The 144,179-nt window shown below is 37.1% G+C and overlaps 3 protein-coding genes and 2 pseudogenes across 5 annotated transcripts; 3 read left to right on the plus strand and 2 right to left on the minus strand.

Annotated features, from left to right (window-relative positions):
- Window positions 1–44,462: 44,462 nt before the first annotated feature.
- On the plus strand, window positions 44,463–45,445 carry LOC143619764 (metallothionein-like protein type 2). The gene is made up of 3 exons (XM_077091619.1): window positions 44,463–44,596; window positions 45,148–45,222; window positions 45,311–45,445. Exons 1-3 carry the CDS (start codon window positions 44,532–44,534, stop codon window positions 45,402–45,404), a joined length of 234 nt encoding a protein of 77 aa, XP_076947734.1. The 5' UTR covers window positions 44,463–44,531; the 3' UTR covers window positions 45,405–45,445.
- Window positions 45,446–51,945: 6,500 nt separating this feature from the next.
- LOC143619765 (outer envelope pore protein 16, chloroplastic-like) lies at window positions 51,946–53,290 on the minus strand. The gene is made up of 6 exons (XM_077091620.1): window positions 52,991–53,290; window positions 52,858–52,909; window positions 52,727–52,758; window positions 52,605–52,638; window positions 52,455–52,522; window positions 51,946–52,204 (listed from the first exon to the last, which is right to left on the minus strand). Exons 1-6 carry the CDS (start codon window positions 53,102–53,104, stop codon window positions 52,064–52,066), a joined length of 441 nt encoding a protein of 146 aa, XP_076947735.1. The 5' UTR covers window positions 53,105–53,290; the 3' UTR covers window positions 51,946–52,063.
- An 11,094-nt stretch (window positions 53,291–64,384) lies between these two features.
- Window positions 64,385–68,222, plus strand: LOC143619766 (protein INVOLVED IN DE NOVO 2-like; annotated as a pseudogene). Its single transcript, XR_013151232.1, has 6 exons — window positions 64,385–65,281; window positions 65,567–65,727; window positions 65,813–65,883; window positions 66,245–66,530; window positions 66,619–66,834; window positions 67,667–68,222. The product of XR_013151232.1 is annotated as a protein INVOLVED IN DE NOVO 2-like (transcript).
- An 18,827-nt stretch (window positions 68,223–87,049) lies between these two features.
- LOC143619830 (expansin-A6-like) lies at window positions 87,050–88,604 on the minus strand (annotated as a pseudogene). The gene is made up of 2 exons (XR_013151242.1): window positions 88,116–88,604; window positions 87,050–87,361 (listed from the first exon to the last, which is right to left on the minus strand). The product of XR_013151242.1 is annotated as an expansin-A6-like (transcript).
- Window positions 88,605–121,218: 32,614 nt separating this feature from the next.
- On the plus strand, window positions 121,219–123,097 carry LOC143619812 (uncharacterized). The gene is made up of 7 exons (XM_077091655.1): window positions 121,219–121,434; window positions 121,516–121,578; window positions 122,021–122,107; window positions 122,189–122,429; window positions 122,581–122,654; window positions 122,744–122,842; window positions 122,938–123,097. Exons 1-7 carry the CDS (start codon window positions 121,219–121,221, stop codon window positions 123,022–123,024), a joined length of 867 nt encoding a protein of 288 aa, XP_076947770.1. The 3' UTR covers window positions 123,025–123,097.
- Window positions 123,098–144,179: the final 21,082 nt, after the last annotated feature.

Here is a 144,179-nt window from a genome sequence, read left to right on the forward strand (position 1 = left end):
ACAAAGATGAAAATAAAGGAAAGAAAGAAGTAAGCTAGACATAACAGTCTTCTTCAAAGAAAATTCAGTTATACAAGTTTGGAAAGTTCAAACAAGTAACTGATGAAAATAGACAAAAGAGGTTTGCCAAAGTTTATCAAGATCATGCAGCAAAGAATAACGTGACTTGAGTATAAACATCTCAAAATGGATGAATATATTGAAAGGATTAGACAGACAGAATCCAAGAGGCATTCTAGATAACATCAATAAATGTTTAGAATACAAAATGTAAGGTAAATAATTGAACACAAGTGCCCACTATGCTTAGCAATTTACAATTACTTATAGTGTTCTGTACTATTGACCAATTGCATCATTTAAGATGTAAAGTTAACAACAAATCAGAAATTTCAACCATTCTGCATTCAAAGTTAACTCAAGAACCAGATTAGATAGAATCTAATTATAAAATCAACAAGTAAGAACATGATAACGAACCTCGAGGAAGAGATTCATTCCAAGGTGGGGAGAATGTAACATCCCGGAAATATTCCATATTAATTTTGGGCCAAATGTGTCAACTTTGAAAGGTAAATGACCAGAGTAAAAGTTTGAGTTTTGAAAGTCATTGCGCTACTCAACGGGCAAAAGACAAGCCCCTCGCGATACGCGATCGAAGTAACACCAACCCCAGAAAGGGCGATGTCGCGCTAGGCGACGACACTGATCCTTAGGTCATCCGATACGCGATGACTAGGTTAAGTAATCTGTGACGCGTGTCCACCACGTGGCAGACGTGGCAGGCCATGTGGCAACTGCTAATTATGATGAGTCATCGCAATACACGACGACCCTTTTGAAAGGTCATCGCGTTACGCTATGGGTCATAAAATTCACCTATATGAAGGGGTGAACAGCATCTCACATTCCACACACTAAAACACCTCACTTCCACACACTTTGTCTCAGGAAGCGTGCCGAGTCTCGAAATACGTGCCAAGTTCTAAAGTTCTAACAGCTTCAACCCTAGAACACAATATAAATTAGAAGTGCTGCTCGATCAGTCTTAGGCGTCTAACTCCAAATACCCGTGTAAGGTAGGGGTTTCGCTTAAGTATTATTTTATTATTATTATTATTATTATTATTATTATTATTATTATTATTATTATTATTATTATTATAATTGCTTAGACCATAATCGGGGGTATAACCCTAACCTTGATCACATTTAAGCATAATATAACTTTTCATAAGCAGTGGTTATATTCAAATATTGTTTCTTCGTGATTAAGAAACGTAAGTTTTTATTCTACAAGGGGTATAGTCAAACTAATATTTTTTGATGATTAAGAAATATTATAGTTAAATTAATTTTTCTTCATGAGGAAGAAACCCAGTATAAATGTTTCTTCATGAAGATGAAACATAGCAAATAGTTGGCAAATAAAGAAAGGGACTAAAGGTCCAATGTTTTATATAAACAAATAAATTATTAAGGTTTAAAGCTATACTAAACATACTAAAGGTCTGAAGCTAGATCGCTGATATAGATATTTATACAAATGTTATTCTCGTACTATAGGTATGAGGTAACAATCAAAAGCGAAAATCAGTAACAAAAACTAATCATAAACAGAAAGGTGAAGATTGGATTAGAAGATTGGAGATTTAGTCATTAGATGTTATCTGGTAGCTCAGATATTTTTATGCAGAATATTATAATCATGTTTTCAAAAGATATGTATTTGAATTATTAAATGGGTTTTTAAATCCCGAGTTTTTAATATAATAATATTTTATTTAAAGACTTCCGCTAAAAAAGAACGTAACTCTGGTATATTTACAAAACAGGTACCAACTAACGGGTGTCATGCCTAGGCCCTAAGTCGGGGTGTGACATTAGGTCATTTCATACTAATCTAACAGAATATAGCTAACGAAGTTAGTGATCTGTTAGGCTAGGATTGTTCTTGGCAACATAGTTGAAAGTTGGGATTATCGTCGGTCACATTGTTAGTTGGGATTATTATTGGCCAATAATGAATAGTTGGGATCATTAAATTCCAATTTTTCTAAACTAAATCAATTATTAGTTAATTAATTGGGCCAATACGCATTGTTTCATTAACTATTATAAATCTATTAAACATTATGAAAACAAACATAATAATTATTTAACTCTATAACATTTTAACCATTCTAGGGGGTAAGGGAGTCTGTGGGTACGCTCAATCAGGGTTTGGTACCTTAATGAAGCTACACCGCTACCTATGGTTTAAACTAAAGTTGGGGGATACTCAAATTTGGGTTATTGCACCTGATGAAATAAGGAAGAGAGAGAGAGCTTGGGAGAGAGAGGGGGTGAGTGAGGGAGGGGGAGAGAGAAAAAGAGAGGAAGAGAGAGAGAGAGGAAGGGAGGAGATTGGGAGAGAGATATAAAGAGGGAGATAGGGGAGGGTGGGAGAGATGGGGAGAGGGGTAAAGAAATGGAGAGTGTGGGAGAGAGAGAGAGAGAGACAGAAACAGAGAGGGGGAGAAAGAGGGGGACAGAGACACGAAGACAGAACAACATGGGGACAGAGAGAGAGGGAGAGAGAGAGAGAGAGTGTGTGTGTGTGTGTGTTTGTGTGGAGAGAGAGAGATAGATGAGAGATAGAGATTTGAGGTAGTTGAAAGAAGTGTTGACAATTGTTTTAGTGCATTTAGAGTAGTAGATGATGAAATTAACATGGCATTATGGGATTGGTGGGGATTGAGGTACCTTAGATGACCACCCCTCTCCCTTAGTCTAATAAACAATCAAATTGAGATTGATGTGCAAAAAGCAAACGGGCCCAATAAGTGTCAAACAAATGACAAACCTCACTCCTATCAAATTTAGCCATGTTTTCGTCGACCGACAATGCTCTTCGGCCTCCAACCATTCGAGTTCTTTTCTTCTTACATTCCTATAAGTTTCAATCCAATTCTAAACAAAACACAACCCAAATTCATGTATTTTTCAAAAACTCTATAATGTTTATTTTATCATAGATACGAAAAATACATGTATTTCTCAAAAACTCTAAACAAAACACAACCATTCGAGTTCTTTTCTTCTTACAATCCTATAAGTTTCAATCCAATTCTAAACAAAACACAACCCAAATTCATGTATTTCTCAAAATGTTTTTGCTAGATTAATTAGTAGATTATTTTAATTAGCATTAGTTTTACCCATCGTAACATAACATCCCGATTTTTCTAATATAGTAATCCAGAATTTTGTCATTAATATATGAATGTTATTTTAAAAAACATATCCAACATGTTACGATCTTCGTTTGTTAGAAGTATAAATGAGCAAACCTGAGGATATTGTTTAATGAAATAGATCTACAAGAACTAAAAGTGTTAGAGTTGAAACCAAATATAATTAGGCGTTACGCTTGTGTGTTAGACACATGCTGCAAGATTCAAATGAGTAAAATAATGTGGCATACGTGAACCACAATGGGAAAAAGGAATATTTCCCCTCAGCCAATAGGAGTACAACATTCGCTACCTCATTTCTTTAAGTTGTTCATGTAAGAATAAATATATGAATATATATATTTATGTATGGCTATCATTATCATTTATATAATAATAGATCAAAATAATTAAATTATACCTTTATTAATATATTATCTAGGTAATTGTTGATGGACCATATTACCATATTACTTGCTAATCAAGGGTTTCTTCTTGGGTGTATATAAATACATGGAAGAGATTACTTAACATCATAAGAAAAACCTAACTCTCACATTAAGAAATTCGTGACCCCTATATCTCTCCATAATTCGGTTTTCTCAAGAACCGTAATCCCCATCACTAATATACATTTTAAAGGGGAACTCGACCAAGCTGACAATCATGTCGTCTACATCCTTCTCCGAGCGGTTAATACTTCCCCTACTGTAACAGATATGTTTTCATTATAGGCTTATCAAAATATTCATGTTTTTCATTACCAACGTGATGAACTGATCAACATGTGGTATCAGAGAGATGTTGATTAATCAGTTCTTTATGTTTTCCCTAAATCTGGATCTAAACCGGAAGAGATGAACTAAAATCTGATAAACCTAGATTATGTTTTCTTTTTATTATCATTAAATCTTGAACTTATTGAAAATTGGTTGTAGATAAACTGTTTAAAAATCTTATAACCAATTTCACATTAAAAACCTGTTAAAAATTTTATGGTTTTTTCGGTGGTGTTCTTCGTGTTCATCATGGGTTTTTCGAAAATATTACATATTTTGGTTAAAATTCGGATTATGATTGAATAAATAAATCTTCAAAGATTTTAAATTTTGAATAATTATTAAAAATATAAATTTCAAAATTAAACAAATCTTGGAGAAAAAATTAATCTCTAAGAATTTGAACCAAAATATTATGACCTTAAATAATTTGGATTTTAGTGCTCATCGAAATCTTGGTCAAACCAAGATCTCCTAAAATTGAAATCTCATTAAAACCGAGAACTCATAATTTTTGAGATCTCATTAAAACCGAGATCTCATTAAAAACCGAAAACCCAATAAAACCGAAAAATCAAGTGTTAACCGAGAACTTATAATTTCCGAGATCTCATAAAAACCGAAAACTCACGTGTTAACCGAGAACTCATAATTTCCTAGATCTCATAAAACCGAAAACACGAAACAGTTGGTTTGCTATTATTTAATTAATGTTTTGTAAGACACTTAAGCAAAACTAACCCGTGCATAATTAAAATGGTTGTCTCACTTCTGCCCAAAGGTGATGTGTTACAATTGTTTTGCACATATACTTAAATAAATAAAGCTTAAACTTGAATAAATTGTTGATGTAAACTTCTGCCCAAAGGTGATGCATTACATCTAACATATCATTCAGGTCTTAATACAAGCCGTGTTAGTTTCGGTTAACATGATTTAAATGTATCGCTTCTGCCCAAAGGTGATGAGTTACATTTAAATCAAGCAAAACTAACTCGTGCATAAATAAAATGGTTGTCTCACTTCTGCCCAAAGGTGATGTGTTACAATTGTTTTACACATATACTTAAATAAATTTTAAGTCTGCCCAAGGGTGATTTATTTTTATTTAAGTAGAACTTTTAATTTATTTTGTCTATTAGTTTGATGTTAATAATAGACATATCACATCTTCAATAAAATATAATGATCCTCACATTAATGATTCTTCATTAATCTAATGATAATAAATTTAATCTGTCTTACTTTAATATCCATTACATTATTCACTATAATTTTCTTCCTAGAAATTACTCTCATCCAAAACATCCATTATAATCTTAAAACACAAATATTAGTTTTGCCTCATAAAGAGTTTTAATAACATTTATCTCTTCTCAGTTTTAAGTATCTCTCAATACATGATATGACTAACCCACTGTTCTTTCTAATAACAATTATTCTATTGAAAACTAAAACATAACATATGGAATGAGTCAAACATAATGTCTCTTATGATAATCAATAAACTCATGCTGTCAAATAGAGTTATTCTAGATTTAGTTTTCCCTAAGACTAATCTAATATCTAGAAAATAATCAAAATAACTCCTAAGATGCTTGCATTCCTTCTAAATTCTAACTATAATGTAACATCCTAAAAATTTTAATGATGAATAAAGGAAGTTATGTTTAGTGTTTTCGCGTAATTAATTAGTATCGGGTAGGGAGCGGGTCTTGGAGGTGGATTAATTAGGATGGGTTAAATGAGAATGGGCCTTAGGTCCATGGGATCTCAGGGATATAAATACCCTAACACCCCAAAATATCTTCATTTTACATCTATTTCTTCACACACTCAAAACACACACATTCTAACCGATCAAGATTCAAAGCCGAGACCCGAGATTTTGTTGATAGATCTGAGTTGGTAAGGTAAGAACAAATCCAACAAAGCTAATATTACTGAAAATGGTTAGGATTGGATGGGTTAACCGGACCCGAAACCCAAACTGCCCAAATCGGACCCCTAAAACGTCGATTTTAGGCCGATTTGATGGTTGGGATTTGTAGGCGCCGATCATACGATTCCGTGGGTACCAAAATCGAGTTATTTGGCTAAGAAACGAAGGATTTATGGGCAAACAGATCTGCAGCGCGATAACTTCGCCTGCAAGATTAAGTTCGCCTGATGAACTTCGCCTTCAAGCGTAACTTCGCCTTCAAGCGTAACTTCGCCTAAGGATAACTTCGCCTGAAGCCAAGTTCGCCTAAGGATAACTTCGCCTGAAGCCAAGTTCGCCTAAGGTTTAACTTCGCCTGAAGCCAAGTTCGCCCGAGGCTTAACTTCGCCTGAAGTGAAGTTCGTTTAGAAAATAAATTAAAAATCTAATGAAAAATGTGTTAAGACAGTTAATGTAAATAAAATTTTTCCAAGCTGACCTGGCAGCTCGACCCCAGCCAGGGGCTCTGCCCCTTGGACCCTGCTAGGGGCTGCCGCCCCTAGACCCCGCTGCCAGGGGCGCTGCCCCCGGACCCCCGTTCGTTGTGGGTCATATGAAGATAGAAATACATTATGAGAAGTGATAGTTAATTGATACGTGTAACTTGTCCAGTCAGCCGAGCTCAGTTAAAGAAGGGATTTACAGCTATCAGAAAAAGAAGCAGAGTTCAGGTGAGTTTCTAGCCCCATTTATGTGTTATGTTTTCGGGGCTGTGTGCATACTCAATATGTTTATTAATACACTTATCCTAAGAGATAAGTGTATGCCTTATATGGATAATGTGAAATGTATGAATGATTGCTTGATGGTACATGAACGATCTTCGGATATTGCACGTACTGTCAGGTTGCAGCGCTAAGAATAAGGTAAGTATGTTATGTATGTTTATGTGTATGAACATAATAAAGATAATAGAAGAAAGAAATGATAACGTATGGTTGTATGGTTACGAAGAGGGTTCCGAGCCCTAGTAATACTCGAGGAATGTAGGGCGTATTGCTCTTTATAACGTAAGATATGAAAGTAAGTTAATACAAAAGAAAGTAAGAAAGTATGGAAGTTAGAAAGTATGAATGAAAGGACATAATTTTATGTGTATGTCGTGTATGGTATATGTGATAGATACGATTGATTGCTTGACGGTACGTGAACGATCTTCGGATATTGCACGTATCGTCGAGGGAAGTGATTAGCTCCTTACATGGATAATAAATAACAACTTATAGATAGTGTTCCTTCAATGGAAAGTATAGGGTTCCTTCAATGGAAAGTATAGTGTTCCTTCAATGGAAAGTATAGGGTTCCTTCTATGGAAAGTATAGTGTTCCTTCAATGGATAGTAAAGTGTTCCTTCTATGGAAAGTATACAGAGTGTTCTTCCTATGGAAATTATATATAGTATGGTAATGGTAAGGTTCTTTTAATAGATATTATGTGATGATCCTCCCATGGATATTTATACGAGGTTAAGGTAGAAATGTGTGTCTTTGGATACGTTAAGAAATATATGAGAATAAAATTGTATGTTGCCTGATTAACTAGAACTCACTCAGCGTAGCTGACTTTTAGTATGCACGCAGGTGAGCTGATTATAAAGTTAGCATGAGGATGACACACGGCATGGATTGAACGGCTGGCATCTGGAGAAAGAAGTAAAGATGTTTTAAATATAAAGTTTTGTGTTATGGTATCAAAGAAAGGATTTAATGTTTTGTAACAAATGATTGATGTTTTATATTCCGCGAAAAGTTTTAATAAACTCTTATTTGAAGAACTGTGTTTATGAGTAAATCCGACGCTAATGTAGGGTCACCGGGTTCGGGGCCTTACATATAAGATTAAATGACATTATTGAATACATCATAATGTACAATATCATGACATGACCCATAAAATTAAGGGCTTACATATGAAAATAAGTATAATTTTTTTCCAGTACTTTATATACTAAATTTTCAATAGTACAATTTGATGCCTTAAGAATCAAATATAGCACTCAGAAGTACCAAAGGAAAATGGGTGTGTTGATCAGAAACATATATACAAGAAAAGACATATCTAGTACTGGAAAATAAGATGTTGTTCAACTCACTACCACTAAAACCTAAAAGAGGACAATTCTAAGGTTCATAGACAATGTACAAATATTATTTTCAGCGTTAAGTTCTCTAAGGAGAAGCGTCACTGCAAATATATGCCATTATACTAGGCATAAGCAATGAGACTATCCATAATTTAAAAGAGCAACTGGCTTAAATAAGTAGTCACATATTCATGATAGTTAAGTCTGCTAATTCTATATTCCAATTAACACATGATAGGTTGATTCTAGTTCTTTATATGTTTCCTCACCGAAAATCAACGAATAACTAACATGAGTGTTGGTGACAAAATTAAATGTTTAAGTTATCATAAACCATAATAAACTGTTCTAGTTATGCTATAGGATACCTTATAAATTCGGGTAGTTAATCAGAATTTAGTATTAATACTTAAGCTGCATTATGACAGTCATGAGGTTTGCGTAGCCAACATAAAGTCACTCTTACATTAAATGCTCATCTTATTTGTTATCAATCTCTGGATAGAAACAATAAAAGATAGAACTAGATGATACTATATACTTTCACAACTCTTGTGATCAGTTTTTTTAACAAAAGACAAATGAGACCTATAAATGTCATCCATTGAAACCAAAATTTCATGAGAAATCATGACATGGTTGATGAGGATGATTTTTCATCTAATCTCATTCTAAGTGATTTTAAAATCATGTGTTAGATGCCATAAACCTTACTAGGCTTAAGGAATAAGTATGGGTCCACCCGAAGTTATATTTCACTGACGTTCGTGGAACTTATTCCAAATGGAATATTCAGACATAATTTATCATTTAACGACTATTTACTTGTATCTAATCTGACTTCTATGGTCCACGGTCTTAGAGAGATCCATTCATATATACTTAATTTAATATGATTTCTTCTAAATATGTCCCTAAGTTTCTTATGACATATGGATGTTAAGAAAATCAAATCAAGTCTAATGTATGTATGAAAGTTTCCTACGTCACGTACATCATTGAAACTTCTCATGTAGTTTTCCAAGAGATTCGAAGATCAGTGGGAGCATTAGGTGTCTTAATCATAACTTGCAAGATTTGCAAGAGGTGGGGAGTGAAAACTTGATATTAACTCAATTACACCTCTTGTACAAGACATTGCTCCATCACAAAAATTGTTTCATCAAAACTTATCTCCTTAGAATCTAATATTACCCTTACAAAAGTTTCATTGGTACTTAAATGTGGGCATAATCAAATTTCTTACTAAACTAATCCTCACCAAGAGAAACTGCAAGCATTTATATTAGTGACTAGTTTCTCTATTAGAATCTATTGGTCTTTAAATATTGACCCTAAGCATGCTAATTTCTTAAAGGTTTCTAAGGTCAATGGGAGTAGTAAAAGTCCTTAAAATGACTTGTCAGAGGTACAAATGGCGGGGGGGAAGAGAGTCACTAAATTTTACTCCGAATTTAACTCGTATTACACCTCTTGTACACCATACTGCACCAACTCTTACACACTTAGAATCTTGAAAATGATAGCAACCTAAACAAGAGCTAATCCATAAAACCGAAACTTCTAATAAACCCAATAATTAACTCAGGAGGTCATCTAGGTTTTAAAAACCTACTAATTTTGATGATTATATAACCTCCTTAACTAAAGTTGAAATGGATGATGAAAAGTTTACTGATCCTACATCTTCTAATTAAACCATTAATATCAATCAATCTTCTGAATGGAATAAAGCTATTATTAGCAATCTAAATTAAAACCTATAAGTCAGAATAACGTTTGGGATTTGGTTGAATCACCTAAGAGTGTTCATAACTAAATTAAATCCTAATATAAACGTTAAGACACTAAGAAACATGATTGATTATTAAAGGTTATATTCAAGAGGGAATAAATCATCAAAGAATCTTTCCCGTATTACAAAAGATTTCTTTGAGGATCATAACCGTTCAAGTAGCTTATAATATTTAAAAGCTACATAACATGAACATTTAAACAACTTTCCTAACAACTGACTTGCATATTTACATATTCATAAAGCAACTTGAAGTTTTAACTGAAGGTCAAAGAACATTTAGTCTGTAAGTCAATATAATCCATTATTGGTTTATGCAAACATCAAAATGTTATGAAATCTTTATACAATATTTTCATTAACAACTAAGTGGATCAATGTACCTACCTCAAGATGAGTGGGAGAAACTAAAAATAAACTTGTCTTTATATAGATGACATTTTTTTTGACAAGCATATGGTACATAAGTCTAAGTATTGTTTATACATACTTTGATATGATAGATCTCAAGAGATATCCCTTACGTGATAGATATCATAATATACTGAGATAGACCCGAAGAGACATTAGTTTTGTTCCATAAATTCTACTTTAAATGGGTCCTTACACATGTAACAAACAAGATTTCTCTCCTTTAGAGGATAATAGGGTCACTGAGATTATTTCCTTGTGCTTCATTAATTAGAAGCGTTATGTAGTACAAGTCTATACTCGTTCAGATATTACTCAAATTGCAACACACTAGACATGTCTAGATTAATGTGAAGCATCTAAAAGAGTATTAAAATATCTTTAAAAGGAAACGGGGGAGTATAATTTAAAAGAATAAGTGAGAATTCAAACCGGTTAATTACTCTAAACTTCGTCATATTCAAAAATAAGAAAATGTAATTTTCGGGATATATTCTTGTTTTGGTCAAAAATTAACAACAATGATTTCGTAACCAAATTAGTAATCGGGACTAGGTGCTTGTATGAAATGAACATAAAAGTACTTGATCACAAGGATTTATTGTGAGGAAAAAACTCGTTATCCTTGGGATAATAAGCAAAAAACCCCGGGTGGTGAAAACTATCACCACCGGTTTATTAATAATAAAGGTGATTACAATGGTGGAGCTCAAACTTGATCGTGATTACAAAGAATGCGAGTACTAGTAAGTTATCGAGTGCTAGATTGTGTGTTTTATGATCCGTTTTGAGCTCTATTTATACAGAAACAAATCTAACTAGAAGTCCTATATTTAAGGAAAATAAGGAATCATTCCAATTAGTCATTAGCCCTTCAATCAGCACGTTTCTTTTCTTGTCACGCTTTATTAGCTGAAAGCGCGAGTCTTTGGGAGATCACAATAACAATATTTGACCTAGTAAACATAGAAAGTAGCAAAGATCGTGTTAGTTATATAATGTAATTAGGATACCTGTTACCTTGGAGGATACCACATCCTGGAGTTGTTCTGAATATAACGTTTGCTGAGGATACTGAAAATCCGTGCCCTAACAATTGTTCGCAAATTTTAACAGCTGTAAATAGGCATTACAGCTGTAAAATTTTTGAATTTTGAATTTCAAATATTGCGTGGTGGATTTTTGGTGCACGTGTCAGCTGTCCGTCCTTTGAGTAAACCCTAGGCCGTCCTTATAATCACTTGGATAAGTAACATTTTCAGTCACTTGTTCTTCCATCCAGGTAATCTTTTCTTTCTTTCTCTCCTTTAGCTTCTGGAAATCACGAGTCCCAAACTCCGTGATTCTGGTATTGAGGACTTCGTGTCCTAAAATCTTCTCGCCAATCCCGTGAGCGAGATATGCACGTTCAACAATAATGATATTGCAAGCTTACAATCCCGAGGCTGCTTTCCTCCGGGAACCGTTTTCCGACCCTTTGATCCGGCGGTCGTATCTGACTTGATCTCTAAGACCTGGATTTGTTTTTCTTTTTTGCCGTTCAAAATCAGTTTTTCGTATCCATTCCCTGCCTTTACCACAGAGTTCTTTTCTAGAACGGGCCTTAGTTTCGCCCAAACCATGCCGATAGTTTGGAGGACTCTGCTTGTTCTAGAGAGACTGATTACTGATCATGCTCTTGATTTCACTCTTTCTGAGCTAGCATCCGTGTATGATCTTTGCAGCCACGGATCCTCAAGATACCTTCTCAAAACCAGATCTGGTCGGAACCCACTAGTTTTGGAAAACACCCAGAACAATGACCATGGAAGGAACAATTCTTCTTTGTTAGGAGAGACTCGCTTCCGAATTTCGAAAACCTTCCATACCTCTGGGTGACCAAAAGTAGGATACATTATCTTGAAGATATATGCTGAAATCTTTGCTGATTGTTATGTTTTTTTTTTGTTTTTTGCAGCTCTGAAGTTCTTTGAAATTGCTCCTCCCACCAGAGAAACCGAGGATAAGCTTGCTTCTTTCTTTCTCATTGACGAGGAAGAGAGGACGTATTATTTTAGGTCAAGTTTTCAAGAACCATCTCCGTCCTCAAGTTCCGTTATGTCTGGTAAGAAACGTTTGAGATTTTAGTATAAATATTTTAAGGATAAGGGATACTAACCTGTGTATTTCTAGGCAAGTCTGTTTCTGCTTTTTCCCTTGAAGATATTGAAAGCATGGTATCCATCCGAAGCGCTATCAAGAAAGAACCCATATCCAGCTCTATCCCACGTCCAGAAGGCAGCCGAGCGAAAGGTTCTAAGAAACGGAAGAGCTGGGAGACCAGCGAATCCGTTATCGTCCACGACGTAGATTTTCATGACGCCATGAATAAGACTCAGCAGGTATCTTCTTCGTTTGTCAAGATTTCTCATATCCTGAGAATAATTTATATTGGGGATTCTTTATCCTTGTAGGGCCTCGAGTATCTTTCCTCCCAGTTTGCTGCCATGAGCCTTAAACTCCACGAAGCCCATACTCGTATTTCTGAACTGATGAAGATGGGGGTGACAAAGACCAGTCTTCTTGATAAGAAGACCAAAGAGCTAGATGACCTGAAACTGGAGTTTTCACTGGTCAAGAAGGAGTTGGTTCATCAAGAGGGAGAATGCTTGATAAAGGTTTATGATGCTATGGAGGGGGCGAAGAAGTCTGCTGTCGTTTCTGTATTCCAATCCCGGCTTAAGATGGCTAAAGAGGTGAAGGATGCTGGTCTGGACACTCCTTTCTGGGATGTAGCTGGTTGGGAGAAGATACTGGCTGAGCTTGGTGGGGAGAAGGTGGAGGAAGCTGGTCCTAGTGGTACGGAGAAGTCTGCAGAGGAGGGTGTGGAAGTGGCGATCAAGGGAGCGGCAAAGGCGGTTGGTGATGAGGTGCCATTGGGCAGTGACGGCGGTAAAGAAAAAGCTTGAGCCCAATTTTTAAGGTTTAAGTGTTTGTTTGTGGTTTGATGTCGGGTTGTAATGGTTGTTGAACAATTTACTTTTTTCTGTCTTGAACAATGGTATGCTTAGGATATTAGGATACATGGGTGGAGGGATCTTGAGTTTTCAAGACGAAGCCCATAATATCTTGACTTTTGAACATCTGGCAACATTCGGGTGGAGGGATCTTGGCTTTTCAAGACGAAACCCGGGTGTTGCCTTTCTAATTTCCTGCACTTATGATTAGTAATAGCATAATCTTTTGGCTTTAAGTGTTGTGTTCAATATGTCTGTTACTTTTACATATCTTATCCGAACAAGTTTTGGTTGAAATATTACTTATCTTTCATTTTCTGAGATAAGTCATTTTGGCAATAACGTATCCTGAAGACATGTTTCTCAAACATTTTGAGGATTATATGTCTTTAAGACTTTTAATAAAACATTTTGAGATTAATGTATTATGATAAAATGTTTTAACAATTATATATTTTTAGAAAATATAATCAAAAGAATTATCCGAATATCTTCAAAAATATCTTAAGGATAATGTATCCTTATTCTTTGTGTGAGTTATCACAATCGAACCAAAAGATCATACCTTTCAATATAAATTGTGTAATAAAACTAAGTGTTAGGAGTACCTTCGTGGATATCATTTATAAATCTAGTTAGCTTACATATGATGTTCCCAATTGCCGAGCTTTTTGGAGTGTCATGTTTCTGGAGTTTTACTGAATCAAAAACAACTTAGTAACCTTCAAAGATTTAGTGATCTGTCAAGACAAAGTTAGATAATCCTAGCGACAAGGCCCATTAGCTGGCGATAAAGCCTTTTTACTGGCGACTAGGCCTTTACTTTAGAGACATGAAAATGTCTAAACTTGAGATAAAACTGGGGAAGGTCCCAAACACATGGGCACGATTATGCCAAGACTTTAGATAACACAGACGTGTTATAAACCTTAGATAACAGGAAAATGTTATAAACCATATGTGTGACACGTCTGCCACTTATCATAAGGATTCGGTATATAGCCAACAATAGACGGATTGTCAGCTAGTCTGGCCAGCCTGCCTCGAACCATACCCGAATCATCGTGCGCTCCAGGCGTTGTTAGAAAGGTGAAGACCTTTAAAACCTTTGAGATATCCGGGATATCATATTCGTGCGCCCCTGGCGTTCGTTGGAAAGGTGAAGACCTTTAAACCTTGTGGGATATCAAGGATATCATATTCATATGGGAGGTGATCAGCCTCTGACTGTTGTTGAGAGAACGTATCCTTAGGATAACTGCAAAACACTAAGCTCTTGATGAGGGGTGGGTGTTAGCCTGGCTAACACCCCTCCGATGCTTAAGTCAGTAAACTTGATTTAGGGATAATAAAGTTAAAAAATGTAAGAATAGATAAGGGAACATACCTTCATCTTGAGGATACCAATATACCAGTTAAGTATACTAACAAAAATACGCCTTGAGGTGTATAGCATTCCAAGCTCTTGGTATAAGAACACCTTCCATAGTAATTAACATGTATGCCCCTTTTCCTGCCTCCGAATCTATCAGGTAAGGACCTTCCTACTTTGGAGCTAGCTTTCCATCTGCTGGGTTAGTGGTATTCTGAAATGCTTTTCTTAGCACCATGTCACCTACTTGGAATCTTCGAATCCTGATATTCTTGTTATATGACTTGGCTATTCTGGTATGCTGCCATTCTGATCCTGGCGAGATCCCTGAGTTCGTCGATGGTATCCAGGTCTTTGGTAAGATTTTGTTTGTTGGACCCAGTATCCTGGATGCTGGTTCTTGCTGTGGGGATCACCATCTCTGTAGGGTTAACAGCTTCAGCCCCAAACACCAAGGAAAAATGTGTTTGTCCCGTTGCATTTTTCGAAGTGGTTCTATCAGCCCAAAGAACAAATGGTAGTTCTTCTGCCCATTTTCCTTTCTTGGATCCCAATTTCCTCTTCAGATTGTTGATAATGATCTTGTTACTGGATTCTACTTGACCATTAGCTTGAGGATGTACTGGGGTTGAGGTCACCATCTTGATTCCCCAACTTTCACAAAAGTTGGTTGTTCTACTACCGATGAACTGTGAGCTATTATCACAAACGATCTACGCCGGGATACCAAATCTTGTCAGGATATTGCGTTTGATGAATGAGATCACATCCTTTTCTTTAATTTGAACGAATGCCTCTGCTTCGATCCACTTGGAGAAGTAATCTGTCATGGCCAGCATAAAGACCTTTCCACCAGGATCTTTGGGCAGCTTTCCCACAATATCCATTCCCCATTTCGTAAATGGCCACAGGGATATGATAGGATATAATGGTTCGGCTGGTTGATGTAATATGTTGTTATGTCTTTGGCAAGCATCACACTTTTTGGAGAAATCCATTACATCTCTCTTCATTGTTGGCTAGAAGCAGCCTGTCCTTAGTATCTTGGATGCCAAGGCTCTGCCCCCGGTGTGGTTTCCACAATCGCTTTCATGTATATCTTTGAGAACTTCTTGTGCTTCTTGATATTCCAAGCATCTCAAGTATGGACCTGCAAGTGATTTTCCATATAATACATTATTTAGGATAATATACTGGGTTACTTTCATTCGGAATGCTCTGGGATTTTCTCCTTCTGGGATCTCGTTATCCTGAAGATACCATATTATGGGATTGGTCCAAGATGCTGGATTATCCTTAGAATTTGAAGTTTCTAAGATTTCGAGGTTCTTATTTGTTGCTGGAGTCAAGATATGCACGATAGGTATCTTGACATCTCCTGGTATCTTGAGAGCTGATGCCAAGTTTGCTAAGGCATCTGCTTCAGTGTTCTCTTCCCTTGGTACCTGCTCTATGTCAAATGTTTCGAAACACAAAGCTAATTGCTTAACTTTTTCTAAATATTTAGCTAAGTTTTCTGCATTCGCTGCATAAGAGCCATTGAAATGGTTAGCTAATAACAAAGAATCAACGTAAACTTGAAGATACCTGACCTTCATATCCTTAGCTAATTGCAAACCAGCTATTAAGGCCTCATATTCAGCCTCATTATTAGTAGCCTGAAATTCACAAGATATAGATAGAGGTATTATGTTCCCATGTGGCGATTTTAGCAGGATACCTAGATTTGTTCCTCTTATGTTGGAGGCACCATCGGTATGCAAAGTGCAACTTTCCTTGACGTCCAATTGTTGAACTTCCATTTCAACTTCTTCAAGTATATCCTGGCTAAAATCAGCCACAAAGTCGGCAAGTGCCTGAGATTTGATCGTTGTTCTTGGCTCATACAAGATATCGTATGCACTAAGTTTCACAGCCCATTTTGCCATTCTACCTGACATTTCTGGTTTTCTCAAAACAGCTTTAATGGGATAGTTAGTTTTTGCATGTATAGCATGAGTTTCAAAGTAATGTCTTAGTTTAGTTGAAGCCATTATAAGTGCTAAAATTAATTTTTCAAGATAAGAATACCTGGATTCAGCATCTAGTAGACTTTTACTTACATAATATATTGGATGTTGTTGACCTTCATGATCCTTGACCAAGACGGCACTGATTGCACTCCCAGAAACGGCTAAGTATAGGGATAAAGGCTCCATCGTTTGGCTTCATTATAAGTGGTGCTGAGGATAAGTATTCCTTCAGAGATACCAATGCCCTTTCTTTCTTTTCTCCCCATTCAAACTTTTGATTCTTCCTCAGGATATCATAGAAGTCTTTACACTTCTCCGAAGATCTTGAGATGAATCTGTTGAGAGCAGCTATTCTTCCGGTCAACCTTTGGACATCTTTGACATTTCTTGGTGATTTGATATCCAGGATGGCCTTGATCTGCTCTGGGCTTGCTTCTATTCCTCTCTTGGTGACCATGTATCCCAGGAATTTTCCTGCTTTGACCCCAAAGTGACATTTGGCTGGATTCAATCTCTTGTTGTATTCATCCAGGATATCAAATGCTGTTGCCAAGTCTTTGAGATGATCCTCAGCCTTTTTTGACTTCACCACCATGTCATCTATGTAGACTTCCATCGTGTCCCCCAGTTGGTCTTTGACCATCATGTTGACGAGCCTTTGGTATGTTGCACCTGCCTTTTTAAGTCCGAAAGGCATTACAGTATAACAGTATATACGTGTAGGAGTCATGAAGGTTGTGTCTTCTTGATCCGAAGGTTCCATTTGAATTTGCTGAAATCCTAAGGATGCATCCATGAAGGTTAGCAGTTCATGGCTAGCGGTTGCATCCACCATTGAGTCGATGTGTGGGAGTGGAAATGGATCTTTTGGGCAGGCCTTATTCAGGTCTGTGAAATCCACACACACTCTCCATTTCCCATTTTTCTTCTGGACAACAACTAGATTGGCCAACCATCTAGGATATTGGACTTCTCTTATCATCTTGGTTTTGAGCAGCTTCTGTACCTCTTCTTGTATGATAGCGTTTCTCTCAGGAGCAAACTTCCATCGCTTTTGATGTACTGGCCTGAAAGATTTGTCTATACCAAGTTTATGAGTGATTATAGATTTAGATATACCTGTCATATCTTCATGTTTCCAGGCGAATGTAGAAGCTCTTTTCTTTAGAAAGGATATCAATTCCGTCTCAATATCCTCAGGAATACTTGATCCTAACAATACTTTGACTTCAGTATCCTGAGGATCCAAAGATACTTCCTTTACATCCTGCTCTCTTGCTTGCAGGACCTTCCCTGGTTGTTGCTGTAATTGCTATGCTTGAGTAGGTTTTGTAGTCCACTTCATTGATGAAGCATAACATTCCTTGGCATCTTGTTGATCACTCTCAATTTTGATGACTCCCAAAGGACTTGGGAGTTTTAAACACTGATGGTAGGTTGAGGGTACAGCCTTCATGCTGTGGATCCAGGGCCTGCCTAAAATCACATTACAACAAGATAAAGAGTCAATAACGCAAAACTTTTGTAGGGAGTTAGTTCCCGCAATATATATTGGAAGTTTGATTTCTCCCAAGGTGTTCTTGGTTTTGCCACTGAATCCGACAAGAACTGAGGATTCCGGGATAATCTTTGTTTCTGGGATATCCATTTTCTTCAATGCACCATCTGGATAATGTTTATAGAGCTTCCTCCATCAATGAGTATCCTGCGCACAAAACAGTTAGCTATACATAAAGTGATTACCAAACCGTCGTGGTTGGGATCCACAAGGTCACATCTATCCTCTTCATCGAAGGATATGATTCTTTGAGTTTTCAATGTAGAAGTACAGAGAGGTCTTTCTCCGTTATCCGTCTTCGTCTCTTTGGAACATTTCTTGGCTGCTGAATACGAGGTCCCACAGATGTCAGATCCTCCCGAGATAAAGGATACCACCTTAGCCCCGGGTGGCGGAGAAGGTTCCCTTTCAGGTATCTTGACAGGATCCTGAATCTTGTTCTTATTTCTTCCAAATAGTTCCTTTAGGTGTCCCTTACTGAGAAGGTACCCTATCTCCTTCCAGAGTACTATACAATCGTCTATCCGATGGCCAAAGTCTTCATGGAATGCACACCATTTTGACTTGTCTTTCTTTAACCGGGCTTCTTATTATTCTTAGGCCATCTGGCCTTGTCACATAAATCCTACATGGCACAAATTACACCACCAATATCAAGGTAAAGCAATATTCGGATATTTTAGGATATTCTTCGTTTTCTTCCACGGTGTTGATTTTGGGATTATCCTGCTTGGAATAAGTCTTTGGCCTAAAGAACTTTTGGGGAGGGTCTGATTTCCTGTTGGTAGACTCGTACTTTGGGATAACCAAACCTCCATGAGCCTTCTTATCATCTTCCAGCCGAATGTATCTCAACGCCCTGTTTCTGACTTCATCAAGATTCCTGCATGGAGTCATGACGAGGTCGTCGTAGAAAGGAGAATCATTCCTAAGTCCCATCTTGAAGGCTTCAATAGCAGCTGCCATATCGAGGTTGGGGATTTCCAAAGCTTTCCTGCTAAATTTGATTATGTAATCCCTTAGGGATTCATGGTTCTACTGAACAATTCTATATAGATCACCTATCAGTTTTTCAAAAGATCTACTACATGAAAATTGATTATTAAACAAGTTAATTTTATGAGCAAAGGAAGTGATAGTATTGGAAGGAATACTTAATAACCATTTGAGGGTCGGCCCTGTTAGTGTTGAACCAAACCCTTTACATAGACATGCTTCTTTGATTTCTGCGGAGATAGGGTTGACCTCCATCCTTTCTCTATATTGAGCTACATGCTCCTCAGGATCCGTAGTGCCGTCATAAAGTTTCATGTTGGGCGTCTGGAATTTCCTAGGGATCTCCATGTCGTATATGGGCCAAGTGAACCTGGAAAGTTTGTGGCTGCCTGCTGGAACTTCAGCTATGGAACGGATTATCCCGGGGATATTGGAAATCATATCTTTCATCTTCTGTAATTCCTGGCTATATTGGGGGATATCCCCTTGTCCTGCATAGATCCACGGTTAGTGTATAAATTAGAATTAAGTAAACTGTTACCAGGATCTTGGTTAGGTCTCTGGTATCCTGAGCTTGGGTGGTTAATTCCTCCATTGAGGGTATCCCCAGGATAAGGCGGTGACTGCATAGGGATGTCATCTCCAACATGCACTTCCGAGGATACCATAGGGGATCCTGATGAGAATATGCCGGCAGGCACGGTTGGGCGAGGCTGCATGTTGATAGAACCTGGCCTCGTTGGTCCGGGTAACTCCGAGGATACCAAAGGAAAAGTTCCCCAGTATCCTGATTGCTGCTGCGATGAAATCCTTGGTGATTTTGTCCCCAAAGATCCGGGATTCTGAAGGATAGAAGATCCTAGAAAATCAAAATCAAGGACCCTGGGCATGATTGGAGTGGCCTCCTGCCCTGGTTTCTTTTTGATTCCTTCAATATCCTTGAATAGCCTTGAGTTGGTCTTCTCTTGCTGCTCCATGTGCGTTTTAACCTGTTTCATCAAAGCAAAAATATCGTTGTTAGATATAACCGGGTCTACCCGTGGAGAGGATCCCGGGAATGGTGGAAGTTCTCCTCTGGGCTGAGTATTTTTCTTCGGCGGTGGTGGAGGTCCTGGGTTGACACTTGAAGCAGTAGTGACCACCGGAGCAAAGACTGAACTGGTTTTTTGTTGTGAGGCCATTGTAAAGAGAATGAAGGTGAATGAAATAAACGGATTTAATGGATTAAAGCACCGTTAGCCCCACGGTGGGCGCCAAATTGTTTTGGTCAAAAATTAACAACAATGATTTCGTAACCAAATTAGTAATCGGGACTAGGTGCTTGTATGAAATGAACGTAAAAGTACTTGAACACAAGGATTTGTTGTGAGGAAAAAACTCGTTATCCTTGGGATAACAAGCAAAAAACCCCTGGTGGTGAAAACTATCATGATGTGCTAAAAGTAGTTATATAAAAACACGCTAATCTAGACACTAAGTAATAAATTCTAGACTCTTAAACTTAACTAAACTACTAACCGGCAAGTGAACCGGTCGACTCTAGTATAGCTAAGTAAGTCCGGTTATCGAACCCACGAGACTCTTTAAATTACGTTTACTAGCTAATTAGACTCGACTACAAAACACGACTTATTATTTATATTTGTTTAAGGGGGTTTTTATTTAAAATACTAAATTAATACTATAATTAAAACTAATTAAGAAAACAAATAAATTAAACGAAAACAAAGTTTGTTATGAAAATAAGATGATGATGAGAAAACTACCTAGGCTAGACTCCCCTAAATTTTGGTAATGAATTGACTCGGGAAAATTTTTAGTTATGGACTGGAATCGTAAAATAGACACTTAAAAGAAAAACCAAATAGTACCCCTGACCCTTCTCAAGAGAAAGCCTATGGATTTCTAACAAGTTTTAACGCACACCAGTATTAAAAATCAAGTTCGCTTACGGTCACCCAATTGTTTACAATTTAGTTCCTTTATATGAAATCCTACCTTATAGCGCGGAAATCAAAGGCAGTTTAATATATCGAATTGATTCAATAGACAATAATTAAATAATCAAACCTAGACGGACTCCTTACGAAGAACTAAATCTAGCAAGATCAAATAATAAAGATCTATCAATAACCTAGCACCTTACAGATTTAGGTTAGCAGCACACTTAGGTTTAATTAATTAATAATTATTATTCCTATGATCTTAATGCATATCAATCATAAAATAGTCAAAAACACAAAGTAGATGACCTAATAGCAACCAATCATAATAAACAATAATCTAGGCAACTATGGAATAATAACAATTAATCAAACAATCCTAAATATCCATATGCATCAATTTAATATGATTAAACCTTTTGCTAAATCATAAAAATCATAATGATAAATAAATCCCAAATCAAAACATAACGTCAAAATAGGTTCATCATAAGCCTAGGCAGTCTATAATTTTTAGCCTAACATCATAAAATAAAACAAAACAATAATAAAGGAATTCATGGTGGAAAACAAAAGAAACGAAAGATTAAAGGCGATAAAATCCGTGGTCTTCGTTCTTGGATGATAAGCACGCCACCGTATGATTCCAAGCCTTCAAAACCTCCAAAAGATCATCTCTTGAGCTCCAAATTTTGTTTATGGCTTTCAGGTTATGATTAGGTTTAAGTTTATGGGTGTTTATATAGACTTTTAAGGCCCATAAACTTAAAATTAGTAGAAGATTCTGTAAATCTAAGACCATAAACTTAATATTTGTAGAATATTCTAGAAAACTGAGCCCAAAGTCTTAATATTTGTAGAAGATTCTAGAAAACTGAGCCCAAAGTGCCGCGCGACGAGCCTTCTCCCATTTTGCTTGTTTTTGCCCTCTTTTTGACATAGTTGAAACCCGGAACCTAAAATATTCAAATAAATTAGTAATATACAAATTCTAATAAAAACCGAACGAAAACTAATAAAATATTATATTAAATATACAAGGGATTTATATATATTTAGCCTTATATCATATCACCACCGGTTTATTAATAATAAGGGTGATTACAATGGTGGAGCTCAAACTTGATCATGATTACAAAGAATGTGAGTACTAGTAAGTTCTCGAGTGCTAGTGTGTTTGTTTTATGATCCGTTTTGAGCTCTATTTATACAGAAACAAAACTAACTAGAAGTCCTATATATAAGTAAAGTAAGGAATCATTCCAATTAGCCGTTAGCCCTTCAATCAGCACGTTTCCTTTCTTGTCATGCTTTATTAGCTGAAAGCGCGAGTCTTTGGGAGTTTATTAGCTGAAAGCGCGAGTCTTTGGGAGATCACAATAACAATCTTTGACCTAGTAAACATAGAAAGTAGCAAAGATCATGTTAGTTATATAATGTAATTAGGATACCTGTTACCTTGGAGGATACCGCATCCTGGAGTTGTTCTGAATATAACGTTTGCTGAGGATACTGAAAATCCGTGCCCTAACAATTCATATGTCAGAACATAATCTATCTCATGGAGGAGTCATAATAAACTGATAACAACAATGTAAATTTTAATGGCATAAAATGTTGATTAAATCTCAATGCAATTGTCAATAAATGTTGCTGAAAATTTATCATTGGACTCACAAGTTTATTAACTCCATATAAATTATATATTGTGATAAAGTCAGCTACCACATTTCTCAAACAGTAATAGTTCGAGAGGTGCTGCATTAAATTTCAATATGAAATAAATTATTCGTTTATGAACGAATTGAGGAAACTAAATTCTCATATCGAATACATTCATGATATGTCTAAGGATTCTATAACTAAAGGTCTATTACCCATAAGTCTAATGAAAGCGCTTATAATAAAGACGGAATTATTTATGACCATGTATAATGGTATATTGTTATATGAATGACTTATTTTAATTGACTAATTATTAATTTTCTTCACCAGTTTTGATTTTTTATGTCTCTTATTATGTTCTGCATGCGTAATGACATATAGAAAAATTAGTATATAAATCAAATATTCTGAAGGGCTTACTTGAAAATTTTGAACATAACTACTTAGGTTTTAAACAAGGACTGCAATATGATTAATGGGGATCTTTAGCTGATGTTCAATTTAATGACTGTATTTCTCTGCTCCAGTTTGAGTTTAAAGCTAAAATGAGTGTTAAAATCTGCAGACTAATCTAACGCTCATAATAAATGATTATTCGGCCAAGTGGGAGAATGTAAGAATAAATGTATGAATATATATGTTAATGTATGGCCATCATTATCATTTATATAATAATAGATCAAAATAATTAAATTATACCTTTATTAATATATTAGCTAGGTAATTGTTGATGGATCATATTACCATTACTTGCTAATCAAGGATTTCCCGTTGGGTGTATATAAATATATGGAAGAGCTTAATTAACATCATAAAAAACCCTAACTCTCACATTAAGAAATTCATGACCCCTATATCTCTTCATAATTCGGTTTCTCAAGAACCCTAATCCCCATCACTAATATACATCCTAAAGGGGAACTCAACCAAGCTGACAATCATGTCGTCTACATCCTTCTCCGAGCGGTTACTACTTCCCCTATTGTAACAGGTATGTTTTATGTCACACCTCGAGTTAGGGCCTAAGTGCGACACCCGTTAGTTGGTATCTGTTTTGAAAATATATCAGAGTTGCGGGTTGTTTTAGCGGAAGTCTATAAAATATAATATTATTGTATTGAAAACTCGGGATTTGAATACCCGTTTGATAATTCAAAAACCTGCCTTTTTAAATATAATTCTTTAATAATATTCTGAATAAAATATCTGAGACATCAGATCACCTCTAATGACTATGTCTCAAATCTTCTATATGTCTTGCCTGTCAGTTCTATTCTTTTCAGTTTCCCTGAAATGTGGGGGAAAAATACATCAGCACACAACCGGTGAATGGCGCTCACTCTAATGTAATACCAGTGTGAAAACAATAATAATACCTTTATGACAACACTCATTAGGCACCCAACTCAATTGGGATAAAATTACACTAAGTACATGTACAATTAATCATATACATAATATCATTTCTCTGAACAGTCCCGTAGACTTCCAGAGGCATGTTTGATGATATGCATGGCCTCGGGGAACTCCGAGTCACCATGTATGTATGGATCCAGACACATGTATACTTTTAATCTGAGTATGCCCATTTCTTATTATTGTAACACAAATTTTTAAGGATTCGTTAATCCTATGTAAAAAGTTCAGACTCTAAAAGAGTTGTAAAAGTTTAGGGCGTATTCACCTTTTATGATTGTAATCAATTTCTGACATTGATTCCTATATATTGATCAGTTTCTGCTACTGACCCCTGTCTGTAAATCAGTTTCTGTTATTGATTCCTGTTTTTGTTTTCAGCTTTCTGATTGATTGATTGATTGACTATTATCTCGGACCTATAGTACGAGATTAACATATGTAAAAATATCTAGATCAACGATCAAGCTTCAGACCCCGTAGCCTATTTTGTATAGCTTTAACCTTGACAAATCATTTGTTTATATAAAACATTTGAACCTTTAGTCCTTTTGTTCATTTATCAATTATATGTCAGGTTTCTTCTTTAGGAAGAAACATCTATACTAGATTTCTTCTTCAACTATAACATGTGTGAATGAATAGTGTATTTCTTAATCATTAAGAAATACTATTTAACTATACCCTCTGCATGTAAATGATTACATTTCTTAATCATGAAGAAACAATAATTAACTATAACCTTTGCTTATGAAAGTTATATTATACTTAACAGCGATCAAGGTTCGGGCTATACTCCCAACTATGGTCTAAGTTATTATAATAATAATAAAATAATAACTTAATCAGAACCCTACCTCGTACGGGTATTTGGAGTTAAATACCTATGACTGATCGAGGGGCGCTGCTACTCTATATCGCTTACAAGAGCTTTAGACTGTCAGAGCTTCAGAGCTTGGCACGTTCTAAGGTCGGCACATAAACCGAGGTTAACTATGTGTGAGTCTAGTGTGTGCTTTGTGTGTGATTTGATGTGAGTTGAATGTGCCGTGAACCTCTCCTTTTATAGCCGAAATCGGGCACCATCGCGTAGCGCAATTGATGTTCGGTTTATTTGTACATATTTATTTGGGTTAACGTATTTGTTTACTCGTTTATTTTAGGAACTTTGGTACTTCATACATGTTTATTGTGTTTCAGGTCACAGGTACTTAACGCGCTTAATTTGGACCTGTATGAGCATGGAATGAAGACCCGAGATGTCCAACACGCTTACCGAGGCAGTTAAACGAAGTTGCTGAAAAAAAAGGCCCATTCCGTAGCGCGATGGGTGTTGAAGGTGAGGCATCGTGCTATGCGATGCCCTGTAATTTAGACTGCGTTGACTTTTGGTCCATCGCGTAGCTCGATGGACCAGGAGAGGAGGCCATCGCGCTACGCGATGGTCCCCAGAATCGTGAAAGTTAAGGTTTTATTATATAACACATTTGACGACCGTTTGATAACCAGTGCCGTGTGTTAGCGAGCGTGGATGCCTAAGGTTTAACCGGATAGCCGGTCTGTAGTTGACACAAGATAGTTTATATGTTAAGTTGCATGAGTTTGCTGTTAGGTTACGTACTTGGATTCCCGGGTGTGATTTGCTTTGTTGATTGATTGAATCTTTGATTATTTGTTTAGCTATTATAAAACCGAACTGTTTGCTAGTGTGATCAGCACTTTAATTGAATTACTTCATAAGTTTAGAAATTGATTTCACTTCACACTGACCACATACTCTTGGTGGATACGATACCTGACTTACCCTAGCTGCTTAGGTTAATTAGGTTTTTGCATGACTCAAACGACGGTCATCAAAATGGCGCCGTTGCCGGAGAGTTAGTGCGCTTAGTGTTTGTGTGATTAATTGATTTCTTTGTTTACTTTAGTTTAATTTAGTTTATGTTTTTATTTTTAGTTTAGTTTTATTTTTCCATTTTATGCGGGGTGTGTTATTTGTGCAGGTAATTAGGTTTATGCACACCCGCCATTCAGGAAGAAAGTCTCCACTGATTTACGAGCCAGAAATCGAACGGTTAGCTGGGCAGAACCGAGCTCAGATCAGACAGCCAGATATGGAAGCTCAGAACCAAAACCAAAACCAAGAACCACCTCCCGAAATTAACGTTTTCCAACCCGAACCAAACCCACCGAATAATCAAAATCCACCAAATAATGACCTACCACCACCAATAAACACCAATCAAAAATCTCAGAATTCAGTCCGACACTCCAGAAACCGAAACCGAAACCATGAAAGACCCGGGTCATCAGCCCCGAACAATACCCCTCGTCACCGACAGATGATTATTCAAGAGTTTGACCATGTCAGTATTCACACTGAAGATGAAGAAGAGGGAGATGAGGAGGAATTTGGCCCGAGAAATGAAAATGCGGGTTTGCGTGTTGAAGAGGTTGATGAGGTTGAGGAACCGGTTAGGGTGAGAGGTAACAGGTGGAGGAACAGGAATCTTGATCGAGGTGGTATAGGCAGGTATCGGGAGGAACAGAGACAGCTGATTCAGGTTAATCGGGGAGGTTTTGAGGAACCGAGGGCTAGACAAAGGAATTACAGGCCTCTGGTTTAGGGTGTTAACAGTTGGTTCAGACCGGCTATTTCAGATGGTGTATCACCGATTGTTCCACAGGTGCGTGTTCAGGGACAGCCGACATTTAAATCCCGTCCATCCTACATCAACATAGTTCCCCATTTTCACGGATTGGGATCAGAAGACCCGTATTCACACTTGTCAGATTTTTCAGCGATTTATGGGTCTATTGGTGATGGTACTTATGATCAATATGAGGTTCGGTTGCGGTTGTTCCAGTTTTCATTAAAAGACAAAGCAAAACACTGGTTCAACTCGTCACCGATGCACAATATTGAGAGCTAGGCCGAGATGTGGCAGGTTTTCCTTAACGAGTACTATTCACAGTCGAAGACTATCGAGGCCCGAATGGAGATTAGACACTTTTCACAGTTACCGGGTGAGTTGTTTCACGAGGCTTTTATTCGTTACAAGGAAATGATTTGGAAGTGCCCGCACCATCAGATTGAGTTGTGGGAGTTGGTTAAGTGTTTCGTTGATGGGTTGACGTATGAAGACAGAAAGCATTTGAAGGCTTCGTGTAATAGTCAGTTGTTGAATCAACCCGAGGAAGATGATTGGGAATTTTTGGAATTTATGTGTGAAGATTCCAAGGCAGAGGCAGCAGCAGATCAAAGACGAAAAGTCGGGGTCACCCGAACAGTTAAATCAGCCTCGAGCGAGTCAGTCAGAATTTCAGAGTTGGAACGGGAACTCGCGGGTTATCGGAAAGAGAAAAAGAAGGAGGTTGGTAAAGTCGGGGTGAAATTCCCTGTTTGTTCAGATTGTGGTGGATTGGGGCATAAGGTTGAAGATTGCCCAGGGTTCGATGATAACAAGTATACCGATAAGGAGGAAGTCAGTTACGCGTACGGGGAGTCCAAGGGCCAAGGGTTCAATTCGAACACTTATCACCCAGGCCTAAGGAATCACCCGAATTTAAAATACGGGAACGCGTATAACCAGTCGAACCCGAACTTTTAGGGGTCCAGTCAGAACCGACAGCAGAGCAGCTACCGTCAGGGTGGTTCGAACAGTCAGTATAACAGTCGAGGGTATAACAGAGATGGTTATCAGGGTAACAGTTCGTCGGGTAATCAGAATCAGGACCAGCAGAATGGTAGTTCAGGAAATTCATACGAGTCAATTCATTCGAAACTCGATGCGTTGTTGAAGCTCGTGACTGACAATCAGAAGGAAACCCAGAGACAGTTCGAGTTGAGAGATAAGTCAGCAGAAGGGATGTCAAAGCAGATTAGTCAGCTTGCAGCAGATGTGGCGAGATTTCAGAAGAATGCGGGTCAGCTACCAAGCGATACCACAGTAAACCCGCAACATGCCAGCTCAAGCTCGAAGAAGAGTAACAGTGTGCACATCAACGCGGTAAGTCTTTTACCTCATTTTGAAATTACCTGTGTTGAAGTTGAGTCACCACCGCAATTTGTTGAGGCGGTGGTGAATGATGTTAATGATGAGAATGAATGTGTTGGTCAAAAGAAAACAATTTCTCAAAATGAATTGAAATCAAACTCTAATGAATCAACTTTTTGTGAAAATTGCATTTGTGAAAAGTGTTTAAATGCCAAATTGACCAACACGGATGATGAGGAGGTGGAGGATAATACCTCCTCAAGTAAACTCCAAGACCCGGGAGTGCCACTTTTATCAATTCAAACTGGAGATTTCAAAACTGATCGGGCACTTCTAGATCTTGGAGCATGTGTTAGTGTCATGCCCGGCAGTTTATATGATCAGTATGAGTTTGGCCCATTAGAGAGTGTAAACACCACCGTGGTGTTGGCGAATCAAACTCATACACACCCTCGGGGCATGGTCACTAATGTAATGGTTCAAGTGGACGATTTTAGCTACGAAGTTGACTTCCTGGTACTTGATTATGCTAAGGGTAATATTAAACAATCTGATGTCATACTGGGCAGGCCGTTCCTTGCCACAGCACATGCGGTAATTGATTGTGCTGAGGGATTTTTGGGCATTAAGTGCGGGAACCGTGTTAAGCGGTTATTATTGTTTGAAAATGCTACTAACCCTCTTGTTGACAAGTGTGTACCATCATGCACAAATCATACAAGAGAGAGATGTTTTGTAACTGACACGAACGAGCTGAAAAGTAGCATGAAGAGAAAATGATGGAATGCGAGAGTCATTAAGATGAAAGATGGTGAGAAACCGACAGCAAGGGAAGGAGAGAAAAGGAATTGATGAGTTCCATGGTGACCTCATCGGCTTATGAAAACACTTGAGGCATTCGAGGCATTGTCGAGCTGTAGACACACAATTCAGCGCTGACCGGGAGGCAACCTGGGGTTTATAAGTGTGTTCCATTTTATTTTATTTTCGTTGTGTCGTTGTTTGACTTTGGTCTCGAGTTCTGTGCAGCATATCTTAAGTGTGGGGAGGCTTTTGATGCAGTGTGCGTCTTGGAGGTTTGGTAAGTAATTGGTTAATTTCACGGCTTTCCAGGTAAGTATTGCAAATTCCGACTTTGGAAGCATGTTCAGGGTGTTGTCGGGATGTCAAAAAGTGACTGGGTCAGAAAATGCCCGACCCCAATTCGGCAAAAACTTTCTGTTCACTGGGGACCATCGCACTACGCGATGGCCCTGGACAGCTCACCATTGCGCTACGCGATGGTGGCTGGGACTTCCCAGACATCTGACGCGATGACGCCAAGACCAACCCCATCGCGCTACGCGATGGGGTCCAAACCCTAATTTGAATTAATTGGGTCGCGTAGCGCGACTTGTGCTTACGTAGTGCGATGGGTCCACGGATCTCTTAAAAAAAGTTTATATATATATATATATATATATATATATATATATATAATAAATAAGTAATAATAATATAATAATAATATATAACAGCCCTCCCACTTTGTCTGCTGTATTTGATATGTATTTTTGTATATATTTGTATATTTGTTTGTGTTTCTTTTGGAACTTTGTGGATGTGTTCACTATAAACCCTCACGAGACCTTACTCGTCCACCCGGGCTACCGGGGGGTTTAAAGGGCTTGTTGCATACGCTAAATGCAATCGTGATTCCTACGAAAGTGAGTTAGGTCTTTTATTATTTTTAAATAATTAACAAAATTTTTTATGAAATTGACTAACTTGGCTCGGTAATGATTTTATAATACAATAATAATTGTAACTCTCGAAAGACCTAAGTCTTATACTTGTGAGTGGTTGCTTATACATGTCTCGAGAGTTGTGCAGATTTGGTTAGACATAATTGGTCAGTGATGGAGACATGTGTCACGAGTGTGTTGAGAGTTGTGGGCCGAGTTTCGCATTGCATTGTCTTTATTATCAGGTGATTTCGGTTTCATAAACTATTTTGTTATTTTTATTTTAGTTTTAGAATTGTAATTGTATATTTTTCTTTAGTTCATCACATTTGTTCCCCGAGTTTTTAAGTGGTCAAACTGTCAATTCAACCCCATCCCCCAAATGATTATTAATTGTTTTATTATTTTAACATTGAGGACAATGTCAACCTCAAGTGTGGGGATGGGGGAAAATTGAAAATTTTTAGCCCGATAGTACCTCGAACAGTATTCAGAAACTTAAGTTATTAACTGTCACTTATTGCTATTAATGCCAAGTTAGAGGTTTTTGTTCATGGTTGGTTTTTCAGCTTCTCGATAGTTTTCCTGGCAAATGTTTTTAAAATGAGAAGTTGAAAATGGAATCGTTTAGGCCGGGATAACGAGTCAAGGGGACGGGTATACATGTTTTATATCGGCAGCCCATATTTCCAGACATATTGTGAGATTAGCCCCAATACTTAATACACATATTATATAATAGATATAAAATATGTCTTGTCATTTATTGAGGGAAACCAGTATGTTTTACAGAATTAGAACTTGCTTGTCACATGCTTTTCGAGATCTGAATACCACCACCTGTATGGAGATTAGGACTTTAGAAGACCCATTCCGTACATATTTTCCTCACTAAATAAATTCCTTACCCAACATTATCCCCTAGGAGCCCGTTTGGACCATATTCCCTTTTCGTTTGTTAAACCGAACATTACATACCATTTCAGCCTTGGCCTTTATTTTATTTTTACCCGTGTGATGAAATCCAGTTCATTATCGAGTTGTACTTAGTTAGACGAGTTGTAAAATTGTTAAGTTCTGAGTTGTAATTATCAGTCATTTCAGTTAGTATTGATGCAAAAAAAAAATGAAAAATCAGGAAAAAGATAAAAATAAGTCTCAGTTAGTATTTCGGTTGTAAATAACAGTTGATAATGTAATTAGTCCGTTTGTATTTGTGAGTCTGTATATTGGTTTGTTTAACTGGGTTTCATCCACCTGAGTCACTAAATAAGCCTAATCCGCACCCAAACCTAAGCCTCAGCAAAACCCTAGTCTGAATCTTTATGCAACCGGTGGTTAATTGGTGGAGATAAGACTAACCTGCAAGCATATTAAGTTGTAACTCATATTAGGTATATTGAGGGCAAAGACATATACTGGCACATCTTTTGCTAGTCCAGATATTGAACCGAGTGTAGTGTTGATAGTATGAGGGGTACGAACATGTATGCCCTAACCGGAAACAAAGTACACTTGTCTGAGCGATTCTATAGTTTTATGGTGGCATTAACTTTATTTGTGGGTTGTCAATCTAGAAAGTGTCAGTCTGGGAAACTGTGTATGACCTAAAACCTTGCTAGTATTAATGGTGATAATTGATTGACCTATGATGGCGGTTAATGTTTACTTTAGAGTTTGCTTGAGGGCAAGCAAAAGATAAGTGTGGGGATGTGATGTTTGGTTTATTTGTACATATTTATTTGGGTTAACGTATTTTTTTACTCGTTTATTTTAGGAACTTTGGTACTTCATACATGTTTATTGTGTTTCAGGTCACAGGTACTTAACGCGCTTAATTTGGACCTGTATGAGCATGGAATGAAGACCCGGGATGTCCAGCACGCTTACCGAGGCAGTTAAATGAAGTTGCTGAGAAAAGAGGCCCATCGCGTAGCGCGATGGGTGTTGAAGGTGGGGCATCGCGCTACGCGATGCCCTGTAATTTAGACTGCGTTGACTTTTCGTCCATCGCGTAGCGCGATGGACCAGGAGAGGAGGCCATCACGCTACGCGATGGTCCCCAGAATCGTGAAAGTTAGGGTTTTATTATATAACATATTTGGACGACCCGAGACGCCATTCTTCACCTTCCAGGCGATTTCCAAAGCAGAAGAGCAAGTCCCGACCATCCCCAATCATCACTAAGTGTCCTACATGGCCTACCAGATCATAACCGAGGCCCGAGAGATGCCGATGTGCGGCTAGTTTCTTCGAGTCATACCCGAGATGTAGAGTATTGTATCTTTCAGTTTTTCTCATGTATTAAGAACGAATTGATTGTAACTATCTTTGATGTTAATCTATGAGTATTGATGTCTAGTATTATTGTGTACAACGTCAGTTTAGGTTTATTTCGATCGGAACGATTAGTGTGCCAGTTGCTATGATAATTGCTTGTAGGATTGTTTTGACTTGTTAATTGCAAGAAAGCATACGTTTGCCCTTAATTGAGTCACACTGGCAGGGACCGTTTGATAACCAGTGTCGTGTGTTAGCGAGCGTGGATGCCTAAGGTTTAACCGGTTAGTCGGTCTGTAGTTGACACAAGATAGTTTATATGTTAAGTTGCAGGAGTTTGCTGTTAGGTTACGTACTTGGATTCCCTGGTGTGATTTGTTTTGTTGATTGATTGAATCTTTGATTATTTGTTTAGCTATTATAAAACCGAACTGTTTGCTAGTGTGATCAGCACTTTAATTGAATTACTTCATAAGTTTAGAAATTGATTTCACTTCACACTGACCACATATTCCTGGTGGATACGATACCTGACTTACCCTAGCTGCTTAGGTTAATTAGGTTTTTGGATGACTCAAACGACGGTCATCAGCGATGGTCCCTTCACTTAGGGCATCGCGTAGCGCGATGTCGGGGAAATGACGTGTGGCTGCTGACTCAGCCCTTGTGACACGTGTTGATGCGTCATCATACACCATCGCTAGCGCGATGGCCTTGTGCTTGGGTTCCTCGCGTAGCACGATAGGTTCCAGAATTCAAATTTTTTATTTATAGTCCCTCGTCTTTGCTAACTAGTCACTTCTTGATCATACTTCCATTTTCCAAAAATACTAAAGCGGCCCTTATGCGGCTCGCGGCGATGCGAAGTGCAAAGTGCGTCATCAAAACGCCCATCACCCATCGCCTGAGCCTGATTCCGTGTGCGTGCGCGTCGGGTGCTTCGCACCCTGTGCTAGGACTATAGAGAGTGATTAGTCACATTAAAACATTTCTATAGAAACTTGCTTACTTATAAAGAGCTTCCATTTCTTTCCTTGTTTCCATGTGGGATGAAAGTTATCTTTCTTATTTATACTCATGTGGAATGGTTTCACTTTCTTCCATATTTCCATGTGGGATGGATTTCCTTACTTCCCTAGCATAAGAATACTTAATTTTTCTCATTTCAACTTTTTTTCCATGACTTATCTTGAGGATATTTTTAATCCTTCAACTTTTAAAAGTTGACAACTTTAGCCCAAAATAAATGTGGGTTTTTCCTAGATGTTACATTTTATTTATAGGTTTATCATAATATTTATGTTTTCCATTACCAACGTGATGAACTGATCAACAGTTCAGAGGTGGGGACAATGACGTAAATGATAACATCAACCTTGATCTCTCCATCATACAGAACAACCGAACATTTTGTTATTTTATTATGTAACTATGTTATTTTTAAAACGTAGATTTTAAGTTAGAGTATTCTTGAAATGTTAAACTAAGCATGTTATACACATTCTTTACTATAGCAAATGACGACTTCATAATGAACCTATACCAATTGAGTTTCCATTGTATCCCCGCTGCAACGTGGGGGTTTGGTGCAACTAGTTACTTCTATTATTGTGTATTGTATTAATTTAAACTTACTTGAGGTCATGAGTAATAGTTGTTTTTTATTATTATTTACATCATACTAATTATAAAGTAATAGACAATTTACTGTTTAAGATTTCTAAATATGTGTTATATTCGGATGTCATGAAAATGAATATTATCTTATTAGTCTTCGTAATCATGCAATTATTAAACTTTTACGGGCCTGACGCAACATACAATCGCGCAAATCCCCCAAAACTAGTTTTAGTTAAATTACAATTATAAGGAATAAGGAGTGAAAGCTAAAATAACATAGTTAATTTGATATTATATAAAAAATAAAAAAATTCGGTAATGATAAATATTTATTTTATGTTAAAAAAGTATATTTTTAAACAAACCCTGTTTTTTATAAAATATACTGGTGTGCTCACAAAAAATACCAACAAGACTATGTTTTTGATTTTGTTTAAAAACTTAATCATTAAAGTTATTAGAAAAAAACAACATTTGAGCTAAAACTAATTAGTGTGAAAAGAAAAAAGAAAAAGAAAATTTCTAAAATAGCCTTTTTAAAAGAGAAGATTCTCAAAATAACCCTTTTTTTCAAAATAATTTAAGATTTGGATTGAGAAGACGCATTGAGAAAAGATAATAATAATGAGGGATCAGTCCAAATTCTGAAGGAAAGTAACGTGGCAGACGGGATATGGAAAAATAATGCCGTACAAGTCCAAATTATTTTGTAATCTTGGAGCAAAAGTCCATATTTTTCCAAATCATTTTTATTCAAAAAACCATCTTGAGAGACTGTTTTTTTATATTCCCTACCTTTCCCGTCCATATTTTCAAATTCTTTGAAAAATATATTTTTTACAATTATACCCCTTAACCACCACCATCATGTCGGCCCCACCCCATAACCACCACCGAACTAAAAACACAAATTCATAACTAGATCTTTAATCCTATGAACAGATCCACTGTTCAAACCCAAAGATTCACATGAACCCATTATTAAAAATCCCACATTTCAAGATTTGAAGTACCAAGAAGCTCACCTGGAGTACCAGACAAAGATCAAAAGGCCATGATGGGTTTAAAGAAGCATAAAGATTGGATCTTTGAAAGGAATTTGAATCTTTTTAGTGTGAAATGAAAAGGGGTTTTTGTAACGTGATCTTTTAGCAGGAGAGTAGAAAATAGAGTATCAATCAATCAATCAATCAATCAATCATACCCAGTAAAATCCCACCGACAGCAGAGCTATAGGTAGGGTCTGGGGAGGGTGGGATGTAGGCACACCGTACCTCTATCCAAAGGAATAAAGAGGTGGCTTCCAGAGAGACCCTCGGCTCTAAGAACATGTGTATGAAGCAAAAAAAGGAAATCAAAGTTTAACAGTTATATAAAAAACTACTACTAATTATAATAATATTAATAAAAAGGTCACAGTTTAACCGCAATATAAAAGCTAATAATAATAATAATAATAAAATATGTAAGGGAAATACCATTATGGTATGTGACCTAAATAAGTTAAGTCTAAGCCCTAAGGTATTCAATTCTCTCTAAAAATCCTTAACTTTAATTCTACTTCTCCACGAATTCCTATCCTCAACCATGTCCTCGGAGAGGTTTAGGTCTATCAAATCATGCCTAATCCTCTCATCCCAAGTCAATTTCGGTCGTCCTCTACCCCTCCTCCCCTCTATAGTAATGTTTTCTACGGATCTAACAGGATTCGTCGTCTGTCTTCTCTTTACATGTCCAAACCATCTCAATCTCCACTCTCTTATCTTGTCTGCTATGTTCGCCACCCCTAATCTCTCGCGAAGCACAACGTTTCTTATTCTGTCTAGCCTTGTGTGCCCACACATCCAACGTAGCATTCTCATTTCTGCTACCTCCATCTTCCGCACTTGTGCCTTCTTGATGGCCCAACAATCTGTTCCATATAGCATTGCAGGTCTAACTGCCACCCTATAGAATTTTCCCTTCAGATTAGTCGGGAAACTCTTGTCGCATAATATACCTGTGACTGCTTTCCATCTACACCATCCTACCTGAACTCGGTGGGTCACATCACTGTCTAATTCCCCATCGCTCTGTACAAATGATCCTAAATACTTGAACTTCGTTACCTGTGGGACCACCTGCCCTTCAATTGTGATGTGTGCGTCTTCACTGTCGTTTATCTCACCAAAATCACAGTGTAGGTACTCCGTCTTAGATCGGCTAATCTTTAAACCTTTTGTCTCTAAGGTTGTTCGCCACTCCTCAAGCCTCATGTTTAGATCTTGTTTTTTCTCAGCAAGTAACACAATATCGTCTGCGAACATCATGCACCACGGGAGAGTCCCCTGAATCGACTTTGACAACTCATCCAAGACTACTGCAAAAAGAAACGGGCTCAACGCTGACCCCTGGTGAAGACCTACCTCTACAGGAAAGAAATCAGTATCCCCCACTGGCGCACGGACACTTGTTTCACTCCTGGTATACATATCCATAATTATCTCTATGTATTTCCTGGGTACTCTTCTACCCTCCAAGCACTCCCAGAGCACCTGTCGTGGCACACTGTCGTAGGGCTTTTCTAGGTCAATAAACACCATATGTAGATCACGCTTCTTCTCCGTATAGTTTTCCATTAATCTTCTTATAAGGTGTATTGCCTCTGTGGTGGAACGCCCCGGCATGAAGCCAAATTGGTTGACCGTAACCTGAGTTTCTCGTCTAAGTCTAACCTCAATCACTCTTTCCAATAGCTTCATAGTATGACTTAGTAGTTTGATTCCTCGGTAGTTACCACAACATTGGGCGTCTCCTTTGTTCTTATAGATAGGAACTACAACGCTGCTCCTCCACTGGTCTGGCATCTTACCTGATTTGAGAATACTATTGAACAGAGTAGTTAACCACATGACTCCTTCCTCCCCCAGACACTTCCACACCTCGATGGGTATGTTGTCTCGGCCAACCGCCTTAGACCTTCCCATCCTCCTAAGTGCGTCCTTCACCTCTTCTCGTGTGATCCGTCGGCAGTAGCAGATGGAGCGTCGGTGATAGAGTGAAAGAGGAAATTGAAAGAATCAGATGGAGCGTCGGTGATAAATGCTCATCTATAAATCTATAAATCAATCAATCCAACGGTTCAAGGTGGTGGTGATGGGGTGGGGTGGTGGTGGTTCGGTGGTGGTGGTGGGGTGGGGCCGACGTGATGGTGGTGGTTCAAAGTGGTGGTGGTTAAGGGGTATAGTTGTAAAAAATATATTTTTCAAACAATTTGAAAATATGAACGGAAAATGTATGAAACATAAAAAAACAGTCTCTCAAGACGGTTTTTTTAATAAAAAAGATTTGGAAAAATATGGACTTTTGCTCCAGGATTACAAAATAATTTGGACTTGCACAGCATTATTTTTCCATATCACGTCTGCTACGTTACTTTCCTTCAGAATTTGGACTGGTCCCTCGTTATTATTATCTTTTCTCAATGCGTCTTCCCAGTTCAAATTTTAAATTATTTTAAGGAAAAAATGACTATTTTGGGAATCTTCTCTCTAAAAATGACTATTTTGGAAATTTTAGAAACTAAAAACATGTACATTAAGATGGTGACATGTGGCAAATCTAAAGATTATAAACTAGTTTGGTGCACTAAACTGTTTGTTTTTTTTTATATTAAACTAAAACTTAATAAATATTCATTCAAAACCTAGGTAACTAGAAAGAGCTTAACTAATAAGTAATAACCATGTTTAAAAACATAAAATAAATAAATTTAACACCCAAGTTCATAATAAAAATAATAAAATTCAAACCAAAGATTATGATGTTTGAATGAGCAGAGATATGAACTCAAGTGCCTTAATTTGAATAATAAATAATCTTCTTGCGACTGCTTTCTCCTGCCAATATAATTGCAGCTGTATTCTGTCATGTTCTATGACCCCTCCCATGCGACTGCCTTGAACCAAAAAAGAAAATATATGCTGCTGCCCTTTTTTTTTCGTTAATTCTATTCTCTCACGGCAACATTAAATAATTGTTGTTCAATTCCCTTTTTAAAACGTTACCACCGCCTTCTTTTCTTGAGGCTCACGATTTTCCAATCTGGATATTGTCTTCATGCTTTGGGCCTTTTTTTTTAATAACTACACGAGAGAAAAGAAAGAAATATCGTCTATTAAATTTTATCCCCCGTATTACGGGGAGTTACTTACATTATTCGTTTTTAATTTTAATATTTATATATGTATATTTGGATTTTAATTTTATTTATTGTAAGAAAGCTAATAATTAATATACTTGAGGTTTGATGATAAAATAGTTTCACAAATAAATGATATGTTATAATCCGGTATAAAAGCTATCTGGGTTTGGTGATACTTATTACCCGTTTATTTTCTTTATTATAAAATTGTTTCTTAATTATAAATAATATCTTTTTTTAAATAAAATAATATTTTTAGTATATCCATATTTTATAGGATTTTCATATCAAATATTTGATGAGATTAATTTTTAATATAATGAGATGTTATAACCCGTTTAAGAGCTATCTGGGTTTGGTGAGACCATTACCCGTGAATTCGGGTCAAATGCGTAAGAAATCTTCATTTACAAATAAATCAATCTGATGGATTGAGAGAATGGTTGCTTTACATTTTTTGTTTTTTAATACTTATTTTTTTAATTTTTATTTTCTTTATTGTAAGAAAGTTAATAATATACTAAGGATTTGATGATAAAAGGGTTTCATAAATAAATGATATGCTATAACCCAAAAAGCTATCTGGAGTTTGTGACCCATGACCCGCTTATGTTTTTTACTATAAAATTGTTTATTAATTACAAATAATATCTTTTTCTTTTTAAATTGGATATTAAATTTTAGTATATCCATATTTTATAGGATTTTCATATCAAATAATTGGTAAGGTTAATTTTTAATTTAATGAGATGTTATAACCTGTTTAAGAGCTATTTGGTTTTGGTAAGACCCATACCCATGAATTTGGGTTAAATCAATGAGAGGCCTCCATTTAAAAATCAAGCAATCTGGTGGCTTCCATAAAAGGGGGGAGCGACCACATCGCGACACGTAGGATTTTAGGGTCTTCGTTTATATATATTGTTTTTCACTATAAAATTGTTTATTAATTACAAATAATATCTTTTTCTTTTTAAATTGGATATTAAATTTTAGTATATCCCTATTTTATAGGATTTTCATATCAAATAATTGGTAAGGTTAATTTTTAATTTAATGAGATGTTATAACCCGTTTAAGAGCTATTTGGTTTTGGCAAGACCCATACTCATGAATTTGGGTTAAATCAATGAGAGACCTCCATTTAAAAATCAAGCAATCTGGTGGCTTCCATAAAAGGAGGAGCGACCACATCGCGACACGTAGGATTTTAGGGTCTTCATTTATATATATTATAGATTTGTAAATTAAATATTCATATCAAAATAAATAATCTTTTACTCGCTAAAAAATGATTATGTTATTATTATTTTTTTTTAAATTTCTCTTTTAGACTTGTAATAATAATGATAATAACGAGAAATATTATTAAACTATTCATTTATTGATCTTAAGTTTAGTAAATGTACTCAAATTTAGCTCGTTGTCTTATGAACCCTTAAAAATTCAAATGTGAACCAAAATTAAGTAATGTTCAATAAAAACAACCTTGAAGTTACCCAAAAATATAGAAAATATTTATTATATTTATATATAATACTAGCTTTTGAACTCGTGTATTACACGGGATTTGTCAAATAATAAAAATAAATTAGGTCTGTTATTTAAAAGACATGAACAAAATTAAAGATAAAAAAGAAAATAAAATATATATTACAACTAATAAGAAGTTTAGAATCTCAAATTTACAAATTCAAAAAAATCTCTTTATATACAGCATTTGTAAATATTGTTTTGACCTATTACCCATTAATAACTATGATAAATGAGATGATAGATTAGAGAATTAGAAGGAAATTATAACATATTTTTCAAAGTTGTTTTTGGCTCATAACCCATGGATAGATAGGATAAATTAGATGAGAAGTTAAAGAGTTAGAAAGAAAATTATAACCCATTTGTCAAAATTATTTTAACCCATGACTCATTGATAGATAGGATAAATAAGATGAGAGATTAAGGAATTGGAGAAGAAATTAAAACCCATTTATCAAAATGGTTTTTGCCACATAACCCATAGATAGGTAAGATGAATGAGAATAAAGATTATACCAAGAATGAATGTGAGATTGACACGTCATCCTTATTATTTTCTTTTTTATTAGTATAGTTAGAAATTAGATAAGATCATATCAGTATACCAAACCATTTGCCATATATTCTTGGTTTTTAGTTTTGATTTTTTATTTTTTATTTTTTAATTCAAATAGTGGGTTGGGTTTGCGAGAGTGGTGTTAACTAGGTTTCTAAAAACCACCTTAGAAAATTCGAGACTTTTATGGATGAGTGTGGAGTTATGGAAGATGCTGCCAGAATGGTTGGTGTCTTGGAAGTTATAATTGAGTTCAGTAATAAAAAGTGGTCATATGAAACTGGCACGTAGATAAGAAAACGTACCAATATACGAAACCTACGCATGTGACGTGGTCGATGAAATGCTTTAACGAAGAATGAAAATTGAAGGACGAAATTAAGAATATGGTAGATTTTTGTCTTGTTTTTACTTTTGATTTATACTATAAGTCTATAACGTTTCTTTCTTTCTTTCTTTTTTTTTTCCTTCTTTATTTTTGGAAATCAATACTAAAAAGTATATTTAATCTAACTTTTAACACTTTTTAAGTCACGTAATTTAGCATTATTTATCAGACATATTTAAGATATCAGTTATACTTTTTAAATGCTTTACTTGAACGTACTTTTATAAAAAGGTTTAAAATTGTAAATTGGTCTTTAATCTCTCTATTATGTTGAAGTCTCATTGACCAAACATACGTTATTTCAAAAAAGAGTATAATATATGCTAATCTTAAATGTAAGTTATATAAAATTAATTGCTTGGTTGGTCCCTTTGATTTAGATCTTGTACCATTGGTCCTCCGTCCATAAGTTTAATAATTGCACACTTGATCATATAGTTTATAACTTATTAAAAACTTATGTGTTCCTTGTGGTTAAATTTTCGGGGAAATCCCCAAAATAGGCTAGTATGACTAATTTTTTTTCAAAAATAGCATAGGCTTACGAAAAATCTCCAAAATGGTCTATTTTTCCCGTTGGATCTGACGGAATTTCAACACTGTTCGACGAAATTTTTGGACCTTTAAAATCTCGCTACGTATCAACGTATTAATAGATCCAACGGAATTCGTTAAAGAACTGTCGGACCCGACGGAATTTTTAGTGGATCTGAAGGAATTCATCTTTTTCTACCTCTCAACCCTTAAGCCTTCATAACCAACCTCCATCTCCATCTCCATCTTTCTTATTTCTACACAAAATCAAGCAAATCAATAGTGCAAATCCCATTTAGTTTTTCGAGAAGAAAGCAACCGTAATGTTTTTTTTTCACTCTAGAACTCAAAATAAAAACCCCCGAATTGAAAACCTAGGGTTCGACATACAAATAAAACAGTGGGATCCGACGGAGGCATGAACTGAACCGTCAGCTGTTTATTATTACGCCGCCTAGATATGAAATCCGTCAGGTAGATTAAAAAAGCGTCGGATCCCCAATACAATTTGAATAGTATCAGCATCTGATAGCTTATACTAATCCTTCGAATCAGTTCTTGTTTCTGTCGAGGCAATGTTGGTTCATACTCCGACTTAGGGCCTAGGCGTGTGACCCATTAGTTGGTACCTGTTTTGTAAATATATCAGAGTTACGTTCTTTTAGCGAAAGTCTTTAAATAAAATATTATTATATTGAAAACTCGGGATTTGAATACCCCTTTGATAATTCAAATACATGTCTTTTGAAAATATGATTGTAATATTCTGAATAAAATATCTGAGACACCAAATAGCATCTAATGACTAAATCTCCAATCTTCTAATCAAATCTTCACATTTGTTATAACCTTTACTGCTTCCCTGAAATGGGGGGGGGGGGGAATACGTCAGCAAACAGTTGGTGAATGACGTTGACTCTATTGTAAAATCTTTTCAAAACCATTGTGAAATCAATAATAATAACTTTGTGACAACTCATTAGGCACCCAACTTAATGTGTTGTGATTACCCTAAGTACATGTACAAATAAAACATATACACACGATCATTTCTCTGAACAGCCCAATAGACTTCCAAAGGCGTATAGATTATTTGCATGGTCTCAGGTAAACCTGAGTCACCATAAATGAATGGATCCAGACAAATGTATACTTTTAATCAGAGTGTCTGTTTCTTATTAATGTAACACAAGGTTTTAAGGATTCATAGATCCTATGCAAATATTCTGACTCTTAAATAGTTAGTAAAAGTTTATAGCGTATTCACATTTCTATTTATTATCAGTTTCTGTTACTGATTTCTGCTTCTGATTGTTACCTCGGACCTATAGTACGAGAATAATCTTTGTATAAATATCTAGATCAACGATCTAGCTCCAAACCTTTAGTCTGTTTTATATAGCTTTAAACCTTCATAATTTATTTCTTTATATAAAGCATTTGGACCTTTAGTCCCTTTGTTTATTTACCAATCATGTGATAAGTTTCTTCTTCATGAAGAACATCTATACTGGGTTTCTTATTCAAGAAAAAATATTAATTTAACTATAACTTTTGTATTTAAATATTATATTTCTTAATCATAAAAAAATATTGTTTTGACCATACTCATTGTATGTAAAAGCTTACGTTTCTTAATCATAAAGAAACAATATTTTGATTATAACCTCTGCTTATGAAAAGTTATATTATGTTTAAATGCCATCAAGGTTCGGGCTATACCTCCGACTATGGTCTAAGCCATTATAATAATAAAATGACACTTAAGTGAAACCCCATACCTTACACGGGTAATTAGAGTTAGACGCCTAAGACTGACCGAGCAACACTTATGCTTTATATTGCGTTCTAGGGTTGAAACTGTCAGAACTTCGGAGCTTGACACGTACTTTGAGACCCGACAGGCTTCTCGAGATCAAGTGTGTGAGAGTGAAGGTGTTTGGTGTGAAGAGGAATGTGCCATGAACTCTCACATCTATAGGAAATTTTGAGTTCCTTCACATAGTGCGAGGGAAAAAGAATATAGCCATTCGCGTAGCGCGAAGGCCTTCAAACTTGTTGAGTCATCACATTGGCGCCACGTGGTCTGACACGTGTCCACATGTGTCACACGACCATGCTGGCCACTTCGCGTAGTGCGAAGAAAAGATAGGCAGGGTCTTCGCGTAGCGCGACACCGCCCACTCTTGGGTTTTGAACTTTGTCTTTAGCGAATCGCGAAGATTGTAGGATAGTCAGTATGGAGGTGGTGGCTTAGACGGTCATAGCAACTATGGTTGCTTATGCTTGTTGGTCTTTGGATTTTTTGAGTGATGCAGGCTAGTCATAATGAAGGTGGAGGTGGATGATTTTCTATGGTTTAGTTGAGATATGTGAATGGTTATTTATTTGTTTTGTTTTAGTATTGAGGGTAATATAATTACGTTATATGACTTAACTGAAAAATGTGTCCTAGTAAGCTAGTAAAGACCATCAATGTAATGAAAATTTAACCACCAAGATTAAATCTGTGATTATTAAATGTTAAGGACCAACAATGCAAGATTTGCCAAATAAATAGACCAACCAAACAATTGACTCTAGCTAAATTATCTAGTTTTTCTTAAAGAGAGGTCTAACATCCAAAACTCGTTTCCATTAATCTATTATATAAGTTTATTATAAAATTATAAACTTAACGTTAGAATAAAATAACTGAATAATAACACTAGTTTGATGATTTGATTTTGTAAAAAAACCTATCGTCTGTGTCACTGTGAGAGAAAATTTACAATTTTTGATTGTATTTTCCAATACACACCATTTTTAATTATGTATTATATGCTTTTCTCATTCATTCAATGTGGTGTAGTGATAGGGAGCATGGGTTTCTTAACGGAGACTCAAGTTCTGTAGTGATAGGGAGCATGGGTTTCTCAACGGAGACTCAAGTTCAATTCTCACTTATAACATTTTGGTGGGATATGAGTGGCTCTATGAAGGAAGACTGAGATCTTTATGATTTTTAGTTTGATCTTACGGCATCCGGGTTTTATCACCAGTGGGTCTTCGGGCGGTGGGTTTTCTCCGGAGCTGAAGATAACTTAGAGGCGATTAAGGATCCGTATGACTAGGTTTGACTAGCTGACGGTGGCTTTTGTCATTAGGTTACTCTGTATAAAGGACCTAGTCATTTTATTTTTGTTGGTCGTTAAAAAAAATTATATAGTTTTCTCGTAAAACGTAAGAAAACTTTAAACCTAGAAGATGTGATTGAAAACTTATCTACAAGTTCAACAATAATGGTGGCTTTATAGAGGGAAAATCTCATGCGATATGTACAGGGAACTGAAAGTGACAGGTGAACTACATCCACACACGTGGACGGTATCCATCCACTTTTGCTTTATAAATAGAGCCCAATGATCACACACATCAAACCACGAAGCCTATCAAACCCGATAAGAACCCAATCTTCACACACAACCAAATCACCTTTTTCAAGTCGATCATGTCTTGCTGCAACGGAAAGTGTGGCTGCGGCTCTAGCTGCTCTTGCGGCAGTGGATGCAAGGGGTAAGTTTTAGTGTTTTACTTTTGTCCAACTTTTAGTTATCTAATAATCAACAATTTTCTAAAATAAATCTTGAAAAACGAGAATGTTATGTACCGTTTTATAAAAACAAAACGTTAAAACGTTGGGAAATTACCCTATGATTTTTTGGATTTTTGGTTTAGTGACATGTCATTTTTTATTTCGTTAAAACGTTGGGAGTTCTAATCTCATAAAAACAGGTATTAAATAGATTTAGAAGCGGATTTTATATTTATGTGTTGGCGGCTAGAAAAGAAAAACAAAGACTTGCGAAAAAAATATAATTATGGATCCTAATTGGATTCTTTTATTGCTCTTAATAAAAGATAAATTTGAATCTTATTTACAAGAATCAATTAAGTTAATAATATATACCTATACCTATTATAATTATTTAAACTGTAGTTGGAAATTATTTTACTTTTATTAGAGGTTATATATATTCTTAAAATTATCTATTATTAACTTTTTTTAAAATTTGAAAAATTCGAAACAAGTTTTGAGGGAAACTCATGAACATTTGTTTGGGTAGATGCGGGATGTATCCGGACATCGAGGTCTCCCCCACCGCCACCATGATCGTCGACGGCGTTGCACCAAAGAAGATGTAAGTAGAACGATTCAATATAATATGCATTCATTAATTGCTAGTAAATTTTGTGCTAAGCTAAATACGTATGTATTGATATATGTAGGTATGACGATGGAAGTGATGCAAGCTTTGTGAGTGAAGGCGGACACGCCTGCAAGTGTGGAGCAAACTGCAAGTGTAATCCTTGCAACTGTTAAATGGGAGATGACAAATAAATTAAGAAACAGCCTCTGTTGATTGTGTCTTATGTTTGAAAAATAAAAAGAGCATTACCCCTTTGTCATCGTCCCTCAACCCACCTGTTTGGGTTGGGGTTGGGGTTCGGGTTCGGGTTCGGGTCTATGTTAGTCTCATAGCTACTATAAATGGTGGTTGCGTGTTAAAAGTATGTAGTATGATTATGGAGTATTTGGAAGCTTTGTAAGTTTGTTGTGTTTATGGAGTGAGTGAATTTTATGAAGCAAAAATTGGCTTGTGTTATGTTTAATTTATGATCCAGGTAGGTAGAAAGACACTAAAGTGGATATAATCACATGAACGAAAATATCTTCACCATACGACTCTCTGTCGACAGCAACAGGGTCTCATACCTATATTTCCTCTTTATTTGACTTTAAATTACTCTTAATTTATTTTTAGTTACGGATTTCATTTAACTTTTTAAATCTATGGATTTAAACCTAAGCCTGCTAAATCTTAGCCAAAGGTGTCTAAAATTTTGATATTACATATCAATGAACCATCAACACATCGTGTTAAAAGGAACGTCTGAGCCACTAAAGTGCAAACAGTTAGTCGATAAACGTGTCCCTGGACCTTCTGTCCACTCAAATCACTTGTGTATTTTCTTTCTAAGTTTACAAAAATCCTCTTATAAAATGCTTTCATTTTCAAAATTTCACTATTTTTATCAAATTATTATAAATAAAAATTTCTATATTTTTTGAATTTCATTATAAAACACTTTATTCTTTATTAATAATTATAATAAAGGCAGTTAATAAAAGAAATAAACATAATGTTAAAATGTATATAATTTCAAAATTAAATCATTAGACGTACTCATTATTTTACCTCATACTACAATCTAAATAATTTTCGAACCAAATCCGTTGGCTCAGATAACTTTTAAACCAAACCCATCGGCTCCAACAATCTTTGAGAAAAAAAAATCCACTGTATTTGAATCCATGTTTTTTGAAATCCGACGAATTTGAAATTTTGTTCTCTTTTTAATATTTTATTATTATAATTAATTTTACTCATATTTAGTTTTTTTTATAACTTTTAAAGTATAAAGTTCGATAAATTTCGAAATATACCATTGGGACAATCTTACTTTTATCTACGTGACAATATAAATTTTACTCAAAACCGAGTTAGGTCAAATTTATGTTGAAACGTTTAATAAAAACATGACCCCACTCAATTTTGAATAAAATTTATGTCGGCACGCAGATGAAAATAAGCTCATCTCAAAGGTATATTCGAAATTTTATAAAAATTTATATTTCAAAAGCTATAAAAGAAAAACAAAATATAAATAAAATTAATTATACTAATTAAATATTTAAAAAAAAATTCAAAGGAATCTGGCTCTTGCTTTGGCCAATGGTTTGGGGCAATGTTGTAAAACTCGCTAAGCGGTCCCTAGGCGGCCGACCCCTTTGTAGGGAGTACTCGGTTTGTACTCGGGCATGATAAATAACATAAAATAATTATTGGATATTATATATATATGTTAAGGCAAGCATAATTCATATCAAAATAAGCATAATTCATATGAATAAAAAATATAATTCAAAAAATTCATATTTTGTTGTTATTTTTAATTTTTTACTATAAAAAAAAATTGATGGCCGAGTTGACCTTGGAGGCCGAGTAATCCCGAGTACTCCGACTTTAGACGGAGTTGGACCTTGACGAGTAATGGTGGCCAAGTTGGGAAAAGGCGCCAAGGTTGATGTCCGAGGACCTTGGAATCGACGATTCCAAGGCCTTGGAATCCGACTTTTACAACACTGGTTTGGGGATGAATTTTAACGAATCAGGCGGATTTTAATTCAAAGTTGTCTGGTTTTATCAAAACTCAGGCACGTGGCAGCATGGTAGCGAATGGTGAAAACCATCGGCATGAAACCAAAGGTGTCGCCTCCAACGGCTTTCAATTGAGCTTTTATGGAAGTTTCAAATAATTTGGATCATCATTGGTTTCTCTCTCTACAAAAGGACTATTTTAGGAATTTTCCCCTTGGGTTATGGGTACATTCTCATCAACAATATCATAAATTCATAACAACGCTACGTTTAGAGGTATATATATTTAGTAACGGACCCAACAAATTTTTATATAGGGGTCGGAAATTTTTTGGATCGATACTTAGTTGACTATCGCTATCTAAATTTTTTTGGTTTGGGTCAGGTAATCAGTATACAATTTTTTTTGCATGGTTCGACCATTTCGGCCGGGTCAAATCGTGTTGTGTCGAGTCGGAAAAAATAATCAATCAAAATATTATATAACAAAAAAAAAGTATGTGAAACTTCAATAGAAGTGAACCTTCATTAGAAATGCAAGTCCTTCTCATTGAAACAAAAACAACCATCGTGTGAATTCTCATCACCCATTCGATTACGCAAATCGGATTTCATGTACTTCATCATCGAAAAACATCTTTCGACGCTTACGGTTACGACGATTAGCACGGGAGCTAACTTCAACATAACAATACACCAATTCAAATGAAGTTGGTGAGCAAAACAATATATCTAGAAAGCCGAAATTATCTTTAAGATTAAAGCTCTTAACCTGTTGAACTCACCTGGCGTATTACTTGTGTTATCATAATTATTTTTTAGTTATGTTAAATGTGGATTGGGTTGAGAGTTGAGACTTAGGCTTAAACATTGGACATTGACTGATTGCTATTTAGACTTAGGTGGTGTTTGTTTTTTGCCAGAAGATCTTCCTGGCCTCTTATATCTGTGCCACACAGATCACGCGCAGACCTTTAGGTTTGAAGACTGTTTGTTTTTCTGAAGACATTTCATTAAAAAACGTCTTCGCGCCCTCTTATCACTGAAGACATGGACCAACCTCTTTTAACATCTTCTGCATCTTATTCCAAACCCTAGCCTCCTATCATTCTACCTTCTCATTCCCTTCATCTCCTCCCATACCATCTCCCCTTCTCCTCCCCGACCTCCACCACTGCGAACTCCACCACTGCCGCTGCTCCACTGCCGCGGCTCCACTTCCGCACCGCCACCCCTTCACCACCGCGAACTCCACCACCGGAATCTTTGTCAAGGTAAGCTTGTATTAGATTTGTACATTGAAACAATTATTGTGTTTTGGTTTGATTTCTTGTATTAGATTTGTTATATGTATTTTGAATATTTATTATGTTTTGGTTTGATTTCTTGTATTAGATTTATATATTGAAACAATTATTGTTTTCTATCTTAGGATCAACCCGATGTGTCATTCAGAAATACTCATGTGCACGTTGTTGATGAAGACAAGTTGAAGCGCATGGCACTGCATCAGATCGTGAATATATAACGCAGTTACGAGATGAAATTGCGGAGCAGTTAATATAACGTACCGAATAAATTATTTGAAAAAAAATGTTCTTATTGTTTTATAATATTATTGCACTGTTGTTTGACTATTATTTAAATTTCGATGTTGAATGACTTTTTTTATTTAAATTTCAGCTTATTTAAAGATTTATGTTTTATTTTAGTAGTATGCAGACGTTAAAAAACAAACAGTATTTTTCTTGCGAACTGCAGAGGTTTGGTCCATCTCTTCTGCTACAGATAACTGCAGATGTGGTCCGCAGACCGCAGACCTTTTACCTCTGAAAAAACAAACAGCACCTTAAATTTGTATGAAATTTGTTTTCACCAATGTTTTAGATCCGGCCCGAATGATGACCCGGACGCCTTACCAGGTCAAAGGTCGAACCTCGGAGGGCGGACTGGTATTTGTCCCGGATGACTTCATAAATAATTTAAATCTATATAATATATATAAACGAAAACCCAAAAATCCTATGTATCGCGATGTGGTCGCTTCCCCCTTTTATGGAAGCCACCAGATTTCTTGATTTTTAAATGGAAGCCTCTCATTGATTTAACCCAAATTCATGGGTATGGGTCTTACCAAAACTAGATAGCTCTTAAACGGGTTATAACATCTCATTAAATTAAAAATTAATATTACCAATTATTTGATATGAAAATCCTACAAAATAGGAATATACTAAAATTTAATATCCGATTTAAAAAGAAAAAGATATTATTTATAATTAATAAACAATTTTATAGTAAAAAAACATAAGCGGGTCATGGGTCACCAAATCCATATAACTTTTAAACGGGTTATAACATATCATTTATTTATAAAACCCTAAGAATATTATTAGCTTTCTTACAATAAACAAAATTAATAAAAAATAAATATTAAAAAACAAAAAATGTAAAACAACCATTCTCTCAAGCCATCAGATTACTTTATTTGTAAATGAAGGCTTTTCACGCATTTGACCCGAATTCACGGGTAAAGGTCTCACCAAACCCAGATATCTCTTAAACGGGTTATAACATCTCATTATATTAAAAAATAATCTCATCAAATATTTGATATGAAAATCCTATAAAATAAGAATATACTAAAAATTAATATCCTATTTTATTTTAAAAAAATATATTATTTATAATTAAGAAACAATTTTATAATAAAGAAAATAAACGGGTAATGGGTATCACCAAACCCAGATAGCTTTTAAACCGGATTATAACATATCATTTATTTTTGAAATCATTTCATCATCAAATCTCAAGTATATTAATTATTAACTTTCTTACAATAAATAAAATTAAAATCCAAATATACATATATAAATATTAAAAACGAATAATGTAAAACAACCCCTGTAATACGGGGGATAAAATCTAGTATAAGTATATATTATATAAAAAATTATAAATATAAAAATAATAACAATTATAACCAACTTTCATTTGCATTTACACTGATTTTTTAAATATATAGCATTTATATTTCCTCCACTCTAACATAAATGTAGTTTGTTAGGTTGGTTAGTAAAGTATCCGACAATACTTAATCTCGGTTATGCGCCCGGGTTCGATTCCCGACGTCCACATCATTTTTATTTAATTAAAAAGGCATGTTTCTGGTTCACGGGTTCACCCACCGGATGACTGGGTCTGGGTTGACCGCCACTCGAAAAACTCGGCTGGGTTCTTAGAAAACGGGTCAAATACCCTGACTTGACCTGGTATAGGTAGCGGGTCCCTGTCGGACCGGTCCCACCGGCGGGGCCGGGTTTCAAAAAACTTGTTTTTTAACTCTCAATTTTAATATATAAATTATGTACATTTATATAACTTTTTTTGTAAATATGCAAAAATAAAATTTAATTAGGGCCAGTCTCGAAATTTTATGAGGGTCGTTATCGAAACTTCACATGAATTTATTGAACGAACCGCACTCCATATACGTCAGGGGTCATTATGTTCTCGAAATTCGCCGGAAGTCGGTGTCAAAATTTCACAAGGGTCAGTTAAGATTTTAACACATATATATCAATAAAAAATTTTCACATGAGACGCGGACCCCCCACCCACCCCAACCCAAAGGATAGGTCCGGTAATGTATATATTTTAAGTACACAAACTTTTTTTACTCCATTATACGAATGAACAATAAGCGCCTAGTTACATGAGTGATGTCGAATAAACGAGCCAAAAGTGTGTGGTCATTCGTTTGTGTTGTTAATGAATGGACATAAATAAACACGGATCGTTTTCTTAAAAAACAAACACAAACAAGAAACTACCTCTGTTTGTGTTTGATTCTTTGTTCAATTAACGAACCATGAACATGCCCCGTTTATATTCGTTCGGTCTGTTTGAAAGCCTAATCATAATTGTAACACCATGTCTCTTTAGTACATCAACATATGTTTGGCACTCTTACGTTTATCTCAAAACATAATATTATTATGAGAGTTGTGAACTCTTGACATAATACAAATTTAACACAAACCTGCGGATTTGGGTTAAGCAACATGTTTAACTAAGCCTGCCAAAATAGGTGGATTGAGTAACATATCAAACCGTATTTGGATCAAAGTGGGTTCTAGCCAATGTTGTATAACTCCCGAATAGGCGGCCGAGTACTCCCCGATTACTCCCCGCCTCGGCCGAGAACTCCTTAGGTATTTTCCGAGTAATCCCCGACTACTCCCGAGTACTCGCAACTCCCCAGTCGACCGCCTAACGACTTTTACAATATTGGTTCTAGCCAAGCCATGCTCGGGTCAAAACGGGTTGCTTCGAAACCGATCTATATAATAAAAACAAAAAAATAGGTTTAACCGCTATATTTGGTTCTATGCAAAAACAAATGAACTTTCAGGTTAACGAGTCGTGTACGAGTCAACCCGTAAAAGCTCATGTCGTCTTTAGGTTCATGTGTCTGCCACATTATCGGACTCGTGCCGAGTCTGACCACCATTCCGTGAAAATAACCCATTTTACACCCTAACAAAATTAATAATACTGATTTTCATCTTATTATCTACCATTACTCAACTTGAGTAATTATCTAGCAACAGTATGAACTAGTAAACCATATTTATAATCAAACATCACATTATATTAGTTTATTAAGTAAGATCACGTAAACAAAGTAATCATTGACTACTTTTAGCAGCAACTAAGAATATCACACATTTGTTACTTCAATAACTTACATAATGAGAAATCCTTTCAGTTTTCTAACGAACTTCGCATTCTTCTATAGAAACTTCACCTTAAAATTTTAGGTGAGATAACTGATGAACTCAGCAGCAGTTGCAACTGCACCTCCTGTGATGGCATCCATTATGATTTTCTCTCTTTTGTTGCTGCTGACTGCTGATACGAGCGCTCCGGTCACCGCACCACCGATCATCGCGTTTTTCTGTACAATCAAAAACACCAAACACATGATTTATGCAACCAAAATAATTAGAAAAACACAATCAATTCACACTAAAACCTAATAGTATTTTCATCTTATGTTTTGTATCAAGTACATATATATATAGTTTTGATTTTCATATTATTTATGATGTCACGCAGTTTTTAAATCTGGTCCAACCAATCTGACCAGTGAACCAGTAAGACGACCTGGTCTGGTTATAAAAACATTTAAAGTCGTTAACATTTACCCAATCACTGGCGCCACGCACTCTCTCAACACCATACTCCATTCCAACGTATACTCCAGCTATAGTTCCTGTTAAGGTAGAATTATATTAATTAATTTTCAACCTTAACTAAAAATAACCAAAGTAGAGTGTTGTATTATGAAAAATTACCCCAATATGCACCTTCTTTACACATCTTTTTTAACTGCCATCACATTAACAATTGTTAGCACTTTTCTAGTTTTCACTAAATATCTATATAGCCCAATAAAACAGAGAAGTATCAATCTTACCGAGCTCTCCAAGTTACGTTTTGAAACACTCCCTAAAATATTAAAAATTTTAAAATCATTTAAGTACAACCAAATATTAACTTAGTCAAATTAAAAAAAAAAAAAGATTCATAAAAACAAGTCAACAAAACCTCGTTTGACCATTTGGTAAGTCTCCTCAGCAGCCACTTTAACAGCTGAAACCTGAAACGTTAATAATCACGAACAAATCAAAAATTCAAATTATTAATTAAGAGCTAATTAAAAAACAAAGATGAAACGGACGGTTCCGATCTTCAAGAAGCCATCGACGGTGTGATTAAGAAGAGGGTTTCCCATATCGACCAAGACTTCAACTTTGGGTGACGAAATTGAACCCATGAAGCTCTTCTTCGGCATCTTCTTCGGTTATTTGTTTGAGTTATCTTGTAGTTGCAGTACAGCAGAGGATCGGTGCCTTTGATTGTTTTAGCAGTATCGAGAGTTATTTAATTGATTGATTGATCAAATTTGTCATGTACCCATGTGACTTGTGAGCCACAAAACTATGAACTTTATTAGCTGTATAAAATAAAAATTGGGGTATTAATTGCACACTTTACGTGCTACGCTTTTAAATTGCTTGCTTCAAATCTAGATGGAAATCCAAGAATATGATGAAAAATATATAAGAGATATTCAAAGAATTAGGTTTTCGATAAATGTTCTAAATTACCATTTAGAACGTGTGTAGTGCCAACGCCCTGGTCCACATCATCGAAGCATGAGCGTCAAACATCATTTCGGATGGACGCCAAACACATTAAGAGGTGGTGCTTGGTTAGGCTAAAGGGTATAGGTCTCCTTAAAACACCACCCCCACCCCATACCACTAGTGGTGGAATTGACGGGTGAATGAAAGGCTAATGGGACGAATGGTGAAACAGGGATAAGCTCGGTACCGGTATCGGTACCGAAAATCCTGATCCCGAAAATTGTAAATTTTTTGTACTTGTATTTAAGGTAAAATTCGGGAAATACCGGTACCGTACCGTACCGGTCCCGAAAACTCAAAACCTTGGTACCGATTCGGTACCGACGGTACCAAATCGGTACCGATTTCGGTACCTTTACCGGTACCAATCGGGGTGCCATACCGATTTTTGCTCATCCCTATGATGAAAAGTAAAGTATAATGCATAAACTTCCAAGTGAGAGTGGAAGTGTGGAACTATAATGATATATGTGTTGATTAATGCTTTGACTAATTAAAAATATCAATACGTGGGGAAGTACCGATTTCGGTACCGTCGGTACCGATCGGGGTGCCATACCGATTTTTGCTCATCCCTATGATGAAAAGTAAAGTATAATGCATAAACTTACGAGTGAGCGTGGAACTATAATGATATATGTGTTGATTAATGCTTTGACTAATTAAAAAAATCAATATGTGGGGAAGCGTCAATCCACTGCACATGATTTTACCGGTCTTGATCTTAAAGATAAAGGCAGTGCTATTATTAGATGTTTTGATAAACAAATTAACTAAAAGTAAAACTGATATTAAAACTTGTGCGTTGCGATAAGTTAAATCACAATAAAAACTAACGCCTTTGTTTGAAACTTAATATATATAATCTTTTACACTTCGCGGCTCGTCAGACCACGAAATGATTAAAAAAAAGCAACATCTCTATGTAAACCAATTCCTATATTGGTATTGACCCTTTAGGAGTTTTGATGGGGCCATCATACTTTTCACACACTCTCTCTCTCACATACACACATACATACATATGTACGTGTGTATGTAGATATATATAGGCTAAGTATAAAATAAAGATCCACTTGAGTTGTGAAAACTCTAGAAACTCATTCTCAACAACATGTTTTTAATTAATGTTTAAATATTGTGGTCCATAATTAAAGTGAATAAAAAATGTAAATATAAATATAATTTTTTCTCTCTCCTGAAAACATATATAAAAATTAGTAAAAAAATGTTAAAAAATAGCAAAACATTTTTTTTTCGATGTTTCGATGTTTTGTATTAAATGTTACAACATATATTACATGTAACAAAAAAAACGATGTTACATAGGGTTTTCGCGGATTTTCACAACTCAAGTGGGTTTTCATTTTAACCTTACCCTATATATATATATATACATATATATATATATATATATATATATATATATATATATATATATGGTGGCAAAGAGACTTTAAACCACAGGAGATGTTTTGAAGAAAGGATTCGAAGCCTTGTTTTCTATGCAGTAATGACGTTGAAGGCTTTAAAGCCTTCCATAGTGAACAACAACATAAGGAAACTATACTAAATTATTATTAAAGAAATCTAAAAGATATTATATATATATATATATATATATATGGTGGCAAAGAGACTTTAAACCACAGGAGATGTTTTGAAGAAAGGATTCGAAGCCTTGTTTTCTATGCAGTAATGACGTTGAAGGCTTTAAAGCCTTCCATAGTGAACAACAACATAAGGAAACTATACTAAATTATTATTAAAGAAATCTAAAAGATATTTAAGATGATTTATGTTTTAAAAAGAAAAAGAAAAATTGTTGATTAAGTAAATAAGTTAAAAGAGCCGGGGCAGTGTGAACCCTTGAATTAAATAACAAAAGTAATTATATAAAACTAAGTGTTATGGTAAGTGGGAGAGAGCCACTTTGCTACTCTCTCTCTCTCTCCATTACACTTGTTTTTTAAATTGGTTAGGTAAATGTCATTGTCTACGTGACACCTATGAGGCTTTTAAAAACTAACCTAACCATAACAAATAGTCTAAGGGACTTGTAGATTGATGCATGTATGATTTGTAAATTATAATTCACACATCAGTTTTGAAAATGCATCCAAATGTCAATAAAAATAAGCACGTCGTGATGAAATGTTCAATATTTTTTAAAACATTATATTTTAAAAGATATAAGAGTAAAACCAAAAGAAAAATATGATGTTGTCAAGTGTTATGACACGAGTGACAAAAGTAAAGTAAAAGGTTTTTTTATGCAGGAGGATATGTAAAACTCGATTAAACTATGCATCAAAGTATTGTAAATATGTGTATAAAAGGAACAGACAACTTATAGTTTTGATTAGGATTGTAAACAAACCAAACGTTCAGCAAATAGTTCGTAAGCTGTTTGATGGGAAGTTCATTTATGTTCGTTCGCGTGATAAATGAACGAACATGAACAAGATATTTCATTCGAACAGTTAAACAAACAAACATGAACATAGCCCCCGTCCGTTCTATTGTGTTCGTGAACATCCGGTAATGTAAAATTCTTTTGGTCCGAACGCTCGTTTTGACCAGAAGGTTTAGTAATCGAATAGTCAAAGAATTTGACTATTATGCCCTTAAACGAGCCGGGATCAAATTGACCACCGAAACTCCCTCAATCTACAAAATTGATTAAGGGCTTTTGTTCTACATATGAAAATCTACAATATTGAAGAAGACAAGTTACCCCGGAGATGAAGAGAAGGATGAGAATATCGTGGTCAAAGATGTCTTAAACACCAAAGTCAACCTTGAACTCGATCAAACTTGAAGAAAATAATAAAGAGAGGAGGAAATTCGTGATTTCTTTGAGGATGACGGCTGCTACAGTAACAATTAGAGTTTGGGAAAGGAGGTTGTAGGTTATTATCCTTTAAATAATAAACGGAATAAAATGCTAAGTTTGGACAAAAAAACCCGTTTAAGCAAGAGATCTCGTTTAAATGTCGAAATCGAACGAAATAACATCAAAACTTGTTCTTGGAGAAGGGGAAAACAAATGTGGACATATACCATGACTAGATGGGTTTTCTTGGGGCTAAAAACACGAGATTTGGTTCAAAAATAAACGATTTAGCATTAAACGAAAATCAATCAATCAATCAATCATGCCCAGTAAAATCCCACCGACAGCAAAGCTATAAGTAGGGTCTGGGGAGGGTGGGATGTAGGCACACCGTACCTCTATCCAAAGGAATAAAGAGGTGGCTTCCAGAGAGACCATCGGCTCTAAGTACATGTGTATGAAGCAAAATAAAGGAAATCAAAGTTTAACAGTTATATAAAAACTACTACTAATTATAATAATATTAATAATAAGATCACAGTTTAACAGCTATATAAAAGATAATAATAATTATAATAATAATAATAATATATGTAAGGGAAATACCATTATGGTATGTGACCTAAATAAGTTAAGTCTAAGCCCTAAGGTATTCAATTCTCTCTAAAAATCCTTAACTTTAATTCTACTTCTCCACGAATTCCTATCCTCAACCATGTCCTCGGAGAGGTTTAGGTCTATCAAATCATGCCTAATCCTCTCATCCCAAGTCAATTTCGATCGTCCTCTACCCCTCCTCCCCTCTATAGTAATGTTTTCTACGGATCTAACAGGATTCGTCGTCTGTCTTCTCTTTACATGTCCAAACCATCTCAATCTCCACTCTCTTATCTTATCTGCTATGTTCGCCACCCCTAATCTCTCGCGAAACACAACGTTTCTTATTCGGTCTAGCTTTGTGTGCCCACACATCCAACGTAGCATTCTCATTTCTGCTACCTCCATCTTCCGCACTTGTGCCTTCTTGATGGCCCAACAATCTGTTCCATATAGCATTGCAGGTCTAACTGCCACCCTATAGAATTTTCCCTTTAGTTTAATCGGGAAACTCTTGTCGCACAATATACCTGTGGCTGCTTTCCATCTACACCATCCTACCTGAACTCGGTGGGTCACATCACTGTCTAATTCCTCATCGCTCTGTACAAATGATCCTAAATACTTGAACTTCGTTACCTGCGGGACCACCTGCCCTTCAATTGTGATCTGTGCGTCTTCATTGTCGTTTATTCCACCAAAATCACAGTGTAGGTACTCCGTCTTAGATCGGCTAATCTTTAAACCTTTTGTCTCTAAGGTTGTTCGCCACTCCTCAAGCCTCATGTTTAGATCTTGTTTTTTCTCAGCAAGTAACACAATATCGTCTGCGAACATCATGCACCACGGGAGAGTCCCCTGAATCAACTTTGACAACTCATCCAAGACTACTGTAAAAAGAAACGGGCTCAACGCTGACCCCTGGTGAAGACCTACCTCTACAGGAAAGAAATCAGTATCCCCCATCAAAAACAATAATAATATGTTCAGCTCAACTTCGCGCTACGCGAAGCAGAAAGGAGGTCTCCATTTGAACTACGCGAAGGGTGGACTTCACCAAACTTTCATTTTTTGACAGTTTTAGTCCCTGAAGTTTCAAAAATGCATTTTTAAGCGATTTTAAGAGTTTCTAAGGGCTATTTGGCATGATTGAAAGTTATTAAATTATAAACTAAGTTAAACACAATTAAATACTAATAAATGCCCGATTTTATTGATACGAAACATCCGAATTACATTCCCGAATCGGGTAAACAAATACGAACACGAATACGAAAAATCCGAAATGTTACACACATGGTTATGTAGGTTCTCCTTAAAAGGAGTTTTTCCTGATCTCTACAAGTTGGAGGCTATTAAATGATGTCTTGTTAATGATGGAGTGTGCGTGTGAATGGTTAAGGGGTGGTTTTTAAGTTTGGGCTTGATCTAAATTGAATCTGTCATAGGAAAATTTGATTGATATTGAGGATTTGAAAGAGATGGTTGTTTGCTTTTCTTTTCACCATGGCAAGGATGACGGTTGGAAATGGTTAAAAAATTCCTCGGGCATCTTCTCGGTACAAAGTCTGAGAAGATGCATGGCTGCTCATTTGTATGGGGACGGTTCTCCTATTGGTACCCAAGAGTTTTGGATACCTATAAAGAACAACTGATTTATTTGGATGCTTTTGCAAAATAGGATCCCGATTGCAGTACCCGCACGTACGGTTTTTAGGGGGATCTGGTCGAAAGACCGGCCGGCGCCCACCCGACTAAAGGGATCGAGAAATTAATAGAGTACAAAACTTATCTTCAAGCTTTACCTTATTCTAAACAATCGGAATTCCGTACTTCTGTTGGATCCTCCCTATCTCCTGATCGAGCTTTTGTAGGTAGATGTTGTCTGGTAGGGCCGATAGTAATCATGTGTGGGACGGAGTAAGGGCCCTTATCCCCTACGAGTCGTCCGTCAAAAAAGACTTTCTGAATGGAGTAAAAGAACTTAGGGTCGTCGATCTCTTCCTTTTAAAGATGGGGATGAGTCGATGTCGGTCGATGGTATGAAAACACTTCCTGATGTCGAATTCTAAAAACCAGCCTGTTAGGTTCCCCACTCTTCTTTCATCCGTCTTAGGGCCGAGTGGCAGCCTCGACCCAAGCGGAAGTGCGATGTGTCTAGAAACTCGGGATCGTAAATGGATTCGAGTACCATTCTGATCGCCTCTTTCATGATTCTTTCTATAGGTAGAACTGCTGTGAGCGGTCTAAACTTTGACCCTTCTTTCTTATTATATTGTATACAAGGGGAGTAAAGCCCTTTTCCCTATATTTATTGATAGATCAAGGGCCCTCCCGCTGTTTCTCTCAGTGAGTCATAGGGTTGCGCTGCTTCCCCTCAGCTCAGTCTTTTGGTTCTTGAAAATATCTATAGAAAGATTCTCCTCTCCAATGACCTATTCACTACCAAGATTGACCTGATGAGTATCCGCCTTCATGCTCTTACATGTGTCCCCTTCCATCCTCCTTTTCTCCTTTATTCCCTGTTCTTTTTCCTCACACTTCTCTTCCTAGGAAATTAGGTCACAGGTTCTTGGCAGAGGCACTTGACTGAAAACCTACCCGACTCATACTTATAGGACAGGCGCTTAGCTCTAGCTATCTAAAATGAAGAAATTGTATTAGACTGCTAGCTTTACCAGCGGTAGGAGAGTTATAAAAGACGGTACATGAGCGAAGTAGGATCCTTTTGCTTGAATGACTGAGGTCAAATTTAATTGCTAGAGGGTTGAACTCGGTACCTTATGCTTGCTCAATGTGTAATTCAACGGCGGAATCTACTTTACATGTTTTTCTTGAGTGCCCAAGAACAAAAGAGGTTTGGAAGGCGATCTCTCTTTGGTGTTGATGGGATTTATCGGGTTTAGACACTTTCGAGCAACTATTACATATTGCCAAGGAACCCGAAGACAGAGAAGGCAGGCGCATTTTGCATTCCATTATTTTCTCCACTATTTGGTTCATTTGGAAAAATCAAAACGCGCGGATCTTCAAAAATGGGATTCTTTCTACTCACTTCATAGTGGATGAGATTATGATAAATCTCTTGGATGGATAAAGTATAGATCAACACATAAGAATATGGTTTGGTCGGTTTGGAGAGAAACACCTCTTTCTTGTTTTATGGTTTAAAGGTTAGTTTTAGTTTTTACTTTTATTTTGTGGCTTGTGTAATATTTTTTGGAATTTCTCCAACTACCTGCTAGAGGTTTCTTTTGTTTAAATGAATTTTGTTGATGTTAAAAAAAAATCAATCCTGCTGGCTGCTGCAACATGTCTGAAAAGAGGGCATGCAACTTCTGGTTTCGATGATTTAACCGGATAAAGAAAAGGTGTGATGTATATAATTACATAAACATGCTTTATATTAAAATTAAAGCAAAAGACACAAGTATTAGTATAATTCTTTATAGTTAAATATGGTTATGTGTCCAGAGTAGGCATGCTTTGAACTTTTCTTTTAGGTTTATTCTTGTGTTGGGTAGTCTAGTGTTTGAATACTTGATATTTTTAGTATTTTAAATTACTAGACATGTTTAATTTGATAATCTAGCAAAAGCGTACGTCCATTAGATGAATATATCTAGCAAGGTATTACGTGTACATCCGTTGAGTAATATGGCTAGATAAACATTGGGTGAAGTTGGAATGCGAAGATACAATCATCTAAACGAACACAAAAGAAGGAAAAAAAAAGTTTTTTTTGTCTTTTTTTCTTTTCAAAACGCTTCGACGACATGCATCGAAAGCAATAGAGCCGCGATGACTTCAATTGGATTTAGAATTACACAACGAATAACCGAATTAAATTTAAGAATCTAAAATTTTTATACTCGCGTACCTTTAGAAACACACACACATATTAGTGTGGTGCGGCGAGGTGTGCGTGCGAATACGGCATCGAACGCATAACCAGTGTCAATCTGCTTTTAACCTGAATCATGTTTCGACCGAAAACTGTTCTAACTCGAAACTTGTTCTAACCTGACCCCTTTCGACCCGAACCCGTACTGAGCCAACCCGAACCAAAATAACCATTTTGTGTATTGACCCGTTCCGACGCTAATCCAGTCTTAAGCATGACCCGAGCCCACCCGACCCGTTGCGGGTATTAACTCGCAATCACGTAACATGTAAGTTTTTTAGAAATTAAAAAGTATAGAAATATCATACTTAAATTAAAAGAACAAATGTTCGTTTTTATGGTGTAATTTTTTTTATAAAAAATATCAACGTGTGATAAAATTACAGTCGTTAAAAAGTTGTGTGTGTAGTTGATTTAAAGTAAGGGGTATATGTGTAACTATTTTATAAATCAACAAAAACCGAGTTAAGTTGAGGGACCAACGTTGTATTTATCTTTTGTAAGGAGAAGTCATGAACTAAAGACCATTTTACATCAAAATTCTCAAAATTATATGAATTATGACTTGTATCTAAAGCAACAAGTGATGTTAAGCCTGAACTTGTCTTCCCAAGAGAATAAGCTCGACTCTTTGGTAGCTCTATTTCTAAAGGTCGAGTTCATCTTATATATACAAACCCTAACTTGATTTGTATAAGTGCATAATTATTCATTGTTCAAAAAAGAACTCGTGTATAAACATCCTTTCTTTTTCCAAAGTGGCACATCTATTCCTTCATCTTATCAATTAGCTATCCTCAATTTCAATAAACACAACTACATAGATCATAAATCATATATCAAGTTAAATTAAAATTATATGTTAGATTATATTTAACAACTATACCTCTCTTTCTCTCCGGTTTTTAATCTCTTAGATGCATTATAAAGACTAGTTAAATTGAATTTTGTTAATAAAGATACAAGGTTTTTAATATTTGTCTATTTACATATACGAATCCATGAGATTACTACAACTTAATTAAGAGTCATAATCACTTAACTAAATAATACTCTTGTTGAAAGAAGATAGAAAAATTAGTAGTGAAAAGAAAATAATTTAAAAATTTTATAGTAAGCATTCGTGTTTTATAAATACATACTACTTAAAGTGTTTCTTTGCCTGTTTATACCTGAATAATTCCCAGATTAAATTCGAACATCTAATTTTATGCTCCCGTAATTTTAAAAATATTTTTCTTACAACAGTTTTTCACACTCATCTAATGTATTTATAATTCCTCTCAATTTATAACGAGAGAGGGCTATGATTAAAACAAAAAAATACGTTGTACATAAATAATATTTTCATTTGGATAACTTATTCTTTGTATATTAACATAATAACACGGAATTAGATAATAAATTAAATGGGCCTTCCAATTTACCAATGAGACAAAGCAGCAACGGAATTTGTCTTTTGTACGTCCTGGCTGTTCCACGTCAGCGGAAGGTGTCCATACTATTATTATTATTCCTTCCTTCATAAATAAATAAATAAATAAATAAATCACTCACTGCAAATCCAATCCTCTAAACCCTACTATAATAATACTACATTTTCTCTCTCAATCATTAAAATCAGCTCTCTAAATCCTACACTCTCTCCGCCAATTAGCTTCTGGATTGGTAAGCTATACTCATCGTTTCATGTTTTGCTGTTTTATGCTAATAGAACAGAGTAATCAAGTGTTTTACGTTCGTAATCTGTAGCCTAGATTGATCACTATTTTGGTATAATTTCTAGTACTTGATGATCCTTGTTATAGCTATATGTTTGATTTTTTATGCGTTTATTTCGTTTTTAAGTATTAAACACATGAATGGTGTCTCAAACTTGTATTTACTCCAAATGGATTTAGTTCTGTTGTGTTGACTTGAATGTTAGAAGATCTTACTGTATCTATAAACTTTCGTTTCTAAATCCGTAGATCCCTAATTTTACTCTGCTTTGCTCATAATCTGATTGTATTGTGTCTTTATTTATGTTTTTAGATCTGAGTTTTGTGTATGTGTAAATAGTGTTTATGATTTAGATGTTTGGATAATGGATGATATAGTTTTGTTTCTGTATGTTCTGATTGTGATGATTTTGGAGATTCAAGTTCTATCGTTAACATTAAATCGATGCATGAATTGTTGGTTAATCTAAATCAGTATGGTTCGGAAGGATAGATGTTATGTTTGTTGATAATACTTTGATGAATTAAGTTTTTGAGTTGCGGTAGTTAACCAATGTCAGGGCCGGACTTTCTTCTTAACCAGGCCAATTATGGGCTTAGGGCCCCCCAATTTTTTTATATATATGTATTGGATTTGACTAATTGGAGTTAAATAGAGAGGCCCAAATAAAATATATTCGATATGCCATATAACGGCTAGTTTTAGTTTTTTTGAACAGCAACGGCTTGTTTTAGTGAATATCTATATATGCTTTTGGGAATTCAGGATTCTCTAATTTCTATTGCAAATTTGCCAATTTCTAGTGTGTTTGCAATTTACTTGCTTCTTTGTTTCCGATTTGTGCTACGTGAGACCAATTTTGGGTTGCCATTATTGGACATCAAAAAGAAGCCATTATTGTAACTCAGACTTCTCTACTAATTTGCCCTAAATCTTCAATTGCCAGGTAATTTCATTTTCAATTTCTTTTCTATTTCACTCATACAGATAAAGCCTTAGTGGAATTTCATTCATTCATTACTATGTCACAAGAAAGGTTAAATGGTTTAGCACTTTAGCTATTTTGTCAATTGAAAAATAGTTTTTAAAAGAAATTCATTATGAGCTTTTTATTAAACAATATGCATCAATTAAAGCTAGAAAAATAATTTTTTTCTAAACATATGTTTATATTTATACACACACTAAAGGATCTTTAAAAATTTTATTTATATATTTCATCTAAATATATAAAAAAATTAAAATAACTTTTTTACTCTGCCAACTATAAAACTTTTAGTTTATAATTGCCGGTCCCAAGTCCGAGTAAAGGAGGATTTATATCGAAAAATTTTTATAGGCCTCAACTTATTAGTTTGCTTAGGGCCACCAAAAACTTTGGAACGGCCTGCCAATGTGGAAATCTTGAAAAAAGGTTCTTGATACTTTTTTAGTTTATCTGTAATAATTTGAAAAGATACTCTTTGAGTGTTACTTGTCAAGTTTCTTTGCTCTCTTGGTTTCTGTGTTTTTGTTGTTTATTATTCTTTTTGTCACACTTTATGTTATCTGATTTACTCACTCTATATGGCCTGTCACACATTCAACCTATGAGTAGGATTTACAGGCTGCCTTTGTTTGTTTGCATCCACATCGATTTCTCTAGGGAGAACCGAGTTTGAGTCCTGTTTGTGTTGTTGTTGCTGTTGTTAAATCTCTGTTGATCATTCTATCTTATATACAATGTTTTCCTGCTGCTGATATTTTTGTAACGAGTCAAAAGAGTTGAAATAACTGTTAATATCAAGCTCTTGGTTGATGGTTTCATGTAATCATGTTAGAAGTGATTTCGTGTTTCTCATTTGTTGTGTTTGATATATTGCAAGATTGGTTTACAATGAGCCAGAGAAGAGAAGACACGCGCACAATGGATCCTGACTTTGAGGAGTATAAACACAAGTATTACAAGGAACTAAGAGAGATTCGGTTCAAAGACAAGCTTTCAAAGAAGATTATAAAATGTCCCATTTGTCCTGATAGCAGAGACTACAGCTACAATGACCTCCTCAGACACGCAAACCGGATTGTACAAGAATCAAGAAGTGCTACTTTTAAAGAAAAAGCCCGACACATGGGATTAATCGAGTACATGGAAATGAACTCTCCTGCTCAAATCAACCGTCTTGAATCACTGAGTAAAATCAATTCGAAGCAAAACGTTAATGACGAGCTACTTGTTTGGCCTTGGATGGCTGTGGTGGCTAACCTTCCTGTTGAAACTAAGGGCGGTAAATATGTAGGTGACACTGCTAAAAAGCTAAAAGATGAGTGGGTCAAACAAGGTTACCACCCAGACAAAGTTTTTCCTTTGTGGAACTGGAAAGGTTTCTCAGGTCTTGCTGTAGTTGGATTTGGTAAAAACTGGGATGGATTTGGTCATATAATGATGTTTGTGAAGGCAATTGAGGTTAACAAACACAGAAGAAAAGATTGGTTTGATAGGGAAAGATGCAAAGATGATAAGTTGTTTGCGTGGATTGCAATCGATGAAGATCTCACATGGTCTTCTTGGTGATTATTTAAGAAAGAATGGTGATTTGAAGACTGTTTCTGATGTTCAAGATGAAGAAGTGAAAAATTCAAAGCTAGTTATGGGGTTGAAAACTATGATAGAAGAAAAGGGTAAAAAAAGTGAAGAGATCAAGAGAGAAATAAGCAAAACCGACTTGGAAATGGCTGCTGCTATAAAAGAGAAGGAATTGATCACTGAGAACTACAATACAGGTATTAGTTTCTAATTTCTTGATTGTTTCTGATGTTCAAGATGAAGAAGAAGTGAAAAATTCAAAGCTAGTTATGGGGTTGAAAACTATGATAGAAGAAAAGGGTAAAAAAAGTGAAGAGATCAAGAGAGAAATAAGCAAAACCGACTTGGAAATGGCTGCTGCTATAAAAGAGAAGGAATTGTTCACTGAGAACTACAATACAGGTATTAGTTTCTAATTTCTTGATTGTTTCTTGGAGGTACAGTTAATCAATTAAATGAGTAATATTTTATTCTTGGTTTAGAGATGAAAATAATGCAAGAAAAGGCCAATTATCAGCTTAAAAGAATTGCGATTGAGCATGAACAAAGCAAGTTGTCGCTGGAAGCACGTGAGAAAGAATTAAGAGAACGTGAAGCTATAAATGAAACTGAGCAAAAGAAGCTTGACGATGAGAAGAAGATGGTGATAATTGAAACTGATAATGTGTTAACTATGTTTTTTTTAAGTGTTAAAATGGTATTATCATTATTATTTTCCTCTTTTGCAGAATGAAAAGGCAATTATGGAGCAAAAGAAGGCAGATGAGAGAATGTTGGAGTTAGCTGAGGAGCAGAAGATGTGTTACATAGTTTTATCCTTAAATCATGTTTTTAGATTATTTTTATATATACATAATTTAAATAATATGGCAGAGGGAAAAAGAAAAGGTACACCAGAAAATCATTGAGCTGCAAAAGAAGCTTGATGAAAAGCAAAGGCTGGAGCTGCAAATTGAGCAAATGAAGGGAGCTTTAGAAGTTATGAAACACATGAGTGGTGAAGAAGATATTGAAGCAAAGAAGATATTGAAGCAAAGAAGAAAACAGATGAGAGAATGTTGGAGTTAGCTGAGGAGCAGAAGGTGTGTTACATAGTTTTATCCTTAAATCATGTTTTTAGATTATTTTTATATATACATAATTTAAATAATATGGCAGAGGGAAAAAGAAAAGGTACACCAGAAAATCATTGAGCTGCAAAAGAAGCTTGATGAAAAGCAAAGGCTGGAGCTGCAAATTGAGCAAATGAAGGGAGCTTTAGAAGTTATGAAACACATGAGTGGTGAAGAAGATATTGAAGCAAAGAAGAAAATGGAGTCAATTCAAGAAAATTTAAAAGAAAGAGAAGAGGAACTTGAATACTTAGAAACACTTAATCAAACATTAATAATCAAAGAAAGATCAAGCAATGATGAATTGGTGGATGCCCGAAAACTACTCATTTCTGTGAGCTTGTTTTCTTTCCTTCTGATGTTTATGTAGTTATGAATGCTTAATTGCTTATTTACATTTTTACCCTTATTCATTTGAACAGAGTTTAGGGAAAAGTGCTGTTGGCCACCCGCAAATTGGTGTGAAGAGAATGGGAGATCTTGATGAAAAACCGTTTATTGCTGCTGCCAGAAGAACCTGTAATGACAAAAAGAAAGTATCTGAAAACGCCATAAAGGTGGCGTCTTTGTGGGAGGATCATCTCCGGGATCCTAGCTGGCATCCGTTTAAGGTCATCACTGTTGGAGAGAGCTGCAAGGTCTCTCTTTAGCCCGTGTGTATATTTTTGTTCGTTTATGTTCGTTCATTCTATAAACGATCAAACATGAACACAAATTTTGTTCCTTTAATTAAATGAACAAACATGAACACATGTTCCGTCCGTTCATTTATGTTCGTGAAGAAAGTTGGTTCATTTATATCTGTATATGTTTTAATATTCATTCAAATTATTTATTACTAATACTATTCAAAGGAATTTGATTTTTACATTTTAAAACCTTAAGTCCAATATAAAATCAGTGTGATATCTTTGTTTAGTTTTAAAATGTTGCATATGACTCTAAAGATGATGGTATTCTAGATTTTAATTTGGATACTCACCTTTACTATTTGTTGGTGTCCGTTTGTGTTCGGTCATGTTCATTCGGTTATGCTCATTTGTGTTCATGAACCATTCATTTAGAATATTAATGAATGAACACAGGCGAGCACGAACAAGAAAATCTCTACTTAAGAGTTTGTGCTCGTTCATTTGTTCGGTTAAAGTTATATGAATGAACCCGACCCTGTTCGTGTTTGTTCGGTCCGGTAACAGGCAAATCGGGTCTGGTGGGCCGGGTGTGTTGGGGTGCCTAAAACAGATTGATGCTCATTTTAAAAACTGTTTACTAAAAGATTTTGAACAACTTTGTATCCGTTTAACCCGTTTCCCTTTTAACAAATAATTTTAATTTTACAAATACCATAGGAAGGTAACTGTTTCAACTGTCATCTGTTCTTTCCATTTTGGCTGGTAAACTAACACGAATTTTAAAAAGAAAAGATCGTAATACTAGTATTGGTGTATGATTGATGGTTGATTTATACAGGAGATAATTGATGAAGAAGATGAGAAGATTGCAAAGCTGAAGGCTGAATGTGACAATGATGTATTCAACTCAGTTGTTGCAGCTTTGAATGAGCTGAATGAATACAACCCGAGTGGCAGATATCCGGTGCCCGAGCTTTGGAACAACAAGGAGAAGAGAAAGGCAACCTTGAAAGAAGGTGTTGAGTTTCTTCTCAGGAAATGGAAAAACCTTGAAAGAAGGTGTTGAGTTTCTTCTCAGGAAATGGAAAACTGTGAAATCTCAAACCAAGTCAGCTTTATTACTGAAACTAGTTGGATCTTTACTGATAGATGCTAAGATTGAGTCAGCTAATTAATTATATCAAGACTTTATGGGTTTCTAGTTACAAATAGATATATGCACCTATAGGTGTTAGTTTCTTTTCTTACATGACATGAAAAACAATCATCTTTTGGGATAATTACTATAATTAAATTCTTTAGTTAAACTGGTAATGTTTTGTGATGTGCTAAGCTTAAACATGCTGCTAACTGTCTCACTAGTTTTGACTTTCGAGACATTAAACGTTGTTTTATGAGAACAGACAAATAAATATACTATATTTTTATGGTATTTGTCTCCTTCACGTTGCTAATCATGTGACATAATGTTCACTAACAAATTAAGATGCATTACCAAGTCTTAGCTACTACATCTGCTAATATTATTACGTTGATCAAGCACTTAGAAAGCAAACTTGGAAGAACCTTTAGCTCAAACCAAATTCCTCTTTTTTAATCTTTCTGATACGTGGATGATGGGAATAAGAATGGGAATTGGTAACTCTGGTAACATATACACAATGATAGTTTTATATATAATTGGCAGTCATGATTGGAGATACGGTAATTTGGCAAAATAAAATTGTATACGAGTTTACTTGGCTCAACCCAAATCAGTCGATAAGTCAATTTGGGTCTACTTAAACGAGTCAACAGGTCTATACGGGTATGTTAACTTAAAAGAGTCCAAATAGGTTTAGCACTACTCATGACCAATGGCGTTCGGATATTTTTCACTAGGTTCAAAATTTTACAGAGATACTTTTACCGTGTTAGACCAACAAAATATTTATTTTCAGATAGGGTTGAGTCATTGAAGAAACTTGCTTCAAATGATTGTTATTTGTTTTAAAGGTGATTTCATTTGTAGTAACGTGATTCTAAGATGACTTCGTCTTAAATATTTTCATATCGACTAAAGTTAACAAACTACTAAGGTTCTGTTTGTTTTTGTTTAAAAGGTCTGCAAGGGGGCTTTATAAGCTTCTGAAAACTGTTTGTTTTTTTATAATAAAAAGATCTGAAAATTTTTTTATGGACTTAAAAAATAAGTTATTGTTCAACTGCTTCACACTTCTTCGCATCCTATCTACACCCAATGTCTAACACCACCACCACCCACCGTGCGCCACCACCACCACCACCCACCGTCTGCCACCACCACCACCACCCACCCACCCACCGTCCGCCACAACCATCGTCCACTACCACCACCCAACGTCCACCACCACCACCCACCGTCACCGTCCACCACCACCCACCGCCCGCCACCACCACTGTCCATCACCAACAACACCCACCGTCCATCACCACCACCACCATCACCGCCACCCACCACCACCACCACCGTCCACTACCACCACCGTCCACCACCCACCACAACTGTCCATCACCACCACCCACCGTCCACCACCACCGTTCACCGCCTACCACAATCGTCCACCACCACCCACTTCCACAGTTCGTACACCACCACCAATTATTTTAGCAATCTAAGAACGTTAAATAAATTCTATCTACTGTGATATGTATGATAGGTAACTAATTTTCAGCTTATGCAGATGATATCTAGTTTATAAAACAAACTGTATTATATTTTTCAGATTGCAGACCTTCAGACCACATCTTCAGTTGCAGATATGAAATCAGATTGCAGACAGTTTTTTTCTTAAAAAAAAAAAAACACCTAAGTCAAAAAGTGAACCTAAAAACCTAAAAACCAATCACATAACTTTTCATAATTATAGAACAAATTTGAGTTTTTAAGCCTTTAAATAACATTTAAAATTTAGAAATCTTAACATGCTTTTAATCTACTAAAAAGTATCTGAAATTACAAAGTTAAACAAGTATTTCTAAACAAAATGCAAAGTTAAAAATTGCAGAAGTCTCAAACATGCGACCTCTAAAGCTAAACGTACCGTAAGACAAAGACTAAGCCACTGAGACCTCAACCCTTATCCATACTTCATAACCATTGTTTGTTTATAGGGTGGGGTTTTAGTTAAACCATACTTAAAAATTATATTATTTATTATCGAGTCAATAGTTAAAATAGAGTGGGGTATTAGTTCCATACTATACATTCTACATAAAACGCAAAAAATGAATGGTGTCATTTGAACCCATCCTCGCATACCTCTACCGCTGTCCATACTTCATAACCATTGTTTATTTCAACTACCTACTCATTGTCGTTGACACCTCGCTGTTACCGCCATCACAATCGACATTGTCTCTGCCCCCCACCTCCACCTTCAACACCACCTCATAGTCGTCTCCGCCAACGCCACTACAAAATATAGTAGGTAAACCAATTTTGTTTCTTTTTTTCTAAGACTCATTTAAACTTAGCTCCATTATGATCAGAACTCGTTTTGACCAAAATTCATTTTGCTCAAAACCTGTCATGCTGGACCTATTTTTACTCGTGACCCGAACTTATCTGACCCGTCCAATTAACCAACCCCACTTCCATATTTCTAGTTATTTGGTGGTTGTAAAAAGTTTTTGTCTCAAGAATTCAGTGCATTTCAGGCCCATGAGAAATGGGTATCCTAAGATATTGTTACTTTTTATTGCTTTTTTTGGGTTTGTGAAGAATCCAAAGTTTCTTGTCTCTTCTACAAATTTTAGCTTATATTTTATTCATAAAATTGTATCTTTTATACACACAAAAAAAAAAAAAAAAACAACAACAAAAAGCAAAACATTATAAGATGTTATATATGTGTCTCGCTATAAGATAAGTCAAAAGAAAATTATTGATAGGTTAACAAGAAAATTCACTAGATGATTACACGTGTGCCAACTAGAAGAGTAGAAAATGGTGTACTTGGGTTGTCCAGTGTTGTCTGTGATCGTACGTCGTCTTTTGTTATTGAGATACTACGGATAGCTGGACTTTTATTGATTGTTCATTAAGGACGAGCTCGTTTCATAGAATTCATGTAAATTCAAAGGAACTGGAATTAAAATCCCATGACATGACATGTTCGTTTCATTGGAATTGGAATCTTAATACCATTTTGATGTGTTCAATTGTCAAAGAATTGGAATTTATTTATTCTTAGCTCGTAAGACGCCTCTCGCGCGCAGGCTTTATTTATTCTTAGCTCGTAAGACGCCTCTCGCGCGCAGCGCATGCTTTATTTATTCTTAGCTCGTAAGACGCCTCTCACGCGCAGGCTTTACTATTCTCAGCTCGTAAGACGCCTCTCGCGCGCAGGCTCTATTATTCTCACAGCTCGTAAGCCGCCTCACGCGCCAGCTCAATCATTATTCTACAAGCTCGTAAGTCGCCTCGCGCGCCAGCTTATTTATTATTACAGCTCGTAAGTCGCCATGCGCGCAGACTCTCATTATTCTACAGGCTCGTAAGTCGCCGCACGCGCCAGCTTTATTACTCACAGCTTGTAAGCCGCCCCACGCGCCAGCTTAATTATTATTCTCAAAGCTCATAAGACGCCTTTCGCGCGCAAGCTTTATTATTCATAGCTCGCAAGTCGCCTCAAGCGCAAGCTTCATTATTATTACAGCTCGTAAGCCGCAACTCGCGCAGGCTCTATTATTATAGCTCGTAAGCCGCTCTCACGCGCAGGCTTCATTATTATTACAGCTCGTAAGCCGCAACTCGCGCAGGCTCTATTATTATAGCTCGTAAGCCGCTCTCACGCGCAGGCTTCATTATTTTTACAGCTTGTCACCATCATGGGGAAAACCTCCCAAAACTCAGATAATAAAGACAAGGCCAAAGGAAAGGGAAAAAACCGCCTCACACCATATAAAGTCCAGCGCTCCACCTAGACGCTTGAGCGCCCAGGAGCAACACTGGACTTGGGGGGCTTGTAGGGGTATGGTACTAAAACCCGGTTCTACGACCCTAAATCTATTACGTTTGGCTTATTTCATTACATGGACTAATACATTGTTATTGGGCCGATGGGGTTTTGTGGAGGTAACCCTAACTGGGCTAGGCCCATTAGGGTACCATGATGGTGGCCATGAGACTCCCTATATAAGCAGGTCTCCACCTCCTTATTAGGGGTTGGTCATTCTCAGTAAGAGCCACCACCATATTTTTGTGTCTGTGAACAAGAGATCTTCAAGATCATCTTAGCGGTCACCTCCACACCCCCAAAAGGCTATTGCAGGTCACAGCAGCCGGACGAGAAGATTCAGATGTGGTTCGTTCATCTCTAAATCCGTAGAAACATCGTCATGGATCAGGTAAAATTCATTTCGTGCTTCGATAAGATTATTAACAGTTTAGATTTATGTCGAAGAACCCTTGAATTAGGCTACTTTTATATCTTTAAAAATCATTGATGAAATCAACTATAAGGGAAGTTGTGCACATGTTGAGGAGCAAAATCATGAGGTGACCGGAAAACCTAAAAGGTGAAGAATTATTTTGCAAGGTAAAAAGCATCCAAAGTTTGATTTCATTTTTTAATTTTCTTCTCAGGGGCGCGCTCGTTTCAGAGAATGTAATGAAACTGGAATTGAAATTTGCATAGGATTTAGAATTGGAAGAAATTGAATTTGGAATCTGAACATTTCAATAGAATTTGGAATTAGAAGACCCGGTTCTACGACCCTAAATCTATTACGTTTGGCTTATTTCATTACATGGACTAATACATTGTTATTGGGCCGAGGGGGTTTTGTGGAGGTAACCCTAACTGGGCTAGGCCCATTAGGGTACCATGATGGTGGCCATGAGACTCCCTATATAAGCAGGTCTCCACCTCCTTATTAGGGGTTGGTCATTCTCAGTAAGAGCCACCACCATATTTTTGTGTCTATGAACAAGAGATCTTCAAGATCATCTTAGCGGTCACCTCCACACCCCCAAAAGGCTATTGCAGGTCACAGCAGCCGGACGAGAAGATCCAGATGTGGTTCGTTCATCTCTAAATCCGTAGAAACATCGTCATGGATCAGGTAAAATTCATTTCGTGCTTCGACATTGGCGCCATCCGTGGGACGGCAATGAACCACACGTCGCTTCTCGTTTCGGCCCTCCGATCTGTCCATCAGCATCTCAGATCTACGGATCTGTTCATCAGATCTACGGATCTGTTCATCAAGATCTACGGATCTGTTCATCAAGATCTCAGATGTACGGATCAATATTCCAGATCTGTTCATCAATATTCCAGATCTGTTCATCGATATCGCAGATCTACGATTTCTTCTCTCAGATATGTTCTTCCGTAGATCTAAAAAATATTTCCAGATCTGGAAATACTATCAGATCTGTTGGAAGAAATACACAGGAAGAAATACTATCGGATCTGAACAATGATCTGGAAATACACAGGAAGAAATACCCGATATTTCGGGGAAAACCCTCATATCTGTGCTGAATCAGATCTGGGTTCGCTCACGCGTCAAGTATGCTCAAACATCAAGCATGCGCAAACATGCGCGCAGGCACCGAGCGTGCGAAAGGTCAACCCACAAGATACAGACCGAGGCTTAAAATCAAGATGTCATGAAGACACAGTCAAAACCTATGCTCATGGCGCATAGCACATGCTCAAGCATGCTCAAGCATCAAGCATGTTCAAACATTTGCATGCTCACGCATCGATGCTCACGCATCAAGCATGCTCACGCATCAAGCATGCTTAAACATCAAGCATGCTCGAGCATCAAGCATGCTCAAACATCACGCATGCTCACGCATCACGCATGCTCACGCATCACGCATGCTCACGCATCACGCATGCTCACACATCACAGATGCTCACGCATCATATATGCTCGCGCGTCACATCCGCGCGCGAGCCGTTTGGTACTCATCAGACAAGACTAGTCTAATCCAAATCAACGAATGAGTCACACCTAAAGGTTGGGAATCCTCATAATATCCCACATGGCTTCGCGCCACGCTTAAAGGTTGGGAATCCTCATAATATCCCACATGGCTTCGCGCCACGCTTAAAGGTTGGGAATCCTCCTAATATCCCATATGGCTACGCGCCAAGGTTGGGAATCCTCATAATATCCCATATGGCTACGCGCCAAGGTTGGGAATCCTCATAATATCCCATATGGCTACGCGCCAAACTTCAAGGTTGGGAATCCTCCTAATATCCCATATGACTACGCGCCAAACTTCAAGGTTGGGAATCCTCCTAATATCCCATATGGCTACGCGCCAAACTTCAAGGTTGGAAATCCTCCTAATATCCCATATGGCTACGCGCCAAGGTTGGGGATCCTCCTAATATCCCATATGGCTACGCGCCACGCTTCAAGGTTGGGAATCCTCATAATATCCCATATGGCTACGTGCCAAACTTAAGGGTTGGGAATCCTCATACCATATGCTCACGCATCGCATATGCTCACGCATATTACACACGCTTATGCATCACATGCTCACACACGTCACAGTCTACACGCACGCGCATGCAATGTGACATCTGACCCGATCCGACCCGACCCAGGTACCCGTTTCTCTGACCCGATCTCTTTCTTTTATGATTTAATATTTATTTATACTTATATTTTTACTTTTAATAATAATAATATATTTTCCTTCCCGCCTCTTTCTCTCTCTTTCTTTCCGCCGTCCCGTCCCTCTTCCTTCTTCCTCTTTTCTTTCCGCCTTCTTTTCCCTCTTGTCGCCGTCCCGCCCTTAAGCCTTGTTTCCCTCTTTTTCTAACACTCTTTGCTTGTTCTTTGTTCCTTCCCGCCTAAGGTTGTCTGCGCAGCTCCACGCGCCAGACTCCTTTCAAGGAAGCCTGCGTGAAGACCATCTGTTCCAGCGATACACGAGACGAACTCTTCTCGCAGCGCGCTAAGAATCGTAGTTCATCCCTCGACGCGCGAAGAATTATAGTTCTTCCCGCGGCGCGCTAGGAATTTTAGTTCCTCCCGCGGCGCGCTAAGAAATGTGATTCTTCCCGCGGCGCGCCTTAGCTTTCTCGCGCTAACCCTTTGAGTTTTCTTCTGTTTAATCTAGCCGTTTGCTTTTGTGATGTCTTATCTTTTGAGCCGTTGACCTAATCTGCTTTATGTCTGAAAAGTTACTTTCGGCGCAGCATGCGCACCAACCCCATTGGTTGGCAGAAAAAGTGACTGACATTATCTTTTGAGATCTGCTTTTTCCATGCTTGACCAGTACCTTTATCTGATCCGCCCATGCTTTTTACTGTTCCCTGTCAGCCTTTTTATCTTTTTCCCTGCTGCCATATCTTTTGATATCTTTTGCTTTTGGAATCTTTTGCTTTTTGGAGATCTTTTCCCCTTTTCTAGGGATTGTGTTCCCTAGGGTTTCTCTATAAATAATAATGTTATTTTCCTAACACATCACACACAAACACTTATTATCTCTCTCTTCCTTTGCTCTCTGCCGATTGTCCTTCTGCCGCCTCCTCTCTTGCCTCCATTCTCTCCTCTCTTCTGCCCAGATTTTCGGTAATATATATATATAATAATTTACTTATGCAAACTTATAATCAAGACTTAAAACAAATCATTAAAACAATAATCTTATGTATAGGTTAACTTTGCTTATTAAAAGTTGGTTCTTGCTTTATCTTTCACCGCATCGTTTATCAAGTGAGTAATCTCGTACCTAATCCCTTTTTATTTTTAATGTTTTGGGATGTTCATGTGTTCGTACAAACTTAGAGTCTTAAACTTGTTTATGAACTTTAGTCGCGCAGTATCCCATGTGTTGAGGACGTTTACTTGGCTGTTTATTTGTATGTGTGTATCATTAACCGCTTTGTTCGGCCTATTCCGAAGTTTTCATGGATCCATTAGATGAACACGGGAGACCTATCGTTTACGGTTTTCTTTGTTTACACTTGCACAGATGTTTTCTCGTTTTTTTGCTCAATTGGGAGCACGGATTGAACTATGAACTATGAGCTATGATCTATTTAGGCTTGATCACAATCTGATTGCACCCTTGTTAAACACCAGACATACACGTGTTGCGCGCAGATTTATTGTTATCTATGTATTGTATTAAACTTGATTTCTCACCAACACGCAAGTGTTTGACGTTTATTTTAACACATGTTCAGGTTTGCAGTAGCTGTTTTGGAGCTTGTGAACACGTAGGAAGTTTTCTTTATTTTTGACCTAGATTAAAATGTATCAAGACAAGCTATTGATTGTTCGAACATTTTGCCTTATAATATAATGATTTATGTTGATTTATGTTATCTTGTGTCTACTCTGCGCGTGCGCAAATGAATTTATTAAATATTGACACCCAATAGTGTCACGAGTAATGTAACAATATGTGGCGCCCCGATGTATAATCCGCCTTTGGTCGGGGTGTTACAGATTGGTATCAGAGCCAGGTTGACTTTAGGATAGGTGGTTAGACGTAACGGCCTAGAATACCTAAGAGTCCCTTCTCGCGCATGAGAGAAATCTCATGTTTGCGCGCTTATTGTTAATTACTCGTTATTTATGAATATGCTCGCGCTTGCGCAGTGTACGATTTTATGTTTTATTTCGCGATATTTCGATTTTTGTTGAATTTCGATTTTTATTGATTTTACTTACATATTCGTTTGTTGGATTTGAAAATCCGAAAAGTCATGGTGATACATGAATAGTTGATTTTCAAATTCCATTTACGATTATGTTCTGAGGTTGGAGACTTGAAAAGTCATGGTGATGCATGAATTGTCAACCCCCAATACTCATTTTCTTGTATATTTTATATTGAAGATTGAAAAGTCATGGTGATACATGAATCGTCAATCTCCAATACTCGTTTGCTCGTATATTTTAAATTGGGAATTCGGAAAGTCATGGTGATACATGAATTGTCGACTCTTGATTTGAATTTGTTACCTTTATTAAGTCTGCATTTAGGGTCATTTATTTTACTTTAAGTTTCGACAGTAACTAACTCCGTGAAACCAAGCTTTTCGAGGTTATACTTTGCGCTAAAACCAAGATATTAACAAAAATTAAAACTTTTATAGAATGCCTCCGCTATCAGCTCGCCATCTCAAGAAGAAAGAAGCCTCGCGCAGACGTTCGCTGCAACGTTCCCAGGAAATGGCCGCCGCAATAGCCCAAGCTTTGAGCCAAAACAATACCAACACCTCTGGTTACAACATTAAGTCCTTTAACGCGGGTAACCCTCCAAAGTTCACAGGTCTTGAAGGAGCCACCGTGATGCTCCAGTGGTTTGAGAAAATAGAAAACACTTTCCTCCACACCCAATGCCCCTCAGACAGACGAACCCTGTATGCTTCCAGTGTCCTGGAATCCAGAGCGCTTACATGGTGGAATGGAGTAGCTCATGCGCGTGGCGCAGAAACTGCTTCCAACATGCCCTGGGAGGAATTCAAAGAAATTCTGACGCGAGAATTCTGCCCTCCCAACGAAGTTAAGCGCCTGGAGGAAGAATTTTGGAATCTTAAGCAATACAGCGGTGAAGCGCGCGAGTACGCGACGCGCTTCCACGAGCTAAGCTTACTGGTCCCTCACCTTGTTACCCCTTCCCGCCGAGCCATAGAGAAATTCCTTGGGGGTCTCCCCATGGAAATTCAAGATTCTGTATGGGCCAGAAACCCAGTAAACCTCTCTGACGCCATTGAGTTGGCCGCTGTGCTCAGCGACAACCATGTCAGAGCAGGAACCCTGTTCCTGCGGGGAGCTGAAAAGACCAAACTCACCAAGACTGCCCCTGAACCAACAGAAACCAAACCAGAACCCTCGAACCATAACCAGAAACGTAGGCGCAGACAAGCTTACGCGCTTACCAACCCGCCCATTGTCCAGCAACCCATCTACCAACACCCAGTTTATGCGCCTAACCCACTGTCAACCTACCCAACTCCCCCTATAGTCCACAACTATGCCTTAACCAATCCAGCACTCCCTGCCCCGCCAACTAAGAAACCTTACACAGGAAACCACCCCTTTTGCCCAACCTGTAGACTCCACCACCCACCTCAAGTCCCATGTCGACTTTGTAACCGATGTGGCCGCGCTGGTCACCTTGCAGAAAACTGTAGAGTCCTTCCCGCCAATCCAATTGCGCCAACACCACCAGTCTACCCGCAGAACCCTCAACCAACCTACCAAAACCCACGACCCAGATCGTGCTATAACTGCGGTGATCCCAGTCATTTCCGGAACGCGTGCCCGAGACTACAAGTTCAGATTACACAAGCGAATCCGGTGAACCAGATTTCGAACCAAGTGACACGCGGACGAGCTTTTAACATAACCGCGCACCAAGCGCAAGCGAATAATGACGTAGTTAATGGTACATTTTTGCTTAACGGATTTTATGCTTCCGTACTTTTTGATACTGGCGCCGATCGAAGTTTTATCTCTCGCGCTTTTGAGCAGAAGCTTGCGCGACCCGCGCGATAACTTAAAAGAAAATTTTTCAGTTGAATTGGCTAATGGTGAAACTGTTTTAATTAACTCCGTGATTAAGGATTGCACGCTTAACCTTAATGAGCATGATTTTCTAATCGATCTCATCCCCATGCCTCTTGGAAGCTTTGATGTTATCATTGGTATGGACTGGCTTACGCATAATCGCGCCGAAGTTATTTGCGCCAAGAAGATGATTCGCATACCTCGAGAGAATGGTGACCTTCATATCTACGGCGAAAAACCCTCCCGCGGTCTTAAACTTATGTCTTGCGCCGAAGCCCAAAGACTCATGCGGAAGAAGTGTATTGCATTCTTAGCCCATGTGGTCAAACCTGCTGAAGAAAAGAAGCTTCGCGATATCCCTGTTGTGCGTGATTTCCCTGAAGTTTTTCCTGATGATCTTCCTGGTATCCCTCCCGCTCGTGAAGTCAAGTTCCGTATTGATCTTGTCCCTGGTGCTTCCCCCGTAGCTAAATCTCCTTATCGTCTTGCACCCGCTGAGATGCAAGAATTGGCAAGCCAACTTCAAGAGTTGACTGCTAAAGGATTCATTCGCCCTAGCTCTTCGCCCTGGGGTGCTCCGGTGTTGTTCGTTAAAAAGAAAGATGGATCGTTTCGCATGTGTATTGATTACCGCGAGTTGAACAAACTCACCATTAAGAACCGGTATCCCTTACCGCGTATTGACGACCTCTTTGATCAACTCCAAGGTGCCTCTTGTTTTTCCAAGATTGATCTCCGCTCTGGCTATCACCAGTTGCGCATCCGCGATGAAGATGTTCCGAAGACTGCTTTTCGAACTCGTTATGGCCATTTTGAATTCTTGGTCATGTCCTTCGGTTTAACCAACGCACCCGCCGTTTTCATGGATCTAATGAATCGGGTGTGTAGGCCTTTCTTGGATAAATTCGTGATTGTGTTTATCGATGATGTTCTGGTGTATTCTAAGACCAAGGCCGAGCATGAGCAACATCTTCGGTTGGTGTTGCAAAAGCTTAGAGCTGAGCAACTCTATGCTAAGCTTTCCAAGTGTGAATTTTGGTCTGATGAAGTACAGTTTCCTGGCCATGTTGTGAACAATATGGGTATTCATGTCGACCCATCCAAGATTGAAGCAATCAAGAACTGGGTTACGCCATCCACTCCTTCTGAGATCCGTTCCTTTCTGGGCTTAGCTGGTTACTACCGGCGATTCATTTCTAACTTCTCGAAGATCGCTTTGCCTTTAACAGCTCTAACGCACAAAGGTAAACCGTATATTTGGGGCTCGAAGCAAGAAGAAGCCTTTCTGACGCTCAAGCGATTGTTGTGTGAAGCTCCTGTTCTTGCGCTACCTGAGGGTAATGATGATTTTGTCGTGTACTGCGATGCCTCCAACCAAGGTCTCGGTTGTGTTCTTATGCAACGAGGCAAGGTTATCGCTTACGCATCAAGGCAACTCAAGGTTCATGAAAAGAATTATACAACTCACGATCTCGAACTTGGTGCAGTTGTTTTTGCCTTGAAGATCTGGAGACATTACCTTTATGGTACTAAGTGTATCCTCTACACTGACCATAAAAGCCTTCAGCATATTTTTGATCAAAAGGAACTTAACATGAGACAACGCCGATGGAACGAACTCATCAGCGATTACGATTGTGAGATCCGGTATCATCCTGGTAAGGCTAATGTGGTAGCCGATGCGCTCAGCCAAAAACCCTGCCAGCTTAACTGTATCTTGCCGCGCACGCAGCTTCACTTCGCGCCGATCCAAAGCAACCTTGAATCGCGCATTCGTGACGCGCAGCGAGCATCCATCAGTAATGGTAACCTTCGCGCCGAGTTAGCGTGTGGCGCGGAAGCGCACTTTGTCCCTAATCTGAGTGGAATTCTCTGCTATCTTAATCGCATCTGGATTCCCTTTGATGAGAATCTTCGCTCTGATATCCTGAGTGAAGCGCACAAATCTCGGTATTCTATTCATCCTGGCGCTGATAAGATGTACAAGGATTTGCGCATTACTTATTGGTGGCCCGGTATGAAAAAGGATATTGCTGTGTTCGTAGCTAAATGCCTGACTTGTTCTAAGGTAAAAGCTGAACACCAACGCCCATCTGGTTTGCTCGAACAACCAGAAATTCCTACGTGGAAATGGGAATGTGTAGCGATGGACTTCATTACCAAGTTACCTTTGACAGCAAGCAAACATGATAGCATTTGGGTAATAGTGGATCGTTTGACTAAGTCTGCTCACTTTCTGCCCATTCGTGAAAACTACCGTGTTGAGCAACTCGCGCAGCTTTATGTCAAGGAAATTGTCTGCCGCCATGGTACTCCTTTGAGCATCATATCCGATCGCGATGGCCGTTTTATATCCCGCTTTTGGAAATCTCTCCAATCTGCGCTAGGAACTCGCTTGGACATGAGTACGGCATATCATCCTCAGACTGACGGACAGTCTGAGCGAACTATTCAAACTCTTGAGGATATGCTCCGATCTTGTGTTCTTGATTTTGGAGGTAATTGGGATTCGCACCTGCCTTTGATCGAGTTCTCTTATAATAACAGCTATCATTCCAGTATCGGTATGGCCCCATTTGAAGCACTTTACGGTCGTAAGTGCCGCTCCCCGATTTGTTGGAGCGAAGTGGGTGAAGCTCAAATCACAGGACCCGAACTTCTTCAAGAGACAACCGATAAAATCGCCAAGATCCGTGATCATCTGCTGACTGCCAGAAGCCGACAGAAGAGTTACGCAGATCGCAGGCGAAAGCCTCTCGAATTTCAAGTGGGTGATCTTGTTCTCCTCAAAGTGTCGCCCTGGAAGGGTGTTGTCCGCTTTGGGAAGAAGGGTAAGCTTGCTCCTCGATATGTTGGACCATTTAAGATTCTCGCGCGTGTGGGAAAAGTTGCCTACAGACTTGACCTGCCGCCCGCGCTCAGTAATGTGCATCCAACGTTCCATGTATCCAATCTCAAGAAGTGTTTAGCTGACGAGAACCTTCACATTCCACTTGATGAAGTTCAAGTTGATGAATCTATGCATTTCGTTGAGAAGCCTGTTGAGATTATGGATCGCGAGGTTAAGCAAACCAAACGCAGTCGCATCCCTATCGTGAAAATTCGCTGGGAGTCCAAGCGCGGAGCCGAGTTTACATGGGAAAGGGAAGATCAAATGAAGATCAAGTACCCGCACCTGTTCTCTGCGCAACCTACTTCAAGATAAATTTCGGGACGAAATTTCTTAAAGTAGGGGAGACTGTGACATCTGACCCGATCCGACCCGACCCAGGTACCCGTTTCTCTGACCCGATCTCTTTCTTTTATGATTTAATATTTATTTATACTTATATTTTTACTTTTAATAATAATAATATATTTTCCTTCCCGCCTCTTTCTCTCTCTTTCTTTCCGCCGTCCCGTCCCTCTTCCTTCTTCCTCTTTTCTTTCCGCCTTCTTTTCCCTCTTGTCGCCGTCCCGCCCTTAAGCCTTGTTTCCCTCTTTTTCTAACACTCTTTGCTTGTTCTTTGTTCCTTCCCGCCTAAGGTTGTCTGCGCAGCTCCACGCGCCAGACTCCTTTCAAGGAAGCCTGCGTGAAGACCATCTGTTCCAGCGATACGCGAGACGAACTCTTCTCGCAGCGCGCTAAGAATCGTAGTTCTTCCCGCGGCGCGCTAGGAATTTTAGTTCCTCCCGCGGCGCGCTAGGAATTTTAGTTCCTCCCGCGGCGCGCTAAGAAATGTGATTCTTCCCGCGGCGCGCCTTAGCTTTCTCGCGCTAACCCTTTGAGTTTTCTTCTGTTTAATCTAGCCGTTTGCTTTTGTGATGTCTTATCTTTTGAGCCGTTGACCTAATCTGCTTTATGTCTGAAAAGTTACTTTCGGCGCAGCATGCGCACCAACCCCATTGGTTGGCAGAAAAAGTGACTGACATTATCTTTTGAGATCTGCTTTTTCCATGCTTGACCAGTACCTTTATCTGATCCGCCCATGCTTTTTACTGTTCCCTGTCAGCCTTTTTATCTTTTTCCCTGCTGCCATATCTTTTGATATCTTTTGCTTTTGGAATCTTTTGCTTTTTGGAGATCTTTTCCCCTTTTCTAGGGATTGTGTTCCCTAGGGTTTCTCTATAAATAATAATGTTATTTTCCTAACACATCACACACAAACACTTATTATCTCTCTCTTCCTTTGCTCTCTGCCGATTGTCCTTCTGCCGCCTCCTCTCTTGCCTCCATTCTCTCCTCTCTTCTGCCCAGATTTTCGGTAATATATATATATAATAATTTACTTATGCAAACTTATAATCAAGACTTAAAACAAATCATTAAAACAATAATCTTATGTATAGGTTAACTTTGCTTATTAAAAGTTGGTTCTTGCTTTATCTTTCACCGCATCGTTTATCAAGTGAGTAATCTCGTACCTAATCCCTTTTTATTTTTAATGTTTTGGGATGTTCATGTGTTCGTACAAACTTAGAGTCTTAAACTTGTTTATGAACTTTAGTCGCGCAGTATCCCATGTGTTGAGGACGTTTACTTGGCTGTTTATTTGTATGTGTGTATCATTAACCACTTTGTTCGGCCTATTCCGAAGTTTTCATGGATCCATTAGATGAACACGGGAGACCTATCGTTTACGGTTTTCTTTGTTTACACTTGCACAGATGTTTTCTCGTTTTTGTGCTCAATTGGGAGCACGGATTGAACTATGAACTATGAGCTATGATCTATTTAGGCTTGATCACAATCTGATTGCACCCTTGTTAAACACCAGACATACACGTGTTGCGCGCAGATTTATTGTTATCTATGTATTGTATTAAACTTGATTTCTCACCAACACGCAAGTGTTTGACGTTTATTTTAACACATGTTCAGGTTTGCAGTAGCTGTTTTGGAGCTTGTGAACACGTAGGAAGTTTTCTTTATTTTTGACCTAGATTAAAATGTATCAAGACAAGCTATTGATTGTTCGAACATTTTGCCTTATAATATAATGATTTATGTTGATTTATGTTATCTTGTGTCTACTCTGCGCGTGCGCGAATGAATTTATTAAATATTGACACCCAATAGTGTCACGAGTAATGTAACAATATGTGGCGCCCCGATGTATAATCCGCCTTTGGTCGGGGTGTTACATGCAACATCTGCGCGTGGCGCATAACACAAAACCAAAGTCTACACGCACGCGCATGCAACATCTGCGCGTGGCGCATAACACAAAACCAAAGGCTACGCGCACGCGCATGCAACATCTGCACGTGGCGCGGGACATAAAGTAGCTCGTAAGACGCCTCGCGCGCAAGCTGTTATTATTATTACAGCTCATAAGACGCCTCGCGCGCAGGCTGTTATTATTATTACAGCTCATAAGACGCCTCGCACGCAAGCTGTTACTATTCTTTTAGCCCGTAAGTCGCCTCACGCGCAGGCTTTTATTATTATCACAGCTCATAAGACGCCTCGCGCGCAGGCTGTTATTATTATTACAGCTCGTAAGACGCTTCGCGCGCAGGCTGTTATTATTATTACAGCTCATAAGACACCTCTCGCGCGCAGGCTCTATTATTCTTAGCTCATAAGACGCCTCTCGCGCGCAGGCTTTACTATTCTTAGCTCGTAAGTCGTCTCGCGCGCAGGCTTTTATATTCTCAAAGCTCGTAAGACACCTCTCGCGCGCAGGCTTTATTTATTCTTAGCTCGTAAGACGCCTCTCGCGCGCAGGCTTTATTTATTCTTAGCTCGTAAGACGCCTCTCGCGCGCGCGCAGGCTTTATTTATTCTTAGCTCGTAAGACGCCTCTCACGCGCAGGCTTTACTATTCTCAGCTCGTAAGACGCCTCTCGCGCGCAGGCTCTATTATTCTCACAGCTCGTAAGCCGCCTCACGCGCCAGCTCAATCATTATTCTACAAGCTCGTAAGTCGCCTCGCGCGCCAGCTTATTTATTATTACAGCTCGTAAGTCGCCATGCGCGCAGACTCTCATTATTCTACAGGCTCGTAAGTCGCCGCACGCGCCAGCTTTATTACTCACAGCTTGTAAGCCGCCCCACGCGCCAGCTTAATTATTATTCCCAAAGCTCATAAGACGCCTTTCGCGCGCAAGCTTTATTATTCATAGCTCGCAAGTCGCCTCAAGCGCAAGCTTCATTATTATTACAGCTCGTAAGCCGCAACTCGCGCAGGCTCTATTATTATAGCTCGTAAGCCGCTCTCACGCGCAGGCTTCATTATTATTACAGCTCGTAAGCCGCAACTCGCGCAGGCTCTATTATTATAGCTCGTAAGCCGCTCTCACGCGCAGGCTTCATTATTTTTACAGCTTGTCACCATCATGGGGAAAACCTCCCAAAACTCAGATAATAAAGACAAGGCCAAAGGAAAGGGAAAAAACCGCCTCACACCATATAAAGTCCAGCGCTCCACCTAGACGCTTGCGCGCCCAGGAGCAACACTGGACTTGGGGGGCTTGTAGGGGTATGGTACTAAAACCCGGTTCTACGACCCTAAATCTATTACGTTTGGCTTATTTCATTACATGGACTAATACATTGTTATTGGGCCGATGGGGTTTTGTGGAGGTAACCCTAACTGGGCTAGGCCCATTAGGGTACCATGATGGTGGCCATGAGACTCCCTATATAAGCAGGTCTCCACCTCCTTATTAGGGGTTGGTCATTCTCAGTAAGAGCCACCACCATATTTTTGTGTCTGTGAACAAGAGATCTTCAAGATCATCTTAGCGGTCACCTCCACACCCCCAAAAGGCTATTGCAGGTCACAGCAGCCGGACGAGAAGATCCAGATGTGGTTCGTTCATCAGTTTTTCACGGCAATAAATCATAGTTTGTTGTGAAAGTATTCAAATTTTTGCAAAAATTGTCAATCTTAGACAACAAAGTTGCGAAAGTATGACGATCTTTAATAATAACGACGGTTAGCTTGTGATGAAAAAACGAATGGAATAGTTAGAAAGCTTAGTTCCTATATTGTTTTATGATAGGGGGTGCATGCAAAATATGTAAAAGTTAAGGTTCGTATTCTAAAGTCTAAAGAGCAATGTTAGTTTGTATGTAACTTTGGTTGGATCATAACATATATATGACAATGGTGTATTTGTAATTTTAACCTTGTGATTTTATATTTAGATTCTTCTCATTTTTCTTATATTCTTTTGTCATGTTGAGCTACTCTTGTTCCTGAAAACATTATACGCATCATATCATTCAAATGATTTTTATCACATGTGTCGTCTATCTGCGAAAGATAAGTTAGGAATTAGGATAATTAATATATTATCTTACTACTGGAAAACTAAACCATTTATCGAACCAACTGCTCAACTAGTTTTGATAGACAGAAAACTAAAAAGCCTTAGAAGGCTAGGATCGGGTTGTTCGACATGGAAAAATGTTGCTTCGGTGATTAAAACCTTGATTAGAAGGCAAGTTCATCAAACTACGATAATGTAGGCAGTAGGGTGTCAAAATCATACGCGGGAGGAAAGAAACTTACATTTGATTGTTTTCATCTCTATGAGATCAAGATCAAATGAGGATTGAAGGATCCTACTAGTGGGTCTTACACTTTTTGCAGTTTACACTCAAGGTTTGCCGTTAAAAAAAATACTTCGAAGTTTAAACATGATAGCAATAACGCAATACAACTTATAAGTATTAGGGTTACCTCCACAAAACCCCCTCGGCCCAATAACAATGTATTAGTCCATGTAATGAAATAAGCCAAACGTAATAGATTTAGGGTCGTAGAGTCGGGTTTTAGTACCATACCCCTACAAATCTAATATAGTAATCTTAATACTTATAAGTTGTATTGCGTTATTGCTATCATGTTTAAACTTCGAAGTATTTTTTTTAACGGCAAACCTTGAGTGTAAACTGCAAAAAGTGTAAGACCCACTAGTAGGATCCTTCAATCCTCATTTGATATTGATCTCATAGAGATGAAAACAATCAAATGTAAGTTTCTTTCCTCCCGCGTATGATTTTGACACCCTACTGCCTACATTATCGTAGTTTGATGAACTTGCCTTCTAATCAAGGTTTTAATCACCGAGCAACATTTTTCCATGTCGAACAACCCGATCCTAGCCTTCTAAGGCTTTTTAGTTTTCTGTCTATCAAAACTAGTTGAGCAGTTGGTTCGATAAATGGTTTAGTTTTCCAGTAGTAAGATAATATATTAATTATCCTAATTCCTAACTTATCTTTCGCAGATAGACGAGACATGTGATAAAAATCATTTGAATGATATGATGCGTATAATGTTTTCAGGAACAAGAGTAGCTCAACATGACAAAAGAATATAAGAAAAATGAGAAGAATCTAAATATAAAATCACAAGGTTAAAATTACAAATACACCATTGTCATATATATGTTATGATCCAACCAAAGTTACATACAAACTAACCTTGCTCTTTAGACTTTAGAATACGAACCTTAACTTTTACATATTTTGCATACACCCCCTATCATAAAACAATATAGGAACTAAGCTTTCTAACTATTCCATTCGTTTTTTCATCACAAGCTAACCGTCGTTATTATTAAAGATCGTCGTACTTTCGCAACTTTGTTGTCTAAGATTGACAATTTTTGCAAAAATTTGAATACTTTCACAACAAACTATGATTTATTGCCGTGAAAAACTGAATACATTGGTTTGAAAACTCATCTGCTTTTGTGCTTCACACCCGAAAGTTTTTGCCCGTGAAGGTTTGACCGAATTGCCAGTGGGCGGGTGCAATGTTCCACGAGGTGGAGGTGCGTCGGTCACTGCTTGTAACCCTGAAAGAGAGTGATTGACCAGTAAGAACGGCATTAGATTGCCAGTTTTGTCCCCAGTTACGACTCATGCTCATCCAGTTAGTCTTTGTGCCTTTGACCCACACTTTTTGAATATCACCAGCACCAGCGACGTTGCTGATCAAAACCAAATTGAAGTAACGGAAACCGTTAATTGTGAACCTGATCCCCCCCCGCTTTCCTACAAGGGACCCTGCAGTAAAAAACAATAAACACAAAGGTCAGTTTCATAAAAGTAGAAAACAATAAATATGGGATGTGTTACTTTGTTAGCATGGTGACTTGTAGGTTTGTATCCCGAGCCTACATTCTCTAGCGCAACTAACGGAATTGATTTCGCAATTAAGGTATTGACATGGTACAATAAAAGTGTTATGGGACCTACATATAATACTTTAGTCTTATCATGTGTCATTGGTAGTACCGGTCCTTACATATGGTACATTCTCACTAAACCTGCCCAATTTCTAGCTTTTTTAATTAGAAAAATCATATAAACAAATGTTTTTTAAGTAAATTTTATGAAATATATGATTAAAAAATAGTTTAACGGTATTTTACTGTTTTAAATATGTCTAAACTTTAATTATTACTTTACACATGGCCTTAGATAATAATAAACTTTAAAAATTAAGGGCAAGCCAACTTATAAAAACAAAAATAAAGATAAAGTTGAAAATAAAAAATGTAATACACTATATATGTTTGTCTGTGTTTCTTTTATTATATTTTAGACTCATAAGTCATAACGCGACTAAATAGGGATAATTCTTTACTCAGGGGTGTTTGTGTCATATTGTAGAAACTAAGCATTTAATTAAGGTGTACTTTAGTCTAGCCTAACAAGTTAAATACGAACAACAAGCTGCGCCGCTGATTTTTTCAAAATTTCAGCTATGAAATAATTGCTATATAAAATAAATAAAACACGGGAGACAGAAGTATACCGGCGGTAAGAAATAGGGACGATCCCAGCACGATACTCAGCGATTTTAAGAAACATAGGCATGGCAAGGTCGAAATGAGTACGAGGAGGGTTACACCAACCGCCATTGTCATTTGGTAACGCGTAATTCGGTGGGCAAAAATTGGTGGCAGTGATGAAAATTGAGGGGCTTCCGGGGTGACACCACCGCGGGGTGTTAGCACACTTTATTTCAAAACAAGCACCACAACTAAACCCATTATTAAACAGCGCGGTGCTCAGTGCGGCCGTGTTAACCCCGTACCCTTGGCTGTATAGGTTCCCGTACCCACACGCACCACCCATTGTACCCGAGGCATCACTACCGCCATAAAACGTTGCATGGGCACTTTGCCATGCCCCGCCAGCGTAGTTTCCGGGGAGTCTAGCTTCGGTGACCGACACGGTGGCGATCAGGAAGATAATGTAGCCGATGATTCCCATTATTATGGTGAAATGTGTGTATGAGGATGAAGAGAATGAGGATGTGTGTAGGGTACTTATGGAGATGTTGGGGGGGGGGGGGGGGGGTTATGTAATTTTGACTTGTTGGATAACTGTTTTTTACGCGTATAAATTTGTATATTATAAAGTCGTTAATTAAGTTTAAAAAATGGATGATTAAGAGTATAAGCAGAGATTGTGTGGGACCGGTAAAAAAGTTGGTTGTTTATATTGTGATTTGTGAATTTGTGGATCGTTGGATTTGTATGGACCGGTATGATATTGTAGGTAACCGGATCCGATGGTTATTGTATATGCATCTACACATTTATTTGCATTCATTTCGATTAAAGGCAAGAGATTCATTCTAGCATAAATCTACATTTTGTAATTTCAACATCAAGATTCAGTCAATTTCTTGCAAGATATCTATTCTGTTGAATTATAACAGGAATAGACTAGTTTAAGCATGTCATTGTAAGGTTTGATTTACAATTTAATTTGGACCGGAAACGGTTTCCAATCCAATCTAATAATCGGAAAACAAGCAACGAAACATGTGAACTAGACAAAAGCATAATTTTTTCTTTCATAATTTAATGCAAATACATTAAGTTGATTAATGTATTTTTTTTCTTTTTTTTTTTTTGGTGTAAGAGCATTCTCAGTCGATTCTTCATTTCTATCTCTATAATTATATTAAAAACATCATCTTTTCTTTCTTATTTTCAATTAAATAATATATATATATATATTATATATATATTTACTTTTATCATTAATTTTTCTTTCTTTCACTCACAACCATTTTAAAAAAATACTAAAAAGTTATAAAGGTGAACAATGTGTTTCTCCAAATTTAACCATAAACAATAATATTTTCACTCTACTCATCTCACAACCATTTTTAACCATCTTTAAAAAATGAAGAACCCCCTCACATAATTTAAAGAATAGATTGGGAATGCTCTAATCGTATAAAATGATGACACGGAAATAAAGGAGAAATGAAGCAGATAGAGAAAATTTTATTATCTCAAAATGAATTCTTACAATACAAGAAACAAGCAACCTATATATATATATATGAGAAGTATAGTTTGAAAACCCTCTTGAGTTGAGAAAAACCGTGAAAACCCTATATAACATCGTTTTTTTTTTGTTACATGTAATATATGTTGTTACATTTAATACAAAACATCGAAAACATAAAAAAAATGTTTTGCTATTTTTTTTACATTTTTTATTAATTTTAATTGTGGACCACAAGATTTAATCTTTAATTAAAAACATGTGGTTGAGAATGAGTTTCTGGAGTTTTCACAACTCAAGTGGGTTTTTATTCTAACCTAACCCTATATATATATATACACACACAAACATACGCGGCGCATTATGTGGCGGATTTAATAAAACTTGTTTATAAAATTAAAAAACTTGTAAACTTTGTTAGTATTTTCTTAAAATGTGATATTTGCACATAGTGATCTTATTATAGTTACTTATAATTATTAAAGACTAAACTGTTTATAAAAATAAATAAAGTAGAGGTAAAAAAAATGTAGCATTTGATTATGTAAAGAAAATATAACAAAGGTTGTAGCTTTGAGTGACTGACTGACTGCTTAGGAAAAATTTGTAGGAATGTTTATAAACACACTAATATGTGAGATAGCTAGTTAAGTTTGTATAAAAGGTTTTGCTTTACTACACTGCAATGTTCTTAGCGATATGTTTTATTGTTATATTGTAAGTAAACCAAAAGGTAAAATTAACATATTTGGCACCCTGTTGGAGCATCTGAAAGGCAAAGAATAATTTTTTTTTTAAAGTAAAGAGATCAAGATCGATTCAATAATTGAGGAGATCAAATCTTTAGGTTTTCTTTAGTATAACTATAGATCGAACAAGGACTAAATTGATTGGTCAAATTGGTGTAATTTTGTCTTTATGTAGTTGTGTTGTTTCTTGGGTCTATCAATCCTCCGGTTATGAAGGGTGCTCGTTCGGCGCTTTTACCGGTTGTTTATAAAAGTATATTTTTCGAAAAAAAAAACATATTTGAGCAAACAAAAAGCCTTTTATACTTGTAAAATAAAAATTTGATAATAATTATTTAATTTACCCACAAAGGTACACAATGTGGTTGTCGGTTCAAAAGCAGGGCTATTTATTAGGGGTGTTTTTGTTAGGAGAAATGTACCACTTTAATATTAAAGCTTGTACATTTGTTTTGTTTTTATGTTGTTACAAGTTTGCCATACCTATTTCCCAAACAAAATATTATTCACATTTAGTAAGCAATAGAATAAGTATTACGTTCCTCTATTTACCTTTTTTTTTTAACAAAAATTTGTTTGTAATCCTTACTCTTTTAGTTAAATATAGAGCGTCGTAGTGACCATATGAAAAGTTCAAACAATAATTATAACTATACAATAAAGAAATAATTTTAGGCCATGAAATATAGCAGACAAGAAACAAGGGATTATCATGATGTAAAAATCTTACTATACTAATAATAATAATAAAAGAAAATATTAAAATTTAGGTGTCAAGCTTACATTTCTTTTAATTTCTAATATTTAATCGCATTTATACTAGTTATTTATAGGTCATGAGCCAAAATCATTTTGCCAAGCAGGTTATAACATAGTGTGAATTTTATAATACAGTGTCATTTTCATACCTGAAATTTGACCAACTACGCAACTTTAGCACATTTTTAAAAATTTCTTACAAATCAACACTCGACGTTTCCAAAACCATGCTATTTTAGTAATTTTCGTTAACCCGTTTATTTTTTCTTTTAAGTCTACATTAAAATAATTTATAAGTATTTGAGAATCACAATTGAAATAACAAGCCTTATTTATTTTTATCATTTGATAAATCATGTGAATTAAACAGGTTCAAAAGTTAGTATATATATATAGGGGAGGGATTTTTTGAGAACCATGTTGAGTTTTAAGAACTTAAGAACTCAATCCTAGGCCACACATTTAATTAAATGAAATGGAATATGTGGTTGAGATTAAATCTGGCAAAAACGTCAAAATAGGAGAGAGAACAAAGATATAAGTGGTTACACTAACTTTTACGTCCGTTACACATGTGTAAAAAGTCGACTCGGTGCGTAAAAAATTATGTAATTTTTTTACGTGTATGTAACTTAGATATATTATGTATGTGTAAAAAAAATTCGAAAAAAAAAACCGTTACACTGAGTTCTTTCGAGTTCTTAAAACTCAAAGGGGTTCTCATTTGAAATCTCCCATATATATATATATATATAAGTATTATTAAAGAACTCTTAAATTATTTAAGAACATTGAAGGAACTCATAATAATATGATTCGTTTATTTATAGTTATAATAGTGAATAGTCGTTGGCCTAGCGGGAGCAAGGCGACATGTAAAATGGGATCCTTTCTTAAGAGCATTCTTAATCCGTTTCTTAAAATTATGTGAGGAGAATTTGTAAATTATATGATAGGGTTATGAGTGGTTGTGAGTAGAGGAGAAGGAAATTTTATATGGGAAAGTTAAATTTGAGGTTTTACTATAGATACTGTATAATTTTTTAATATTTTTATAAAGTAGTTGTGAGTGAAAGAGAGAGAAAATATAATGATAAATGAATAAAAATATTATTTAATTAAACATGAGAGAAAAAATGAAGTGTTGTTTAGTGTAATTATGTCACAAATGCTTTACTGGTTGTTTGGTAGTCTGTTAATGGCTATGTTGTTTGGTAGCCTGTTAATGGCCAGGTTCGATTCTTGTCAACAACGTTTAGTTTCAGAGGCACCAGGTTGATGATAGAAAACTAGGCGATTAGGTGGCTTTCACTAGTTGAATCCTTGAACTGAACGGGCTTTATCTTACCGCACCGTCGTGCCTTCGTGCGAGTGTTCATGGGTGTTGGCCTTAGGTGATGGTTTTTCCCGGATCGAAAGACAAGTGTATCCCGATGAGATAAATTTAGCTAGTAGCCCATTTGAAGGATTCATTTGTCGTTTAAAAAAAAATAAGAGTTTGACTCTTAATGGTTCATAACCTCTTACTGATGTTACCTCTTAACCGGTAAGAGGTTATAAATCATTAAGAGGTAATCTATCAATAGCCATTAAAAGGCTACCAAAAGTCTCAAAACTTCCTTGGCTCTTTAGTCAAAATTAAAAGACAGGAACTAAAGTCAAAATAAAAAGTCAGTACGAGATAACCGGCCGTGATTAAAGGGTTGTGGGATATGAGATGGATACAACACAATTATTACTACACTTTTTAGAAAGTCATATTTAAAAGGTCCTTACAAATTAAAATTAAAATTAAAATGATAAATCAAACATAATGGAGAAAACTAAAGTTATATTCAAATATTAAATTTCATGATCTTAAACAACTTGTTATAAGGTCTCCTTTTGTCCAATTAGATTTATACATTGATCATCATTTTTAATGTAAGTATACTTGTTATTATTGATTAATAATTATAGTTGATAGTTCTAATAATAAAAAAAGTACAAAGATAAACATAAAAGCATACTCACTTATATGCAAAGTTGAACTCGTTATGCCCAAGACACATAATTTTATTGATGTGGCTAGTACGTCATGATCCAAGTCGGGTCATATCCAATAACAAGCTAGACAAACACCAATAATATTTGTTTATATATGATATGATCATAACAAATGAATATTAACACTTGAGTTATTTGGAAAGGGGTTTCTAAATAAAATATACTTGTGAATTAAATAAATCATATGGATGACTTATACTTTGTGAAAGAGCATTCCATATTGTTATTTAAAATGGTTAAGTAACAATATATTAAGCATGTTACCTATAATGTGTCATTGTGTATAGCACAATATAATTGTGTATGACACAATATATGTGTGTATAACACAATACAGTTATGGCACAATACAAGTTAGTTTATACAATGGTATTTGTGGAAAGTTAACAAATAATAAAAATAAGAAAGTAAAGAAGAGCCCCCCCCCCCCTCTCTTTCTCTTTATTATTTTATTATTAATTTTGAGATAGTGAAGACATGCATAGCATCTTATTGGTTCCTTGGGGTGGTGCCAATTTTGAAAGATTATTATATTTCATTCCTTGAAGCTTCTTTCACATACAACACCACAAAAAAAAACAAAAAAAAAAGTAACAAAAGCTAGAGAGGAAAAATCCTCTCAACTCTTCTTTCTCTCTTGGTGATTTCGGCCAAAGGAATGAGCAAGAAGGAAATGCTTTCAAATGTAAAATCCTAACTTAATCAAGGTGTATTGTCGGAGGCTTGGGGTATGCAAGCTTGAGGACATTCCCTTTGAAGTTCTTGCCTTTCATCCATCCTCTCCTTCACCCGGATTTGTTCTCTTGAAAGGTAGCTTTAACATGCATGTACTTTTAGTGACATGCATGTGTTTGATAGTATATATTTCGTATTTGGATCCGGGCTTGGGTTTTGCATGTGTAAAATAGGTTTTATACATATGAAATTAACAAGATTTAAAACTTATTTCCGCTGCGTTTTTGATAAAATTGGGATTTTATCACTTTGATAATCTTGTTAAAACCCAACACAATTTAAGCTTATGTGTAACTTTTCAAATTGTGATTATAAAAGCATATTGTATTCTACGCAACTAAGTCCAGCTATATGATAAAGACTGATCGGTCAAAAGGTTAACGGGCTCTAATTTTATAATTATTCTAATACCACACACTAAAATAGTTCTTGATATGCCAATTGGCTATGAAAATTTATTTCAAGATAAGTATAAATAGGACGATTTAGACATTGATCATCATTTGTAAGTATACTTGTTATTGATTAATAATTATAGTTCTTTTAATAAAAAAAAGTTACAAAGATAAACATAGAAACATATTCATTTATGTGTAACTTTTCAAATTGCGGTGTATTCTACTCAACTAAGTCCAGCTATATGATAAAGACTGATCGATCAAAAGGTTAACGGGCTCTAATTTTATAATTATGTGGATATCACACACCAAAATATTTCTTGATATGCCAACCAACTATGGAAAATTTATTTCAAGATAAGTATGTATAGGAAGATTTTCGACCTACATGATGGGAAATTTTTGATAATGTGACAAATGATGGCATTGCTCCTCTCTCTTAGAGCATTCACACTCTACACATCAACTTATGTGAGTGGGATGTTTGATGGTTGGATAAAAGTTAGTTAGTTTTATATATTAATTAGTTAAATAAATGAATGAACATTGGTACTTCAAGCATTGCTATGTGTTTTCAGGACATTGGAAGTTAAGGAGCTTAAACGAGCTAATTAAGAGCCATCCAGATGAAGATTAAGCAAGCTTTGAGATGATGGAAGCATGGGGAAACATGTATTGAGGGTTAAAAATGATTCGGGAGAGGATTTAATGAGAAACCTGAAGCCAAAGTGAAAACTGAACAAGATTGGTTAACAAGAAAGTGTCTTTTAGTAAAACAGGCATATCTCGGCCTAGAAAATAAGTTACGGAATCTATAATATATGAATTTCATGTTTCTCGACGAGACGAATCTGAATATGAAGTCAGTTGCATCTTCGCGATACTCGAAGATGCAGGAGAGGCAACTTCGCGATACGCAAAGATGCTCAAAGTCGGTAGGGTTTGCACTATATAAACGTTTTTCGACCTATTCGGATTGTTATGACTTCCAGAGGCAGAAGAGGTGTTCTAGGGAGACTTTTATCCATCCCGAAGCTTCCGGTTCCATCATTGATCATATGTTCATCAATATAAGTGTTTTAATCGATATGACGATGCTCGGCTAAGTTCCCGTGTTCGTTCTAGGCTAAGGTTTTGTGTGAAATACTGTTGATAACAGATTCTTATGCTTAATGAATAAAGCTTGATTGATTTTATATGAATTTTTCTTGCTTAATTAGTTATTTGGTTGATTAAAGGTTGTGTTTGCGATTATTGATTTGTGTAACGTTTGTTTGGTTGTTCATCAACATTTAGGGTTTAATCTCTTGTGTCATTGAACTAGAATAATCAAACCTTATCATTGAGTTAGTTGTCCTAGACATAGAATTGACAATTGTGGAGTCCGGGTTCATTTGTGTCAACAATTCGGTTGAGTTATCGTTTGTCATCATAAATCAAACCATAGGACTAGCAAATATTGTAAAACCAAAGACGAGAGAATCTGTGATTAACGTATGGAACACATAATCCGAATCTAGAATGAATACTTTTTAATTAATATTGTTTACAAATTGTTTTTAAGTAATCGTTTAGTTTTAATTAAATCTTTTTCTAAAAATCGCTTGACATCGTCTGTCCGACTTAGTTTAATAGTTAAATTAGTAGTATTAAAATTAGCACTTTCCTTGAGTTCCTGTGGAGACGACCTTACTTACCCGTACTTAATTGTTTGAGTAGACCGCGACAGCCTACGTCAATGTTTATAATGTTTGGAGTGATTTAGGTTGTTGTGTGTGAATGATATAGAAAATGTAATGATTTTTCTGTATATTTGAAAAGTTGCTGTTCATCCTCTATAATTTTTTAATATTTTTTAAAAAATGGTTGTAAGTGGAAAAAAGAGAAAATATAACGATAAAGATATAAAAATGGTATTATTTAACGTAAATGAGAGAAAATACAGTGTTTTAGTATAATTTTATATTTAAAATAAGGGATTTTCTAATATGTGTCCTTAGGGTACATGTAAGAAACATTAATTTGGTGAATATTCTTGTTGAAACTATATTTCATATTAATTGTATTTGTGTGTTAATAACTACCATATTTAACTTTTTATTTTTCCCTTCCAAATCTTTCCTCTATTAATTGGTCAATGCTTTCCAAGTGAAGAAAAAGCTCTTGTTTTTTTTATCAAAATAATGCAAGAATGAATTTGTTTTCGTTCGAAAAGGGAGGTTTGTGAAAAGAAATAAGATAGGAAAAGACTTGATTTTTTTTTGTCATCGTGAAGGAGGACCGGAGCCTAAAAAATACTACCCAAAAAAATCAAGAAAGAGAGGCTATGCAAGATGTGAATGCAAGATACACATGCGTATAACATTGAGAAAAATTAACGAAATTTTTCCAAAAGAATGGCAAGTCATTATAAATGTTGAAAATGCATCTTATTTTGTTATCATATAATAATGAAATTACTTCTCTTTTTGGTTTTAGACTTTTATATTTTAATATTAAAAAAGTCAATGTCAGTTTGGATGTAAAAAAAAGTCACTTTCATATTTGAATATTCTTTACATATAAATGAATAGAAAAATGGTGGGAGATGAAAAGATAATTTTAAAGAAAATTAGAAAAATTTTATTTAGTTGTCATCAATATATGAAAGATTTAGAAGGAAACAATAAAATATTAAATATGATAGTTATTAAAAAATAAGTGTAATTAATATAAAATTATGGTTTCAACATCAAATTAGAAAATCACTTAAAATAATGGAAGGGATATAAAAGCTCTTGCAGTACAAGAAGGTAAAAAGATATTATGTGGTTATTTTGTCACATTAATGTGGCTTTGTTCTTGAATGCTCATTCTCCCATGTGCAAAACTTGTACCAAGAAAAGCCCCCCACCCCCTTGCTTCAAATTAGGCTGAGGGGTGTGGGGCTTCAACGGGGGCGCTAGAGCCCCTCCGCTCGCGCCCCAGGCGCTAACACCATACCACCAGGGCGCTAGCGGGGGCGCTAACGGGGCGCTAACGTGAAAAACAATGAAGGCGTGAGCTGGTTAGCGGGTGAAGAGAGAGGGCTGCACAACTTTTGATGGTTTTTTGACCGTTGGGAGCCGAACAAACCAAAAAAAAAATATTTTTCCTATATAATTATACCCCATTTCACCCATTTTTATACCAAAACTTCAAATCTTCATCCAAAATCAATTCATCTTCTCAACTTTTTTTTTTTAAAAATGGCTGGAAATTGGTTCCCAAACCTTGATTCAGATTATCTTGACGATGATTTATGGTCGTCACCGCACCAACTGATGTTTTATTCGGAGCCGCAAGAATCATCCGGCTTTCAACCATCCAACACACAACCGTCTCCTAACTTTGTTGTTCCGGAGACACAAGAATCACACGGTGAAGCTACGGGACCAAAAAGACGCGTCCACCGGAAAAAACAAGTTGCAACGGACGGGTCGGGACCGGCTTCGACTCCGAGGACGAAACGGAAAGCCACTCCGTGGTCATCGGATGAGAAGGAAGCCTTGTGTCGGGCTTGGATAGTCATTTCTGAGGATCGGCGTTGCGGTAATTGTTTTAACGTTTTTAAAAATGATTTTTAATAAAAAAGTTAAATAAAAAAGTTAAATGGAAATCTAATTTATTTAGTCATTTTGCAGCCGACTACCAAAAGAGCAAGATTTTTTGGACAAAGGTTAGGGAGACGTTCTACATGCTCGTTGGGAGTACAGAGCGGAACACCGATATGATTTCGGGTCGGTGGTCCGAAATCAGAAAATTTGTCGGCTTGTTTACTAATCTTTTCAACAGGAACAGCGGTCGTATGAGACCAAGTGGCTGTGATGATTTGGCGGTTTACAATTTCACAGTCGAAGAGTGGAAGTAGGAGTGTTTGCGGAGGTATGGGATGGTGAAGACGTGGGACGATTTAAAGTTGTGGGAGAGGTTGAAAAGGTGTTCCAAGTGGGTTGAGCTGGTGGCGCCGGACTTTGATGCGGAAGTAAGGCCGAAACGGACTAAAACTAGTTCGTCTGGAGCGTATAGCACTTCAACCGGGTCGGATTGCCGCGTTGGATTCGACCTAAACATTGCGGAGGAGGAAACGTCTTCACCGCCGAGGAGGTGGCCATTGGGAAGGGACGCCAAGGGGAAAAAACCGGCTGAGGGGGAAGCCGTAAACATCGCCAATCTTGTTGAATCTCTCAATAAATTCAACAAAACCATGAAGGTGGTCTCTTATGACAAAAAGGAAAAAAGTCGAATAAGAGATTTGGACTTTCTTACTAGAGACTTCAGTAACCTAAATCCGGTCGATCAAATGCTAATGGAAAAGCAAAAGGAACGTATCCGAAAGAGGTTGATCGAAGAAGACCAAGCCGAAGAATAAGAAGAATGTTTTTTTTAGTACTTTAATTTTTATTTTATTTTTAGATATTAATGTGTTTTTTTATTAATGTGTGTTTTTTTAATAATTTATGAGTTTTTTTAATAATACGTTGTTTGAATATATTTATAAAAAAATAAAAAAAAATTCGCTGGAGCCCATCCACACCAGGGCCAGAGACTCCACGGGGGCTCCAACACCCCCCTTATCCAGTTTCTCTCTCTACCACACGTCATAATATTATTGGTTGGAGCCCCCATTAAAGCCCGCATTAAAGCCTCCCACACCCCTCAGCCTTAAAGGCATAGCCCCACATGAACAAATGCACGGGTAAACAGGGTAACTTGCAATCATAACAAGTTGAATTGTAAATTACAGCAACTATAATTTTACAGCTATATTTGATATTTTCTATTAAAAAGGTCTCATTTAGTGGCATATATATAAAAGGAAAAGAATGAAAACATACTAGTAAGTAAAAAGTTACAGTTAATAATGACTAAATTTTCTAAATGTTTTGTTAAAGTTCCAGTTTAACAAAAAGAAAACTACTCAGGTTTCATTATTTTATTATATTGAATGCGGTTTGTGGATATTGGTGTTTTAAAAAAATAAAATAAAATGAGTGTTTTTTAAGTAAACTTTGAATTTAATGTAGAGCTAATGAAATAACTGCGCTGTAGGTGCTCTTAGACCGAATCATCATTTTTGAATATCTACAAAAAAGAGTCACGCTGATTTGTTATATTTGGGCATCAATCTCCTTTTTTTTCTCCCGGTTCTAATATGTATACTTTATTGCGGTACATCTATCTTCTAGGTTTTCTTATGGATGTTTCCGTATAATTAAGGCTTCTATCTAACGGTTTTTTTTAATCACCCATTGCATTTGATCCTCGTCACTGAAAAGACAAAGTCTTATGCAACACCTTCATTATTGGTTATTTTTCGAGGCTTGTCAGGGCCGGCTCCGAGAAAGCAAAAAAAATTTTGGCCCGAAGGCGAAAATTTTTTGGGCCTTAAATAAAAAGAGTATTTTGTTGGATTTAAACAATTTGATTTTGATATTGGCTTACTTGGTTATAATTTAGGTTGTGTAAAAAACTTTTGTATAAAAATTAGAATTAAGCATGTCTTAAATGTGACTAGAACCCATAACCTACCCTTTTGCCACTAGATCAAGCTAGTGGTTATACAATTGAGTTTAAATACTAAATATACATATTGTTTTAATAAAAATACATATAATTTTAAAAAAAAAAATCGGGTTTAGCGGGGTGTCGGGCCTGTGGCCGTCGACCACCCAACCACACCTTATGGCCGGCCCTGAGGCTTGTTATACTTTGCATTTTGTTTGACTGATTGGCTCAAGTTTAATGCTCATGTTTCCTAAAGATATGTTTCGAAAGCCGGATCGATTCGACCTGGACATGGACATAGGGCCAGTTCGGTTCGATGTGTTTAGCATGTTTTTTGTTGGACCGACCAGTTCAGGCGGTTTAGCAGCGAGACCTATGACATAAAACACCATTAAAAATTAAATGTCTAAAAAATAAAAACTGTTAAGCCCAAGCGTTATAACTTGATTAGCCCTGAAATCAATGGCAATTTACTTCATAAGACAGTACCTATTTACATCCATATGCATTATGCGGGAGCAAGTTGTGCCCTTACAAGTTAAAATGGCCTGAATGAGTCGTCGTGATTTCAAAATGAGCGCGAATTTAGTCCTCTTGCTAACGTCTGTCCAACTGGAAAAATGAAATGGCTATTGTGCCCTTTCAGAAGATTATATTACGTCTCTGTAGTTTTGAAATAATTAGTTTGCGTCTCTCCATCTTCATCACCTCCATCTTCATTACCTCCACCTCCACCAACACCAAAACTACAACCCAAAAAAATACATTTGGGCCACACCAGTCACAGTCTTCCATTTCCGAACCTAACCAACCTCCCAATAGTCGCTTGAGGTCGACCGACCTACACACCGGATGCAGTCGTCCTTCACACCCACAATAATAACCTTCCCATTGACCATTTCTAATCGGTGATGGTTAATTCAATAATAGTGCCCCAATATCGTTATTACATTTTTCAAGCATACCCTAAGGGTATGTTTGGTTGGAGGTAATGGAATGGAATGGACAAGGGAATGAAATGGATCATTACCATTCCATTTTCTTGTTTGGTTAACCTATGGGAATGAAATCAATTATTCATTTTTATTGTTTGGTATCCAAAAAAAATTGTAGAAATGAAATAGAAACAATAAAAGCACTCATATCTCAAAATACTTTTTAACCAAAAAAAAAACTTACAATGGCGACGGTGGTAACTCCGGTGACGAAAATGGTGGTGATGGTGGTGGCGGCGGTGGTGGTGTCGACGGAGTTGGTGGTGGTGTCGATAGTAGTGGTGGTGGTGGTGGTGAGAAAGTAGAGTGAAGGAGGAATGGAATGAAAAAAAAGAAGGGGGTGAGAAGGAATGGTTTTGATGGAATGGAATTTTGATGGAATGGGATTCCATGTGTAATGGATGATTCCATTCCATTGAGCAACCAAATACCACATTTTTCATTCCCACGTAATGAATCATTCCATTCCTACTGTTATTCCTGCATACCAGACGCTACCTAAGTACTCATTCCCTATAGCGTTAATTCTATAATTGCACCTATCTAACCTCCAATCATTCCCTAAGTACTCATCAATCCCAAAACCTTATTCCTAAATCGAAACAGTTGTATTAGTGCCTCTTTGGTTCGGTTAAATTGCATGCACACCAATGTTTGACAAAATACCTCAATGAAAAAACTTCATGTTTTAGATTATCTCTTCAAGAATTTAAATCCCTCAATTGCTTTTAATGTTATTCAGCATATGTATACCAATTAGAATAACCCTAAATTGGTTTTTGGGTTTTTACAGTATACTTAAAACATGTATCTTGTTCATTCCATTGAAACTCATAAGTTTCGGTTAAAGTCGTTTTGTCGAGCCAATGTTATTGATTTAGCTGAGTTAGTACTTGATTTGATTTTGATTTTATCCATACCAATTTGTTGTTTTTTTTTTGTTGTTGATAAAACCAAACCTGGAGAGGCACGATTGACCTAGACCACTGAGTAAGATTCGTCAACAAAAGATGAAAATATATTTAATCAAAGAGTAAAGTGCGAAAATCATTCTCGAGGTTTGATCAATTATGCGATTTCCGTCCAATTTTTTTTTTGTGTAACTGAACCATCTGTTTCTCATTTCTTGCTAGTTATACCTAAATCGCTAACTCCGTTAGGTTTATAGCGTTAAGTCAAAGGCAATTATGTCTTTTTACCTATTTGTTTATTTATGTATATTAATAAGGATAATATATTATAATAATATAACACCTAATATCATTATATATTAAATACGATAAAATTACAGATCAAGCATATCTTCAAATCGCTACCTACCGGCCACCAACGGCGGCTCTTTCTCTGCTTCTCCGGCGACCATCTTTTTCAACAAAACACCACCGCTGGTTTCTCAAACATTTTGATTCGTCATCGTTTCCGATTCAATGAATTAAGCGCCAAATCCTCTCGATTTGGTGTCTAATTCGTGTTCAGATTCAAAGACTCTGGCCGATTCCACTTCTCAACCAAATCCTTATCCGAATAAACTATTTGCCACTGCTAGGTTAGTGGTAGCCTCAAGATAAGAGGAATCCATAGCTATCAAAAATCCAAATATAACATCTGGTACAACCCTGTTGATTGGAACAAAATTGGGAAGACCGGCACGCTCGAGACACACGTGTAACATCATTTTACTTTTGGTTAAATTCAACCTTAAGTGAAGAAACACTAACCAGACCCCGGGCAGATTACCGGTAACCTGGGGGTTGGAGAGCTGTTTCCCACGAGGGGTTAAACCCTTGGAAGATGGTTCTTCTGATAACCTGCAAAACAGACACCGTGAGCTCGTCACTGAGAAGGGGGGGGGTTCCTCCTTGTGACCACCCTCCGGCGTGAGAATCAGACTAGATTGCTCTTTAAATATAAAAGTATATTAAGAGATTGCTAGAGCAGATATCAGGTATATATGATGATGTAGTAAGATATGATAAGATGAGATGGTCATACCATTTGTGGTATTTATAGCCGAAGGTAGGTTTCCAAGGGGTTTAGCCGGCCCAACACGCTACCAACTGTAACCTATGCACGTGCCCTGCCTGTGAGTGGTGGATAGGTAGCGGCTGACACAGAGCAGGCGTGTCGTGCACTCTTCCTCTTCTGCTAACTACAGGCTAGGCACGTGGTATGGCAGGAGTTGGTGGGTAGGCGGCGGCTATTGGTCACAGTGCTGTGGCGTGCTGTCTGCCATGCTGCTGTCAGTGAGCTGTCGCATTCTTGGTCAGATCTTTTGTCTGTACCTCGTCAGGTATCACACAAAAGATCCTCCATCATACGGACTGGCTCATTTAGGCGGGAGTTTTCCCCCTCCCGCCTTTGCTCATTCCTTCAGGTGACACTGGGGAGAGTTAAGTGCCTAGTGCGTGTAGCCATGCTGCGCGGGTGGCCTTCCCTCATGGCTTGTATCCGAGGCTGCGGGAACAGGCGGAGTCCTTCACCATGGGAGGCATTTCCTGCGGGACCAGCTTGCATACTGCGCGTAAGGACGTCACTTCTCTGAGCATGGTTGGTCCTGCGGATCCAGTTGGTCTCTGCGCAGACGTCCCTGTTTAAGGTGAGTCTTGCGGGTCCAACTGGGCTCTGCTGGGACCTACCTCTTCAAGTCCCCCCAGTCCAATGTTCTTCTCATGCGTGTTTAATAAAGTGAGGTGAACTTTTGGACTTAAAAGGGTTTTGAAAAGGGTTTTGTAAGGTTTTCCATGGGAAGTCCTTGTCACTTGCAGAAATGCCCGAGTTTCCTGCTTGGTCTTTGGGTATGATGCGGGTAGGTCTGTAACCTCCTCGCAAGTCAGGAGCATTGAGTCCCAGTTGTGTAGATTCTCCATGAGGTTTTGGTAGTTTTGAACATAGTGATCAATTATGTTAAAACCACCAATTCCATCCTGGAGCTTCAAACAACGTAGTTCTCGACGTTCCCGCTATGCGGGGATGTTATTTCCTTTTCCGCAAGCATTGCCCAGAAGATCCTTCTTGGTTTCAATTCCCAGCGGAGCGCTAGGTATGTGAAGGGTTTTGCCTTAACACTGTACCTGCGCTCGTCTTACGGTTACTTTACTTCCAAGGTATTCCTGGCGTCAATTCCCTGCGGGTGCTAGGTATGTGAAGGGTTTTGCCTTTACACTGTACCCGCACCTGTCTTATAGTTACTTGGTTGCCGAGGTACTTGGCTTCAATTCCCTGCGGGTGCTAGGTATGTGAAGGGTTTTGCCTTAACACTGTACCCGCATCCGTCTTATGGTTACTTGTTCGCCAAGGTTTTCTTGGCTTCAATTCCCTGCGGGTGCTAGGTATGTGAAGGGTTTTGCCTTTACACTGTACCCGCATCCGTCTTATGGTTACTTGTTCGCCAAGGTTTTCTTGGCTTCAATTCCCTGCGGGTGCTAGGTATGTGAAGGGTTTTGCCTTAACACTGTACCCGCATCCGTCTTATGGTTACTTGTTCGCCAAGGTTTTCTTGGCTTCAATTCCCTGCGGGTGCTAGGTATGTGAAGGGTTTTGCCTTAACACTGTACCCGCATCCGTCTTATGGTTACTTGTTCGCCAAGGTTTTCTTGGCTTCAATTCCCTGCGGGTGCTAGGTATGTGAAGGGTTTTGCCTTAACACTGTACCCGCATCCGTCTTATGGTTACTTGTTCGCCAAGGTAAGGGGGTATTTTCCCGCTTCTTTTTAAATTTTGAATTTTGAAATTCGAAAGGTTGGTGGAAAGATAGGAACAGTCCAAACCTCTGAAACGTCGCGCGACGGTTTCTTCTGACTGTGTCAGGACGTGCAGGAAGTTATGGTGACGTGACATTATATGGTCATTCCAGACGCTTTTTCAGGCGCGTGGGCGCGATTTTTCGGGCGCGTGGCCGCGAAATTACTGGCACACGTCCTGTCAACAGCTGTTGCCAGTCTGCTTTTTGCCACGTGTCATAGTTTCATTGCACCTTCGAATTCTCTCTCCTTCGCATTAAATTCACCGCATTAATTGCGATTAGTATATAAAGGGGGAGAGGGTTATTTGCAATTCACACTTTTCACTTTCATCTCTTCTTCTCAAGTAATTTCCGGCGAATTTTTCTGTTCAGTAAAGCATTACCCTGAAATCTCTTTTCATCTTTCTTCCACCATGCCTTCTCATGATGCTGATGACCAGAAGACTGCTGGCGAATGCCAGTGCTCTCTTCCTGTCGATCTGTACCAGTATATCGTCAGGAAGTTCATGCTCGAGTCTCTCGAGCCTGAGTTTCCTGAACCCCACCATACTGTGTACGATGCCCCTAGTGGCAAGATCGGGGTTTATGCTGCATTCTTTGTCTACGGAAACCTTAGGTTTCCGTTGACAAAGTTTGTGTACCGTGTTCTGGAGAGGCACGGTGTGCACCTGACAGAGGTGCACCCCATGGCCATTGCCAAGGTCCGGCACTTTGAGTGGGTGTGCCGGATACTGGGCCTTGAGCCCCTCGTTGACCGTCTGATGACCTTCTACACTTGGAGGTGCATCCAGGGGTGGTATACTCTTACAACCCGTATCAAGGGTTTAAAGATTTGTACCACCGAGCGGAGTCTTCGCTCATGGAGAAGAGAGTTCTTCTTCATATCCGCTCGCGCCATCCCCATCGCCATGAAGTTCAAGAATGGCCAGGCGCTTCCGAACCTTCCCGCCCTCAACTACGAGGAGGCGGAATGGTTCTCGAAGATATCCCGGGTCCAGTCCCCGGTTTTCCGTTTTCCGGAGTCGGCGATGGTGATGCTGGGGATGAGCCGGGTGTGGAAGGCGGCGAATGCGGATAAGGTTCCGATCGTCCTTGAATATGGTTCGAACTCTGTCCCTTATGGTACGTCTTGTTTCATTTTGCTGACTTCGATTTTTTCTAACTTTCTTGTTGATTTCAGAGGGGAACGATCTTCAGTCGCTCCTGAACCCGCGGGAGGAAGATGGTCCCACGCGGATGGGTACTCGTGCTCTGGACGAGAACGAGTTGCCCATCTTAGAGCAGACCGCGGGTCGGTTCGTGGAGGTTTACCCGCCAGGCCAAGAGATCCTGAGCCACCGACGGCCAGGTAAGCCTATCTTCTACCCTGAACCTCTCAATGCTGTGCCTGCTGCTGGAGTTGACATTTCTTCTTCTGAGGAATCCGCAGAAGGTCCTCCACTGGTGCGGAAGAAAAAGGCTGCCGTCGGGAAAGGCAAGGAGAAGGTGGCCTCTACGGCCGACCCGGTAGTCCTATCTGACTCGGAGTCAGATAGTGCAGAGGTGGCGGGGGAGCCCGGTGGTGAGGAGACCACCGCTCCGGAGGCTGTAGCTGTTACCTCCGGGGAGGCAGCGACGACGACGGTTACCGGTGTCAAGAGGCCGGCTCCATCGGGTTCGCCCCCGCTCGTCCGTACGTTCAAGCTCAAGAAACCCCGTAAGTGCCCCCATAATTCTTGTCTAGATTTGTTGTTTCAAATAAATTTTTCTAACACTTTTGCTTGTGCAGGTGTGGATGTTGACGCATTCCAGGGTGGAGTTGGAGCAAGTATTCCCCCGCCAATGAGGGAAGGCTCGGTCAGCCTTCCCGAGGCGTCGACCCAGGCGTCTGTGCCTGCTTCCGCTGGTTCCAGCCTTCCTGAGGCTGTTCCAGCTGAGAAGTTGTCTCCGCCGGCCGTGAGTGCAATTTTTACAGCATCTTTCACGGAGCCGGCGGTTACTGTTGCTGAGGAGGTGGCGTCAACAATGGCTACCACAGCGGCTGCCACTATACCTGCGCCACCGGCACCGATGGCCGGACCATCAGGTACGCGCCGGGCTTCCCGCCGATCTATGCCACCTTCTCGTCTACCTGACCTGTTGGATGGATTTCCTTTAGGTTCAGGTGATGGGTTTGGCGGCTATCGGCCTGTTATTGACCCTACAGGTACGTAGGGTTCTTTTTCCTTTGTATATTTTTATCATCTTTTCCTAACTGCCTTTGTTTCTTTTGCAGTGTCGGATTCCAATGAAGTGTATGTTCCAAGATGGAACATACGCCGAGGAACAACCCTTCGTACCCCTGTGGAGTGCGTGGACTGGGCTCGCCACGCTGCTCCTCATGGTGCGTTGGGGGAAGCCATGGCTAGCTACCAAGAGGGTAGGCTAACCAATGAGCTTCGGGTTCTCCAGGCCCGGACGCAGCCCCGCGTCGAGCTGCTTTGTCGTGAAAACGACAAGTTAAAAGCAGCTCGCGCCAAAGATGTATCTGAAGCGCGGGCTCTTCGGGAGGAGAACCGGCAGTTGGCCGCTGCTGCAGCCGAGAAGGAGAAGGCATTCAAGGCCCTCGAGGTTGAAGTCCAGGCGCGACTCGAGGCCCGCTCCAAGGCTGCCCAAGCTGTGAATGAACAGCTTCGGCTGGCCAAGGAGACTGCGCGAAACTCAACTGAGAGGGCTGCCAAGGCTGAAGCTGTTGCTGAGCCGCTTCGCGAAGAGAATGAGCAGCTTAAATGCAAATTAAAGGCTCTTCAGCATGCTCATGACGCCTTGGCAATGGAAGATGCCAAGAAGCTGCAGGAGATCCTTGACCAGAGGGGGGTGCTTGACCGCACTGAAAGGAAACTCAAAAGCGTCGAAGAGGCTGCCGCCAAGGAAGTTCAACTTGCCAACCTTGATAAGAGCGGAGCCGAACGTGCTTACAAAGAAAGTCAAGCTACCCTCCAATGGCTGCTTCGAGAAGCGTTGCCTCAGGTATCTTTATCTTTTTCTTTACGCTTTCCGCTCGTAATTAGAAAATGTTCTAACTTGTATTCTTTTGTAGGTTGTGCGTCGGGTCCTTTCAGAGACCTCTTATGACGATGCGATGAGCACAGCCCTCAACGCTTCTCATGAGGATGGGGAGAAGACTGGCTTCCTGCTTGGTCTAGGGTTTGCTGAGAGAGGCTTTCCGCCCTCCAACTTCCCTTTATTCAATGTTAATACTGAAGCTGCTTATGACCAAGCTGTGAACCAGTACGCTGCCTTCCCGCATCCAGTGGTGGAGAAGGTGAACGAAGCTGCTGCTGCTGATGATGGGCTAAACATCCTTAAGGCTTTCCTTGGGCAGCCGCGCTCTGACGGTGCTGGTCCAAGCGGAGGTGGCCCTGAAGCCTGATCCTGAAGGTCCCTTCCCACTGCTAAGATAGACTTCGCTTTGTATAGATTTCTTTTAGGCGGGTAGTTACCCGGCCACTGTTGTAATATATCATTGAAATATACGATTGTTATTCCTTTCATTGGATTCTTTGCTTTATAAACTTATGACTTGCATACTTAGTTTAAAATAGCAATTTTCCAAGTGTTTAGAATAAGAACCTTTGAACGTGGTTGATAGTGGGTTAAAGTTTCGCTTCCTCCTTCGTGATTGTGCGGGTAGAACCGTCACTTGCACTTGGTAGGATGGCTAAACTTTAACTTTTATCTAACCTGCGTGCTGGTTTTTCTTACTTTTTGAGGATAAGTTAACCTTTGAACGTGGTTGATAATAGGTGTGAAGTTTTGCTTCCTCTTTCGTGATTGTGCGGGTAGAACCGTCACTTGCACTTAGGATGGCAAAACTTTACCCATACCTGACCTGCGTGTAGGTTTTCTTACCTTTTTAAGAATTTTGTTTTGAACCGTTCGACGCGCGGTTGTCGATAGGTTAGTGTTCATTTTCCTTTCATGATTCATGCGGATAGACCGGCACTTTCATTTAATGGGATGAACTCCTTCAACTGACCTGCGTGAAGGTTTGCCACGTTATTGGGTTCGTGCGGGTAAGACCACCTTCCCACGCAACGACTTCACGTAATGTGAATGTCGTCACCAGTGTTGGATAGTTTTAACCGTTCGACGCGCGGTTGTTGACAGGTTATTATTCAGTTTCCTTAATGATTCATGCGGATAGACCGGCACTTTCATTTTTGGGTGCTGAACTTTTTCCCCTTCAACTGACCTGCGTGAAGGTTTGTCACGTTATTGGGTTCGTGCGGGTAGGACCGCCTTCCCATTCACTGACTTCACGTAATTATGCGGTGAAAACCGGCATATTATTGTCCAGAAAAGTATAAATGTAAAATCATCAGCTTCGATATTCTTAAAGAGAATCATTTCCATTAGAAGTGGCTCTTGGCCTTCTCTTTACAAATTGGAATTGATTACATGCAAACTGTGTAATTGAACTCCCTTCCATGTTGGGACAGGAGTGCCATCGAGCCGACACGCACCTGTTTCGGGATCTCGTTCTTTACGCAGCATGTAGTCTCTATTGAAGCTGATTTTTTATTCGTGTTTACCCCAGCCGTGGTTCCACACGCACCTGCCTGCCTGCTTAGCTTTTATTTTGCCACGAGGTGCGCGAGCGTCCCATCTCTGACGAATGTTTCGACCATGTCTTTTACGTCTATGCATTCTTCAGTGTTGTGGCCTTTTGTTCTGTGATAGTCACAGTACTTGCTCCGATCAGCATCGTGACGATGTCGGATTACTGGAGGCTTTGGCCATGGGAGTTCTTCAGTAGCAAATATGTCAGTGACGCTTTTGGTAAGTGGCGTCCATCTGGAGTTCCGGTGCGGCTTTACATTATCCCTTTCACCCAATCGGTGCTGTAAGCCGGATGAGGTGTCAAAGTTTACCCTTGACTGCCAAATGCCTTGCTTCCGTTTTTTGTTCAATCGGGCGGTGAGGACGTTGTCCTCTCTCGTCCTCTGGGTGTAAAGGTTTGTGCTCTGCGGAAGGTCTCTACCCAGTTGCTTCTCCGTTTCCGCATAGCGTTTGGCTGCTGTCATGATGCCATCCCATGTGGATGGCATTCCATCTTTACCCGTTAGGGTGCGGATAAGCTCTGGGTCCTGCGCGCCCTGGATGAAGGCTGCGCGAACAAGATCCTCGCTGATATTGCCCAAACTTAACTTCTTTGAGTTGAAGCGAGTGATGAAGTTTGGCAGAGATTCATCTTCTTCCCGTGTGCATTTGAGGATTGTCCATTGCTCCTCGGTATACTTTCGCTGCTGGCTGAAGTGTTGGCTAAACTTCTGCTGGAAGTCTGCCCAGTCGTAAATGTGGTTAACCGGTAAACGATCGAACCAAGCCCTAGCAGCCCCCACCAGCGTCATTTGGAACATGTAACACCACGTGGGTTCCGTCCAATTGCTAACGGTTGCCCCCGCTATGAACCTGTTCAAATGATCGTCTGGATCAGATAGGCCGTCATATGTGCCTATGTTAGGCATTTGTTTAGCACTCTTCGGGGCAATTGCTTCAGCAATGTCCCTTGCAAATTTGGACGTTCCTGCATTTGTAACGTTTGGTCTGAACGTTTTAGAGAAGTCTCGTGGACTTCCATCTATGCTTTTTGGTTTGAAGGCTTGTCCAAAATGCCTTTTCGGTTGGGTTTCCGTTTCTTTACGCTTCCCTTTTGCCTTATGACGAGGGTTCGCGTCGGAGTCGGATTCCTCCGAGTCATCCTCCCAGTATTCGAATTCGTCGGCCTGTTGCACGGAACGCAAGCGTTCGTTCAACTCAGCCTGGAATTCCTTTTGTCGTGCCTCCGCCCATGCCTTGACTTCGTCGAGAGTCTGGCGGGGGAGTCTTCGTTTTTCAAACTGGGTATCGGTGGATCCCAGTAGGCGGTCATTTACTGCTCTTGCCCCTGCTTTAGTAAGTGGGGTAGTGTTCGTAAAATTTACTTCACTTGCTCCGGCTTCGGTAGCCGGAGTAGTGTTTGTAAAAACTGTGTTGCCGGTATTCCCCCCAATAGCTGGGGTTGTGGTTACCGGAATTTCTCTAACCATCTTTTGTAGAAAGTTTTGAAAAAACTGGAGAAAATTGTAGTTCTAGCTTTATGCACGGATGGCGCCAATGAAGAAACACTAACCAGACCCCGGGCAGATTACCGGTAACCTGGGGGTTGGAGAGCTGTTTCCCACGAGGGGTTAAACCCTTGGAAGATGGTTCTTCTGATAACCTGCAAAACAGACACCGTGAGCTCGTCACTGAGAAGGGGGGGGTTCCTCCTTGTGACCACCCTCCGGCGTGAGAATCAGACTAGATTGCTCTTTAAATATAAAAGTATATTAAGAGATTGCTAGAGCAGATATCAGGTATATATGATGATGTAGTAAGATATGATAAGATGAGATGGTCATACCATTTGTGGTATTTATAGCCGAAGGTAGGTTTCCAAGGGGTTTAGCCGGCCCAACACGCTACCAACTGTAACCTATGCACGTGCCCTGCCTGTGAGTGGTGGATAGGTAGCGGCTGACACAGAGCAGGCGTGTCGTGCACTCTTCCTCTTCTGCTAACTACAGGCTAGGCACGTGGTATGGCAGGAGTTGGTGGGTAGGCGGCGGCTATTGGTCACAGTGCTGTGGCGTGCTGTCTGCCATGCTGCTGTCAGTGAGCTGTCGCATTCTTGGTCAGATCTTTTGTCTGTACCTCGTCAGGTATCACACAAAAGATCCTCCATCATACGGACTGGCTCATTTAGGCGGGAGTTTTCCCCCTCCCGCCTTTGCTCATTCCTTCAGGTGACACTGGGGAGAGTTAAGTGCCTAGTGCGTGTAGCCATGCTGCGCGGGTGGCCTTCCCTCATGGCTTGTATCCGAGGCTGCGGGAACAGGCGGAGTCCTTCACCATGGGAGGCATTTCCTGCGGGACCAGCTTGCATACTGCGCGTAAGGACGTCACTTCTCTGAGCATGGTTGGTCCTGCGGATCCAGTTGGTCTCTGCGCAGACGTCCCTGTTTAAGGTGAGTCTTGCGGGTCCAACTGGGCTCTGCTGGGACCTACCTCTTCATTAAGACAGGCGGATTTCATAATCAACAGAAGTTGTAGCCTAATTTCAACCACGCTGAAGTCATCTGATATTGCTTGACGGAGCGAGATTGGTGGTGGCGGAGGTTAGTTTTAGTGGTGGTGCTTGGTGGCCTACGGTCAAAATGGAGTGTGTGTGTGGGGGGATGGGTGGACTAGCGACTGGGGGTTCAGGGTTGGGTCTGTCTTAACAGATTATTCATTTAGATTAATAATATGCTTTTAGTTATATATTTTATGTTTTTTTATTTTAAGCGGGTCCAATTGATTCTTTTAACCTAAATAACGACCCTGGCTTAACGTTAAAAACTAACATAATCAGCAATTTGGACAAATGAGAAACCTCGATGGTGTAATTGTCAAAAAAAAAAAAAAAAAATTTGGACGAAAATCGCATATTTCACCAAACTTTCTGGACGATTTTGACACTTTACTCTTAATCAAAAGTAGGTCACAATCATGATGGTGCAGTGGGTGTGGTGGTGAACGATGGTGGCACGATGGTGGTGGTGGTGGCTGCAAGCAAGTGCGAAAAAGAAGGTGGGGTTTTGTCAACCTCATGGACACAAAGTGTTGAATGAGCAAAAATATGTGGATACAAATAATCAATCAGATAGTATTGAGGTAGAAAATTAATCTTGCTCTAACATTATCACTGTTAATTAACGGGGACTCAGATTTTCGTATTTTAAAACAGCGGGGACACAAATGTATTATTTTAACTTTTAGGGTAGAATATGCTCTCGCCCATAAACCACATGAACGCAAATAAGTATTGATTGTGATCTCCTTTGACAATGTCAAATTGATTATTTTATATTCACTTTACACTTTTTTTTCATGTTAATATATATTCTTTTTAAGTTTTCAATTTGTCAACCACATTTTTCGTCATGATAACTGATGACATCACAAGATCAGGAGTAATTGCATGAAAATGGCTATAATAGATAAAGTAATTCGACCAGTTTAAAATATATATGGATCACGGTTTGGTTATAACTGTTTGACGGTTTGGTTTACAATTGAAACTTCAAATCAACGGCATACGGTGTAGATATTAACGGGAAAAAGCCCCACAATGTCAAGGAACACCACACTATGGGCGTTTTGGGCTGGGCATTTTGTACAAAACGCTGATGAGGGAGAAGATTTGGTGGTGGGAGTAATGATTGAAGGGGCTTTTTACCGCTACACAACTTTTTGCTGACTAGGACGTCACGTGCCGCAAAACGCCCAAATGAAAAAACTTCAATGACACGTAGTCTAAGCTACCGTTTGTTCGTGCATCAGAATAGTATAGACTAGAGAGTGAATGCACAATCATTTTGTGTTACACAATAATGTAACACTAACACAGAAAGAAAAGAAAAAAACAATATGAAGGAGATAGGGTCCCAGATCCTTCGCACGAGCCCAAGTAAACCACAAGACGGTCTTGCATCGCATCCGCGGGCCTAGCCTTATCATATTACAGAAGCCACGGGCGCCACATGCAGGCAAAAAACTTATCACTTGCAAAAGAGACAAACATTACACAACGGCCATTACTCGAGCCAATCACAGTCCATGATTCCGCAAGGGCGACAAGCAGGGCAAGATGTATCAGGGATGACACGTTAGACCAATAACAAAACACAAGCGCTTTGCCTCTTGCTAACGGTCCTCTACATCCGCCAGCTGTCACAATCAATCAAAGGCCTCATAATTGCTCTCCCATGAGAATAGAATGTTTTTTTGGACAGTGGCAGCACGATCAATCCTTCTCTACCTTTCCGACTATAAATACCACATGTGGACCAATGGTTTAAGGATCCTCTCCTGGCTTCACGAATATATGTAGCTAGCAATTTACCTAGTATGCGATACACGTATATAACTTCATGAGCTGTATATATAGCTTTTTTACTTTTTTTAGAATATTAATCTTATAATTAAAAAAATAAGGAAAAAAAAGAGAGTTGATTGATTGCTAAAAGTTTTTCATAATTTTATGGTTTTCTTATGAAAACCCCGTACGTATATCTTATAATTGAAGTCCCTACTATTGTACCAGCTTTCCCTCGGACCGGCCCCCCAAATGTGGTAATCATATTTGACCTTGTCAGATATTGTCCATCAAGCTAATAAGATCAAGCGTAATGGGGTGTTGTGGTGCCATACTCTCACTCTTATATTACTATACAATCAGAATACTGATTCTCATGCCGAATGATGGTTAAAAGAAGACCCCTATCTCCCTTTTCTCGTAACAAGGCTCACTGTATTCTATTTTGCAGTTTGCAACTGGATTAGAACTAGTGGTGATAAGATTGAGCCCCAACCCGATCAAGACTTAGGATTTAACCCTTGGGTTAAACCCATGTTTCTTCACAATCATTTATCGTCATTGGTTAAGCCTAGCATATGTCGACATAAAAATAGGAATTTTATTTCCTTGCACAACAGAAAACACAAACCTTCATAATGTTACCTACTTGCAAAAATGTCCTATACTAAATCCAAAACACTCTCATCAGATGTTGATAGGAGCGGTCAGTACTCAGGCCTTGGCCACTGGGGTATGCAATGCAATGCAATGCGATGGATGACCAGTCAAACCTTTGGTTGCCATCCTTTCTATTTTCCATCTATTACTATTTACTTCTTGTTTATATAAAAGAAATTTTTTATATTACAGTATTAAGAGAATATTTTATTTAAGATCCTAGTGCCATGTAATTCCAAATAATACCCAAGCCTCTATATTATAGGAAAACTGGAAATAAATAATCCAACATTTTGTGTATTGGTCGATAATGATCCAACCTTTAATAACAACGGTCCACCTTTCAACTATTTTTTTCTCAATGGTCATCCGTTTAAAAATACCTAACGTCGTCAAGTTTTTCCCTAGTTCCAAACCGATGTTTTAGGGCTTTTGATCGAAAAAAGAATACAAGTTGACTGATCTAAAACTTATCTCGAAATATTGATTCAAATGGCTTGATTTTCGTTAATTGGAATTCAAGCACCTGAATTAAAACATTGTTTCGTCATTTGGATCACCATTTCGAGGTAAGTTTCACATCAGTCGACTCGTATCTTTCTTCCGATCAAAAACCCTAAAACATCGGTTTGAAACTAGGAAAAAACTTAACGACGTTAAGTATTTTTTAACGGAGGACCATTGTGACAAAAATAGTTGAAAGGTGGGACCGTTGGTAGAGGTGTTCAAAAAAACCGGTTATAGAACCGGTTTGGTCGGTTTAACCGAAAACCGGTTAATAGAAAAACCGGTTATTAAAAAACCGGTTAGACCGGTTATTGAACCGCCGGTTAGTACTTCGGTTACTCATTCGTGGACAAAAACCGGTTATTGAACCGGTTAGTAAAAAAACCGGTTAAATTTAAAAACCGGTTATTAAAAAACCGGTTAACCTAAAAACCGGTTAACGGTCAAAAACCGGTTAACCTAAAAACCGGTTATTAGGTTAACCGGTTTTTGACCGTTATAAAACGGCCATATGACCGTTTTGGTCCTTTTTTGCCCGTTTTTTCTTGATTTCTAGCCGTTTTTTTTAACATTTTACCCCCACAAACAATTATATATAGTTTAGGTTGGGTAGGTTAGCTCACACTCGATTATACAACTCTACTAGCTCTAAACGTTTATTTCATACGCGATTATTTTGTTATCTCATACTCAATTATACCACATTACCACTCCATACGCTCTTATTTCGTAGTCGTTTATTTCATACTCGTACTCGTTTATTTCATACTCGATTATACGCTCTTATTATCATGGCCTCCCAAAGTGCTGCTTCATCCGTCAACATGGGTGCCTCGAACACAGACATAACGGTCGTTCGGATCATCCCCACGAAACGAAACCAAGATGTGTGGCAACATTTCGACCTATGCGAACTGTCTAACGGTCGCCAAAAAGCTCGATGCAAGCACTGTTTGAAGTTCTATGCCAAAGATGCAAACTCCACTTTAAAAGCGCATATACAACAGCGCTTTTGCAAGGCCTTGAAGGACGAAGCTGGAAGTAGTTCGCAGCCGGAGATGACGAATCAAGGAGGGGTGTTTACGTACGACGTTGAAGCGGTACGTCAACAGTTTTCAAACTTTGTGATTCAACAAACACTTCCTTTCAACCACTTCGACAACCCTCAATTCACGGAGATGATGCAAAACTATGTTCAACCACGCTACCAACACGTAAGTCGTTCGACCCTTAGAAGAGATTGTCTTAAAGCATGGAAAAACGCTAAATCCGAACTAATTTCATACTTTTCAAACTTACAAACTGGTGTAAACTTAACAACGGATGTTTGGTCGGTACCTCATGGTTCGCCCGACTCATACATTTGTGTGACGGCTCATTGGGTTGACCCCGAGTCGTGGCAAATGATGAAACGAACCGTTGCGTTTCAATTGTTTGATTACCCGCACACGGGTAGAAATTTTTTTCAAATCTTGAGTAAGAAATGTCGATTTACTAACGGTCCAAGCTTCCACGGTAGCTTCGGAGTCTGCTTTTTCTGTTTCTGGCAGGGTTATATCGATTAGGAGGACTCGACTCACTGCACCAGCTATAGAGATGTCGATTTGCTACAAGGATTACTTGGACTCTTTAGATAGGGCACAACATCAACGCTCACTCGAGGGGGAAATGGAGTATGAAGCGGGCTTGTATGAAGACGAGGTCAATGAAGGACACACTCAACCAATGACCGATGAAGAAGCCGCGTACGACGATTACCTAAGAAATAGCTCGGGATCGGGTAGCGAAGAAAATTAGTTAAAGAAACAGCAAACATGGAGGCAAATCATGAGTAAGAAACAACAAGTTGTTCATGTAATCGTGTCTAAGCATTCTTTTTCCTAATATGTGCTCTTATTTACTTGTTGATTTGGATTTTTCTAATTTAGTTAAAGAAACAGCAAACATGGAGGCAAATCATGAACAAACTGCGATTGGGAACAACAGGAGCATCTGCTAGTTCACGATTTAATGTTTGTATTTTTGAGTTAAATCATGAACAACAGTTCTTGGCAGAGATTTCTTCAGTGTTAATGATTTAATGTTTGTATTTTTGAGTTACGAATATGCGATAACGATTTAATGTTTGTATTTTTAATGTAAAAACTATAAATGAAAGTTATGTGTTTTTAATCTTTGGTTTGTTGAAAACACATTCACCAACACACACTCATACTCATCTTCCAAGCAAAGAACCCTAACAACGAAAGCAAAGAATGGCTTCGGTCAGTCCGTTTTGCCTTGTAGTTACCGGTTTGCCTTGTAGTTACCGGTTTGTTTATACTGTGAAAAAATAATGGTCTTCATTAAGTACAAAATATAAAAAACAAATATTCGTATTTGAAACCGCGAAATTTATAAAAAAAAAAAAAAAAAACCGGTTAATAAAAAAAACCGGTTAATAAAAAAACCGGTTTACTAACCGGTTCTAACCGGTTTCTAAACCGGTCCTAACCGGTTAGACCGGTTAGGGTTTTGACAGAAAAAAACCGGTTATTAACCGGTCCGGTTATTAACCGAACCGGATTTTTTCCGGGCCAAAAAAAACCGGTCCGGTTAATAACCGAACCGGTTTTTAAAAAAAAACCGGTTTGTGCACCTCTAACCGTTGGTAGTGATTTTTAAAGATGAGATTTTTATCGGCCAATACACAAAAGGTTAGATTATTTACTTTCAATTTTCTTATATTATAATGACTAGCTATATAACCTATGTGTTGCACGGGATGCTTAAAAAAATACAATTAAGCTATAGAAATTAAATGATTAAATTAAAAAACCCTATATTTTAACAAATTAATAGTTTTATAAGTTCAAACTATATTTTCTAATGGATCATTCATATGAATATGCGGTGTAGTCTTACGCAATTTCTTCATAATAACAAAAAAGATACACCTAGTGATTATAAGTTGTAACTAAATTTTTTTTAATGAAATAACGAATTCTAAGAAAAAATGATAAGATATTTCGTTATGAATGACATAAAAACATTAACATATATAACATTAACATTACTAGAAACGCTTTTGTATTATACTTTCGAAAGAAACGGATGATAATTCCATGGATCCATGGATGTTGAATGAACATGTGAGAATAAAATTGTTATTATTCATATTTTTTTCATGTCTTTATCATCTTAGATCTATTAATATCTTTCATTAAATTTTACCACAGTCATCTCCTACACTCAAAATTGTATATAAATCTATATATACTATTAAAACAATATGTTTTGCTTGTTTTCTATTGTTCCATTTCATTAACTTCCATATATACAATGCATTCTTAGAATTTGTTGACAACAAAATAATTTAAAAATAAATTACATTCAACATAACATAATTGAATTCTCTAGACCCTTTAAATTTAAAAAAAAATGTTTGGCAATTAATAACAATAATAATTACATAAATTATAGGTTTCAACTCTCCTATTTGTATTATATCTTTATGAAATCATTTTTAAATTAAAAACCGTTTGACCATTAATAACATTATTAATATTAATTAGATTAACTATAGCAAAACAAAACATAGCAATGTTTAATGAGTTGGATATGTTTAAGAATGATTGTTTTCTCAAGGTTCGTATATTGAAGTTATTTCGTCTAAAGGCCAATAACAAATCCGGTGAATGTTGATGAAGGAGTGATGTTTGGCACCTCAAAGGTTGATATGTGATGGACATTGGTGGCTCAAAATAAATGCAACGTTTGAAGACCTTTTTTTTGCCTTTTAGTTTGAGTGTGTTTTGTTTTCTAAGACAATTTTTTCATGTTTCCAATTTGGTTTGATTTGTGTTGGATTTTTCTATAATCGTATGAATATATGGTTTGCTTTATAATTTGGTATTTATATTCTAAGGTAATTGTCAATATCTAAGTCTTTAACATACCTGGTATTTGGAAAATAAATGTTTTTTGAATTTGTTACACGTAATTGTTTTAATTCTCTTACTTTTCAAAACATACTTTTATAACATTTGCATTTTGTTGTCTTCTTTATGTGTTAAAAATTAGATCATTTACCCATGGTATATGATTTTCCAAATCATTAATAATATTAAATATTTTATTGAAGTTAATATAGTGATCACCCCGATAATTTGTACTCAACATGTTATCTGCTATTTATTAATCAACAAAAATATTTTTATACTCACAAAAACCATGAGTAACGAAAATGGATTATTTATCAACTATAAGATGTGATGTTCATAACAAATTTTTAATTCATACTGGTTAAATATGTAGTCTATTGAGCCTTAGTCAATATTTCTTATTAACCATCTCTTTGATTTCCTGGTTAAATATAAATATGAACTCATGGTAGACACATACCATTGCTTTACGCTAACTACACACTTATTAGTTTATGAATTTTTAAATTTTTCTATAATTGATACTGACAAAACAACGTGTGAATGTGTTATTCACCAAAGGTTTCATCATTGAGATGCAACAAAACACATTGCAATAGAATCAGAAGACATCACATAGGTTTTAGCATGAATGAAAGAGATCTTTTCACAAGTCGGATCGAGAGGCTATTTATATAATCAGATTAGAAATCATAGAATCTTTTGCAAAACCTATACAAAAATTCAAACTTTCGTGTCAAGTTCTTAGAGAAAAATTGTTTGTAGTCCAACAGCTAGGATAATTGCCTTCCAAGCAATAGACCCGGGTTCGACTCGCGGCAAACGCATGTCTTTGAATTTTGTTGTTTAATCTTTTATGATAAATTTGCCATGGTATTACACGTTTACCTTTCATATATAGAAATGAAAAGATATGTGAAGTGCTGAATACTGAATAGTTGTACTGTTAATTTCCAGTTTAACACTTCTAAACAGACTATATTAAAAAAAACCTTATATACTTTAGCTTGATGGATTATATATAAAAATACCCTTATCTATGGGCTTATGGCCATTATATATGATTCATTGATGATGTATTTCTCTAATTTTCTTATGACAAATTGACAATTAAAACAACCGCAAATATGGAACGACATCAACGGTTATATGCCTCATAATACCACGGTTATCTAGACTTTCGCTCTTCATTCTCCGTTCTTTCTCTTCATCATTCGAAGGTGGCTTATTTTCCATTCACAAACTGATTGCACAATCCTACACAATTCGGCATAGCATATTCCAAGTGTTCCTCTCCTTCTTCCTTTTTTAAAAATCCCCAACTTCAACAAAGCCCGAATACATGATTATTAAATCCATAATCATTCATCTTGTTCCTTACATTTAAATTACTAAAAGAGTACAAAGTTCATATATCATAATTACATATATTTTTTAGATTTATTGGATTCTAACTTTCACCTATTGACCGACGGTAGGCCCAACTTTCAACCTTCAACAATCCCCAGCTAACGAAAAGTTAACACCGTTAGTTTTTGCTGACTAAGTTGCTTATGTGTTAACTGAATTCTTATAAGTTCCAAACCCTCGCAAATTTCCCCAAATTAATTTGTTCATTCAGTCATTTTATGAATTCATTTACTTGAACAGTGAACACAATCGTTTTCTAACCCTAGTTTTATCTCTAGTTATAGGGATTTTGTTGATTGGATTCGATTAATGGAATACCATTGATTCCACGAGTTTTGATGATCATGCGAGTAATAATCAAAATTCAATAATTCACCAAATCCTTCATCGCAATGGTAATTTGGTTTTTTCAGGCACCGATAACTGGGAATCAGATTCCGTCATCGTCAAAGGCGCTGGGTAATGAGGAGGGGATGTGGAGGTTGTACCGGGTGATGGTCAAGTTGGCTTCAGATTCGGAACTGGTATTGCGGTTAATGTTGGTGTTGGCGGTTGAGTTGAAGTTGATGCTTTGGAGGTCATCGGGAAAATCATCTAGCCATGGTGGTTCCATTATCAACGTGAGCTGGTGAAGATGGCAGTGGTGGAGGTTGGTGGGTATTGGAGTATAAAGTTAGGATAGAAGATAGGAATGAAAAGGAGTGGGACCCATCTTTAACACATAAGCAGTCAATATCAAAATAATGTATTTAACACGTCAACAACAGTCTAGCTCATGAAAAACAAACGATGTTAAAGTTCTATTAACAAGGGATTGTTGCAGGAAAACAGGTCGAAAGTTGTGATTGTCAGAAATTATTTTTGAAGTCAGGCTTACCACCGGCCAATAGATGAAAGTTGAGATTATTATAATTCAATAAACCTTTTTTATTTACCAAACCGTATACTATAGTTCAATTAAAGTTGGATTAAAGAGTAATGTGATTTACAACTACAAGAACCTTATTTATGATTTGACATAGAAATTGGGCTTCTATCTAAAATATATCCAAACTTATTGGCTCACGTGGGCCCACAAACGCGGGAATATGTAAAATACCGTTTTTGTCGTTTCATTTTAAGACTCCCACTATTCCTCCATTCGTGGCCACAAACAAATCAATCAATCAATCTCCTCCAAATTGCCATTCACTTCTACACCACAACAGCCCACACGCTACTACCACCACCACCACCACCGTCGGAGAAAACTCTAATCATGGCTGCCCGAACAAGCTCCACTTTCTTCGTCAGCCGCACCTTGCTTCCTTCTTCACAACCTGTTCGTATTTCCTGCAAGAAAACCATCAAAAACGGTCTCTCAATTCCAAGCAACAAAAGAAAACCTGCATCGTCTCAAGAGGGACCTTCTTGCATATTCGTTGGTCCCATCGAAACCGCTACCCAAGAAAACTTAGAAGCTTTCTATCGGCAAGTAAGCAGCTTGCTTTTCTTTTAATTGGATTTTCTTACGTCTGTGTTGTGTTTTGACAATAATTGAAACATCTTGAGTTAGGCACGGGATGCGTATTATAGTGGCAAACCTTTGATCCTTGACGACATGTTTGATAGAGTCGAGGTATGCAGTCCATCTCTAACCCTCTGAATTCCTTCCTCGTCAACAAATCATGGAACACGAACTTGGTTTTTGTTCGCTCGCTAAGAAAATAATTGAACAAAAGCGAGAGAACGGCAATTAATTAAAAATAAACCTGAACATCAATTGGTTGAACCTAAAAAATTAATAAAATTAGACTAAATCGTAGTGGGCCTAAATATTTTGGTTAAATAAATAAACAAACAAACGCAAACGACCTTCCCAATGAACAATTCATCATTAAACAAGACATGTGTTTACATTCATTCGTTTAACTAAATGGACCAAAAAAAGCTGTTCATGGAATGGAACATAAACGAACTTCCCTTCGAATGGTTCACGTACAGTGCGGTTCATTCACAGACCTAATTGCAGCTATGAATCTTTATTTAAATTGCTAATTTGAGAAAGTTAAATGAAACAGTTACAATTACGTTGGTACGGATCAAAGTATGTCGTCAAGTATCCTCGTTGCAGTTTAAGACAGCAGTCAACTTATGCTGATGCCCAGGTAATTTTGTCATTTTGGCTTCCATTTCTCGTATTGTTTTTAATGATTTGTGAAACTTTATACAATATGGATGTAGGGCAGGAAGACCCTTCTCAGGTTTTAGCATTAGCAAGTGTGTGGTTACTATTTCTCGGAATTGGAAGTTCAGCCTGTCTTGTGCCTGTTCTTTACATTTTTGGTCAGGTCTTCACAGATACTCTAGACTCCGGTTTTTCACCCGTTAACAGTCATGCCCCAATTCTTGAGTTAATTGCCATGTTAAACGGTATGCTTGTAATGATGCTCGGATCTATGATCGGCTATCCAATCGCCTCTGCTTCTGGTAATAAGTTATTTTACATAATATGTATTACAGCATTATATTCTCTTTATATATGGCAGTATTATTGTATAAGACAGTTTTGTTAAAGGTTTATAACTTTGTATCATTTTTTTCCAAGATTTATCAAAATAACACCGTTAATTAATGACAGTTAGAGCGCTTCAAGGCTTGTGGAAGAATGATTTAGTGGCGTTAAAAGGGGAGTGCCCAAATTGCAGTGAGGAGGTCAGTATTTAACTGAAACTTATTATATCTGAATATATATGCTTGATGCATAAGTTTATAGCCTGAAGTGATTTATCTTTTACATTCAGGTATTTGCATTTGTGAAATCAAATGAGTTCAATAATTCCCCACATAAGGCTGAATGTCATGTATGCGAATGCTTGTTAGAATTCCGCACTAAAGTTGAGGTAATCGCTAGAAACTCTCAATAATTGCTCTTGATTCTTTTAAAGATCTTCTACAGACTTTTAAAAATCAATGAATGGTTTTCTTTTATGTGCAGAGATCGGCTGCGAGGCCAGGGAAGAGGTGGGTTTATGGTCGGATATATTTGATCCGAAGAAGGCGAATGAACAGAGGACAAAGATAGACTTGGGATGGCATAGTATAAGTTTTTGGTTCTATTTTCAGACAACAAAGCTAGCAAGTAATTATATACAAGTGCCAACAAAGTTGTAAATTGTGCATCATTATTACCATGATATGAACAAGATTTCAAGTTTAATATTGATTACGTAATGATTCATGTCATTATAAAAATTCACTATTTTGAGTTTTTTTGTTTGGAACAGCTAAATATTATTGTATACCATGGATTGAGCCCTTGACCACCGAATTCACTATTTTGAGTTGTTTAGGTGTTTTGCAAGTTCGGAAAAAAAAAAGAACACTAGAATTAAAGATCATTTGGGTTAAAAGTTAAAACTTAAAATGAAGAATTCAGAGCTTATTAAATTTGTTGGATTTGATTTTTAATGAAGTCTTGTGGGCTATTATGAAAACAACGGGGTGTTAAAAAAAGGGTTCAAAGCAGTTTACAAACCGACCCGATAACACCCCAAAACCTAAACTGGCCCAACCCGATAACATCCCAAAACTGGTTCGTATAGCGGTTCGACGCTTGAAGACGCTAACCGGTTTAGGAACCAAACCGGTATGAAAAACTGGTTAACTGGTTTCAAACCGACCCAAACTGATGTGTACGGGTTCAACTTTGACTCAACTAAAACCAGTTTTGACAAGCCTTTGACTTAACCAGAACTTATGTGGGCTAATGGGTTGAGGTATTTGTTGTTGAGATGAGCCGAAATGAAAATAAACAATAAACAATAGCTGCTATGATGCGAAATAAAAGATTATAGTCACTGGCGGCGGGCTTGGATCTTGTAATTGGGCTCATTTATTAATTATACTGGGCTGTCATCACAACCGAAGCCGTCTACGGGATTAAAAGAAAGGACACGACAATTTTGAGAGGGGGGCTTGACTCTTGAGGGCAGTTTTCGTTTCTGTAATAGCAACTAGGGATTATGGTCAGGTAACAAAAACCAGCCATGTTGAGTTGGCGTAACGATGTGAATTCGGTTGATATCAGTTAGTTTGTTACAATAATGACAATAAACCCAAAAAAAGTAAATGCTCAAAATAATATTGGCACTCACATAACTTATGATAAAACATTTTTAAAAAAAAGTGTAGTTGCTTGGTAAAACCTACGTGTTGCGGCTATGAGTCGACGGGAATCTGGTTGATATTAGATTACGGCACTGGAACTAAGCCAAAAAATAAATTTGTCAACACGCAAATACAATAAATTAACATATTTAAAACAAATAAAAACAAAATATGAGCATCACGGTGGTGAACTAATGCAAATCCGGTTGGTATCAGGTTAAAACATCGAAACTAAACAAAATATAAATTCTTGAACATAAAATACAACAAATTAACAAACTTAAAACAAAAAAAAGCCAATTCCAGTTGCGAACCGATGCAAAGTAGGCATGTATCGATGGTAACAAAACTATGTATAATCAGAGTCATGCTACCCGCCGATATCGTGACGCTCCTTATCGTGATGTGATCATGATGATTACTCAAGTGACGATAGCCGTACCAATGGTAGGGAGGAAACTAGCCGCTTGCGGATGATGATCAAGCACACTGAATACTGCAGTGATGCGGAAGAAGATTTACCAAACCTTACCTCCTAGTGGCGTTTGCAGAAAAATCCAAATTCATTCCGCGGGTTGCTACTGCCCCCTTCTCGACAAATGTCAAAATTCCAAGTAACTTGGGGAAGTACAATGGCATGACTGATCCTAGCAACCACCTACTTAATTTCATTGCAGTTGGAGGAGTCAGTGGATGGACTCTTCCATACTAGTGCCATATGTTCACCCTTACTTTGACAGGAGCTTCCCGAGAATTGTTTGAAAAGCTACCTAACGGTCAGATCCAGAGCTGGAATGATCTAGTGGCTAAGTTTTCACAGTACTTCAGCCTGCAAAAGAAACACACGCGAGATCCCTCTGAGATTTTAAATGTGGTCCGGCGGGACAACGAGTCGGTGGAAAATTTCATTACCAGGTTTAATAATGAAAGTCTGAATATTGGTGGGATTAGTGAAGACATGCTGCGGGGAGCTTTCAGGCAAAATGTTCGGAGCAATGATTTAATCTGTTGTTTGACGGGGCGAGATGGAATGTCGAAAACTTGGGATGCTATAATGTCCGCTGCAAAGGTGTTCGTGGCTACAGAAAAAATATTGGAAAGAGATAGTCCTAAGCAACCTGTAAAGTCAGAATTTACAAATCCCCGACCCAAGAAAGAAGAGTGAGGTTCTATATGGTCGCGCATTCAACCACCCGCGTAGTCTTCTAGACAACCAGATGCAAGAACTCTAATTGGACAAAAGAGCAAAGATCGATGTCATGGACAAGATAGCCGTAAGTGGACTCCTCTGAAGAAAAATCCGTCCGAAATATTGACGATTGAGAACATTGAATTCAAGAAACCTAAGCCTATGGCCCCCAGGGCTCACCTGAATCCAAACAAACACTGCTTGTTCCACGATGGCATCAGTCATAATACAGACGTCTGCGTAAGTTTGAGGAATGAAATTGAACCAGCAATAAAATCGGGAAAACTAGAACATTTGCTGAAAAACGTGCGTCAAGGGGCCCGAAAACAACCCACTCAGGCTTAAAAAGGTCCACCAAAGAAACAAATCAAAGACCTGAGTGTCCATATGATTCAAGGCGGAAAAGTTCACGGGAGTAAGAGATCTGAAGTAGAGGAAGAGGATTGGAAAAGTGAACCAGTAGTTTTTCCAATAGTAAGAAGAGGACCCTATATGAAACACCCGCTGATTGTCACCGCGCTCATCGATCATTATCGATCACGGTACATATTCTTCGATACAAGGAGTACGTCAGACATCATGTATGACCAGTGTTTCGAACAACTCAATGATGAAGACAAGGCGTGGTTGAAACCTATCCATGCACTGGTTTCAGGATTCGGGTAAGAACTTATGCACCCACGGGAGGTTATAACTTTTCCTGTCACACTTAGCGACGGGATTCATTCGACAACCGCAGATGTGGAATTTCTAGTGCTCACCGCGAAATCAAAGCATAATGTAATCCTCGAAAGAGAAGCGATTGGAGATTTCAATGCCAATCCTTCTACTTCACACGGCGCAGTAGGGATTCCTACGCAAACAGGAGTGGCTATCATTCATGTGAATAAGCACTGTTTCACAACTGAGGGGTCAAAACCTGTAAGGCGCCGAAATTTACTATAAGAACAGAGCCAGAGAAATGGGCGGTAAATCCGAAATTCTCAGAACAAACGGTGACAATTAGACCCACTATTTCAGAACAGTGCGAGTGCTCATGAAATAGTTACTTATCAAGAATACAGACGTCTTTGTGTGGCAACCTTCAGATATGATCGGGGTGCCAAGAGAAATATCAGAACATAGGTTGCGGGTGAATCCAGCATTCACGCCTACTGTTCATAAAAAATGCAAGATAGGCCCGGAACAAACCAAAGCAATGAATGAACAAGTCCAGGATTTGCATCATGTGGGAATCATACGCGAAATCGAGTACCAAACGTGGGTTGTGAACCAATCATGGTCCTTAAAATCAATGGTACTTGGCGGATGTGTATCGATTTTAAAGATCCGAACAAAGCGTACCTTAAAGATTGCTATCCATTACCGGAGATAGACTTGAAGGTTGATTCGATGGCACCCTTTAGGTTCAAATGTTTCCTAGATGCATACAAGAGTTATCATCACATCCGCATGGCTGCTAGAGATGAAGACAAAACAGCCTTCTGAATGGATCAGGGCACATTTTGTTACAAAATGATGTCATTCGGGTTGAAGAATGCGGGTGCAACATATTAACAGTTGATGGATAACACTTTCAAAGAACAGATTGGGCATAATTTGGAAGTTTATATGGACGATTTGGTGATTAAAAGCGTGGAAGAGAGCAGATGTTGCGAGACATCGAAGATGTCTTCCAAAATCTGATAGGGATGAACATGAAACTTAATTCAGCCAAGTGTTCTTTTGGCAATGAGGAAAGGAAGTTTCTGGGTGTTATTGTAACAAGTGAAGATTTCACGGCGAACCCGGAAAAGGTTCTGGCAATTGCGCGGATTCCATCACCTTTTTCCCTAAAAGAGGTCCAGACTTTGAATGGGAGATTGGTGGCTTTGAAAAGGTTCTTGGCCAATCACACGTCAAAATCGTTCCCATTTGTTTCAGCACTTCGAATATGCTTGAAAAATGCACAGTTTAAATGGACACCGGAGGCTGAAAGGGCATTTTTGGAAGTCAAGAAGTGTTTGATAGAATTACCAACATTGATCGCGCCACAGGTGGGTGAATTCTTAACGCTATACCTTTCTGCATCAGACATAGCGGTAGGCGCAGTTCTACCGACATACAGGAAGACTGTCCAGACACCAATTTATTACGGTAGTAGAACGTTGGTGGATGCGGAAACGCGCTACTCTATGTTGGAAAAGTTGGTATTAGCTTTGGTATAGGCATCCAAAAGGCTCCGTAGATATTTCCAGGGACACTCGATCAATGTGTTAACAGGATACAAGTTAAAAAACGAGTTAAGCAGACCGGAGCGGTTTGGCCGATTGGCAAAATGGGCTATTGAATTGGGTGAACATAATATTGAATACAAGCCAAGACCCACCATAAAAGGACAAATTTTGGCGCATTTTGTCACTCCGAAAAAAAGGAGGCAGAATGTTTAATTAAGTAGCAACCTTCCATGCCGCCAGAGCAAGATCTAATTGTCGCTTTCTTCGTGATCTTCGAATAGAACAGTGAGAAGCGACCAATTTTAGTCTAATTCCTGAGATTAAGTTGAAGGGGTGGGAGAGGGAGGTGTTTCCGGCAACGGTTGCAGACGAGGCGGTGATGGTGGAGTGCCAACGTGGTGGCGGTATAGAGATTGAGCGGAAGTTGCAGGTACATAAACCGAGCAAAAGTTGTAGGTAGTGGGCAGAGAACATGGTGGTCGCCGATAATTTCTATTTGGATCTCCACTGTCGGTGGCCGGTGAATAAGATAATGGTGGGGGTTGTGGGTTCCGGTGGTGGTTATAGGCAATGGACGTGGTGGTTACGGGTTCCGGTGGTGGTTGTAGGGGATGGACAAGGTGGTGGTCGTGTGTTCCAGAGATGGTTGCAGGGGTGGTGGGCTGGTGGTGGGTTGCAAAGAGTGGATCTGATGAATATGATGATAAGTTTGTATTTAGTGGTGGGTCCAATAAGGTAGCCTATTTAGCATCAAATGCCACGTAATGATGTCACATAGATCTTTTTTTGACACGTATGCATGCCAACTAGCAATGGACTAACAGAGTTAGTCATCCGTTAGCCGCGGCCCGATAAAAACAAATACACCAATTGCTGGGACTGTCAGTAGACAAATGTAAAATTGGGATTGATATTTACTAATAGGTAGTTGAGATTACTTAAAACCAATATTCCTTTCATGTTAGCCAAGTAGAAGTGTGTTTCAAGATTTGTTTATCGATCCATTTTAGGGTCTTCGATATTATCATCTATATTTGGAGTAATTCATATTTGGTGCACGCAATAATCAATTGTTTGTCCTGATTTATATGCGTTTAATAAGTTAGTAAATGAAAAATGCAATTGTCTCTTTTTGTTAAAATCTACTTATGATGAAGTCTCTAAAATATTTTTGCTTTGTACTAGCACATATTTATGTACTTTGAACTCATGAGTCAGAATATATTACTTTATCCTGGTTTTTATTGATTCTAAGACTCCTTATTGAAAGTTATGGTAACCATTAATTTTGAAGTTTCTTAAATATATTTAGTGAATTAGTATTATTTGAAGAGCATAGAACAAAGAAGTGTCTCAACTTTGACTCTTTCACTTTATATACCCTCTTATATGTGTTGTTGTATCTATCATAGAAAGTTTTTCTTATTTTTTTACGATCTACACGGTAAATCGTAACTTTATATTTCGTAAGTTGTGTATGATGAATTCATTAACAATTAATCTCTTGCATGTATAATACCACTGATTATTGGTCTCATTCTATGTGTTTCTCACTCTAGAACGTTTTCTTTCTAAAACGGTTATTTTACTCTGAGATTTACAGACATTTTGAACATCATCATGATGCTAGAACAGGGAAGAACCATTTGCTGCAGGTGTGTCAAAATGGGTTAGTTTGACCGAACGCTGTTTTGTTGAGTGTGGCTATGACTGTAGGTGTAGTGGTGTGTGCGGGAAGTGAGTGGAACCGATTTCCATTTTTTATTCCAAATTATCCACTGGTGATACATGTGGTCGGTCCCGTCTTCTTCCACGTCGTCTGTGGCTGGTCCCTCCAATTCATTCGTGTTCATTGGTACTAACTTTTTCTCCAAATTATATATATATAGAGAGAGAGGAGGGATATTTTAAGGACCTTGTTGAGTTTTAAGAACTTAAGAACTTCATTCTTGACCACACAATTAATTAAATAGATTATATTACGTGATTGAGATTAAATGCGATTGAAAAATTGAAGTAGGAGAGAGAATAAAGATGTACAGTGATTACACTAATTTAAACGTTCGTTACACCTATGTAATAAGTCGACTCAGTGCATAAATTTTTTTTACGTATATGTAACCTACATATATTACGTATGTGTAAAAAAAATTCAAAAAAAAATTGTTATGTTGAGTTCTTTCGAGTTCTTAAAACTCAAATTAGTTCTCAAAAGAAATCTCCCATATATATATATATATATTCTATGTGTATGTATATGTATATATAAATCTTCTTGATTAGCATATTTTTTGAGCATTTTTTTTATAAATCTAACTAATCTATTAAAGTAAAACCATTTTGTCCACAGGGCATCATTCTAGAGTGTCCACCTAGATGCCATGTCACATATTACCTTTCTTATTAGTATCAAATCACCCCCTACATACTATATAAACCTTAACATTACAACCCCTCAAATTCATTTTTATCTCTCTCACTCCTTGATATATTAGCCTTCAAGATGTATTCGTTTTCATTTCTTCCATCCGTCTCTTCGATATATTAGTCGTACACAACATTCAGGTAAAGTATTTATTCTACGGTAATGGTCAATTCTCATATATTATTTGTTACTTGCATTGTCATTTCATTTTCTTTTCACTTTATTGTTTGTATTATTTTTAATTTTAATATGCTTTTCCTATAAACTATATAGGTTCTACATCAAATTCCAAGATTCAATGGACATGCTGAAGTGTTTGAGATATACTAAAATATGATTGATTTATTTCATTATCGGAATTATTCTATTAATTATTTCGGTTACATCCATTGATAATTTTTACTAAATTGCTTTTTAATAATTCTGTATATTTAACATTATTGATCTTTAATAATTTCAGTTTATGGCGACCCAACTTCTAGATTGACTAATTGCATGGATGGAGTATTTGATTAAAAATAGGTTGATTGTGTTTGTTTTGATCATTACGAATGTATTTTAGTTATTTCTTTCCGATTATTTATTATTTTATCGAGGTTACACAATTCATGTAAATTAATTCATTTTTATATTAATAATCTATATTTTTTTTTGTGTTAGCATGTGTAAATCTTATATTGAAAGTCTTTGGCAATAATTTTATCAAAAAAAAAAAAAAAAACTAACAGTATATTGTTTACTTGGTGAATTTCCAAAAAATGGAAAGTTTTTTTTTTTCGAATTTTGAATTCTAAAAAAAATGAATTCTAACTAATCTATTAAAGCAAAACCATTTTGTCCACATGACATCATTCTAGGGTGTCCACATAGATGCCAACTAGATGTCATGTCACATATTACCTTTCTTATTAATGTCAAATCATCCCTTACATACTATATAAACCTTAACATTACAACCCCTCAAATTCATTTTTATCTCTCTCTCTCTCCCCGATATATTAGCCTTCAAGATGTATTCGTTTTAATTTCTTCCGTCCGTCTCTTCGATATATTAGTTGTACATAACATTCAGGTAAAGTATTTATTCTACGGTAATGGTCAATTCTCATATATTATTCATTACTTGCATTGTCATTTCATTTTCTTTTTACTTTATTGTTTGTATTATTTTTAATTTTAATATGCTTTTCCTATAAACTATATAGGTTCTACATCAAATTCCAAGATTCAATGGACATGTTGAAGTGTTTGAGATATACTAAAATATGATTGATTTATTTCATTATCGGAATTATTCTATTAATTATTCTGGTTACATCCATTGATAATTTTTACTAAGTTGCTTTTTAATAATTCTGTATATTTAACATTATTGATCTTTAATAATTTCAGTTTCTGGCGGCCTAACTTCTAGATTGGCTAATTGCATGGATGGAGTATTTGATTAAAAATAGGTTGATTGTGTTTGTTTTGATCATTACGAATGTATTTTAGTTATTTATTTCTGATTATTTATTATTTTATCGAGGTTACACAATTCATGTAAATTAATTTATTTTTATATTAATAATCTATATTTTTTTTGTGTTAGCATGTGTGAATCTTATATTGAAAGTCTTGGAAATAATTTCATCCAAAAAAAAAAACTAACAGTATATTGTTTAATTGGTGAATTTCCAAAAAAATGGAAAGTTTTTTTTTTGAATTTTGAATTCTTAAAAAAAGATATAATACAATTGTTAATGGAAAGATTTGACCACGTTTAATGGCTAAGTATCAAAATAAACCGTTTTACGTTTATTTGACCAATCTCAACAAACTTTCCATAATTTTATATTTGACCAATTAAAGATTTTAATGCTTTTCATGACTTTAAACCCATTTCAAAATCTTTCCATAATATTTTGAAGTTTTCAAATTAACCGATTTGATTTTAATTTTTGTAATTATTTCTAAATTAATTAGTCAAATTAGTATAATTAATTAGTAAAATTAGAACCGATTTGATTTTAATATTTGTGATCTGGCATTAACTTTTACAATTATCTCTATATTATTTAGTAAAAATATTAGAACACAAGTTTATTGTTTTGATATTTTTTTATTATTCATAAAATTGAACCACAACCTTCGATTTAATATATGAAGTATCTAACTAAAAAGTTTAATTAAATTTTTTTTAATAAGAAAATGTAAATTTGTATCGTTTTTTTTATAATACCCTTAATTTATGCTCAATATTTATAGCATATTTAAACTCATTTCAAATTTGAAATTTGATCCATCTTTCAACAAACTTTTAAAGGTTTTAATACTCTCCATAATTTTAAACCTATTTCAAAATTTTTTGAAGTTTTCAAATTAACTGATTTGATTTTAATTTTTGTAATTATTTTTAACTTAATTAGTCCAATTAGAAAAATTATTATTTATATATAAATACGACTTTGCATATCATTAAATTTATATGATGTTACACACACACACACATATATTTTATGTCTTAAATATATTTCACCCGCGTGTAACACGGGTACTATCCTAGTTAGCATAATATGGAATGATATTATTATTTCGAGCTGGTTGGACTGGAATTTATAGTTAGAATTGAGTTTATATGCATCACTTCTCTAATAATTATGTAATGAATATATCATTCTGCTGCTACTTGGTTCAAATTCATTGTCCCGATAGTACATAACATGTGATTTCTCTATAAATTTACGGTTATTTCTGAATCATTTTGTAACAACTTGGTTTTTCCACGCCTTAATTTACACCTACTACCCGACCCGTTTTATGTTCGGGAAACTTTAACAATGAAAAGTATCGCGTTTATCGAGTAATGATTATACAATTTATTTTTGTTTATTATATTTATTTAATATATATTTAACTTTGTAAGTTATGCATTTTTAACCCAAAACTAAATTTTAATCCCTTATTGTTCCCACCACAGATCTCCAAGGACTAAGATGCAACTTTTACATATTCTCTTTATAACCTATTTAACCAGATCCGTGACCCATACTCGTTACCCATAACCGTGACCCATTTATCTTGCTTGAGCCACAATTTTCTTCATAAACTTGGAATTGAATCATGTTTTTGATTCTTCATGTCATTATCGGCCTAACCATCATAGTTAATTTAGAAACAAGATCAAATATCACGCGTAATTGATATGTTTATGAACCGACTTGACCTAAAATCAATTGTATATCTTAAGCTTGATCATAATTCAATTCCACACGTCTGCACCCCTCTAATACCAGCGCCAGCAGAACCCTTATGGTTAATTGGATTATCGATGCCAGCAGAACCCTGCTCGTGTGTCCTCGTCGTTGGCTTTGGTGACTGCAAATTGACAGTGTTTAGACATTGAATCAGGTAATAAATTACATGACTGAGATCGTTTTGTTATGCTTCACATTAACCCTAACATTGATTTAACGAACACTCAATGGATTTGTCAATTGGATAATCTAGGGTTTATGATCAAAATTTGGGTTTTTATTAGTCTGTATATTACAATATGTTTACAAACATTAACCAACGGACACCCTAGCACAGTTGGCTAGGGTGTATGTGTTAATACATTGAACCAGTCACTGGCGGGGGTTCAAGTCCCGGCCAGCCGATATTTTTGGTTATTTTTATTTTTATTCTTTTAATGATTTATAATATATTATAATTAATATTAAATAAACAATATTTTATTTAACCGACTTCATAAAGTAAACGTTTCATGTAAATTAACCACATTACAAATTTTCGTATATATATATATATATATTAAAATAGATATAGGAAGGGTAGAAATGTAATTTCACTAAAACTCTTAAAAATAAGAGCTTTACAACTCTTGTTGCATTCTCAACCCATCCTTTAAAATTATGTGAGGAGAGTTTGTAAATTATAGGGTAGGGTTGTGAGTGGTTGTAAGCGTAAATTATAGGGTGGAGAGAGAAAAGGTAGTGATTTTTTGTAAATTTGGAGAAAAGATAGTGATTTTTTTGTAAATTATAGGGTGGAGAGGGAAAACTGTAATGAAAAAGATATAAAAAAATATTATTTAATTGAACATGAGAGAGAAATGTAGTGTTTTTTAGTGTAATTATATGATATATATGAAAATCGGGATAAGGAAGTGGACGAGAATGCTCTACTTACAACATGTGAGGGCTTTGGTTTGAAACACCGCTTAATTCAAAAAGGGCGGTCAAATTTGAAAATTCAAATATCTTTGTCAATCTTAAACCTGGCATCAGTTCTCTTTCTCTCACATTCAAAACGAAAATCTCAATTCGCCCTCTCTGCCGACGCCAACCGCACCTTGGATTCTCTATCTGGTAAGAACAACATCATTTCATTTGAACGCTCTTCCTTTGTTGTCGATTACCGATTCAACTTAATAAATGCAACCTAACATATTTCCTTACTAAAACCATCGTGTTTTTGCAAACCAGATAGATCTGGTGGTTTAAGGTAACAGATTGTCGCCAACAAGCGAGTGTGCGACCTCTCTTTTTTCTCCTTTATTCTCACAGAAGAGATTACAAAGAAATTGAGCTAGTAGTTAACTCTAAACCCTTGATAATAGTTTCAACTTTGTAGATTGGTATTTTGTTTTACTTGGTTTATTAATAATAATGAGTACATACCTTTTTTTAAGATGAAGTTAGTATATTCATGTACTTTCAGATGTTGACCGAAAGGTTTGCGGGTGCACATCTACTGCTCGATGGAATGTTTCAACCAAAACAGTTGAGAAACTTGTAAGTTGTAATTAAAGGTAAATTTAGTTGTTTAACAAAAAATAATATTGGTTTTGAATGTAGGATGTAGTTATCATTAATCGTTAGCTATATTGATTATTGAATGTTCCATTATTTGGTTTTATTTGTTTATTATATTGACTTGTTGAGTGCCCTGTTTTGTTTCTTGAATCCAGGAAGTTACAGTTGTGGAGAAGCTGACTAAGGAGGTTATCAAACATAGTCAGCATTTTTTTGCTTATCTGCTACTTGTGAAGGTAATTAACAGCTTCATGAATACATTTGTACATGCGATTTTGGCTTTCTTAGCTAAATGTGCTTCTGCTTTCAGATCAAAGACAAGTGGGTGAAACAACGATCGAAGCTCATTATCAAATCAGATAATCAAACTGGTAATTTTAATTTTTAGTAGCCTTTGCTTACTTTTTTGTGTAGAAAACCCTGTCATTTTGTTTCTGTGGTTCCCCATATGCCATATCTATTGAGTTAAATCAATGTTTACTAATTGCTGCTTTATTTGAGTATCTCAGTCACTGTTCTATTATGTCAATATTGTGAAATTTGTTTGTTAGTTAGCTAACCAGTTTTAAACCGTTAGAGTTAGTTGACTTGAGGGTCAAAGTCAAGATGAATGAGGCTATTTTAATTTGGCGTGAAGGAATACATGGTAGCCCTTTGTTTAGTGGAATTTATATAAGAAAGGCACATTGTGTTCATGGTAGTTCAACATTCTTATGAAACTAATGTATTATTGTGAATTTGTGATTATGACAACTAACTTGACTTTGACTCTTGTGTTGGTTTGACTCACCGAAGATGACACAAAACATGATTTTCTAAAACGTCAACTATGCTGCTAATATTGAACTCCGATCTGCTAAGAAGTATGAGAAATGGTTACAAGAGTTTGCTGATCAATGTCAATGTAAGACTAATGAACGTTATCAAGCTTGGATGCCTTTGACTGCTGCAAATGAGCACCTCAAGAAGGTCAACGTGGAACTTGATAAGAAGTTTCTCTAGGAAACCTCTCACGGTAAGTTAATAAACTTAAATATTACATTTATTTTGGTAAAGTCAAGATTTTTGTGTTTTAGTGTTGACTTTTTTGAATAGATGAAAGAATGAAGAAACTGTCTAAGATTTTGACGGAAATATCAGGTAAACATTTTTATACTTAATTAACATAGTTATGATCAATATAACATTTTATACTTAATTAACGTATTCTGTTATTCAGGTTTTAAAAAAAGGATTACTCTTCGCTCCCGTTTCAAGTACTGTGATGACTCTTTTCCTTAAAAAAATGCCTTATGCGGTTCAAGCATCAGGTAAATATTTACTTTTACCCTTATTAACTCTTTTTAAAGTTAACTTTTTATTCTTAACAATCAATTTCCAGTTAGTATTAGGTCTCATATTAAATCAGATGGCAAATTTCATTTTTTTTTGTTTTAAACACCGTCCGGTTTTGGTCCTCACTGTTCAACAGGGGGTAGCACGGATGGTCTTTAGATTGGGTGTTCGCTAAGTATTTAAAAATGATCAAAATGCCCTTATGTTAAAAAAAACAAAAATAGTTAAGAATAAAGTTGTGGGGCCCATTTAAAATGAAAACCAACATATCTTTTTCTTACTTTTTTATAAATTTACGGAAATCTCTTGTTCTATTCCCGTACCTAACCGGTTGAGGCAAAAACCGGGTTTGACTTTCTTTGACAGAACCGTCCTGGTTTCAACCTTGAACCGATTTGGGCCTACTAGATCAGACTTAAGCACCAAAATGGACCAAATAGGTTGAAAGTCATTAAAAATAACTTTTGATGCATATGTCATAAATTGGTTTATTCACACGTTTAGTTTGTCACTATATTATTGTTTTTTAGTCATAACTAAAATTGTCTTTTTGTATTTTGATTTTGATAATGGTGAATATAAACAAGGGTTAAAGTTGCAGTTAGATACTCTGTGAAGGTTAGAAACTGAAAGGGTTCATTAGGTGGTGGTGGTTTGGAGCATGTTCATGCAGATACCTAGGCTTTGGCTTACAGTTTGGTTGCAGCCGGGCTTCTTTTGTTGTGGGTTTAAGTGTATTAGCTTTTTTCAAAAGAGTTGGTAATAGATGCGCTTTTGCTAATTTCATTTTTGAAAAACGTTTGAGTTTGATATGCAGATACTTATGTTGTGTGATGACTCTATCTTGTTAAGTGAAGCTAATGTTCAAGTCAATATTGATATTCTAAATCTATTTCATGAATTAAAACTTTTAATGTATTTTTGTCAAAGTCACCAATGGTAACCTAGAAAAACTGTGTTGTGTGTAAAAGTTATAATTGAAATAGTTAACGATCATATAGTTAACATAACATAGGAGATGACCAAAATTAGTAAAAGAACCTTATGAAACACCAAGAGTGAACTTTGAACAAACCAAGAATTCGGTATGCCATTTGACAACGCAAGAGTATGCATTAGTTCGGTTCACAAGACAAGGAGACTTCAATGGAGAAGAGATTTATAGATATGGAAGGTTTGCTTTTTATGATAGTCTCGACCATGAAGAGTGGTGGTCGAACAATGTAGATGACGTAATTGAGGAGTGTAAGGCTATGACAAAAAAAAAAGGAAAAAAAAAGGATTTCTTTTTGAGGCAAGTGGTTGACATCCGGATTTTTTTTATATTTTAAATTACTATAAATTAAGAAAACTAACGTAAATAATATACAATATATCACGAGAAGATTGATAAACTATAAGAAAACGAGTATCACGTTGTAAATTCTCACCACCGCCGCATCACACGGGTTTCTACTAGTGTGTATATATATATACCCCTTTGAGTTTTAACAACTCGAAAGAACTCAGTGTAACGATTTTTTTTTTCGAATTTTTTTTACACATGCGTATATATGTAAGTTACATACACTTAAAAAAATTACAGAATTTTTTACGCATCGAGTCGACTTTTTACACATGTGTAACGGACGTAAAAGTTAGTGTAACCATTTACATATTTATTCTCTCTCCTACTTTGACTTTTTTGTCAGATTTAATCTTAACCACATATTCCAATCTATTTAATTAAATGTGTGGCATAGAATTGAGTTCTTAAGTTCTTAAAACTCAACATGGTTCTCAAAATATCCCTCCCTTAAATATATATGTATATATATAGTATTAATAATAAACCGTCACTATTTTATTAAAACCTAATATTGAAGTTTCTTAAGCGTCTTTATCAAGTTGCTCATATTTATTATATACATTATATATATATATATATATATATGTATTATTCATTTTAAACAAAATTATAATAAACGTATTAAACATGTTAATATATTTTTACCGTCGGATTTCGTTAAAAATTCCAAGATATAAATTTTACGATAATTATATATTTAACGTTTATTATTATAATAAATCTCAACTCATATTTATTTAAACTAATTATTCGTAAACCTGATTTTATGACAAACAATGATTCTTATAATTGAACAATAACAGTAATTCTTAGGGAGCAATCGTTCAATCCATAACGTATCCAATCATAAATATAACTCAAATCATATTGAAATCCTAAATTCGTTATACGTATTATATCATTTATAATTCACTTTTAATATTATTTAATTAGGATTCTTGTCGGTAATTCTCGAAGAGTGTGATTCCGATTTTCTTGTCGTATTCATTCTCGTTTGGTTTATTTGATCAGGTGAGTTTTATCATTCTCTCTATTTTACTAACTTTTCTAAATGTTTTGGGGACATATGCGTACTTATCCGTGTTTCATACTATATTATATATATTCAAACAAATGCATACGTGTAATTGTGGGTGGCTTCATCAAACATACGTGTTATTTGCTTACTTGTGTTACATTCATTCATTCGTATATTGGGATTACTATTCATTCATTCGAATAGTGGGTGTTCCTGCTGGTGACCAACGCCTGATTCGCTTGGCAACAGTCTACATACTTGTTTATGGTTTGATTATGTTTACCGCATTTAACATGTTATGCTTATTTATATTATTGTGTCAAAACTGGTAATATTCTCACTCAACTTTATGTTGACAAAAATTCATTTTATACGCATATGCAGGTTGCTTGTATTGAAGATTGAAGTTTGGACACGTAGACAAGACCTTAAGGTATAATCAAGTTAATTTATTTGAGCTTACATTCCTATATTTAATTTGTTTGTGTATTTGGATATTGTGTGTATATTTGAAATAAAATAATTAATTAGATATTGTCACTTTTATATTATAATAGTATATTCGAGCTGTGAGCAATCGGATCACGCCCCGACATTTACGCGTTAGGCTGGGGTGTGACACATTTAAGTTCAGATGATCCATTGCTCTAGTTAGACAATTTTTTGGGTCAAATCATTTTTTAGGAAAACTTATTTTTGGTAAAAGTTGATTTTATGACAGATGTTCCATGGTCAACCGTGATTATTGATGGCACTGGCTTGCTAGATTTAGTCAATTTCAGCTTAGTGACATACAACATTATTCTTAGGCATGGAACATATGTGCACAATCTAAAATAAGTTTAGCGATGCCATTTACTTGTGGAGGTTGCCAAAAATCATGAATTGATTTTTGATATTGTTGCTACAAATTCATAAGACTCCTAAATTGCAATGGGTAAAGTTGTTATGGTGGAATCTTAAACCGATTGTTTCTCTAATAACTATGGCTAAAATAGTCTGCTAATGATATATTGGTCATTACTAATTAAAAACTATGAAATAAGTATCAAATATCATGTGATATTTAAAATATTTTGGTTAATCAGGTCAAGACGAGCTCTGATTAAAATGAGTTGGGATCGTATTAAAAAAGTTTAAACTTGGTTTGTTAAGTTATTATACATTTAAAAAAAATTGATTTCAACAATTGCATTCGTGTTGTTAAAGTCAGATTTGTAAGTTATAAAATATATATTTTTTCAGTTTTTCATTATTATATAAAAATGGTTATTTTTAATAATAAAAGTTATATATGTTTTGTTTATTTTTATCAATTTTATGAAACAACCCATGCAGAGACATATCCAAGAATTTTTGTTACGGGAGACATAAAATGGAATGGATAAAAAAATGGGTCGGGTCAAAGAGTACATGGTCGACCAACCAGTCTTGAAGCCCAGAGTGAAATAAACTTTCGAGGCTCATAAGAGGCTAAATTGTTTACACACGAGTTACATTTTTTACCCACCCCTTTATTTTTAAATAAATATAAAACTAAAGTAATAAATCTATAAAATTATAAATAACATACTTAAATCAAAACAACTTAGTTGTAATGATAAAATGATTAAAAAATATATGTTAATCAAAATAATAAATTATATACCATATATAAATTAGACTAATATGATAACTTAACCAACCAGTAGAATATAATAATATATTAAAAAAGACAAAATAGCAAAAAAAGTCCTTTATGTTGAACGTTTTTTCAGGGGGTGTTCTTTCGCGAAAGAAATTGCAGAAAACATACTCAATGTTTCAAATCCCTTTCACATTAAGTCCTTTACTAGTAACCCCGTTAGTTTTTCTCGTTAAATCTGGTCCTGTGCAATGCATATGAGAATAGTTTTGTCATTTTACATACTTATTTAATAATCAAAACTAAAATAATAATTAAAACTAAAAAAATAAAAACATATAAAACACACAAAGTCTCTCTCTCTCTCTCAATTCACAACCACCACCATCACCAACTAAACAACCACAATCACCACATGCCCTCACCACCACCACCACCACCACCACCTGCCTTCACTACTGCCTAACATAAACACCACCTGCCGAGTTCCACTACCACCATCCAGTAACAAACCCTAATTTCTTCCGGCCACTAGTAACAGACCCACCGTTGGTGACGTGACGGAAAAGGGGAAGAACAGTAACAGAGATATCTCCATCATCGCTGATTTAAAATCGGTGGATTAAATCAATGATTTGTGAGCTTAATCGTCTATATCTCCATCATCTCTGTTCAATTTTCCGATCATATTTAAAATCAACAGCCACAAACTCCGATTGCACAACATTCCTCTCTATCTTTGTTCGATATCCAGTCAGAAGTGGGATGGTATTTGTTTTATATGCAATTTTGATCCTTAGACCTGTCCCTATTTGAACAGATTGTTTCATACAAACACCACCATCCAACCAAACAACCACCACCACTCACCACCTGCTGTCGCTACTTCCATTCAGCACCTGTCACCTCAATCTCTGTCTTGCCGTTACATATATGGTCAAACACCATCTAGCCATGACCACCACCGCATCGCCAGTAACCATTACCACCATCGCCGGTGACCACCACCAACCCTCTCTTATCTATTTGTCTACTCAAATCGACATCGTTGATTGGAGTTTTAGGTTGCCACTGGAGGTTGGGGGTGGAAATACGAGAATAGTGGTGATGTCGGAGAATATAAGAATGGTAGCGGCGGTGATGCAGTTCAGAAGGGGTGTAGGCGGTGGATTTGGTGATGCAATTTGAGGATTCAGGGAAAGGAAGAAGAAGATGGAGAGATAAAGAGAATGGGGTGGGGGGAGGTATTTATTTTAAATATATTAATGTTTTTATTAAATAAATTTTAAAAATTACAATAATACCCTCGTATGACTTGTACATGTCCAGATTTAACGAGAAAAATTAACTGGGTTAGTGTCAAAGGACGTAATGTGAAAGGGATTCGAAACATGCTTTTTGCCATTTCTTCACTAAAGAGTGTCCATTGAAAAAACATTCAAACATAAAAAACGTCTTTTGCTATTTTGTTTATTAAAAATGACTATCGTCTTCTACATGGCACACCAAAACATCGTTTGATTAAAATAATTTAGTTTTTACATATGACAACTTTTTCTTCATATATTTTTGTTTTAATATTGGGCCTGATTTAGATGATAAAAAATCCAAACCCTTCTAGTCCTTCAAAGACTTAATGCTAATATTCCATTTTCTTCTCTTTAACAAAGAATAGACATGGCTGCTGTTGCCGGGTGAAGCTGCCGAAGAAAACTTGATGGTGTTCTTCAAACTTCTGCCCTTCATACTTAAACGCCTGGTGCTAACCGACGATGGGCGCTCACTAATTGTTGACACCTAATACTTTAATTCGTACCCGCATACACATCACTCTGGCAGCGGTGCCCACCGTCCTCAAGCCCTATAGCCGCCCTTGAACCCAAGTACTACACGGGTTCTAGCTTAATAACATAATATTGTAATTATAATGTTCTCAACAAAGAATGTAAACAAGTGAAGTCTAATATCGCGAAATAACTTAACATGCTTAAATTCTTAAAACCATTTCCCAAGGCTTAAATACCCTTATGAATGAGGAGTCAACTAATTTTTTAAATACACTCATCTACTCTATAGCATTACAAAGTTCTTACAATCCTTTTATATTTTACATAATCACCACTTTTTATTTTATATTTCGTAACCGAGCAATGCTCCATAATTATATTGTTTATACAAATTTTAATTAACGTATTATATAAACAAATATATTGTTATCAAATTAATGTTTGTAAATTAAAGTGTTATATAAAAGAATTATGTAAGGCCCCGAACCCGGTGCCCTACTTTAGCGTCGGATTTACTCATAAACACAGTTCTTACAAATCAGAGTTTATTAAAACCTTTCGCGGAATATAAAACGTCAATCATTTGTCACAAAACATTAAATCTTTTCTTTGATACCATAACACAAAACTTTATATTTAAAGCATCTTTACTTCTTTCTTCAGATGCCAGCCGTTCAATCCATGCCGTGTGTCATCCTCATGCTAACTCTGCAATCAGCTCACCTGCGTGCATACTAAAAGTCAGCTACGCTGAGTGAGTTCTAGTTAATCAAGCAACTTATCATACAGCCACTTCATACAATATTTACGTATCCGAAGACACATAGTCCACTGTCTAACATGCCACTGTTTAACCACTTAACTACCCCTATAGCTTAACCTCTTAATTACCCCTACCGCTTAGCCACTTGTGCCACTTTATGCCACTTATGCCACTTATGCCACTTTATGCCACTTTGCCACTTGTGCCACTTATGCCACTTGTGCCACTTTAATAACGTATAACGTTATGCCACTTTAATAACGAAAGCACGTATAGGCTTACCCTACCACGTACTGTCGTTATGCCCCTAACACTCTTACTAAACTTGCCACTTCTAACACGTTCTACCTCTACTTGTCTACAACACACTTCCTAGCATTTACATAATAAGCATGTCACATTAACAATCATACACACATAATAACGAGATATTATAAGGGTCTGGTCCCTAACATCACAGATATTATAAGGGTCTGGTCCCTAGTTTTCGAATATTAGAAGGGTTCGATTCCCTCTTCATTACTATACAACCATACATCATACCTCGAGTATTATTAGGGCTCGGTACCCTTTTCGTAACCATACAACCATACGTTATCATTTCTTTCTTTTATCATCTCTATCGTGTTCATACACATAAACATACATAACATACTTACCTTATTCTTAGCGCTGCAAACTGACAGCACGTGCAATATCCGAAGATCGTTCACGCACCATCAAGCAATCATTCATACATAACATTCCTACCTTATACATAGCTTTACAACCTGACAGCACGTGCAATATCCGTAGGTCGTTCACGTACCATCAAGCAATCATTCATACAGTTCACATTATCCATATAAGGCATACACTTATCTCTTAGGATAAGTGTATTAACTATCACATTGAGTATGCACACAGCCCCGAAAACATAACACATAAGTGGGGCTAGAAACTCACCTGGATCCTGTTACGCTCGCCGTTGATCGTAATGCCTTTCTTTAACTGGGCTCGGCTAACTGTATAATATTTACACATATCAATTAACTACTACTACTCGTTTTGTATTTCTATCTATAAATGACCCACAATGAACGGGGGTCCGGGGGCAGCGCCCCTGGCAGCGGGGTTCTAGGGGCGGCAGCCCCTAGCGGGGTCCAAGGGGCAGAGCCCCTGGCTGGGGTTAAGCTGCCAGGTCAGCTTGGAAAAATTTTATTTACATTAACTGTCTTAACACATTTTCCATTAGGTTTTTAATTTATTTTCTAAACGAACTTCACTTCAGGCGAAGTTAAACCTTAGGCGAACTTGGCTTCAGGCGAAGTTAATCCTCAGGCGAACTTGGCTTTTAGGCGAAGTTATCCTCAGGCGAACTTGGCTTTTAGGCGAAGTTATCCTCAGGCGAACTTGGCTTCAGGCGAAGTTAAACCTCAGGCGAACTTAGCTTTTAGGCGAAGTTATCCTTAGGCGAACTTGGCTTCAGGCGAAGTTATCCTCAGGCGAACTTGGCTTTTAGGCGAAGTTATCCTCAGGCGAACTTGGCTTTTAGGCGAAGTTACGCTTGAAGGCGAAGTTACGCTT

Source organism: Bidens hawaiensis, unplaced genomic scaffold (genome assembly GCF_021521415.1).
Source record: "Bidens hawaiensis isolate Kalapana, Puna unplaced genomic scaffold, B.hawaiensis_p1.1 tig00002507_1, whole genome shotgun sequence".
Lineage (NCBI taxonomy): Eukaryota > Viridiplantae > Streptophyta > Magnoliopsida > Asterales > Asteraceae > Bidens > Bidens hawaiensis.

Coding starts and splice junctions, on each gene's coding strand:
- LOC143619765 (XM_077091620.1), bottom strand. CDS start 53,104: ATGCCGAAGAAGAGCTTCATGGGTTCAATTTCGTCACCCAAAGTTGAA. Junction 52,759..52,857: donor TTACCAAATGGTCAAACGAG/GTTTTGTTGACT, acceptor TTAATATTTTAG/GGAGTGTTTCAAAACGTAAC. Junction 52,523..52,604: donor TAAAGAAGGTGCATATTGGG/GTAATTTTTCAT, acceptor CTACCTTAACAG/GAACTATAGCTGGAGTATAC.
- LOC143619812 (XM_077091655.1), top strand. CDS start 121,219: ATGGCTGCCCGAACAAGCTCCACTTTCTTCGTCAGCCGCACCTTGCTT. Junction 121,435..121,515: donor TAGAAGCTTTCTATCGGCAA/GTAAGCAGCTTG, acceptor ATCTTGAGTTAG/GCACGGGATGCGTATTATAG. Junction 122,430..122,580: donor TCCAATCGCCTCTGCTTCTG/GTAATAAGTTAT, acceptor AATTAATGACAG/TTAGAGCGCTTCAAGGCTTG.
- LOC143619764 (XM_077091619.1), top strand. CDS start 44,532: ATGTCTTGCTGCAACGGAAAGTGTGGCTGCGGCTCTAGCTGCTCTTGC. Junction 44,597..45,147: donor TGCGGCAGTGGATGCAAGGG/GTAAGTTTTAGT, acceptor TTGTTTGGGTAG/ATGCGGGATGTATCCGGACA. Junction 45,223..45,310: donor GGCGTTGCACCAAAGAAGAT/GTAAGTAGAACG, acceptor TGATATATGTAG/GTATGACGATGGAAGTGATG.